Below are 144,179 nucleotides of genomic sequence, written 5' to 3' on the forward strand. Positions count from 1 at the left end.
GTCAGACCAGCTGTTTCGGAACTGCCAGATTTTCCTTTAGGCCAGCTAATCCTGTGTGGTTATGTGCATGCATGTGGCTGTGCTTCTCTGTGCATGCTTGCATGTACAGGAGAGCGAGAGAGAGTATGGGTAAGTTTGACTCCAGTCACTTATACTGGAAGTTTTTTAATCACAGATTCACTGTACAACTGGAATGTGAAGTCGGGGGAGTTAGCCTATCAGGTGGTAACATGTAGCTACCGTTAATAAGTATAGGACACATAAGGAATCAATAAGTTAATACAATTATAATAATTTAAGTGGGCAATGTAACCCATCCCGAATACACTGTTGAAATACTAGGAATGTTGAAGGCCTTAAAATGTATAATCACCAACTACTGCAAGAAATGAAAATGCCAATAAAGTTTATAAAAAAAAAAAAACAGAATGTGAAGTGATAAGCCGTGTCCAAAAGGAAGACAATGAGAGAATATATCTATGAATGTTATATACACATTTAGTTTTCGATGGAATAGGTCAGATATTAGGTTATTCATTTGGACGGGTAGTTCACCTGCCAACTCAATAAACATTGTGGTAGGTCAATACCCATAATGTCTGCTCAGTTCCTGGTAGCTATGGCACAAGCAGCAGCAAGCAATCACAAGAGAAAGTGTGCGCTCTGTTCAAGCAGCACCAACAGTTTCATTGTAAAGAACACAACATATTAAGATTCCCAACCCAATTTAGAAAAATTTAATGAGGTAAATAACATCAAGATCATCAAAATAGGCTAAGGGGGACCAGAGACATAGATTTCTAAAGTTTTAAGGCTAAAAGAAAGAAGTAATATGCAATAGAAAAACAATAGTTCACAGTGGGCTGGATCCTGGGTGCATTTTCAGGCCAACCACAATGGATCTGAGGTTGGATACAACAAACTGATTGTCGTAGTCCAAGCTTTTATCTTCAGACTCAGTCTTCAACTACTAGGAAAGCTCTTCTGGCCAGCCTTGCAACCTATACCTCGTCAAAGCAAGTATCTGGACATCAGGTCTCTCTCCAGCCAGGACTTCTGCGGCGTCTGCTCCTCTTTAGTTAGCTGGGCCCTGTTGAAGGCATGAGTCTTTCTGCTTTTGTGTCCCTGAAGAAGGTAAACAGGAGACTAACCACTTGACCCTTGGAGAGCAGTTCCAGTCCTTGAGTGCCAGCAAAGTTCTGGAGACCTTTTAAACTTTATTTTAAGTGTTCATCGATATAAACAAACGAGGCCCGCGAAGTTAATTCACTTACAGGACAGGTAATGTCACACCCTAGTGTCATTTAGCAGTGGTTGTAATATCACCAATTCACTCAAACACTTGTTAAAGACCCCAAAAAGGTAAGTAAAAGTCTTGACAAGGCTAATAATACAAAGATCTTATAGACCCATTGACCTCACCAAAACATAGGTTCTTCATCATTAAGACCCACCCTTCCTTGGGTTTGTAGCATTTATTGATCCATACAAAGTTCAAGCATAAGCTGTCTCATAGTGGTCATGGATTAACCAGTAGGTACTGTTATTTTCACTTGTATTCACCTTGCTGTGAAGTTAAAGGTTTCAGGAAACCTTGAGTCCTTGTGTGAGTCCACTTCTTCCAGCAGGAGTCAGGATTCTTCTTCCAGCAGGGCCTTATTCTTCGGATAGAGTCTTACCAGGTCCAGGAATGTTATGAGAAGGTGGTGGGGCAGGTGGCAGGTTTATCCTACGTACTAATGAGTGAATGGAAGAATTTGCTTGCCCACCCCAAACAAGTTTCACACAATCCCTGCACCTCCTTCTGCAGCACCCCCTTTGCATTGCTATAAAATTACCCAGGGCACCCTGTTTCAAGGTGGCAAAACCAAGCTGCCTCCAGCAGGCCTAGCTTCAGCATCTTGGCCAATCTCCTACCTGACAGAGTCAAAACTGGTTTTCTATATACCGTGGCTGGAGTCTAAGGGCCCCATTATGATGGCGGGCGGATCGCCCCCGCCGAGCTGGTGGTGCTCACCACCGGCCCGACGGTGGCGATCCGCCCGCCATAAGTCCCTGGTTATCCCCTGCCATATTAGTATGGCGGGGGCCAAGCTTTTAACATCACCATGACCTATTAGAGAGTAGTCTAGCTAGACATACAAAGTGAAATAGGTCTTAGCTTTTATTTCACTCTGACGGCACACCAAACCCAACTTGTAGGGTGCGCTGTTTTTAAATATTTGCCCCCAGTCTTGTGGATCTACAAGGTACATTTTATGCTTGTCTTATGAATATACAAAAATATTCTTTTTTCTACATGACAAAGGCAGTTTCCCCTACCATGTGTTGCAGAAGTGCATTTAAACTGCAGCCTAGCCAGAGCATAATGATGCTCCTGTTAGAAACATGTTTTTATCAAATATGTGGGTGGTGTAAATATATATACACTGCAGCCCACATATAACATTTAACTTTCCATGACATAGGTGCACTTTAGGCACCACTTACAATTAACATATAATACAATGAAATAGGGCAAATATGAATTTTCAATGTACAGCACATGTTTAGCGTGTTTTACAGAGTAATACATGCACTTTACTAGAATTTAGCAGTGGTAAAGTGCACAGAGTTCTAAAGCCAGCAAACACAGGGTCCGGAAAAATTTAAAAATCTGGTATCGTGATCAGAAAAAGGCAAATTCACTACAGGAAACAAATCCAAAACGTTTGTGACTGCGTTTATTTGCAAATTGCATTTTTGGGAGTAGTTATACCACTATAATTTTCCTACTATAGTTGAGTTGTAGCGCCTCTGCTCACCTGCAATAATGAAATGACATAGCTGCTTAATTGAATAACTTATTACAATTGAGTTGTGATGTCATAAAGCCTCATGCCAGAACAAGAGGTGAAAAGCAGGTTACAGAGCTTAATTACAGATGGCTGTACATTTGTCTGGTCTGTTTTTCCTAAAATGAACAGTGAGCAGCAAAAATTATTTATTTAAAGCAACATGTTTATTTTTTGGACACTATAGGTCATTACATAAAAGACAACGTCACTGGACATGTTTCTACACATTCTGAGCTACAGTATTTTTAATCTGTCCTACATTAACCTGATTCGTATATGTTTTTGCATTAAATTACTATCTGCTTTTTGGTGTGTTTGATTCCACTTTTATTCTTCATGTCTGCAGCCTTACTGTCTCTTTCGTATTCAAGAACAAGACCCAAGGAACTAAGCAGTTTTGGGAAGTGTGATGGTGTGACAATTCAGGACGCAATGTATACATACAGCTGTTTGTAATAACACATTTGAATTCATTTTTGAACCTGCTTAAAGCACTACTAAAGCCTTTGTATGATTGCACATTGACAAGTATTTTGCTACACACATACTGCCGTTTCGGATTTCAGTGTCGTACTTTGCACATTTTTCCTTACTGTTTAAGTAGGCTTTGCTTCGTTTTGAAGTTGGCATAGCCAAGCAAGAACTGCAGATTTAGCTTTTCTAATATACCGCAACGTAATACTTCTCAAGGCCTCCTCACATTCTTCCCACAAGGCGAGCTGATCACCTGCTTGTAAGTGTGTATTTAAGTTTTAATGTGAGCTTTCCTCCACTTACTGCATTAAAGAAAATGTGTGAGTACCATAAAAATTAAATAATTTAGCATTATATGTTTCAAAGGTTCAGCCAACGAAGCATTGGCACGTTGGCATCGTGAATCGCATATGAGTTTCCTGTCTGTTTTCTTCCACACCAGGGATTAAAATATATTCTGCCATACATTAAAAGGATACTGAAAGTTACCTCGAAGGTCCATGACCTTATAAAGGAACTCGATCTTCGCCCTGGTTCCCCTAGGCTATATGGTCATGGAGCGCCTTGATGACTTGCAATATGCTTGGAATGTAAGGCAGATGGTATTTTTTCCCATATATGTAGCATGGTCGTAATACAACTCACTTTTATTGCATCTGTTTTATGTTCATTCTCTCTGAACAGAGTGGTTTTGCTAAAAAAAAAAATGCTCACACTATTTTGCGCACTAGTAAACAAGCAATTAAAACAAAGACGTAAACATAATGATAAAATATTTTGTGTTAATATTAGAAAAAATTGAAGTAAATATATATTCACTGAAAAAACCATAGGTTATACACCATATATAGTTAGGAATTAGCATTTAAAAAACCTTATTTTACTCACACAAAACCATTGAAATTCCATATATAGTTAGTTGCACTAACTATATATCGCGCACCCGCAATCCACTGCTGATCATGTCACATATTACATCATTCATGACATGGTCAGTGACATCACTGATGACATCACTGATGACATCTCAAATGACATCACTGATGAGATCACTGATGACATCATCCAGTGACTGTGTGTTTCTGTAAAGTTTAAATATGTTTTACATATTGAAGAATGAGTAGATGTATAAGTTTCTGGACGAAGGATTTAGTAGGTGCATGACTGAATGTATGAGTGAGTGATTAAATGTGTCTCACTGAGTGCATGGGTTAGTGACTAAACTGTCTTAATTTGTGCATCATTATGTCTGTTGTTCTGTAAACTGCTGCATGTGTTGATCAGTAGCTATATGATTAACTATATGGGTTATTGATTGATTGTCCAAGTATTTGTATAGGAGACTGAGTGTGTGTGTGGCTGGCTGGGAGGTGTGTGACTCTGTGCAGATCAATGTGTACTTGTATCAATGATTGTATAAGAAAGTAAGTATGTGTTAGTATATGTTTGAAAATGTAAGGTGCTCTATGTTTAACTGTATAGACAAGAAAATGGAAGTGTGATTGATTCTTTACAGGACTGACTAGGTGTGTGAGTAACTCCATGGATGAGTGGCAGAGTGTAAGTGTCTGTATAGGTGTATGAGTGCATATGATAGTGTTGTAAAGATGAGTGATTGTATGTATGAATGATTGTATGGGTGAATGAGTGAATGTGTGTGTAGACGTAGGAATCAGTGAGTACGTATGTAGTAACTAGTATTGGTGTGTCAATGGTTTCAAAAATTATACTCTGTATTTAACACTGGGTGAAACAGAGGTTATATTAAAACGTGAGGAGATGCATTGTATTGTCACATGAATGATATCATCAGTGATGTGGTCATTGATGTCAAATGAGATGTCATCAGTGATCTCATTAGTGATGTCATTTGAGATGTCATCAGTGATGTCATCAGTGATGGCACTGACCATGTCATGAATGATGTAATATGTGACATGATCAGCAGGGGATTGCGGGTGCGCGATATATAGTTAGTGCAACTAACTATATATGGAATTTCAATGGTTTTGTGTGAGTAAAATAAGGTTTTTTAAATGCTAATTCCTAACTATATATGGTGTATAACCTATGGTTTTTTCAGTGAATTTTCAAGGTTTTGTAAATGCTAATTCCTAACTATATATGGTCTATAACCTATGGTTTTTTCAGTGAATTTCAATGGTTTTTTAATAGCAAATATCATAAGCTGTCGAATGTCAAGTACGTGGTAAGTAAAAACATTTTCGTGTTTATGCACACTGATCTGCTTTGAATGCTGCCCCCACCCCTCATTTCTATTAGGAGTACTCTTTCTTTGCAGATAGTGAAGGGTAGTTAACGCAGCCCTTTGCCCCCTTTGTAATCCGTCGTGCCTGCTTCTCTCTCCATTTGATTGATTGTTCTCTTTGGTTCATTCTCTATTTACAAACAAGCACAGAGTCGCAATACTCTGTTTAGTCTTTGCAGATAGCGAAAAATCGTGTAAAAAAACAAAAGGAATCGAGCAAAATCAGTAGGCCACTAATGGGATCTCTTTTTGACCTCGCTAAAATAGAAACATTAGGAACAACCTGTTGAAATAGCAATGTGTATGTACATAAGCGGCGTTCATTTGTGTTCACAGTACCCCTTGTTGATTGTTTGAATCGAGCATTGAATTGTTCGAAGTTAATTCTCTTAAGGATCTTCTCTGCCTGCAAACGAGGAAGAATAGGAATATTCTCTCTCCCTTTGCAGATAGTGAAGGGTAGGTAACGCAAGCCTTTAACACGTCGTACCTATTTCATTCCTCATTGATTGATTGATTGTCCGAACATTGACTGTTTGGGAATTAGTTCTTTTTGGAGGTATTCCCTGTTTGCAAATAAACGTAGGAAAATCTTTGCAAGTAGTGAAAGGGTACGTAATGCGGACCTTTCTCCCCCGTTGTAATCTGTCATGCCTATCTACTCCCCACTGATTGATGCACCTGTTTCACCCGGACCATTTACTAGAGATACGTCATCTGGCCCGACCAGAGAGCACCCCTAGTGAAAAGGACATATGCAATAATAACGAAGTGATCACTGTATCCTGTTAACAGAAACTTTAGCATGAAACAACCTGGAAAGAAAAGAATAGGAAAACGAAAATCAGTAGGCCACTGATGAACATGAACTTTTATTAAACAACGAACAAAGAAACGATAACATAACGTAATGATAAAACCTATTAATGTCCTAGAAACAAGAAAACGTTAAAATATGCCAGTGGTGAGAGACCAGAAAAACAGTAAGAGAAACCAAATCACCCCTCGCTGTCCCACCGCCTGCCACGCCCAAAAAATCGATAGACTAGGGAAAATGCAAGTCAGTAGAACATCCGCCCCCACTCTGGAAACTTCCAAGGTGGGGCAGGGTTCCGGCTACGCCCAGCCGGGAGCAGCCCATATAAGGCAGGTCCTGCTGCCACGCCTCGGCCAGGAGATCCTAACGTAGGGTGTAGCCGGAGGAGAGGCCGAGGCCAGCGGGACCCGGCCAGGGGATTGCCTTTACAACGCTGAACAGTTGCAGGGGGGGGGAATGTCTCCTCGACCCTCCCCTCTCTCTCCCAGTCCGGCCGCGGTGGCCCTTGAGAGTTGCAGGTAGTCCCGCCACATGCTCTACCGGTCCGGCCACCAACGGTCGGGGGGCCGAGGCCGACGGGATCCGGCTGCAGCCGATAAACCAAGAAACCCGTTCATGGGGCCAGAGCCAGGGGCGTCCGGCCGACATCTACCGGAAGCCCGGCCCGAAGACGGACGGGACACTTCTTCTTTCTTGAATAATGGCTGCGACAACACTGGAGGGGGATGTCTTGCACATGCCTCCGACCCCCCCCCCCCTCGTCCTCATCGCCTGGTCCGGCCATAACAAATCTCAAGCGAGACGCCGTGGGGTGCACTGGGAGGGAGAGACGGTGCGAACAGGCCTCTCCCGCCTCCCCAGGTGGAGGCTTCCCAGCTGCACCCTCAGCGCTCTAGGCGCCCGGAAAAGGGTTCTTCCACTGTGGCCATGCTGCAACGTCTCGCCCGGCAGGGTGGAGCCCGTCCGCTCATGTGACCCCGCGATCGCCGGTAGCTGCCGAACTCTCAAAATGGCGGTCGACCTGGCAAGAGCGGGCCCAGCATAAAGAAATGGCCCGGTCACTGGTTGACTCCACCACCGTAGTCCTCCACGACCTTGAAGATTCTAGAGAAGCCGCGGGAGTCTCCGACCCCCGATGGGGAATGACTGCCATGATCGCCCGTGGAGTGACGAAACTGTATCCGCGGGACGTCGGCGCTCCCATGCTGGCGCCAGCCTCACTTTGAATTACTAGAATCCTGCAGACCTCACTTCCGGTGAAAGCACAGTGTGACCCGGTAGGAAAAATTATTGCACCCCCTCCCCTTTTTGACTGATAGTTCAAACCACCGATCCTTTCCTTTGCCCTTTTAACGGAACTTTGGACTGCCTCCCCCTCTTTTACATTTTCTAGAGAAAACAAAACATTAACCACTACATTAGCATAGCAGTTGACACCAGAACTGTTTTCAAATTGAAAACCAACAACATCTTCAACAGAATCCTTTTTGTTTCTGCTGTGACCCTGCTACAGCACAGGCATTGTCCCCAGCAGTAATTCTGCAATGCCGGTAAGAATAGCTGTGGTGCCTACTGGACTCACTCACCCCGCGGCGCCCCACGCCGTTATTTGCTGGGCGGCAACTTACTAGACATCACCTTCGTGCCATCTATATTTCAGCGCGTTCTGCTGCCTTGGAACTATTCGCACAACAGACCGCTACTGACAAGAATATTTCATTATTGGTGCTGTCAATTTCAATAAATCTATTGGATAATTCAAAAGAAATTGCCACGGTCTCTTCGTTGTTTAAATGTTTTTACTGTTTTTGTTTTGTTGTATATATTTATATGTTATTAAAGTTTTATATTCCTACTACTTTGTTGGAGTGCTATATATTTTTAATGTGACACATAATTGTAAAAACTTTGATGTACAAAGAGTCATTCCTGCAATCTTCCGCTTCAGGCTCGGTCCCCTCCCCAATCACAATACAGGATGGTTTTCAGATAGTAGGAACACGTGTGGTGTGACGGATCTCATCGGGTGTGGGCCTTGATCTACTATAACTCCTTTGAAGAGGGGTGATTCTTTACAGCTGGGGCCATAAACTACATCTGCAGGGCTAGCTGATAGCCTGGACAATCGGACACAGAGGAAGAGGAGTGTCAGAGGGTGCGGTAGTGAATAGGGCGAAAGGGAGGTGTCGGGCGGGCACAGAGTGTGATTCTCAGGGAAGAGCAGCGCAGATGGGGGGAGGTTTATTGCCCATGCATAAGACAGAGAGCGGTGGTGACCAGTGCCTGGGGAAGATGCTTGCGTGGGTGAGGAGCCATGCTACGAATCGACAGCGTGCAGAGAGTGGGTCTGGTCAAGACATCTAAAATGGCTGCCGTGCACGACAAAAGTGTGGCATTTCAAAAAAGGCAAGATGGCGCAGACAATGTTTTTCAACACTTCCTCATTTCCTTCGAATCGAACGTTAACAGACGTTGGGGCATATTACCAAAGTTAAGCGATATTTATCGCTAACGATGCTTACCAACGAATTTTTTACCACTAAGCATCGTCAGAAATTATCGAAGATAAACCTTGCTATTATCAAGGTTTATCGCAAAGGGGGGCGTGGCTTGCACGCTGAGGGTGATGGCGGCGTGAGCCCAGAGCTCCGCGCCTATTCCCCAAACTTATCCTGCCTGCTGCTGCGGAGAGCCCGGCGCTGTGCCTGGAACTCATCGGGCCGAGCGTGGGCGTCACTGGTGCAACAGCGGAGCGCTCGAGGGGCCGCCGCGAAGTCCGACCTCCGCCGCACTGCAGAGCCGCCGGGGCCAAGCCGAAAGAACGCCCAAAATGGCGTCCGCAGTAACGGACCCGAGAAGCCCGGCTGCCTAAACTGTGGGCCGACACCTGGGGACACGGCCGGGACCCGCCGAGGACCGAAACCGGGGAGGAGGCGCCCCTTTCCCCCCCCCCCCCCCGGGGGCCCTGAGGAGCTCCCTCCTGGGCGAGCCGAGGAGCAGCGGAGCGGCCGCGACCGAGCGGCCCGGGAGGCTGCGGGAAGAGCGCTGCGCGCTGAGGACACCCTGAGGCCTGACGGACGCGGCGGGGGCCCGGCGCACCGGAGGAAACCTGCATGCTCCCCCCCCCCCCCCTGAACTGTGAGGTGAGCCGCAAAACAGAGCGACACGGAGGGGGGGTTGAGAGAGAGGGGGCCCAAAGTCCAGGGGCGCCCTGTTTGACCGCGAGGGAGGCAAGCACGCCAGGGAGTGCTTAGGACTGCCTGCTGGAGGGCCACGAGAGCTGGTGAACCTTGGACCCCGGACAGTGGCGGACGACGGCTGGGGGGGGACCTACCCGTGGCGGCGCTGCGCAATTGGAGCCGCACCACTCACGGCCTGGAGCCCCACGCTTGTGCCTCCTGGGGGCTGTCCCCTGCCCGGCGACACTGGCTGCCAACGCTGGAGGTCTAATCAAGGAGGGTGGCCCGGCTTTGTGAGTGCTCGCGCCACGCTAGCGGAGCAGTGAGACGAGTGGGTGCTGCACCGAGCCCCGAGACCACGCGTGGGCCATTATGGGGAAGCCTAAAGGCAAGCAAGAGGAGGCGACGGCTTCGGGAGCGGCGGAAATAGACGGGGGGGAGCCCACGGACCTGAAGAGGCTGCAGGATCGGATCCTGGAGGCCATCACAGCAACGAGAGAGGCGCTGCATGACGACATTGCGCAGGTGGCGTCGGGGCTCGGCCTGCTCCGAGCCGACCACGACAAATTGAAAGACAGAGTGACGGAGACTGAGGGGGCCCTGAAGATACTAGCACCGGCCCACAAGACACTTGAGGGGAACCTCACAGAGGCTCTAGACCGGATTCAGGTATTAGAGCGTCGTGCAGAGGATGCGGAGAACAGAAGCCGTCGCAGTAACGTGCGAATCGAAGGTGTGCCGGAGAGCGAAGGGGGGACGGACCTACTGGCCTACTGCGACAACTGGCTAAGGACTGTGGTGGCGCCTGAGGGCTTGTCGCCCTTCTTTACCCTGGAAAGGGCTCATCGGGTCCCGTCCGGGCCACCTAAACCAGGCCTCCCACCGAGACCTATCGTGGCTAAACTGCTACACTACAGGGACAGGGACCTGCTGCTACAGAGGGCCCGAGACGATGGCCCGTTCCAAATCGCGAACAGTAGGGTTACGCTGTTCCCTGACTTCACGTTCGAAACGCAGAAGCAGCGGGCCTCCTTCCTGTCGATCAAGAAAGAGCTGCGCACAGAAGGTATCCAATACTCGTTGCTGTTCCCTGCCAGACTCCGAATTGTGGTGGACGACAAAACAATGTTCTTCAACCTGGCCGCAGACGCTTGGGACTGGTGGGAGTCCTACAAAGCGGGTACGGATGGCGCCAAGGTCCGGGAGGAGAAGGAAAAGGAACGGGAAAGAGCACCGGCGGGGCCGCGCCAATCGCAGAGACTGCGCAAGCGACGCCGCGGAGCCGGGAAACCGACCGCTTCACAAACGGAAGCCGAGCGCAAAGCTGCGCTGCAAGCAGTGATTACCATTGGAAATGGGGGTGACTCTCAATCCACACGAGGCACGGACACGGAGACGATCATATCGGCCTCGGGCTCGGAGTCGGACCTGTCGGGGCTCCATGATGCCAAGGATCCGGTGGTGACGCCGCAAACGGCAGAAGAAATCCTGAACATTTGATTTGGACCTGTTGGGTAAGGGGACTGGGCCTTGTGGGGGGTCCGCCTGCTTAGCGGGGGGGTTAGTTCCAGGCGCGGGCGCTGGGTGACCGATTACGCGCTGTTCTCCGTAGTGGGGGGATGGCGGCGGGCCTGGGTCACGCAGCCCCCTCTTGGGCGAGGCCTCGCTCCGCACGCCCTTAAGGCGATTGCAGCTCCGGCTGTGAACTAAATACCTGGGGGTTCTGAGTTCAGGGTGTTTGGATGGGGTCTGGTATCTTGATATTGGGGCCTGTTCTGGGGGGAGGGGGAGCACCACAGTTGGGGTTTGGTGATGGGGGGATTCTGCAGACGCTGATTTTGATTTTCTTGAGGGCTGACCAGTTGGGAGGTTCTGTTTTGGGACGGGGAGGGACCATCATCCGCGGGAGTGTGAACAGGGAGGGGGAGGAGAACCGTGACTTATGGGACAATGGCTAACTCGAATGTTTTGAAATGCATGACCTGGAACGTGAGGGGACTACACACAATGCAGCGCAGGCATACAGTGCACGCCTACCTACAGAGGAGAGGGATACACATAGCGCTCCTACAGGAGACACACATCACGAAGCAGGAAGGGGTGGCACTACAGAGGAGATGGCGAGGGCAGGTTTTCCACACCTCTTACTCGGCCTACGCAAGGGGCGCTCTGATCTGGGTGAGGGCGGGGACGCCTTTTCAAATGACTAGACAGCTGATAGATCCGGAGGGGAGGTTTGTGGTCGTGGAGGGCAAGTTGCGGGGTAAAGCTATAGTCCTATGCAGCGTATATGCCCCGAACATAGACCAATTAGCCTTTTATGCGAGCTTGTCGGGGACACTGGCGCACTTCCTGGTGGGTCCGATACTCATGGGAGGGGACTTTAACTCCGTGGCGGATGTACAACTGGATAGGTCCCACCCTCCCCTGAGAGATTCCCCGGTGTACCGTGTAGCTAAGGGTAGACATGAATGGCAAGAGAGCTGGGGGTTGACCGATGCATGGAGGGCGCAGCACTCAACAGACCGAGATTACTCGTTTTACTCCGGGGTACACGAACTTCACGTTAGGCTGGATGCGATATTGTGCACACGAGACGTGCTGACGCAGGTTACCTGGTCGGAATACCTGACGAGAACGGTCTCGGACCACAATCCGCTCCTGATCCATTTAGACTGGATGACGGAAAAACCTAGGGTACCAATCTGGAGGCTCCGGCCGGAGACTTTGGAGGACCCGATATTCGGAGCGGCCCTGGAGGAGGGGTTGACACAATACTTCGCCGATAACGAGGGCTCCACGGGCTCTAGAGCAGTGGAATGGGATGCCTTCAAAGTGGTAATGAGAGGGCAGTGCATCACACAGTTCGTAGGCACGAGGCGGGTGCTGCTGACCGACCTAGAGAGGGCAGACGCCAAGCTGAGGGCAGCGGAGAGGGACCGACCAGGCAGGCCGGAGCTGCAGGACACGGTGAGCTCGGCCAGGGAGGCAGTAGCGGCTGAAGTGGAAAGACTACGGGCTTACGATTACCGAGCATACATGCTGAGATCTCATGTAGAAGGCGACCGATCGGGCACTCTGCTGGCATGGCTCTCCAACCCCACGAAACGCTGCTCCCCTATCTTGCAACTTGCCGGGGAGGGGGGTAATATGTCCTACACCCAGTCGGCCATAGTGGACGGCTTTCAGCGATACTATGAGACGCTCTATAGTAGCACCCCGGGCGACCGGGAAATGGAGGCGGAGGCTTTCCTGGATGACCTTACCCTACCGCGCCTGGAAGACGAGCAAGCGACGGACTTGGGAAGGGACATCGACTTAGGGGAAATCCGAACAGCTATTAAGTCCATGGCCCGTAATAAGACGCCGGGTATAGATGGCCTGCCCATCGAGTTTTATGGCAAATATGTTGACGCCTTAGCGCCGCGGCTTCTGGCTGTGTACAAAGAGGCAAGGACCGCGGGTCGCCTCCCCCCATCGATGCGGGAAGCGATAGTCATCCCGCTACTGAAACCTGGCAGGGAAGGTAGTAGTCCGGCCTCCTATAGGCCGCTCTCGATGCTCACGGCCGACTATAAAATCTTGAGCTCTATACTAGCATCGAGACTCCTACCGCACATGACCGCCCTGGTCCACGAGGACCAGAACGGCTTTATCCCTACCCGGAACACGACACTGAACATTAGACGGCTTATCCGACTCATGGAAGACCTGCGGGAGGGGAATGGCACTCCACTTGCCCTCTCGGTCGATATCGAAAAAGCGTTCGATAGCCTGGAGTGGGATTATCTATATGCAGTTATGGCGCGCTTCGGGCTGGGCGCAGGATATATCCGGTGGACGCAAGTGCTTTACACGGCGGCCGTAGCGAGAGTGCGGGTTGGATCCCTGGTGTCCCACCAATACCCAGTGGGGAGGGGCACCCGGCAGGGTTGCTCTCTGTCCCCATTACTGTTCGCTTTAGCGATCGAACCGCTGGCTATGGAAGCCCACAGGGGGCGATACTTCGCAGGTGTGCAAACTGATGACGGGCGACAGTTTATCTCGCTGTACGCCGATGATCTCCTGCTGTTCCTGGACAACGACGCGACTGAGCTTGTGGGGGCGGAGGAGCTGCTAGGACGTTTTGGAGACCTCTCGGGCCTCAGAGTTAACTGGGCGAAGACGAGCCTCTTCCCACTGAGGGAGGACGTGGTCCGCCCAGAACACAGGCCGCTGCTTCGTTGGGAGCCGACTTGTCTCCACTATCTTGGAGTATACGTCTACCACACAGCGACGGCTTTATTCGAGGGCAATGTGGAGAGATGCGTCAGGGGGCTGAAGGGTAGCATGGCGTTCTGGGCCACACTTCCGCTATCCATTGCTGGTAGGATAGCGCTGCTGAAAATGGTGGCCCTCCCGAGGCTGCTATATTTCTTCCGAACGCTTCCGATCTGGATCCCCAGCTCCTTTTTCCGCCGACTTCGCTCCCAGCTCACTTCATTCCTGTGGGGGACGGGCAGATGTAGAGTGGCGCTGGCGACGCTCACCCGCCCGAAAGATGAGGGCGGCTTGGCGCTCCCAGACTATGAGCTCTATTATCTCGCTGCCCAATTGCAGATCTTCACGCAGGAGGTGGCTCGGGTTTACCGAGGCCCGGAGGATAAACGACAGCGGGGCACGCCACGACACATACTAGCCTATATTGCGCTAGGACAGAAACTCGCCACCCGGGATCTGTCCCTTGAACAGGATACATTTCGGCGTTGCTGGAACAGGGCGCGGAGGCGGGCAGGGATTCAGCACCCCTATGCCCCGGAGATGCCACTGGGCATGCTGACAGCATTGCCCCATGGAGGCGATTGGTCCCGCCTGCAGCAGTGGGAGGAGGTAGGCATACAGGTGATAGGGGACCTCTTCGAAAACGGGGAGCTCCTCCCGTACTCGGCCCTCCAGGAACGCTTTGACCTCCCACGCGGGGGCTATCTCCTTCATGCTGCTGTGACGGGAGCAATGCAGAAGCACTGGGGACTGGGACTGGCGGAGCCGGAGACGGCCATGGCGTGCCAATACACCATGATGGCGGCGGGAACGGTGAAAGCGGTATCTTGCTTATACAACAGAATGCTCCACGAGCGCCTGCCGCCTCTCGATGCACTGAAACTCAAATGGGAAACTGACCTAGGTAAACCCATCCCAGACACGGCGTGGGCGCAGCTGGTGCGGAGGGCGCGCAATAGCACGAGGAATGCTCGTTTTCAAGTTATCCATTATTTCATACTGCACAGGGCGTACATGACCCCTGGGAGAATCCTGAGATACTTTGGTGCGACTGAAGCGAGGTGCCCCCGCTGCGCGGCTGATGGAGCCGAGCTGGTGCATATGCTCTGGTCATGCCCGGCCCTATCGGACTATTGGCGAGCCGTGGGGGAATCCATGAACGAGGTGACGGCCCGGACTGTTGACTTTGATGCAGCGGCGTGCATCCTGCATTGGTTTCCACACACCCCCAAAAACAAGCTCTCGAGCAAGTTCATAGATATGGGTTTGATGGTAGCCAAGCGCGAGATAACCAGACACTGGAAGGCTAGGGCGAGCCCGACGTATAGGAGGTGGTACAATGAATTCCTGAAGTGGGCGGCCTGCGATAGCACGCATAGGTATCAGATGGCGCGCAGAACAGCCAATGAGAGAGCGCTAGAACAAGCAACGGCCTGGGAGGTAATGGTACAAGGACTCAGGGATAGTGGGATAGAGGATGACGGGGAGGGCCTAGACGCGGCAGGGGTCAGCACAGTACAATAATCTGGTGTTAATAGGACCGATGGAGGGGAAAGCCTGGAACCCGAGATTAGAGTTACGCAACGGGAGGTTCCCGAGCGGATGATGGGGGGGAGGAGGGGACGGGGGGGAGGGGGTAAGGGGTTTGGGGACTGAGGGGCAAGTTGGGGGGGGAGTTCGGGGTTTCATTAAGGCGAGGACAGAAAAGTAGGCACACACACTAATCCGAGTCCATACTCCTGAGGAAGACCAACCAGGCATGGGGGTGCGAATTTACTGCCGCCGCCCGGCCCCCGGGATGTGGGCCTGCAGGCTGTGTACACGAGAAGTGGATGAACCTGACTATAGCACTGTGAATGATGCTGAATATGTGCGACTATTGGCCTGTGTAAAGTGTGTCTACAATAAAAATTACTTTAACAAAAAAAAAAATCAAGGTTTATCGCAAATGCGATAATAAACGGCCGCAATGCATGAATATCGCTAAAAACTCAACGATATTCATGCATTACCGAGCTAATGCTCTTAGCCATGTTATCCACCTCCCATTGGATAACATGGCTAAGAACTGCTCAGGGCAGGTGTTACTTTTTGGAGATATTCGCGCTTAGCGCGAATATCTCCAAAAGTTGGTAATAGGAGATAGATATCTTGCATATTGTAATGCAAGTTATTGTGGTATATGGAACTCATACCATAATCTCTCAGGAAAGCAGAAACTGATCCTTTTGGGACCGCCTAAAAAGGCCTAGGGGGTGAGGAGTACTCTACTTTGCCCCCTTTTTACGTTCCGAACTATTTTATTTTACTCTCTTCTGTAATTACACAAAATAGCAGCGATAAGATGCATCGGAGACACACAGTGAGAGAAAGGAGGCCGGAGATGAAGAAGAGATGTCAAATACACATTGGAGATAATATAGTGGCAGAAGGGAAGTAAATATGAGTAAACTTACCATGTAACATAAAAATGTTGCACTCTATACTATAAGTCTCATTTTATACTACAATCACTTCGCTACAACCTCATAAATTAAAAATAAAAATGAATAATGTCTCAAACAATTTTTGATTTCTAAATATAAATTTATTCTTCAGAATTTTCTAAATTTGAAAGAACTAGTAACATGTCCTCATCAGCAATGTCCTCATGAAAAGTCTCCAATGATGATTCTTGTAACTCTATGGTCTCCAAACACTCGATAAATTCGCCATCAAGAGATTGATCAAAAAAATCATTCAAGTCATCTCCTTGTGACAATATTTCATTATTGGTGCTGTCAATTTCAATCAATGTAGTGGAATCATTCAAGTCATCTCCTCGTGACAATATTTCATTATTGGTGCTCTCAATTTCAATCAATGTAGTGGAATCATTCAAGTCATCTCCTCCTTGTGACAATATTTCATTATTGGTGCTGTCCATTTCAATCAATCTAATGGAATCATACAAGTCATCTCCTCCTTGTGACAATATTTCATTATTGGTGCTCTCAATTTCAATCAATGTAGTGGAATCATTCAAGTCATCTCCTTGTGACAATATTTCATTCTTGGTGCTGTCCATTTCAATCAATCTAATGGAATCATACAAGTCATGTCCTCCTTGTGACAATATTTCATTATTGGTGCTCTCAATTTCAATCAATGTAGTGGACAATTCAAAAGAAATTGCCACGGTCTCTTCATTGTGAGCCATTTTATTTTGAAATTGCTTGCTGTAAATTGCAGAAAAAAATAATCACTTTCATTTATCGTTTTTAGTAATACATAATATAAAACTAACTTTATCAAGTATTTAGTATAACAGAAGGACTGCAAATAAATAACAGAAAACATTTTTCAAATTATCTTCAAGTGTACAACATAGTTCCCCTTACAAATTAACAACTCACCTTTTTAAAAGTAGGAGAAGTGTTAGTACTGTGTAAATCAAACACCAGAAATTCACCACCAAAAATTCCTCACAAATGTACCTCAGACAGTAGTATCACAAAATGGCTGTGGTTTCCTCTCATTTGAAATATATACATAACCAATTAACTTTCATCACACACAAATACAAAACCAAAGTAACATTTTAATTGGTTCTAAATTTCAACACTTTCAAATGTGTTTTCCCCATGCAATTTTCCATAGGACATTTACATACGTCTACAGCCTGAATGGCTGAACGGAATTACACCAAACTTGGCAAAATGGTACATCAAACCTAAGAGGTCAGGAAGGATCTACTATGCCCCCTTATGGTCATTTCCCCCTTCGCTTTGGCCTCCTCTTGTCTCTCAATCCTACCGAGAGACAAGATGGCGGCCGCTACGGACTGTTTGGAATGTTGACAGACGCCGGAGAACCAATCAGCTTCGCAAAGCTCCGTAACGCGAAAAGTACGCGAAGCGGAGCGCTGTTACAGATATATATCTTTTTTTGAACGTTAATTTCTCAAAATCCACTGGAGCACATATATTGAGACCTAGCAAAGGCACATCGGGCTACCAGTCCCTAATATTTTGCCAAGTTTCGTGCAAATCCATTCAGCCGTTCGATTATTATTATTTTTATTTTTTTTGCCCCGCGGGGCCCTTTTAAAACTCCACATCAAACGTAGGGGGTCAGCGAGGATCTACTATTCCCCCTTATGGTCATTTGCCCCTTCGCTTTGGCCTCCTCTTGTCTCTCGATCCTACCGAGAGACAAGATGGCGGCTGCTACGGACTGTTTGGAATGTTGACAGACGCCGGAGAACCAATCAGCTTCGCTTCACAAAGCTCCGTGGCGCGAAAAGTACGCGTCCTGGAGCGCTGCCCGGTCCGCTGTTACAGATATATATCTTTTTTTAAATGTTAATTTCTCAAAATCCACTGTAGCACATACATTGAGACCTACAAAAGGCACATCGGGCTACCAGTCCCTACAATTTTGCCAAGTTTCGTGCAAATCCATTCACCCGTTCGGGCTAAAAGTGAGGCCAACCGCCCTATGGAAAACTCAATGTTAAAAACACGTTTTGGGACCCCCCTTTTTTCTCAGCCCCCCCTTGACGAACCCCCCCCAAATTTTCAAGGGCTGCTCAGAAACAAAATGTGCCATTTTCCTGAAAATTTCAGCCAATTCCGTCCACAAACACCAAAGTTATTAGACATAGAATTTTCAAAAAACCCATAGAGAAAAAATCCTAACTATATATACCTACTGGCGACCGCCAGTAGGTAATATATTTATAGAATAAAAATGATATTTCAATGGCGAGTTCTAGATGGCACTTCAGCTTAGAGTTTTTCATATATACACACTTTCAAGTATTTTTGTGCATTTCGGCACAGTTCCTAATATTAAACCCAAAACTAGAACGTTCAATTGAGAATGTTTAACATTGCTATCTTGTATAAAACTGGAAACACAAGAAGAATCAGTTGGGAAGAAACAAAGCCTTTGCCATGATTCTGGTGAAAACATCTGGCTTACTGTCCAACAAGTAAATCTTGTTCTATTTCAGAACAAAGATTCATAGTCCTTTCTGACAGTGCTTGTATACCTTGATGTGTGCTACAGCTGCACAAAAGGTTGGCTTCCATTTTTCTGGCAAACAACATACAGAGAAGTCTCTTGGGAGAAGCGCTCTGTATGTAATAAGCTATTTGTTTCTTTTGCATTAGTTGTTTCTGTGAGGTCGCACAAAACATCAAGAAACCTTTCTGTGGAAAACAATCATAATGCCTTCAAAAGATTAGCATGTGTATGACAGCCATTATCCTGGTAACGAAGCAACCTCTACTTTAGGACAGTGCGTCTCATTCATAAAAGAAGTAGTACATCTGGATTTGCACGATTTCTACAAGATGGATGCGGATTTATGACTTTCAGAGAGTAACAAATTTTTCAGAATTATGAGTGGAAAGTCAAGGGTGTCTACGCCTACTTCTAGAAAACGTTTATGAATTGCTGGTATTTTGTAAGAAAATACATCTACATGCGCTAACAATAAAGCGAGCAAGTAGTGGCCAACTGTTTTTCTCCACTGCGCAAATATTTTCTCTGTTGAGAAATCCCTCACATTATGCCCCATCTATTTTTAAAGGTCCCTTTCCACCCAGGAGAAGGATTTAGGGCCACATGTACGAACCAAAACATTTGCTATTTCCTAATTGCGAATCGCAATTAGGAATTCGCATTTTGGGATGCACGTATGATGTGATTCCCAAAATTGCGAGTCGTTAACAAGTCGCTTCATAATTTTGGTAGTCACAAATATAGATTACCCAAATTGCAAGGTGACCTGTTTCCGACTCACAGTGTTGTGAATTGAGTTGCAAATTGCAAATCAAGTCGCAGATTGTGACTGCTACTGAAAAATAGGGGAGAACACTTCCTGGTCATGGGTAATCACCCCTGAACCAGGAAGTGCCTCACAGGAGCAGCCAGGGAACCAGCCTCAGTGGAGGAGGAGTCCGGCTGGCATACAGAGCAGAGGCTCAACACGCTGAAAGGAGCAGAAGCATCAGCCATAGCCAGCTAAACTGCTGAAAAAACATCTACAGGAAGGAAAAGAAAACTAAGGGGCATATTATCAAGGAACGGCGTTAAAATTATCGCCGCTTTAGCGGCAGGAAACTGCCGCTAAAACTGCGATAATGGGCTTGATAATATGCCGTAGAGAATTCCAATAGAAGCCCATGTTAACACCAGAACATGTGCTTCTATTGGAATTCTCAAGGGCATATTACCAAGCCCATTATCGCTGCTTTAGCGGCAGTATCCTGCCGCTAAAGTGGCGATCATTTTTACGCCGTTCCTTGATAATATACCCCTAAAATTTGCTGAGAAGGAGTTAGAGATACTCATAGAGGAGTGCTGTTAGCACCATGATGCCCTATTTGGGAGGGCATCAATCACAGTGCAAGAGTCACAAAAACAGAAAATCTGCACAAAAACAGAAAATCTGGCACGAAATTTAAACTAAATGAATGCGAGTCAGCTGCAGCTTCATTGATGAAATCCACAAGAGGTGGTATGACCTCAGGTTAAGGAGCAAGGAAAAGTTGGCCCAGCGACTGAAGGGCTCCCAGGGAACAGGTGGCGGCACACCCACAGTGCCACCACCCACTGCACTAGAGACCAGTCGCAGCGCGTGGAGGGAGTTCGGTGGGGCAGGGAGGCGGTGCGGGGGAGGGGAGGGGCAGTGTGGCAGGTGGTAAACAACAGAATATGGATAATTGGAGGTAAGTAAACAATTTAATAAATAAAACAAATTTCATAGCGCGCGCTGCGTTTCATTTTGCGATGCAGGATGCGCTACGAAATTAATTTTATTTATTAAATTGTTTACTTACCTCCAATTATTAATATTCCGTTGTTTACCACCCCCCACCCTGCCCCTCCCCCGCACCGCCTCCCTGCCCCACTGAACTCCCTCTACGGGCCACGGCTGCTAGAGACCATGGTGGAGACCACACTGAAGCAGGAGGCTGTTGTGGTTATTAGGGACCTCGACAGTTCAGCACCAGGATCCTCAAAAAGTAAGGGTCACATATTACCATTTTACACATCTCAGACCAAAACTTCATGCCCGCACCCACATAGTCCAGCAGCATGCATCAGACATTTGTACTCCAAATGACAAGTCTCTTGCCAGTATAGTGAATTATGGGTGATATAGTCCAAAAGTCAGCTGAAGAATCAAATGTACATTTATTGCGTCACACATTATATAGGTGATTCAAATGTATCTCATTTGTACCACAGGTCCCCCTCAGGTAAATAGTGAGGACACCAGTGTGAAGTGACTGGACACTGCCAACATAGCAGCAGAGTAACTGATCCCCTTAGACAGTCGTGGAAGCATCACCGTACCCCAAAGTTGCCTGTGTCGGTGTCAGCAGAAGCTGCAGCAAGGGAGGATGATGATGTCCCTCTGCCACAAAGTCCCATTAAGCAGCCAAGTGTTAGCCAACATCATTGTGTTGCAGAGCATTGCGCAAAAGGTGTCGTGAGGCATGTGATGCTGGTGAGTATGATGTCAGCGCTCAATTGTTTCTTGGCCTAGAGACATCTTTGCTCTAGAATCAATGTCTGCAAAACAAGCAATTGCAAATCATAGGAACATGTATCACATGCAGCAGAGCATTACCGTAGGCTTCAATAGTATTGGTACACATTTTGCCACAATGAGTAACAACGTAGTGAGCCTCACCACTGCCATACAAGACTTCTGCCAATAAATTGTGGCTGACCAGGCCTATCAGAGGCATTGTTATTGCAGTGCTGCTGCAAGAATGGTTTGGCTAAGTCAAGCCATAAATTGTTTGGCCCCTTCCACTACATGCCTCACCAGATGAGCTGTAACATTTCAAGGGTGAAGTGTCCATGGGCCTAGGGTGGATCACATCCGCTGTTGAGCTGCTACAGACCTCACAGATAGCAAGATGTGCTGAAGATACTCCTAAGGGCAGTGAGGAGATATCAAGTGTGCGCAGTGTATCAGGCACTGATTCCTGCGCCCTGCGCCGTAGTTTGGCATGGACACATGGCTAAAATGTGTCTGGTAATGTATCCAATATTATGTTATTTTTGGACACATCACCCTATTTTAATTCACCACACTGATATTTGTTTTTGCACTGCTCTTCACTATCATTTCAACTATCAAAGATTAGCTGTTCTATGGTGGTCCATAAGTGCTTGCGGGCATGATCCAGTCCACAAACTATTGAATGGTAATTGGTCTCGATGATCAAGGGACTTACCATATCTTTAACTGGATAACCATATGATATGACTGATCACAATGTCCATTTGATGGCAATCCACATTTGGTGGTTTGGATCTTGTCAACCTGCACTGTAGCCATCTGTTCCCACACACTAGTTTCTTTAATTTTCCTAGGTGACTTGGGCACTAACTTTCCAGGGTGGAGTTAAGGATAGCTTGCCTGATTATTGGCTTTGAGACCCTCGGTTCTCTCTGTTGTTCATACGTTATATTTGGGGATGTGAACCAGGGCAGGTCTTTAAAATTTTCCCTATGACCCCCCCGTCCTCTGTTTGTTGTAGCAGGACCTGATAATAAACAGACACATATATGTCTTTAATGTTACAGCTACACATCACCTAGTAAATATCCATCATTAGATTCTCCATGTTCCAAATGATGTTATATTCCACTGTGCCCGAAGATGTCTGCGTCATGGGTGCTCCTGGGTATTTAGCCGCTATATCTGTGATGACATTATGGGCTTCGCATAACATCTGGATGTTGAGGGAATGGGTATTTTTCCTATTTCTGAACACATATTCGAGATGTGAAGGAGGACAGATATGAACATGTGTCCCATCTACACATTCTAACACATTGGGGAAGTAAGCTGTCTTATAAACGTTTATTTTAGTATTGTGTATTCCCTCTGCCTTCCTTGGAAGGTATACATAGTTGGTCATGTGTAAGAGCATGGCATCTAGGAACCTTCAAAAGAATCGTGAGAAGGTGCTTTGGGACACCACACCAGCAACAGAAATCAAGCCCTGATCGCTGCTTAAGGTCAAAAGGTGCAGTGAGCACAACACATGCATGGAGATGGAGCAGCTCTGCAGGGTACTTCTATCTAGATGTGGTTTAAACATTTCTATCAACTCTAAGATCACTGTGTTACTCAGCAAATTTTTAACGTACATTTCCTCCTCTGTCAGTCGGAATATGGAGAGCCTGTTTCTGTAGATCCTCTATTGTCGCCGCCTCCTCCTCCTCTGCTGGGCAGCCAGTGATCGAATCCTCCTTGCAATCACATAAAGTGCAGGAATTTTTGACAACCCTGATGCATTCTGTGGCAAATTTCATAGTTTAAAGCTATTTAACACTTGAAAGAAATTTAGTGCTAAACTGCATCTGCAAATTAGTTTTTTTTGACCAGTCATAAATTGCGACACCTGTTATCATACGTTTTGAAAGTCCCAAATAGTGATTCAATGTTTGCAAGTCGCAAAAACAATTGCAAAAAAAAGGTTTGCAAATTGGTCCCATCACTATTTGTGGATATCGAATGGCATTCGTACATACCCAAAGGCCACTTTTCGGATGCAAATAGGTTTGCAACCAATTTGCGACATGCAAAACATTCACACATGTGGCCCTTAGTTCCTACTCTTGACAGGAGTAAATTTTCAAACATTTCCTGGGAGGAAAATTGTCAAAAAAGCTATCAAATCCCAACAAATTAAAAAGTTTGTGAGTGTTGGGAACACTCCAGCCCTGTAACACCCGGTTTCTATCTGGTAGATTTACTTACATAGAAACCCATGTCAGAATTAATCCATTTACAAGTGAAAGACTAACATGCTTGAAATTTAAAAAAGTGGTCTCTTCCTCATAAATCAAGATACTTGTAAGGGCAAATCTAACTTACAAGCTCAAATACTTCTATGAATGAGGTCAACTATGCATGAGGTCAACTGATTCTCTTCTATTCCAGCTTCCAAAGCAACCACAGCACTGAGACCACCATCCTTGCCACCACAGATGACGTCTACACCCTCCTCAACTGAGGTGGAATTGCAGCTCTCATCTTCATGGATCTCTTGGCTGCCTTCTATACCGTTTCTCACCGCACCCTATACAAAAGACTCCATGACAAAGCCCTGGAATGGATGCTCTCCTTCCTCACCAGCCGAACACAGGGAGTCTGACTACCAATGTTCCACTCTGAACTCACAGAGATCAGCTAAGGAGTACCTCAAGGCTTCTCCCTGAGCCCCACTCTCTTCAATATCTACATAGCCCACTTGCAGCCATTGTCAGAAACCACAGAATCAACATTGTCTCCCACACCGACGACACCCAGCTGCTTCTCTCCCTCACCAACGAACCCACTGTCGCCTAGAACAACTTTCATGATGGGATGAAGCCTCTCGACACCTGGATGAAGAACAGCTGCATCAAGCTCAACTAAGAGAAGACTGAAGCTCTCATTATGGGCTCAACCTCCTCCGCCTGTGATGACTCCTGGTGGCCCACAGCACTCGTAACTCCTCACACAGACCATGCAAGGAATCTCACCATCATACTGGACTCTCGCTTACCATGAGCCTACAGATCAATGCCGTCTAATCATCCTGTTGCCCCATGCTGCGCCTGCTCCGAAATATCTTCAAGTGGATCCCCATCGAGTCCAGAAAGACGGTCACCCATGCACTCATCAGCAGCAGAATTGACTACGGCAACACGCTCTATGCTGCATCACCCAGAAACTCCTCAAGAAACTGAAGAAGATTCAGAACGCCTCCGTCAGACTAATACTCATCATCCCCCGCCACAGCTGCATCTCTGGCCAACTGAGAGACCTCCACTGGTTTCCAGTCAACAAAAGAATCCCCTTCGAGCTCCTCACACATGCCTGCAAAGCCCTACATGACGCAGGACCTGCGTACCTTAATCACTGCCTCACATTCCACGCACCCACCAGAGACCTACACTCCGCCCAACTGGCTCTGGCTACCTTCACACGTATCTACAAGACTATGGACAGAGAAAGATCCTTCTCCTACATAGCAGCAAAGACCTGGAACACCCTGTCTCGACACCTCAGGCAATCACATCACTGCCTCAATTCAGGAAGGACCTCAGGACCTGGCTCTTTGCCTGAACCACATCGCTTTCGACGGACCAGCCGTTTCCCCCTGCCTCCACCACCGCACCGCCCTGAGTCACGCTCTACAAGCCACTTGATTAATTGTTTGATTCTAGGGAACACATACGGTCTAAAAATAATTTTTAGGGTTGAATGTCGGTTCATTTATGATTTCATGTCTGAGAGACAGCTTTGACCTTGTGTCAGATAATATACAATTGCTACATAATATAATTTATGGTGCACTGGATCAGACCCGCTTGGCCATTTCTGCAGGGTCATCCTCAATCTTTTTGACTTCACCCTCCTGTTTTCTGAATCATTTTTTTTTAGCTTTTAGGACTGTGCATACTTTACCACTGTTAACTAGCACTAACGTGCTTGTCCCTTCTCCTCTAAACATGGTAGACTTGGCTTACACCCAATTGGCATATTTAATTTATTTGTAAGTGCTTAGTAATGTGGCACTACCTGCAAATGAAACACAGCACTGATTGTGCCAACCACTTAAGTAGCCCTTTAAACAAGTCTCAAGCCTGCCAATACAGTCTGTGTGCAGGTTTAAACTGCCATTTCGACCTGGCAAAATAAACCTTTTCCCAGGCCCAAACGTTCCTTTTTAATAAATATAAGTCACCCCTAGGGTAGACCCTGGACAGCCAGATGGCAAGGTGCAGTGTACTTAAAAAGTAGGACATGTACTTTTAAGTTTTACATTTCCGGGTAGTGAAAAACTCTTAAATTAATTTTTCACTACTACAAGGCCAACCTATCCCATCAGATAACATAGGAGTTACCGTTTTACATTAAATTTGTAATGAAACATCTTAATTTATGGTGAAGTAAGATTTTGAATTCTACTTTTGGAAATGCCACTTTTAGAAATTTTTATACAAAAAGGTGAACCTTGCCCCGTTTGACGTTATGCTCTTATTATTTTTGAGCAACAAACAGAACACTCTCTTTTCTATTGGACTGGAAATTTTATTAAACCATTCCTTTCTTTGCAATTGTTTATATTTACCAAAAAGATTTTATTTGCATGAGAAGTGGAGACACACATTTTTCAAAATAACATACACAACATGAAAAAGACTTATGACGATTCACAATAGACAGTGCACAAAGTACTTATGTACAAACACATTTATATACAACAATGTTGGACTTTTGCATCATAACATCAGGAACTAGAATACTCTTATTGCTATCTTGTTTTTGGGGGCCAAACAGGTGCCAAACACGGGAAAGTGTTTAGAGTGTGTACGTGAGGCATACGATTCAATACCAATCCCTCACGTCACACCAAGTTTATTCAAATTCCTCCGTGTAGAAAAAAAGTGCAGACGCGTTTCAAGACCCAGTCCTCTGGTACCGGGACTCTCATCAGGGCTCATGTTAATGGTCAGTGATTTGTGATTGCCTGATTCTCAGACAGAGCTGCTGTTCTGACTCCTATTTGCGTGGTAACCAGAATCTCTCAACAGAAATTACTACAGTGCGCTTCGTAGTTTATGCCGGGGGAATTTCTATCAAACGTTCCCGAGTTGCTCTGAGGCAGGCGTCTATTTCTGTAATCATTGCATCCCTCGATAAGAGCTGTTCAGGCTCCCAGAGAGTGGGGTCGAAGAGTGCTTTCACTTCCTGTGCGACTGGGAAAATCTTAATTTATGGTGAAGTTTAATTTAAAATTATACTTTTGGAAATGCCACTTTTAGAAAGTTGGCATTTTCCTGCCTTAGCCAATTGGTGCCTGCAGCTTGTCTGTGGGTCATTTGGCTGGGTGTAGTTGACAGTTGGGCTTTGTGTATTCCTCCCAGACAGCCACACACAATAGGGAGCTTAGTTTTGCCTGGGCGGGACATCACTGGCAGGATGGGTGGAAAGAACTGGGCACATCCCCATTTACACCTGAATAGGGAGTCTGGAGCTAGGCCCAGGAAGGCAGTGCACCTGTGTACCTCAAAGACACAACTGCTTATAAATACTGGACCTCGGACACCAACTCTTCAGTGCACTTCTGGACCTGTGCATACTCTGCCAGGAAGAAGCATTGTTGTGCTGCTGATTGGGCTGCCACTCTGCTAGTCTGCTATGCTATGCTGACCTGCTGCCTGATGCCCTCTTGCCTTGGTGAGAATGACTGAACCTTCATCTGTTGAACTCAGGACCCCAAAGTGACTCTTGTCTTAAGCCTCTGGGTCAATAGGCTCCAACATCCTTGTACCCAGGACCTGGATGCCGTCTGTGAGTCTACCCTGCCAAGTCATGCTGCCCCATGTCCTTTGGATTAGGCCTGAGGTGCTCTGCCAGCTTCTGTTGAACCAGTGCAACTGACGCATCTTGTTTGCGCTGCGTCGCCGGGGGGAATGTCTATAAAACTGCGTCGCAAACCCTAGCAGAACTGATGCATCGCAGCTGCTGTGTGGATTGGACCCACTGAAGCATACAAAAGAGTGAATGATGGAATGCTTGAATTAATGCACCTCATGTCACCTTAGTTTGTACCCAACTATATGCAAATCAGTCTTGATCTTGCTCCAATTGCCAAACATTCCTACCCAATTGCCAAGCAAGGTCCAGTTTCACCGTAGTTATGGACTTATCAGCTGGTACAACTTGGTTTATGTGACATAGTGTACATGGGACCTAGCTCTGGGCGTACTCTTCCCACTTAGGGAGGCACACTTAAATATACAAAAGAGTGATGGATGGAATGCTAGAATTCATCTCAGCCACTGGTAATTACTTGGGGCTGCATTCCAGTCCATCATTATTTTGCACACCATATCACCTCAGCTTGGACCCTGCTATATGCATATCAGTTTTGACCTTGTTCCAGTTGGAACAGTTCAGCCCAAAAACGAACAAGCCATGTCCTCCCTGAACCAGAAAATAAACACCCCAGGACCAGCTTCACCCAAGTTATAGGCTCGTCAGCCGGGTACAGCTCGGCTCCAGTGACACTTCTCCACTCCACTTCTGGGCATACCCGTTCCATTGGACAAGACTGATTTACATATAGTTGGGCCCAAACTGAGGTGGCTTGGTGTGCAAAATGCAGAGCAATTGGGATGTGGCCCTAAGTAATTACTAGTGGCTGAGATTAGTTCAATCATTCCATCCATTACTTTTTGTTTGCAAAATTCAGTGGATTGAACCAGTTGCAAATACCTGCATCGCAGTCCATCAGAACCATCAAGTGCGACGCATCATTGATGCATGCCCTCGCGACCCTTGCCAACGATAGCCTCGATGACGGACTCCACACTGCAGCCTCCCTGCTACTGACTCATTGCCCGAATGTGTGACTCATCCTTAAAACCAGTCTTCAAATCGCAAGCATTAGTCAACAGAATAGTCTTCCTCAATGACGATGCATGACCTTGCACAGCAGCCTCGCCACATCTCAGAACTGACCCATCACTTCGACATAGATCTTCAGAATGCTCCGCAAATCAGCATTTAAGGTACTTTGTTCAGAAGGTCTAACTGGGTCCCTGTAGCCGACCTATGTTTCATCGTAGTCAGCCTGAACTTATGACTTTGTCCCTATCCAGTGTAATCAAACAGCCATAGTTAACGCTTTGAGCTTTTTGGTGCTTTTTGTTTTACTCAAATCTTTAAACTTGCATATCTTTAGTTGTACTGATTGGAATTTTGTTGCAGTTGTTTCCACTTTATTACTGCATGAAGTGTTGCACAAATACTTTACACATTTCCTCTAATTTAAGCCTGTCTGCTCTGTGCCAAGCTACCAGAGAGTTGAGCACAAGATAATTCAGGATTGGTTGTGACTCACCCTGGAAAGGATTGTAGTTGCTGCCTGTCCAGTGCAAACACCCTAGTCAACCAACAACCCAAAATCTAACTCCTGCGCACCCATTGCTTGTTTAACAAGGTGATCCTTTAAAGGCTGTTTTAAGGCAGAAAGTAATAAGTCTGACTATTGTAAAGAAACAGAAGGCTGTGAGGAGATATATAAGAAACTTAGAGTCATTTGTCTCAAATTAATATATTATTTGATAACTGAAATAAGTGATTTTGAATTGCAAGTTATGTAACACCTGCTAATCAAACTAAACCAATCTTTTATAAACCTAGAAACATAATGTATTATATTATTATTTGCATTAGTAATTAAATATAGATATATATATATACATATATACACACACGCACACGCACAGATATATACATATATATATATATACACAATCTGTAAATATTATCAAGCACCACAATATCTAGAAAGCATTTCAAATTTCAAAGAAAACATTTTTAAAGAACATCCTATGAAAGAGAAGAATGCTAAGGCATAAATATTATGGTAATGACTGTTTAGTATGAGAGGTCATTACATAGATTCCTGTGCCTCCCCCACAATCCACTTATCTGTCCTGCCCCTCTCTTAACTCATAGTGGGATGGAAACTAATACACTGGATCTATCAACATGTGGAACAGAAACAATTGATGGACGGAATGCTGAACAATGCAAACATTCACCCCCAGTCACGAGGATGTGGGTTTAATCCATCCTTCTTTTGCTCACCACACCACCCTACACCATTCTGTCCATAAATTGTTTCTTTTGCATATGTCACCCTAAGTGGGAAGGGTATGCCCAGACGTGGGTCCCGTACTCACTACACCACTGGATTCAAGCTAGCTTGGTTGATGAAGGGTGAAGCCCTGAACCCGGTCCCAGGATGCTTGTTTCGGGCCCAGGAAGGACCTGGCTTGGCAGTTCAGGCTGGACTGTTCCCACAAGGAACGCAGTCAAGACTGATTAACATATGGCTGGGTCCAAACTAGGTTGGTGTGGTGAGCAAAAGAATGATGTATTAAACCCATATCCTTTTGACGGGGGGTGACTGTTTGCATTGTCCAGCATTCTGTCCATCAATTGTTTCTTTTGCATATGTCGCCCTAAGTGGGAAGGGTATACCCAGACGTGGATCCCGTGCTCACTACACCACTGGATTCAACCTAGCCTGGCTGATGAAGGGTGATGCCATGAAACCGGTCCCAGAATGCTTGTTTACGGTCCAGGGAGGACCTAGCTTGGCAGTTTGGGCTGGACTATTCCCACACAGAACAGGGTAAAGACTGATTTGCATATGTCTGGATTCAAACTGGGGTGGTGTGGTGAGCAAAGGAATGATGGATTTAACCCAAATCCTTGTGACGGGGTGAATGTTTGCATTGTCCAGCATTCCGTCCATCAACTCGTTCTTTTGCACTGGATTTATCAGCAGCCTCAACCCGAAGATTCTCATGACCACAATCTGCCCTCCCTATTGCAATGGCTCCCTTTCCCCTACTCCTTTAGAAACCCAATGGGCAACTTACTCTACCACTTCCCCAAACCTGCTCTCATTGACCTCCAAGCAACACACGAGCCCTGCCATTTTTGAATCCATGAGACCTCTTCCTACTCCACTACCCATCATGACTCCTAGATTCCCACCCACTTGCCCTGACCCTCCCTTCAGTTTTCCAACTGCTTCCTTCACCTACCATGACCATTCAGGTTGTCACCCCACCATGGAGAGACCTCTACGATTTCCATCTCCAGACACAGCTACTATCACACTTATATTATCAATCCCCCTACCCTGGAGGACAAACTTGATGCCCTCAATAGAGACCTCCAGATAGTGAAAGCAGATCTCCAGAACCTTATACTCACCACTTCGAAGCTTGAGAAGCTCTGGAACCCCATCGAGGCCGCTAAGATTAACAGAACCCCACACTCTAATCAATACAACCCACTAACTATGGGGAGGACAGACAACTCCAGGAATGAGATATCAAATATTGAGAACCCTACTATCATACGCTTTAGATCCAGGCCCCAACCCAATACCACTACTAGACCTCAGAGGGTTACTGAGGATTACATTCACTCCCTTCTGTTATCTTACAACATCACTCTTAAGGATTTGTCTCCCTCGCAGATCAATATCCAGACCATTCTCTCCAAACCTCTCAGAGAACCTAGTCTCAACCTTAGAACTATGAACAAGTGTAATCTTTTACAGGTCCCAACAACACACCATCAGGAACTAGTGACCAAATCTCATCTCAAGTTTAGGCTTCTCAACTGCAAGTCAGCTGTAAAACACGCTGTGGACATCGCCCATCTCATCCTTGTACACAATCTTGACCTTCTAATCATATATAATGGAAACTTGGTTAGATGATACCTCCTCACCCATTATGGACATTCTAGTTCCACCCAAATAGGACATCATCAGATTAAATAGGTCTGGAAAAGTTGGGGGCGGCATTGCATTAATTTTCAGCTCCCCGCTCACCCTGAAACCTGAACAAACTGCTCCACTATCTTCTTGTGAATACCTAGATATTGATATATAAAACAACTTGCTTACCCGTCGCGCGTTGCTGCGATCTCGGAAGAAAGGAATGTTGCTGCTGCTCAGAAAGATAAGTATCTCTCTGACATCCTTGTTATTGATTTACTCTGCTTTGCTTATCTGATACTTGTATATATGTAAATAGGATGTTATTTAGTATTAAGAGTTTCCTATGTTTTCTGGGATTGGCCTATATCTTCTGAATACCTCAGAATGGCCTTTTAAGGTGAAATTTTAACTTTTTTCTCTGGTTTGTGTACGCTTTCTAATGATACTTGTGTCTCGCACTCGATATTGGCCCCTTTGTCTTTCACCCTAGACTACTTCCCCTCCGGTTCTATTTCGAACCGGATTAGGCCTCATCGCATTTGGTATACTTTTGAACGCGAGAGCACAGCGCTTACAGCTCATACCTTGCACCCCCATCACGACTCGGGTTCATTCGCGAATCCGCACCGTCTCGCCAACACTCCGTCTCGGCACAACGAAAACTGATTCAACATGTTTGGGCAGCTTCTCCGGCCCCCTCAACGCACGTAGCTGCGCTCGAGGAGGGCCGGGTTAGAGAAATTCACCTTCGGATCGATTCTCGATGGTCGTTCGTTTGAGAAGAACGGGCTTGATCAGTTTGTATTCGAACAGCTTCTAATCTTGCTTCGATATTTACATTTTTTTGTATATCCCAGAAACCTTTGCGGGAGTGTACTCAACAACTTCACAAAGTTTCATGGCGATCGGATGAATGGTGTAGTGATGCATAAAGGACAAACAGACAGACAGACAGACAGACATACATTTGTTTTTATATATATAGATGGTAGGATTATGTGCAGTCTCCACACTCTCTTCACCCCCAGGCAACAGCCTACTTTTCATTGAACAACTAATGGAGAGCATCTCATCTAACTCAGACCAACACACCAACCAGGTCTTTGTCGGTGATTTCAACATTCACTGGAACGATTCTAGTGATCCCATACTGAATAACTTCAAAGTCTTCCTGTGGGACCTCAACCTCACCCAATAATGTAATGGGACAGTGTGAGAAAGTGCCCTCTTTCTGTATGGTTTCCCCCAATTTTGCTGAATTTCTGATATGCTTTGCCTGAGTGTGCATTGGGCACCTGCTAATCAGGTACCCAGGGCCTATGTTCTTTTCCTAAAACTGCATTGAAGCCTAAACCCAATTGGCATCTCTGGCCACAGGTCAGCCCCTGGTAAATGGTACCACAGGGCACTGTGACCGGAGAAGGCCTCTAAGGGCTGCAGTACTTATTGTGCCACCTTTAAGAGGTCCTATACCTTCACACTCACATACTGCCTTTGCAGGCTGTGTATTTTGATGCAGAACAAAGTGAAGAGGTGACATGTCATTCATCCCTGTGTGCCATGCCTACAACCCACTGCCCTGGCATAGGTCAGCCACCCCTCTAGTTGGGTGCACTATACCAGTGGTGAGGGTTCATATGCATGAGCCCTCTACCCCTACAGTGTCTAAGTCCATTCTTTAGACATTGTAAGTGCAGTGCTGCCATTAAGAGTATATTGTGCTGGGAGTTTGTCATTACGAATCTTAGAGATGTCCCCTGAAACCTAACCAACTACTAGTGTCCAGGCTGAGGGGCTGCTTTCAGCTGCCACCACCAGACATGTTTCTGGACTCCTGGTTTGAGAGCCTGCTTCTCTCTGGGGCCTGAAACAATGCACATCCTGGGACGAGGTGCCAAGCCCCCTCCCCCAGGATGGGCAGGGTTCACAAAGGGGAAGCTTAAAAGGCTTGCCACCTTTGTGAGCTTCCCCAGGCCACTTGCTGCTTTCAGCAACTGGTCCCTACTAGTTCTGATCTCCACTTTGGGCGAGAGAACTGGTGGGAAAAACAAGGGAGGTATACCCACCTCTACCAACTCCACCCCTCAGGTGGGGGAGGCGAGGTGAAGCACAACTCTCAGTCCCCGACATCTTGCAGATGGGGGGACTCAGACAACTAGGGATAGGCTCATGCCCCTCCCACTGGAGGTACCCACCCCAGGGAAGGGACCCATTGGTCCCAACCTTTTACCTAGCTGTATAGCCCCTAAATCTAGTATTTAGGGGCACCCCTGAACTCTGCATCCGAGCCAACTACAAGAAAAGAAGACGAAGGACCGAGCAGCCGTGCCAAAGCTAACAAGAAGAAGACGCCCACTGAGTTGGCCGCAGCCCTATCGGCTTGTTTCCACCTCGAACCTGCTCCTGTGAAATCCTGGTGTGTCCTGCAGCCAGCAACCTCGAAAACCCCAGAGGACCTGCCTGCCTTAAGCAACAAAGACTGTGTCTGCCGTGAACACCGGATTTGTTCATCTGCAACCTCTGGCTCCGGCCAGACACCATGAATCCGCACCACTCTGCTCCCGATGTCCACAGCCCGAGCAGGCAAATACCACAAGGAGGTCACTCGAAATCCTAAGCCGAGATCCAGCGACCTCTGGCCTGCCTCAAGCCGCAAGCCGATGCCTGCAGCCTAAATTCAGAAGGTCCCCCCAATCGCAACCAGGAGCTGGTAAGAAGATCCAACCCCAAAAGGCACCTCAGCACCCAATGCCCCACGGCCTTTGGTGGCCAAACCGATGGCGCCTAACAAACTCGCAACTTCCCAACTTACCTCTTGAAGTGGTGGCTGCACCTAGAAGATCTTCGTCTCCAAGCCTGCAGTGCCTTTGCAAACCAGAAGTTCCCCATTGCAAACAATAGAGTGCCCAACGTCAAAACAGCACCCTGCACCTGGCCGCCCTAGTGCTGCTGAGGGTGCACCTTCGTGCTACTTTCTTTCCCCATTTCCTCTGAGCTAAAGTCTAGGATCTTTGCAACCACAACCAAGTGTCCTGCTCGTCAGCAGCCACCAACCAGAGACCCCCTAGCCCCCATTGGATAACATTGGGCCTCAGCACTCTGCACCCGGCCGCCCTAGTGCTGCTGAGGGTGTAACAGGAGTGCCTCTTTGACTCTGGCAGACCCTGAGTCTACCCCCAGAACCTAAACTCCCACTACCAAATACGTTCCTTAAAACCAATAACACTATTTCCTCCATAGGAAAACATTGACTGTTTTTCTTGGAAAAGTTTCAAAGTGTGGAGTTTGAAAACCTGAAGAAATTCTTTAAAATTTTACTGTTTAACAAAAACGATTTTACTTACCTGTTTACAGGAAACGTTCCAGAGTAGTATCTAGGTAAACTACTCTGTGTAAAAAAGGTAATCTAAAAAGTAACTTACCTGGTATTTTACTGAAAGGCCCATTCAAGTCTATATACTGTATTTACAAAGTATTTACAAAGTACTGCAACCATACTGTAAGTAAAAACAAAGTGCATATGCAATTACAATTCAAACTGTTTATAAACTGCATTACTACTGTAAAGTATTTATTGCTTACCTGTGCCAGGCTTGCTTGGTTCTAGAAAATAAAATAATCAAACGAATATTTTTATACAAAAACAATTGCTCCGAAGTTTATTTGCTGACTGAGTGTGTACAACAAATGCTTAACACTGTCCTCTCATACTGCCTTACAGCTCGATCACACTGCCACAAATAAAGAGTGATGTGCTATCGAACTTTACCTCTGCCTACATTTGGGGATCCACTGGACTCTGTGCACACTATACCTCACTTTGGTATAGAATATACAGAGCCAGCTTCCTACAGACAGAACATAATAGAGGTTACACCCTCAACCTTATTATCTCCGACGACAATGTCATACAAGTGGAATCCATATCCCCTTGCTACTGGTCAGAACAGTATCTTATCTCCTTCCTCATCTTGGAAAAGACGCTGATTAGACAGGGCCAACCGATTAAAACCAGACAATGATCCCGATGCCTCAGAAATATGAACTTATATTAATATTAATATATTAACAACAACAACCTCCTACAACCCCCACTAACGTGAAGAATGTTAATGATCTTACATATCACTACTTCCAATCCATCTCAAACATACACTCAATACAGTTGCTCTAAAATACCTAAAAAGACTACCAAAAAGACACTTCCAACTCTGGTTCAACTCTAACCTTAAGGAGGAGAGGTGCAACTTAAGGCATGCTGAGAGAACTTGGAGAATCCCTCCTTCCCTCACACACCTCGAGAACTTGAGGTCAACTAGAAGCGCCCACAATAAACATTTACAAAGATTTGGACACATCTCGACAAAGCCAAAAACAGACCCAAAAAACTATTCAAACTCATCAAACAACAAGCAACTCACAACTCTAGTTCCCATTTAGAAGGTAAGCGATCATTACCTTGTACAAATGAATTCTCTTTCTATTTTTTGGAAAAGACTAAGAAGTCGAATCGGAAAAGCAACTTTCTTTCCAGCATCTACTAAACCATTCCCAACTCAGTCTCCTCCATGTACAACATCTGGTGAGAACCCCTCAATCCAGCTTTAGTATGAAAAACAATGCTACTTTAAATGCCTTCAAAATTCCAGACAAAGCTAACATATGTACTCAAGATAATATCACTAAAACCCTCCAACCATTTCTATGATCCTCTACCTGCCAAACTCATCAAAGAGCATCAATTCTTTATTCTTCCACTCTAGACTATGATTGTTAATTCATCCCCCTCTCAGGGTCTGATTCCAGATTGTCTAAAAATAGGACAGGTCACACCTATTCCGAAAAGGCTAATGCGGACTTGTTTGATCTCATTAATTTCCTTCCCATTATCAACCTCCCAACACTAGCAAAGGTCTTAGAAAAATGCAGTTACCTACAACTCTGTGACCAGAATTTGAAAGTTTAATCTTTTGGTTCAATGCAAATCAGGCTTCAGAGTGGCACATAGCACTGAAACAGCACTGAAACAGCTCTGACCCACATTGTAGGTGATGCCCTGAGATTTCTTGATCAGAACGAATCATGCCTGCTTATGCTTCTTGATCTCACCTCTGCGCTCGACATGGTCAAACATGACAGCATGATTGACCTTCTGGAGCCAAGGATGGCGCTATCTGTACCCGTTTCAAACTTTGTGTCATTCCTACATAACAGTACTAAAAGAATAAGACAATCAAACCTGGTGCTGCCTTGAGAGGGTCCCACGCCGGCCGGGCTTTGCTCCGCTGAGGCGTTCGAGGTTCAAATTCACTTGTCGGGTGTAGCGGCCGGGCTTCGCTCCGCCGAGCGACCTACCCCCACTGCTTTCCTGTCTGGCCGGGCTTTGCTCCGCTGGGCAGGACTACGGTTCCCAGCTGCCCCAACCCAGGACGCCGCCACTGTTGTCATCATCCTGCGCCAGGAGGCGCTTAAAGATCAGCGTGCTATCTCGCGAGGACGCGCGCGGGACGTGCCGGGCTAAGCCCGGGCAAAGGGCGGGCCGTCTGTGGCTGTCCGGGCAGGAGGAGGCAGGGCAGGGCTACCACTCTTGGCTCCATCAATTGGGACGCTCTGCATCAGGTAAACTGTGCCGATAAATACCAAATTGTACTTAGTAGACAGCACTATACGTATATCAATGGCGACAAAGTCTAAAATGGGCTTAAACACCCCTATCTCAACACGCTCAACATCGAGCAAAAAAGAACTAGATATTACTCCACTACCAAGCCTAACGGCGATAGATAGGATGCTACAAAAAACTATTGGGGTCGTTGTTACAGCAATAGAAAGTACTGAGAGACGAATGTCATTACGACCAAGCTTGTGCCTATCAAATCTACCCACTCAAGATAGGAATACTCATGTAAATACATCTGCAAATACAGCGTATTCTCAGGACTCCATCCTTATGGAATCATATGCAGACTTTCCAGGGAAGGATCACAACTGTGTTAGTATACCGCTACGATCACCCCCCATTGCCTTTCCACGTCGAGAAAGCAGATTGTCAGTAACTCCCAATAGAACAGATGAGGAGTCCCCTATCTTAATTAATGTATCTGATGATCTGGAGAGGTTGAATGAATGCAGTAATGTCAACACTAACTTAACAGATAAGATAGATAATGTGAATACCCCTCAAAATGTAGGTGGCAGTAGTTCTAAAGGTAAACCAGCACCCAGTAGAAAATTGCTGATTGCACATAAATTCCGCGGGAAACCAAGGGGTAGACAGAAGAAAATAGTACCCCTTTGTTTGAAACAAAAGAGTGATAGGAGCAAGACACAAAATAGTTCTGACTTGCACCCCAATGAAGAAAGGTGCACCATTCAACAGGAAACAGCATCCCTAATTGTAGCAGACCTTAGGACCCAACTTGAGCAGTTAGTGAAGTCACTCACTTTACCGATAGGGGAAAGATTAAAGGTTCTAGTAGACAAGGTAGGAAACCTAGAAAGGCTAGGCATAGCCCACACAGACATGCTTGAAAACATGAATATACCTGTCAAACCAGCCCAGGAAATTGTCCCCAAGGAAAAACCCCTGAACAAACCGGCCAATGGTGGATCAAGAGTAAACAATCGTACCGTACCAACTGGCCCAATCATTATCCCAGAAAATGTAGCACCGAATGGCCTTACTGTAAATACAGGGCAAATAGCCACTGCAGAAAAGCCTAAGAAAGTTAGCCCAGAACTTATTAATTCAAGTAAAGCAGTCCCTATGCAAAAAATATATAACATAATTCCCGCGGTTATAAATTTACCCCCTGAAAGCAGTGCCTACCTAGCTATTCTTGCTAATGTTCCAAAATTAAAGCCCACTCAATTTGAAAATCAAGAAACGCTCAAAAACAAGACACTACACTGACTTTCTAGCAATTGTGGTTTTCCTATGCATGGGGCAAACCAGATAGTAATGGTTCAGAGAGTAGGCTGGTTGGGTCCCAGGAAAAAGGAAATTGACGGCGGTTGTATCGTTATCAATTTCAGAACACCAGAATAGGCCAGGGACTCAATTTTAAATGCGCCATTGCCCTCCAATTGGGAATATAATACTACTCTACTCCCCCTAGATTATTTTTATAGGGGCCAGTCAGGCAAGCAACACAAAGTACGAATGACTGATCATCCCAGAGTTAACTACCATAACATAGCCCATGACTTTACTATCCCACCCAAGTTCAGACAACTTTCTAATTCCCACCTACAATAGATTTCAGGTATTTGACCCGATAGACGAGATAGATTGACTTAGCGATCAACCTGAATTCTTGTACATAGACATCGGAAAAACTGATAGTATGGGAAAGGCCCTTCAGGGACCCATAGCCCCCTCTAAGGAGACTCTGTTTAGATCTGAAACTGACCCTGAGGTGGCTGGATTAAATAAAGAGGATGTGGATATTGATGAAGGAGTAGTGGGAGGTGGCATGCATACATCTGTAATGACAGCCCAATGTGATATAATTCCAGCTACAGATGCCAGTTTATTGGATAGCTCAGCAATAGTCCAACCCCACAAATATTCCATATAATACTAACAATGAAGGTCTTAACATCACCACATGGAATATTGCGGGAATTGCTGGAAAACCTACTACCCCATTCTGGAAGAGCTTTATTAATCGAGGGTACGATATAATCTGTCTCCAGGAGACATGGATTAGAGAACAAATTCATGTGGAGGGGTATACATCATATCATGTAGCTGCAGTAACTCCCGTAGTGGGCAGGGCAAAGGGTGGGCTTTTAACCTTGGTATCAACCAAGCTCACTGAGTTTAAATTTGGGAGTTGCTCCGAGGTTGTCCCGTACGCACGGATATTGCGTCTAGAATATGGAAAAGGTAGAGACCTTGTTATAACAAATTTTTATAATAACATTCTGGGAGCTAACCAGGAACCGATAATACAAGAGATAGGGAGGGAAATAGAAAGAACCTTATCTCAATCCAGAGACCTACCAGTTATCGTCTGGGCAGGTGACTTTAATATACAAGCCTATAAACATGCACAAAAGGGGATTTGCGGTCATCTAGGTGAGCAGGATAGTAGAGACGGCACTCCATACATTCATTTCGCTCATACCGTTTTTGGAAATGCATTAAACAACCTAGTTGCGAAAATGGACTTGCTGGATTGCACAAAAAATAGTGATAACAGAGAATGTCCATCATTAAAAGGAAGGGATGCCCATTCTAATATTGATCATGTTCTCGTGTCCTGTGGCTCGGCCTACTCTAATTTATGGGTGGTTGAGCAAACTGTGAGTGACCACAACAGCATCTCACTCACTTTATACAGTTGGGGGCGTAAAATCTATACCAATGGGAGACATATTCAAGGGATTTCAGCCGAAAGACTGAATGGCATGAGAATAAAATGGGCCAACACTAATCCCGACCAATTTATGATGGATGTTCACTATAAATGTGCTGCAGAAATAAGCTACTGTTTAGGCCTTGAGGTGATTCCTGCTAGTCTCCTTACTACCTTTTTAAAAATAAATGTTGTAATTGAGGGCCTATTGACCACTAGGAGCCGGAGGCCAAGAAAAACCAAGGTGGTCTGGTTTGACAAAAACTGTGCCTTGGCATTAACTAAACTAAAAACGGCCCTAGATGTCAAGCCCAGAGATATAGTAAAAATCAGGGAAGAGCACCACAACTATAAGACCTCGTTAGCTAGGCGAAAAAAAGAGCTAGAAGACGAGGCATGGTCTAACCTGGATATGGCGGCATCTACTAAAAATCCCAAGTTATTTTGGGAAACAATCAATTGTCCTTTTTAAAAAAAATTAAAATATTCCCGAAATAACCTCCCATGTAAGTTGTAGCGACTGGATAGCTCATTTTTCTAGGATTTTTAATTCAGATGGGTTAATTTTAGATACAATCAAAGAAAATAAATCGAATTGGTAGAGAATGCAGTTAAACATCAGCTTGAATGAGGTACACGAGGGACTTAGAAAAAACAAGGGCGGTAAAGCCCCGGGCCCCGATGGGGTACCAGTGGACCTCTATAAGCATGAAATGGACCTATGGGCACCCATACTGACACGTCTATTCAATGCTGCTGTTGAAAACGGGTTACCACAGACATGGGGTCAGTCGATTATTGTTCCCCTATTTAAGAAAGGCTCGAGGTCAGAGGCATGCAATTACCATCCCATCTCCCTTCTGGATTCGTCAATTAAGGTTCTCAGTAGAGTTCTCTTAGAGAGATTAGAAACTTGGGTTGAAGAAAATGCTATTTTATCCCCAGTGCAGTACGGATTCAGAAGGGGGTTGGGAACGATGGAGCAGTGCGTAAACCTCGAGCTTATTGTTAGCAAATATACAAAAGCTAAAGAAGGTAACCTATTTTTATGTTTTGCAGATTTGAGTTCTGCTTTTGATTTAGTTGAACATTCCCTTTTATGGCCAGTTTTATTAGATATGGGGGCACCAGCCGAGATCATCCACTCTTGGCGAGACTCTACGAAAACTTGTCTAGTAAAGTCAGATTTGGTCCAGCCGGTGAATGTACCCCCCTTTTTAAGATTAATAGAGGCATTCGGCAAGGATGTGTTTTGGCACCCCTTTTACTTTCTTTATTTATAAATCAAATTGACCAAACCCTCAGATTAATTCCAGCCGATGCCCCTACTATTAATGGTAACCCCATCCCAATATTGCTGTACGCGGATGACGCGGTCCTCCTGTCCCTTACCCAAAATGGCCTGCAATGCCTTATTATTACATTTCAGACCTTCACAAATAGCAGGAAATTGATAATAAATAAAGGTAAAACATTCGTAATGTCTTGTGGGAAGAAGACTAGGAAAAACAGGACTTTTTATTTAGATGGGGATAAATTAGAAACCGCCAAAAAGTTCTGTTACCTCGGCATTACATTTTACGGGGATGGAAGGTGGGCCAGCGAACAAGAAAGCGTACGTTTTAAAACGGTTAGGAACACCAGTAGCGTTTTTAGATTTGCTGCTAAATTAGGGGGTCGGAGAATAAAGGAGATGGTGTTGATCTATAATTCAAGGTGTCTGTCATCAGCTTTATATGGAGCTGGCGTCTGGGGCTACAATACTCAAAGTGGCAAGCTAATCCAGAATGAGGAGAACTCATTTCTGAAAAGCTTGCTATGTGCCCCGGCCTCGGCTTCTTCTGTGATAATCCATAGGGAAGTGGGCTTAAAACATGTCAAGGATCTAACAGCTTTGCGCCCATTGGCCCTATGGCGATCAATTTGGTCAAAAACCGAAACCAAATTTACCCAGGGCGTGATAATTGACTGTTTAAGGCTCGATCACTGCTCACGTATACCATGGCTTGGCCATATTAAATACTGGTATAAAACACTTTATGAAATCGATGCTCTTCATGAACCTGAGTCGGTGGCCTGTGTATCCAAAAAAGAGTTTGCAGCATCCTTTCTAAAACATATGGAAAATATTAGATCTATTGAATGCGTGAAACAAAAAACTTTTATCTTTTACCAGGAGTATAGCGTTAGCGAAGGCTTTCAATCATACTTAACATCAGTTACAAAAAGCTCACACCATTTTGTATTAACTCGCTTTCGCCTGGGAATTGTACATCATCTAGTGGCATTCCCTCTGATTAACCAGCACAGCACCGCTCCCTGCCCTTGTGATGGGGTATCTAAACAGAGTAGCTATCGTTTTATGTTGTTTTGTAAATTTTATACTTCCATGAGGAAATTTTATTTAAAACCCATTTTGTTATCCAATAAATTACGATGCACTAAGACAGCTATGCAGGTAATGTTTAATCTGCAGAGCCCAGATTTATGCTTCTGCATAGCAACATACATTTTAAAATGTATATCCGTACGGAAATCGATGATTTTATGAACAATCTGAATTAAATGTCTTATATTATCATAACAGGGAAAGACAATAACCCCCCCCCCGCCATACTATGTGTCAAGTGCACTTGCGACACCATGAATTCTAGATCTGTGTTTTAAGTTTACTTCATTCTGGGCGCATTACTGTAACAGTGATTTTTGTATTTTAATCTTTTTAACCTGTGTTTTAATTCCTATGTATATTATCATTGCTAGTTTTTGCACATAAACTAAAAGACGGCTATTGCACTTTCCGAATGCTAATTTTGCACATATTTCTATTAATTGTAAGCATGTGTCACTTTATTGCAAATTTTGCACATGCTTTGTAAAGATAAAATTGCACTTTATTATGTATTTGCTCTAGTGACACTATGAATTTTAGATTTGTGCTTCAAGTTTATTTCATTCTGGGCGCATTATTGTAACAATGATTTTTTATTTTAACCTTTTTTAACCTGTGTTCCAATTCCTATGTATTTTTGCTAGTTTTGCACATAAACTAAAAGATGACTATTGCACTTTCCGAATGCTAATTTTGCACATATTTCTATTAATCGCTAGCATGTGTCACTTTTTTGCAAATTTTGCACATGCTTTATAAAGATAAAATTGCATTTTATTATGTATTTGCATTCGAAGATTTAGGAATTGTTGTTGATTCATGGGCTGAATATATTTCATATATGTACTATTTTATGTTTTGATGTTCTGTTGCTATATGGTCATATACTCATGTATACCGAATAAAGCATTTTGAAACTGAATCTGAAAATCTGAAATCTGAAACCCTCTCCAACACTACTCCGGTCTCTACCTATGCTATTCAGTCGGTTCATGAAACCCCTCACCGAAATTCTAAAGCACTCAAATATTTATTACCACATTTATGCCAAGAATTGGTAAGAGCAGATCTTCCCATAAGAGAATTGAAACAAGACTTATTGTCACAATGGGGAATGAAACCGATTGAAGGTCACCACAAATGTGGGAATTGTATTGCTTGTGAGAACACTGTAGAAGGAACAGAATTTGTACATCAAAACATCAAATGGAAACATTCAACGTTTACTAACTGCAGGACGAAAAATGTAGTCTACGCAGTCATCTGCCCATGTGAAAAGATCTACATAGGGAAAACAAATCAACAAATAAACCAAAGAATAACACAGCATCGTTCTCGAATCAAAAGGAAAGTGAACACAGCCCCTATGGTTGACCACTTTATAAAAGAGAGCCACTCTGAACACGATTTTAAATGGACAGTATTGCTATCTGTGAATGCGTCCAAAATCTTTGCGGATATCGATTCAATGTTGTTGGCTAAGGAGGCGTATCTAATAATGAAATTTAACAGTGTCTTATCAGGCCTTAATGAGATGTCAGAGTTGTCAAGAGCTTAAGAATAGTCCAGACTATGTCATTTATCTAATGGCCAACATAATATGCAGCCACTTGCTTTAGATGAATTGTTAAAATTCCAGACACGGAAGCAGCTTTCCAGACAAATCCACATTAGGAGGTGAGGCTAAGAAGACAAGACGACACGAGTTTTGCCAGTCTTCGAATTATCAGACCACATAACTTTGGCTTTATAAAGTTTCATTCGTTTTGAACAATAGTTTTCGGGTTATTAAAATAATAAAATGCGAGGTCCAATTGAACACCTCAACATGTGGATGTTTCACATTACGATTAACCTAGTTTGTTTTGTATAAAAATACGCTTTTCATAAATGGTCCCGAATTTATTGGCGGAAACTACGGTTCCCAGATACCAATGGGGCACTATCCTGAATGTCAGAGAATTATATAATAACTTCCGGGTCATCGCGCTGGCGTTTAACAACCATTTGGTGGCGACCGGCGTTGGTGTCAAGTAGGAACACGGCTTTGCCCTGTATGAAAAGAATCACAAAATAGCAGGTGAGACACAAGGGGTCGCTCTGACTCACTCGCGTCTGCCCGCAGTAATGTTGAAAACGCCACTGACGAGGTTGTTTTCTCCCCGCAGAATAATAATGGATGATCACAAAAACAGACGCTTGCCATAGGAGGGGATATTATTGCAAAAGGCAGGACTGATAATACAGGTAGGATTTGCGCCGCAATGGTCATTACATCATTAAGGAAACTTTTTTTGTGAAGCATCGTTTAATAAGCGAATGCTCCCTTGTTGCAGGATATCTTTTGAGAAAAAACACGCATACGCCCCCAAAAAAAGTAGAGAGTAATTCATCCATATAAAATAAGGTATGCCCTGAGTTTATTGAAATTCTTTCTCATTTAAAACAAGTGTAGTCCACCGGTGCATTTCGTATAATTAGTTTGTTCTTTGTAGTAAAACTCCGGCCCGCCGCCTCAGGATTGATTGAAGTTACACTGTTGTCTTCTGCCAAGTGGCTATCAGAAGGTATGAGTTGTAGCCTAATTTACTAAATGAAGTGTGTTAAGGGTAAATAGGAGCAAAAGTAGTGATGAATGTACATATTTTTGCTGTTTTAGATTGCTTCAATATGCTTTTACAAATAAGCCCTGATGAAAGCCCGAAAAGGAATTAACCGTGGCCAGAAACGCGTCGGCATATTCTTTATTTGATATGAAACAGTCAAACTGTTAAATCAGGACATCTATACTGAATTTATCTGTGAATGGTTCAGTTTTTCTGGTTGTACATAATAATTTTTTTTATAACTTGTATAACCAAACGTGATTCGTTCACGATTCACATGACATATTGTGCAATTTATGAATGTGTGTTATTGGATTATTATTGATTTTGTCCATTGTAAATGTCTATATGTGATTATAATTTGGAATCTTTTGTAGACCTTGTTCATGTTTCTTTTGGAAATAAGAGAGTTTCCTATTTTAAATTAAGAATTAATGAAAAAACAAATGGGTAAATAAACAGCCCGCACCACTAAAAGCACATAGTGTGGTCATTTTTCATAAAATAGTTTGGATTTCAGGTACTTTTTTCTTTACATAAAGTGACCATTGACCCTACCTGTATCCAGTCATTTGGGCCTAACCCCCCTTCTTTCATACTTTCTAAAAGTGGCATTTTCAAACACTCAATTTAAAAACCAACTTCACCAAAAGATGTATTTTTAAATTGTGAGTTCGGAGATCCCAAACTCCAAATCTCCATTTGCTCCCAAAGTTAATTACAATTAACAGATATTTCAAGGCAATGAGAGAGATAGTCCTTGCAATAGTGAAAAACGAAATTTGCAGTTTTTCACTTAGGACATGTAAAGCACAACAGTATATGCCCTACCTTTTAAATACACTGCAGCCTGCCCATGGGGCTGCATTGGGCCTACCTTAGGGGTGCCTTACGTGTAGTAAAAAGGAAGGTTTGAGCCTGGCAGGCGGGTGCACTTGTCAGGTCAAAATGGCAGTTTAAAAATTCACCCACAGTCACCGAAATGGCAAGCTTGAGACATGTTTACAGGGTTACTCTTGTGGGTGGCAGTGCTGCAGCCCCACTAGTAGCATCTGATTTACAGGCCCTAGGCAAACCTGGTGCACTTTTCCAGAGACTTACTAGCAAATCAAATATGCCAATCATGGATAAAACAATCACCAATACAATTTACACAGGTAGCACTTGCACTTTTGCACTAGTAAGTGGTCGTAAAGTGCCTAGCGTCCTAACACCAGCTAAACCGAAATGCAGCACATGGTAATAAAAACAAATCCAGGTCAGAAGCAAAAAGACATGGGGAAATCACGCCAAAGATGCCAGGCCTAACACCAACCTTTTTTCTAATATGAGCTACCTATGTTCAATGAAAGTGATTGTGAGCTACTAATATTATTAGCGTTGCAATAGCAACCACATCGGACAAGATTGTTTTAGAGGCACACTATGCAATATTAGTAGCAATGATCACCCCAGTGCATCAGTGCAGAGTTGTCAGAAGTAATGTAAAAAGGAATGCATCAATGTATAGTGCCTCTTCATAACTGAATAAAATAGCCATAGCTGCAATGCCCTGGGAACATAGGTAATAATATTAGTATTAACTCTCCAGTGTCCCCAACATCACATGATTTATCACTCAAAAATCAGTTGCAAATATATTTTGGAAATCAACCATTTTCTGCAAACATTAGCTTATGAGTTCTGAAAATACACACTTGTTTTGCATACACAATTTCGGCATACATATATTTATTCAAACAAGCAAAAATCTTCTAATTTAGTTGGCTGGGATGCTCACAGCAGAGCAGATTACAGATAGCTGGAGAACTACCAGTAGGTCACGCGCTACTTTTTTTTTTTTTTTCTTTTTTTTTTTTCCTCATTTGCCACCTCGCCACCCATAACTTCAATCTTAAACCACCACTGGGCTTTTTATCTCATAGGCTGGTTTAGAGTTATGGGGCATAGACATCACCTATTCTTGAGTCTGGCCTTTCTCTGAACCGCCCCTCTTGGCCACCTGACTCAACAGGTGTGTCTTCCTCCATCTCTATTTTTCATCCTGGGGTGCCATGTACCAGCGAGATAGGCACGGGCTTAATCATCGGAAATTAACACAAAGTATTCAGCCAAAACATAAAAGGAAGGGTAACCAAAATCCTCGATTTCTCTTGGAATAGTCTAAGATATCAAGCTTAGCCATGTACCTCATGGCTAAAATCCAATCCATTAAACTAGGACTAAGCGGTGAGACCCATAACTTGCATATCTCTCTGCGCGCCAACAACATAGCATAGAAAATAAGTCTAACATTATTACTCATAACTCTATTTTCTAAGTCATATCTCCCCGTAATAATTAATTCTGGGCTTACCTCAATGCGTTGGTTCAGAGATTTGGAGAGAGAACTACTTACATCTATCCAGAATTGCGTTATTTTTGGACAGGAGACAAACATATGCAAATCATCCACATTCGGAGCTTTACATTTCGGACACCCAACAATTCCACCAGCTTTGAATTTGGAAAGTCTATAAGGAGACCAATATGCCCTGTGGATGGTAAACAAGAGATTTCGCCTTAGGTTTGCAGGCTTAACAATACTATATAGCATAGACATAGTTACTTGCCATTGGTTTTCCGTCGCGATCCTTGGCAAGCTCTCCATCCACAGGGTCTCTGGCAAGACAAACGGTCCATCCTCCATTTCTAATATCGTCCAATACCAAAAAGCAACTTCCTTTTTAAAGGTCTCTGTCTCCAACTTCAGCTCAAAATCATTTTCAGTCCCAATCTCTGTTTCCACATCATTAACCCAGCTTTGGATCTGCAAGTATTTATATTTTGAGAAAACCGGTCCCCACATTTGTTGGCATACACTCCATGGTATAAGTTTGCCATCTGAAAACAAGTCCTTCCACCTTTGCAAATCAGGCTCCTTTTTCAATTGTAATGCCAACGCATCTTTTGTCCAAGCTGGAGCACCGGGAGATTCCCAGATTGGAGCCATATGACTAAAATAGGGCAGTTTTACTACTTTTCTGATTTTATACCATATCTCTGCCAAATCTCGCAAAGTCTTGAGTCTCACCTTTTAAAAAAATTTAGGGTCTGAGAACTTATATAAAAAACCAAAATCGTTATATCCAGACCTTTTCAGCAAAGAACCAAACATTTCTCCAATCGGAGATTTAAATAGAGTACCCAACAGCATCCTACAGTTTTTTAAACAAAAGGCCCATGCATAAATTTGAATATCTGGGGCCGCCAACCCTCCTTTATTAAGTCTCCTCCTTAGTTTTTTTCCATGAGATTCGAGAGCCTTTTGACGCCCAGATGAAAGATGTTATCATACTCTGTAGTTTAACCAGCCATTCTAACCAGATTTTCCAGGGAAAACAACAAATTCGAGGAATATACAATAATATCGTCTGCATATAACCCTAGTTTCTTAGTCCAGTCCATAGACACAAAAGGGGGGATCTGTTCTGTGGCTCTGATCTTACAAGCAAAAGGCTCAATATATATATTGAAAAGCAAGGGCGATAAAGGACACCCTTGTCTGGTGCCCCGCATTACTTTAATAGGATGTGTGAGAGTGCCATTAACCAAAACACGCGATGTCGGTGAACAATACAAAGCAAAAAGAGATTGCATGAATTTATCTCCCAAGTTAAGATATTGCAAGAGAGTTTTTAGATAAGTAAAGTTGCCTCGATCAAAAGCCTTGGCAGCGTCTAAAGCTATTACTGCCAAGGGGAGATCAAGATTAGAGGCCAGATCTATCATACCAATCAGTGAAAATGTTAATTCTTTTAGGTACCTTGCCTTAATAAAACCTCTTTGATCTTCGTGAATCAGTTTATGTGTAACTTTACCAAGTCTATCAGCCAAGATCTTTGAGAAGAATTTGTAATCACAATTTAAAAGCGAGATCGGTCTGTAGGCATCTAGACTCCTAGGGGACACCCCTGGTTTAAGAATTAAAGTAATTATTGCCTCATTCCACGAACTAGGTATTTTTACTTCCCCTCTGAAAATTTTGTTGTATAATTGACATAATGTGGGAGCAATTACTTCACTTAACACTTTATATACCTCCCCTGGGAGGCCATCTGGGCCAGGGGCTTTCCCTCTTTTGCTCTCCTTGATGACTCTCAACACTTCATCTTGAGTGATTTCCTTATTCAACTCCTCCATATAATCATCAGAGAGTGGTTTCATCATAGATAGCCAACTTTCTATCTCTACTTCACTCGGACAGAGATCCTCTGTATAGACGTTTACAAAATGATCATAGAATGCTTGTACAATCTGCTTCCGCTCTGTTATAACTTCTCCTGAATTCGACTTCTTAATTTCTTTTATTTGATTACGTACAAAGTCTTTTTTGGCTTTCCACGCTAGTAGCTTACCACAGCCCTCTCCATATGAAAAATGTGCCAGCTGACTAGCCTCCCACCTTTCTTTGACTCTTCGAGGAAGTACTGCCGTAAGTTCTATTTTTAAATCTAAAAGTCTATTCTTGACCCTCTCTCCGGAAATATTCCCTGTCTGTGCTATTTGACTACTTTCGCAATCTCGTATTTCTTTCTCCAAGTTAGTAATCAAATTTTTATACAGCCTCCGCTTCTTAGCCCCCTGAGCTCCCAATCTCCCTCTCATAAAAGCTTTACAAGTCTCCCAAACTATATCATCCTTCGCTGATCCAGCATTCACATCCAGAAAAACTCGTAACTCTTCGTTTAAGGCTTCTAAAAATTCGTCATCCGCTAAAATAGTTCTATCTAATCTCCAGACTGAGCTCCCCTCGTCTGCATCTAAACTTAAATTCAAACTCACAGCTGAGTGATCTGATAGATGTGCCCCTATATGTTCGACTTTCGTGACCCTTTCCTTTAGCCTAGTATCTACCAAAAAAAAATCTATCCGTGAACTATGTTTATATTTTTTATTGTGAAAAGTAAATCCTATCTGTTGTGGAGCTCTCCACCTCCATATATCACACAAACCTTGTTGTACCATTATCATCTTTATCTTAGCTGTCATTTTGCCATTTACTATTGCTCTGTCATTCCCAGTTCTATCCAACTTATAGTCCAAAACTGTATTGAAATCTCCAGCCATAATGATTTTGCCAGAGAATTCTAATAATTCCACCTCAATTTTTTCTAATACTGTTGGGTCGTCAACATTCGGGCCATAATACCCAACTAGTATAAAGGCTTCCCCTGCCAATCTTAACTTAACAATCACCCATCTTCCTCTTCTATCTGCTAATTTATTTTCAACCACAATGTCAATTCCTTTCCTGATCAGAATAGCCACCCCTTTAGTTGCTAGATCTTGGGGAGTATAGATAGCATTAGCAATCCACTTTTGAGTACCGAAAATCTCCTTACTTTCAGTCTCCGTTAAATGCGTCTCTTGTATAATGATCACATGAACAGAACAGTCTTCCAAATATTTCAATATTGATAATCTCCTCATTTTAACCCGGAGACCGTTCACATTCCATGTGAGGAACCTTAGCTCCTTATTAGTTATCCCACTCATAAGAATTAACCCATGTTTCCTTTCTACTTATTTGGCAGTGAGGTAGCTCCTGAGGAATATTTTTCTTATTTTCTCCCTTGACCCCCCCCTCCCCCACCCCTCCCCTTCCCCCAGAACCTACTTTCCCTTCCCCCCCTCCCATTCCCTCCCTGGAAAACCCAACCAAAACTCCCATGGCCTAGGCCAGTGGATGTCGCGATGGCGGTGCACCGTTTCTATTGTTTAGCTTTCTGTGGTCTATAATCTACTCTTCCTGAGAGCTATCCAGAAAGGCGTCTACTTCTTCTACTGTACGAAAGGTATACATCTTGTTTTGCCACATAACCTTCAGGAACGCAGGAAATTTCAATTGGGCCGTAGCCCCTATTTCTCTTAGAGGTAACAGTCGTTTTCCTAGTTCCCACTGTCTATTTGCTGTAGCAGGGGACAGATCAGACCTAATATCCACAGCGACTCCGTCAATCAATATGCCCTTTTTTTTAAGAGCAGCTGTCAAGATCTTTTCTTTTAGAGAATATGTCAGGAAATTAATCAAAATTTTTCTAGGTTTAGAACGATTTGGATTTAACCTGAATGGATCTCGATGTACTCTCTGAATGTCCCGCAACAACATTTCTTCTGTCTCTACTAGCGGCAGTTCTTTCTTTAATAACTGTACTACAAAACTTTTTATATCTGACTCCTCCTTTCCTTCGGGCACTTTTAGAATTTTTAAGTTGTTGCGTCTTTGCATGTTCTCCAACCTCTCTATTCTTTCATCAGATTCTTTGTCTCTAACAATTAAACTCTCAATTTCCTTACGATTATCCTGTATTTTTCCTTGCATGACTTTCATATCTGACTCAATTTCTCCTGTACGAATACTTAGTTTATCAATTTTGTCTTCCAGTAGTGTGCACTTAGTGCTTATACTTTCCTGGTTTCTTCTAGAGGCTTCGAAACCTAGATGAATATCTCTTTCTAGTTTTCTTAGCAGCTCCAAAACCGACAAGTCTGATGTAGCTGATGTAGCTGATGTTGCTAGGTTATCTTGTTGTATTGAGAGTTGTTCTACTCCGGGTCCTTCTGTGGTAATCAGCATTTGTCCACTACTTATTATGTTATTCGACATTGCAAATATATCGTCTCTCACATCTCTCTCATCATTTTCTACAACAGTCAGTTCATCTGGAGCTACTAATAAATCTTCTGCTGTTATATATGCATTTATAGTAAGCATTCCACCCTTATCTGAATCCATATCCACTTCGAGTACTTGAAAAGGGTTGGGAGTCGAAAGAGTAGACCAATCCTGTTCTACTTCTACCTCTACAGACTCAGGCAGAGGGAACACTAACTCACAAGTAGATGATTGGGCTTGAGCTGTAGAATGTGGTTTCAAAACCAAGATTTTTGGGACTGGTTTAAAGTATGAATTAAGTGAAGGAGTCGTTGAAAAATTTAGCCCAGCCCCTTTTTGCCTCTTCTTTTTGCTTTTTCTTGAGGGGGATTCTTTAATTTTATTAAGACTTACTTCTTTATCCGTCCCCTTTTTTTTTAAGTCTTTTTTTTGTATTTGCAGTGTTTTTGGTTTTCCCAAGGCAAATTCGCTGTTATCAGGGTTATTCAAAGCCCCAAGTTTGTTACTCCTTAATTGATATCTTACTTTCCCCTTCGCTTCTGCCCCTTTACTTACTTGTGTCGATATGACCTCCTTTTCCCGTGTGAAAGCAGCCACTGCAACAGCGCTTCTCTCCTGTAATGGGACAGAAGGGGAGTTTGCAAGGTTTTCTTCTCCTCGCCCTCGTCCACCACACGTAGGGGTCCCTGATTTATCGCTCAAAAATCAGTTGCAAATATATTTTGGAAATCAACCATTTTCTGCAAACATTAGCTTATGAGTTCTGAAAATACACACTTGTTTTGCATACACAATTTCGGCATACATATATTTATTCAAACAAGCAAAAATCTTCTAATTTAGTTGGCTGGGATGCTCACAGCAGAGCAGATTACAGATAGCTGGAGAACTACCAGTAGGTCACGCGCTACTTGTTGAAGAAGCTAGAGTTAGATTCTTGAATTAGCTTCTGCTGGTTGAAGAACGTTTAGAGCTAGGTACCTCTGAAATGGACTGATCAACACGTAGAAAAGTGTAAATTTTCATGTTTGTGTCTCGCGTGGCTCCAAGAAATAGTAGGACTAGATATTCTGCAACTATTCCTTTTCTTTTTATATTCTTCTTCCTCTTTTGAGTGAATTTGAATGTCGAGTAAACACTGTATAAATGTTTAATTCCTCTGGTCATGCATTTTTTAATCCATTAATTCTTTTATTGATCCATTCAAAGATAATTTAGGCGAAAATATCCCACCCTAAAAAGGTTCAGTTGATCGTAAACGGAAAAGACGAACAGTAAAGAAAATAATTACACAATTTTTAGATTTCTTTGTGCTTGTATTTGTTACTTGCATCGGATGTTTGTTACAATTTGTATATTATTTATTTTCTGGCAACAGTAATTCTGACTCATGCTGTCCACGCATATTGGGTTCATCGAGCACTATTACGGGCAAAGTATATACTCTCGAGTGCGGAGCAATATAGATGTTTTTATGTTTAAAGACCAGTGCATGCAAACAAATATACAAAATTGATATTTAAAAGCCTCAATGTACACATGAAATTGTTAGCCTACACAGAGCTTGCGCAAAATTTCTGCCCTCAGCTAATGTGCCCATTTTTATCCATGCACCTACATTTTAATCTTCGTTATAACGAGTGCAATAGCAATGATGTTGGTTTTCATTAATAATGTATCACTATTCATTTACTCACAACATACTGTCAATCCTTGCTATTGATGTCCAAAATCACTGGTCAACATTTGTTATCATAAGTAAGCATTTCTAGATGTGATGTGGACCTGTAACAATATTTTTTTTAAATCTCATCAAATTATATTTTTAATGGCATGTTTTGGAGCCATACATAATTGTGCTGTTTTATATGTTTTAATAGTTTGCAATGTCTTAAATTGGTCGAGCAAAAATTAAATAAACTTGAAACTTGAAACTATAGATGTTTTGTCTGTTGAAAGCACTGCATATTTACCCTTTATTGGATTAACCATGATTGCAACACACCTGAGCAAGGTGCACAGCACATGTCAATAACGCAGCAAACACTGTGTGCAGTGCAGCAGGGACTTAAACCTTAGTCACACACTGAAATCAGTTAAGCCGTGATTAATGAGTGTTCTTTGACAAGGACGTCTAAACTGAGTGAAAAACAAGGAAAAATGAAAAATGTTCAGCTTGTTGTCATGTTCTGTCTCCCAACCACGCCGACAAATCAGTTTATTTACTCCTAACCTGTACCATATCCATTTCTATGTCCTTGCTTTTGCAGTCTTAATATCATGTGACATTTCCAAACGCTGCTTCTTTAAACGACATTTATGTGACCTACTAAGAAGAAGGAGGCCAAGACAGAGGAACACATACGCTTTTGGAGTCCTACAGACCTTTTCCTCAGGTGGAAGCCGACCAGGCGATTGTGTAAATCTTGGATAGCATATCAATTCAAACAGAAAGACATTGTAATTGTTAAATATAGGTGTATAAAGAACATATTAGAAAGAGAAAGAGGCACGCAGCGGGCACCATGCATTCTACAGATGCAAGCGGTAGTGTGTCTCCAAGGCATTACCAACTTTTTCTAAGAAGAGATGCCGAGGACATTTGCAGTGTGATGTTAAAGAAGCATGCAATATCTTGAGCTTGATGAACTCGGAGGAAATAAATAAGAAATTAAATAAATAAATACACAAATAAATGAATCCGTCCTCCTCTAATTCCTCAGAATCACAAGGTTTCAGGAGAGAAGCTCATTCCAGGCTGCACCTTAATTTCTAGGGCTTTTTACCCTGAAAGAGTCTGAGTGAACCCAACCATTAACAGCATGTTGCTATTAGCGACTGCTCAAGGTTGGAAATTTAGGTAACATATTTATCACTAGATCGCCCATAATGATGGGAGCTATAGGAATTTTTGTCAGCAGTGACTACAATAGGCTTTGTGTCAGATTTGCTAATTGAAATGATTGTTTTTCAGTCATTTCCAAAGTCTACAGCTTGACAGCTTCGCACAAAGGCCTCTCTAGTAAAACTTTACATGCTGGATGATATTAGTTTTCCCTCAAGTCATGCGTGGCATGGCTACAGTCCTGGGGCCCTATTACACATAAGGTGCGCTTTCCCTGTTTGTTCCACAGTGCACCTTAAAACAGGTGCACCAGATGCAAACAGGGAAAGTCTGCCCTATCACATTGAATGCGCTGCCCCTAGAGCAACCGCAAAGTCATGCTGCTCTGGGAGCAGCGCGTTCAAGTGAAAAAAATTCAAGCGGCTTTGAAGTAACCCCTCCAAGGGGGAAGCTGCCTGCACTTTTAAGGGGGATTAACGATCCCCTCACAAGCAGATACATTGAGTGACCGGCCTCCCTGAAAAGGGATATCTGGAGGTCCGTAGGGCCCCCATTCCCCCCTCTAGAGGGCTGCCATTAGGGCCGTCACACTGACTGCATCACCTTTTAGGTGGATCACTGTCAGTGTGCCTCCTGACAGCTTCTTTGCCTCTGTGCCTGCGTTTATAATATGGGCGAACAAAGAAAACACTGGGGTGGCATGGTGAGCAAAAGAATTATGGATTTAACCAAGATATCTTGACTGGGGGTGAATGTTTTGATTGGTTCTGCATTCCGTCCATCAACTGTGTGTCTTTTCCGTTCATAATATGGCCTGGGCGCAGAGGCAAAGGGATTCATTTGTATGGGGCTGTGCCTCCATGCAGAATGAGGGAACACCCTCTGGTGATAGCACTGGGATTATGTGTGCACCAGCTCGATCTGTATTACAGAAAGGGGTGCAAAACCATCCGCAGCCCTTTCTTCAACACCATATCACCCTGGGGGTATGCAAAGCGGGTGCACATGCCCGTTGTGCCCCCGTAGCACTTTCCATAATACGGGCCCTGGCCTGTACCTATTTTTTGCCCTTTGTGAACCTGCACTCACATGGGGTTCAATTTTGTCCACCCATGATATACAGAAATGTAAAATGGCTAATAAACCTCTATTGGTTGCTGAGAAAGCTGTAAAAAGGTAATACCAAAAAATTCTGTGTTTTAAGCAACTGTTCTGTGGAATAATGAGCATATGACCAGGATGAACATGCCCATTTGATGCGGGCCTCACCTTTATGAATCCCAATTATGTCTTTTTAAAAAAAAATTATGTTAATGCAATATCGGAGATGATTTATGTGAAAAGCTGCTGAGATACGATTTTTACAATTTGAGTTAAATGTGTAGATTATACTACTGAATATCGAGGCGAGGAATATCGAGATACAAAAATATTGAAGACCAAAATATAAAAAGGTACGTGCATACAGAGGAAGTATAGTTTTGCTATTCCTTTCTCCAAATCTATATACTTTTAAGATTTTATATATTGCCATGGTACATAGATGTGGAGTTACGTATAGAAAACCTATACTCCCTTACCTTTCAATATTTTTCGATTTAATTTTTTGGGTTCAATATTGACATACCTCAACAGTCGAGCTTTGATATTCAGGGGGCATACTAAAATGTGCCATATACATACTCAGTATTGCTGTAACGTCGTTTTACTATTTCTTAGTCTTAATGTAGTATCATGTGAGTCCCCATTCTTTATATTTCTGAGCTGATGTCTGGAATGCTGAGAGTGAGAGATGTATAGAATGTTGAGGTGGAGTTCATAAACATAGCCAGTTGGAGGGAAGATGTAGACTTGACAGGACCTACCCGCTGTTCCTGTACCCTTTGGGCCTACCTTGCAACTAACCTCTTGCCTGAATGACTCTAGACTCTCATGTGTGAAGAATACAAACCAAATATATTAGGAGTCCCTGGGAAGTTACATCTGTAAACATTTCTCTCATCAGAAACATTGAGTATATGAACTGGCACCTTATTTTCACCTTATTCTAATATATATAGATTAGGGAATTTCCTTTATGAAACAGTATAACTATTCCTAACTCCACATCTATGTACTTTTGAGATTTTTTATATATTGTCATGATACATAGATGTGGAGTAAGATATAAAAAATCTAAACTTCCTTACCTTTCGATATTTTGGATTTCATATTTTGGGCTCAATATTTATATACCTTGAAAGTCTAGCTTCAATAATTAGAGAGCATACCAAATGTGTGTCATAAACACAATCAGTATTGCTATAATGCAATTTTACTATTTCTTAGTGTTTGTGAGGTATACTGTGAGTCCACATTCCATGTATGTCTCAGCTTGTGGCTGGAATGCTGAGAGTGAGAGATGTATAGAATGTTGAGATGGCGTGTGGAGTGGGAGTTCATAGACAAAGCCATGTGCAGAAAGGATGTAGACCTGACAGGACCTTCCCGCTGTTGCTGTAACCTATGGGCCTAACATGTAACTAACCTCCTGCCTGAATGGCTCCAGGCTCATGTGTGAAGACTACAAACCACACCTATTAGGAGTCCATGGGAAGTTGTACATGTAAAACATTGTCACATCAGAACTTTTTCATTGAGTATCTGAACTGACATATGATTTTCATCTATTTCTCATATATCTCATATATATAGATGAGGCAATTTCCTTTATGGACCTCGCTTGTTGCATTATAACAATAATTACTACTGTTTTGACGAATGCAATAATTTACCTTATATTGAAATATTAATTATTGCATTATGTTAATTTCTAATGCTGCTGCTTAAAAGTCTAACTATTACTGAATAAAACTGTTACTGAATAAAATTGAGAAATCTGAAACATAAAACTCTTTTCACTCTCTCAAAATTCTCCTTATTGACTGTTCTAAAAATATTTTGCAATTTAACATGTTATTGGATTAATGTAGATGATTGCTCCTAACTTCTCTTTGTCGACAGTCATAGGTCCATATGACCAGTGGCGGGGTTATTTAATGATTACACCAGAAAATTAAGGTATAAACAACCCTGCTCCTTCAAGTGTAGTGAGAGGATGGGTTATGTCACAAGAGAAAGGAGCTGTAAAAATGTGTCCCATTTCATAATTGCCCATGTCCCTGAAGTCCAAAGCCCAAAGTTGAAGACTCAAGTAGTTCACGGTTTAGAAGGCAGTTGCAGTGGAGGAGGTGTGAGTATCAATAGGGTTATGCACCGCAGTTGTCTGATTAAGAGTTTGTCATTGTGTTGAAGTTATGTGTTTAGCAAATGCAATAGAATAGATATTTTATGCTTAGATGTTGAGCTGTTGAAGTTGTTATCAAACTTGAAGTAGTCAAATCATGGGATAAGTTGATAAATATTGTCAAGAGATAAGTTGACTTCGTAGTGTTATTTGTTTGTAAGGTTTTGTGGTGCAGATTTTTGAGATACCATTGACAGCACAATTGAGATAGGGACAATTTGTTGTGAGTGTATTATTATTGATTGGTGTTAGTGGAACCTGTTGTGGAAAGGGAAAGCTATATCAGTCAGGGTAATTTCCCACTGGTCTAGATTTCATTCATGTATGTGTGTGTGTAGGGAAGTCAGAGGGTACCAAAACCTTAATCCCGATTGTTTCTTGCATGAATGAACTACTTTGAATTCTTTAGTGGAGTAGACAAAAGTTACTTGTTCATTGTGCTTGCTTAGAGTTACACTCAATAACAACAAGAGAGGAAGGGCATGAAAGGACACTCCTATACCCCGAATAAGTAATTAATTAACAACAGAAGAGTGACTAAGATAAAAGTGATATTGTCCCGCTTGGTGTCGCAAGTGTGGTCAAGACTCACACATACATCCTTGTATCCAGCAGGGAAAAAGACAGACTGTCTCCCTTAGTGTGCCCAAGTGACTCCTGTATCACAGGAGAGAAACAAAAGAAGGCCTGAAACTTCACCTTATGTTCCAAACAAAACGAAAAAGAATCGCCTTGTTTGTTAAGAAGGACCCTCACTCACCACTAGTTGGTGACATGCTTCATCATCGGGTCCCCGCTGGGGTGACCGAATGTCCCCCCAGCGTGCTACAACGCCTGATTACAGCAGAGCAGGATGTGGTGAATGTAACAATGCCGAAATTAAGAGGTGACTATTTGTGGGGTTGTGAGTGTATTAAAAAATGCGAGATTGTGTCTTTTCAATTTTTTTTTAATATAGACCAATCTGCATTGTATAAAAACAGAGTGAGCGGATACCACAGGTTCTGAATTACAGAACCGGGATCCTGGTCAATAAACAATGGTCAACATGTTTCTGCTGTTAATTGCGTTTTGCTCAGCATTCATCAGGACCTACACCAAAGTCCTCCGGTGGTGTGCACGCGCTAAGGTGCACCCTCCCGAGAGGCTCAAAATGTGAAAAATATATATTACAGTGATCAAGAAATTGTCTTGATATAATCACTACAAATTTAGTAGCGAGAAAAACCTGTAAATAAAATGGACAGACAGGAGACAAACAAACACAAAACATTAACAGATTAGTACTTTTGCTTAGTCTAAAGTACTTCTGATCACTGTTAATTACAGTTAATGGCCTCGAAACTAATTGGTATCGTGCCAAAACGCAGGGTGTGGCCCCGGGTCAAGAGTTTGCCTGCACCGAAATGTGATGGCTTCCCGTCCCAAAAATGACGAGTATATGTCACTACCATCATTGTATGAATCATAACAAGTAGTGCGTGTTACCACTCTCGAACGATGTGGTTTGTTAAATTGCAGTGCTTAGAATCGTATTTGTTTATTATCAGACTCATGGGTGGTGGTCGGAATACCCTGGACAGACGAGGTGACCCCCCCACACACAATGTTGAAGAAATGAGAAAGCACCCACCGCATCAAAGACGGAATCATGCCCCGTCGGGAAAAGTCAGCGTGGGATATTTTCACGCGATGGCAATCTATCATGAAAATAAAAGCCATTGAGGATTTTAGCCGGGACCAAGGCCTGTTGAAATTGCGGAATCGCGCTGGTCCCTTTTTGTTGGAAACGCTAAAAATCCCCCCAGGAGAACTTACTTTCAACACCGCGGCTCCCTGTGAGGCACCTACTTGCTCGGCTGCTGACGTCCGGGAATGCCAGGGGTGGGGCGCGTGATAGTTTTAAAGAAAGTCCAATGTGATTGGTTTGGCGGCGCACGTGGGTAGATTAGTGGCGCGCCCTGACTCAGTTTTAAAGGGGAAGTGCCCTGAGCCTGTAGACACGGACCGGGGTTCGAGTCCCATGGCCGGTGTTTGGATATTATTACCATAAACAACTTGAACCAATGAAATGCATCATTATTTTAAATTTCAAGAGGACATTATATTACACCTGCAATTTTCGAAGAGAGAAGAGGAAATCATGGTTAACTAACAAACCATCAGGGCACAGTGAAGATCTTAAACACTGGTTCAATTCTAATCGTCCCCTAGGATGGCATCTACTTCTTCTCTCGTGAAGGAGAGACCATGGTCCTCCATGGTGAGATTAAACAATACGATCTAAGGCACTGTGGCAAAAGAAATTTTCTATTTGCCAAGTAAAAAACAATAACAAAAATGTCACTCTCACAGCTATGCGCTGTTCAGGAACACTCAATAACAACAAGAGAGGAAGGGCATGAAAGGACACTCCTATACCCCGAATAAGGAATTAATTAACAACAGAGGAGTGACTAAGATAAAAGTGATATTGTCCCGCTTGGTGTCGCAAGTGTGGTCAAGACTCACACATACATCCTTGTATCCAGCAGGGAAAAAGACAGACTGTCTCCCTTAGTGTGCCCAAGTGACTCCTGTATCACAGGAGAGAAACAAAAGAAGGCCTGAAACTTCACCTTATGTTCCAAACAAAACAAAAAAGAATCGCCTTGTTTGTTAAGAAGGACCCTCACTCACCACTAGTTGGTGACATGCTTCATCATCGAGTCCCCGCTGGGGTGACCGAATGTCCCCCCAGCGTGCTACAACGCCTGATTACAGCGGAGCAGGATGTGGTGAATGTAACAGTGCCGAAATTAAGAGGTGACTATTTGTGGGGTTGTGAGTGTATTAAAAAATGCGAGATTGTGTCTTTTAAAAAAAAAATTAATATAGACCAATCTGCATTGTATAAAAACAGAGTGAGCGGATTCCACAGGTTCTGAATTACAGAACCGGGATCCTGGTCAATAAACAATGGTCAACATGTTTCTGCTGTTAATTGCGTTTTGCTCAGCATTCATCACTACCTACACCAAAGTCCTCCGGTGGTGTGCACGCGCTAAGGTGCACCCTCCCGAGAGGCTCAAAATGTGAAAAAATATATATTACAGTGATCAAGAAATTGTCTTGATATAATCACTACAAATTTAGTAGCGAGAAAAACCTGTAAATAAAATGGACAGACAGGAGACAAACAAACACAAAACATTAACAGATTAGTACTTTTGCTTAGTCTAAAGTACTTCTGATCACTGTTAATTACAGTTAATGGCCTCGAAACTAATTGGTATCGTGCCAAAACGCAGGGTGTGGCCCCGGGTCAAGAGTTTGCCTGCACCGAAATGTGAAGGCTTCCCGTCCCAAAAATTACGAGTATATGTCACTACCATCAGTGTATGAATCATAACAAGTAGTGCGTGTTACCACTCTCGAACGATGTGGTTTGTTAAATTGCAGTGCTTAGAATCGTATTTGTTTATTATCAGACTCATGGGTGGTGGTCGGAATACCCTGGACAGACGAGGTGACCCCCCCACACACAATGTTGAAGAAATGAGAAAGCACCCACCGCATCAAAGACGGAATCATGCCCCGTCGGGAAAAGTCAGCGCGGGATATTTTCACGCGATGGCAATCTATCATGAAAATAAAAGCCATTGAGGATTTTAGCCGGGACCAAGCCCTGTTGAAATTGCGGAATCGCGCTAGTCCCTTTTTGTTGGAAACGCTAAAAATCCCCCCAGGAGAACTTACTTTCAACACCGCGGCTCCCCGTGAGACACCTACTTGCTCGGCTGCTGACGTCCGGGAATGCCAGGGGTGGGGCGCGTGATAGTTTTAAAGAAAGTCCAATGTGATTGGTTTGGCGGCGCACGTGGGTAGATTAGTGGCGCGCCCTGACTTAGTTTTAAAGGGGAAGTGCCCTGAGCCTGTAGACACGGACCGGGGTTCGAGTCCCATGGCCGGTGTTTGGATATTATTACCATAAACAACTTGAACCAATGAAATGCATCATTATTTTAAATTTCAAGAGGACATTATATTACACCTGCAATTTTCGAAGAGAGAAGAGGAAACCATGGTTAACTAACAAACCATCAGGGCACAGTGAAGATCTTAAACACTGGTTCAATTCTAATCGTCCCCTAGGATGGCATCTACTTCTTCTCTCGTGAAGGAGAGACCATGGTCCTCCATGGTGAGATTAAACAATACGATCTAAGGCACTGTGGCAAAAGAAATTTTCTATTTGCCAGGTAAAAAACAATAACAAAAATGTCACTCTCACAGCTATGCGCTGTTCAGGAACACTCAATAACAACAAGAGAGGAAGGGCATGAAAGGACACTCCTATACCCCGAATAAGTAATTAATTAACAACAGAGGAGTGACTAAGATAAAAGTGATATTGTCCCGCTTGGTGTCGCAAGTGTGGTCAAGACTCACACATACATCCTTGTATCCAGCAGGGAAAAAGACAGACTGTCTCCCTTAGTGTGCCCAAGTGACTCCTGTATCACAGGAGAGAAACAAAAGAAGGCCTGAAACTTCACCTTATGTTCCAAACAAAACGAAAAAGAATCGCCTTGTTTGTTAAGAAGGACCCTCACTCACCACTAGTTGGTGACATGCTTCATCATCGGTTCCCCGCTGGGGTGACCGAATGTCCCCCCAGTGTGCTACAACGCCTGATTACAGCGGAGCAGGATGTGGTGAATGTAACAGTGCCGAAATTAAGAGGTGACTATTTGTGGGGTTGTGAGTGTATTAAAAAATGCGAGATTGTGTCTTTTCAAATTTTTTTTAATATAGACCAATCTGCATTGTATAAAAACAGAGTGAGTGGATTCCACAGGTTCTGAAGTACAGAACCGGGATCCTGGTCAATAAACAATGGTCAACATGTTTCTGCTGTTAATTGCGTTTTGCTCAGCATTCATCAGGACCTACACCAAAGTCCTCCGGTGGTGTGCACGCGCTAAGGTGCACCCTCCCGAGAGGCTCAAAATGTGAAAAAATATATATTACAGTGATCAAGAAATTGTCTTGATATAATCACTACAAATTTAGTAGCGAGAAAAACCTGTAAATAAAATGGACAGACAGGAGACAAACAAACACAAAACATTAACAGATTAGTACTTTTGCTTAGTCTAAAGTACTTCTGATCACTGTTAATTACAGTTAATGGCCTCGAAACTAATTGGTATCGTGCCAAAACGCAGGGTGTGGCCCCAGGTCAAGAGTTTGCCTGCACCGAAATGTGAAGGCTTCCCGTCCCAAAAATTACGAGTATATGTCACTACCATCATTGTATGAATCATAACAAGTAGTGCGTGTTACCACTCTCGAACGATGTGGTTTGTTAAATTGCAGTGCTTAGAATCGTATTTGTTTATTATCAGACTCATGGGTGGTGGTCGGAATACCCTGGACAGACGAGGTGACCCCCCGACACACAATGTTGAAGAAATGAGAAAGCACCCACCGCATCAAAGACGGAATCATGCCCCGTCGGGAAAAGTCAGCGCGGGATATTTTCACGCGATGGCAATCTATCATGAAAATAAAAGCCATTGAGGATTTTAGCCGGGACCAAGCCCTGTTGAAATTGCGGAATCGCGCTGGTCCCTTTTTGTTGGAAACGCTAAAAATCCCCCCAGGAGAACTTACTTTCAACACCGCGGCTCCCCGTGAGGCACCTACTTGCTCGGCTGCTGACGTCCGGGAATGCCAGGGATGGGGCGCGTGATAGTTTTAAAGAAAGTCCAATGTGATTGGTTTGGCGGCGCACGTGGGTAGATTAGTGGCGCGCCCTGACTCAGTTTTAAAGGGGAAGTGCCCTGAGCCTGTAGACACGGACCGTGGTTCGAGTCCCATGGCCGGTGTTTGGATATTATTACCATAAACAACTTGAACCAATGAAATGCATCATTATTTTAAATTTCAAGAGGACATTATATTACACCTGCAATTTTCGAAGGGAGAAGAGGAAACCATGGTTAACTAACAAACCATCAGGGCACAGTGAAGATCTTAAACACTGGTTCAATTCTAATCGTCCCCTAGGATGGCATCTACTTCTTCTCTCGTGAAGGAGAGACCATGGTCCTCCATGGTGAGATTAAACAATACGATCTAAGGCACTGTGGCAAAAGAAATTTTCTATTTGCCAAGTAAAAAACAATAACAAAAATGTCACTCTCACAGCTATGCGCTGTTCAGGAACACTCAATAACAACAAGAGAGGAAGGGCATGAAAGGACACTCCTATACCCCGAATAAGTAATTAATTAACAACAGAGTAGTGACTAAGATAAAAGTGATATTGTCCCGCTTGGTGTCGCAAGTGTGGTCAAGACTCACACATACATCCTTGTATCCAGCAGTGAAAAAGACAGACTGTCTCCCTTAGTGTGCCCAAGTGACTCCTGTATCACAGGAGAGAAACAAAAGAAGGCCTGAAACTTCACCTTATGTTCCAAACAAACAAAAGGCCAGAGTCTGCCCCGCGCTTTCCTAACAAAAGCGTAGACAGTTTCCAAACACAGCGGGTACATTAGCACACGCTGTGTTTGGAAACTGTCTACGCTTTTGTTAGTAAAGTGCAGGGCAGACTCTGGCCTTTTGTTTAAGTATTGCTGTTAATCGGAGCCCGCGAAGGGGCTCTGATTAACAGCAATACTTAAACAAAAGGCCAGAGTCTGCCCAGCGCTCCCACATAGCTGCAAGCGCCACAAGCCCTGCCCCGCCTCCTTACCTGCACTCCTCACGACCGCTCCGCAGCATTCACGCCACTCGCTTTTTTCAAAGTGGCCGGCGGCGCGACGTCCTGACTGTGTGCGTGCTCCACGCGAGGTGGTGCACGCTGAGGTCAGGAGCGGTGCGTGCGCCCTAGAGGGAACGGTGCCTGGGTAACCAGCGATATTCAGGCATTAACACCAATAGGTCTTAACCTGAATATCCAACTCCCATTGGATATACAGGTTAAGAAGTGGTCTGAGCTGGCATTAGGTTTTGGCGATATTCGCACTTAGCGTGAATTTTTTTATCGCTTCGCCTGCGTTGATTATAGGCGATAGCGATGTTAGCGACTACTTTCAGTCGCTAACAGGTTGGGTAAGCCCACTTTGCATGTCATTAGCGATAAATATCGCTGACATGCAAAGCGGGCCCCAAACTGGTCGCTATCGCCTAAAAGCTGTCTCTAACTGTTGTTAGCAACAGCTTGCTGATAGGGCGATAAAATTATCGTCGCTTTCGCGGGAAAACGTCCCGCTAAAGCGGTGATAATGCCCTTAATAATATGCCCCGAAAAGTTTTAAGACTCTTAGAGATTTGATGAGAGGTGATGTACGGGCACCAGTTTGTGAAGGTGAAGAGGCTCCAGCTCATTATTTGGCAACACATGTAGGGCTTAATACATGTTTGTGTCTTCATAAATGGTGCAAGAACACTGAAAACAAAGGACCATCCATATTTCCATAATATGGTACATGTGATCTAAAGATTTTTTTAATTTTGAGAGAAAAATTATATGAAGTGAAGTCACCTCCTAGACATAAACAATATGAAGCATTAAATCCTTGGGAATGAGCAACTCTTGCCAAAGAGAAAGAAAAGAACCAGAATAGAGCAAAAAAAACAATGCAAAATTATGCAGATGCTCAATGGGATAAAGGGCAGCAGAGATGGAGGAAATGCATAGTTGAGGGCCCTAGAACGTACCAAGCAATAACAACAGAAAAGTCTAAAAAGAATCAGAAAGAGAGAAATAAAGAGGACACTGCAAAGAAAACTGGCACTGATAGCGATTCAGGGGCTCATATTTTTTATGCTTTTTTATCCTCATGTCCACTGCCATATGTGGCTCCACAACAAATATGGAGGATATTACAACCATCCGTACAGCAGTAGCTACAGCCCTGTCGATTCAAAAACAAATCAGATTGAAAGACCACTTCCTGCATTTCTGTTTGCAACTGCACCAGTTGAGGTAGCCCCTACGGTAAAAGCTCCAGGTGTTACTGCTTCTATTATGACTGTTCCTTTCCCAGTGTCACAAGTTGTATCAGCTTAAACATTGGCAGTGCCTGTTGCAACTGCACCTATAAATGTTGTACTAAACTCTGTTGTTCAAGGTGCTGAAGAGGAGTAGCTGTGATAGGGTGCATTATGACATAACAAAACTGATAAATTGCTGCCTGGACCCCACCCCATATTGTTCAATGATTAAGAGAAGAGAGAAGGATTGTCATTTTGATACCTTTTGCACAGCAAAAGACAGGACCATTTGATGATAGGATTTTTCCCCCTTGGTTTGAAGAAACTTCAGAAAATAAAAGGGTGGGTGAAACAGAGACTATCTACTAGTCAAGAAAGAGTGAGACCCTTAGACGTACTAAAAACTGAAGGTAGAATTAAAAGAAATTTCTAGAGGATGTCTAGAAATTGTATTCAATACCTGGAACATGAATCGATATATCTAACTAAAGAAATCACAGGATGAGCAGCTGCCACACATGACAGACTAACTGAATTGGCAGGAAAATATGAAGTGGAAATTCCTAGAAGTGTTCTTTTACAGAAAAGCTTCAGGGCAAAGGTAGATGCTAAAGCTATTATGACAATGCAGGCTTCAAGGATGAGATTACACATTGCAGAACTGGTGAAATACTTCTGCAAATGGAACAATTTTGACTGATTAGAGAACAACTTCGAAATGAAAAAGGGAAAGAAAAGAAACAATCAGATGCTACAGTAGTGAATGTTAAGCCACTGCCAGTACCCCAGACGAAGATGAGGCTTTAAATTTTCACATGAGGGAAATACCAGGTGGATGGCATGTTCATGTACCATGGAGTATAGGTGACATTCCAACATTTACAAACAACTTTCCAAAGTTGAGAGATAATCCCGCTCAGATTTGTGAGAATTTTAAAGGTTTTGCGGACACGTTTAAATACTTTGCTTGATATTGTAGTATCAAATGATCTATGGGCTGAATGTAAGGTAGCTGTGCAATGACCACATACTGAGCCTCCAAGAGATGTGCGTACATGTACTTCACCTGTCATAATGACCAAGTATGATGAGTTGATTACCTTTTTGTAAGGAAAAGTTCCAGTGAGGAACATTGATTGGCTAAAGATTAATAGAACTACTTGGGAAGCTAAAGGATCAGTGCATGCTTATTATGAATAGTTATTTCAGGTGTTCAAACAATATAGCAGACAAGAAAATCCTGAAAAGGGAGATATGGGGGGTTTTGAGTCACAGTTCGTTCTTGCGTTGCAACCGGAGATCAGTAGGCACATACAACCGAATATGATTTGTTGGCAGATAAAACCTTTAGATGAGATTCTGAGGTATGCAAAATACCATAGTGATGAGCAAGAAATTAAGCAGAAGAGACTTAAAGAGAAGTGTATGCTAACGCAAACAAAGTTAGCTCAAAGGGATTTCAGAATCAATCACCTGGTGGAATGCAAGGTGTTGGAGGTCAAATTGCACAAGGCCGAGTTGGTGTTCCACAAGGTAGAGGTTGGGGTGCTCTGGTTGACCCAAACTCAGGAGTTGACATTGCAACGTTGTAGAAATCAATTTAATGTCACTGTTGTAATAGGCTCGGGCATTGGAAAAAAAAGTGTAGGCAGAATCCAAATCAAGTGAGTGGCTCCTGCCAGAATGAATGCAAATACCAAAGCAATCACAATTTTGTATCATGCAGGTTCCACAAGCACCAATGCCCCCAAAGAATATGCGTAATCCCATGCTGAATATGAATGTACCATGAGCAAATTCAAATCCATTCTAAAATCAGAACCCATTTCAACAGTCCCCCATGTTGGAAGATGAGAGTTTCGACACTGACAGTTCCAAATGATGGTGCCAAAGGGGGAAGAAGATTGTTTACTTGGCACAGTCTTAGAGGTAGACCTAAGTGGACCATTTGTAGAAGGACCGGTTAAAGGCCAATAAGTGTCATTTCTTAGCTACACAGGAGCTACCTGTTCTACTCTTAGAACAGCTGAAGTCCCTGACCTACCCCTCTCTGGAAAGAAGATTCAAGTTGTAGGTTTTACAAATAAACAAATAACTAATCCTGTTTTAAAGAAAGTGCCTATAAAAATAGCTTTATTTGAGGAAAATCATCAGTTTGTGGTTTGTTATTTAAGTCCTTTAAATCTGTTGGGGAGAGATCTTTTGTGCAAATGAAATTAAAGAATTATGCCATAGGTGTGTTACATGTCAGCAGATGAATGTAGGAAAAAGAACCCCTGTAACACTCAGCCAGGTTGGAAATTCTGGAGGACCCTTTAATAGGATGTAGTTGGGCTTCATCTAAATACTTGTCTACAATGGGCTGAGATATTTTCTGGTTATTGTGTGCATTTTTTCCCAATGAGTGGAAGAACAGAGAAATGACAACCTTACTGTAGCTAAACTCCAGTTATGTGAGCGTATTCCGCCCTTCGGATTCCCTGTTTCTCTAGAGTCAGACCAAGGGACTCATTTCAATAATGAGTTCCTTAGAATGCTCTATGTGGACCTTCAAGTGGAACAGAGATTGCAATGTAGCTATCGCCCAAGGCTTCTGGAATAGTTGTGTAGTTGAATGGCATGTTGAAGTCTCAATTGACTACTGTCTGTGCATATACTTCACTGAAATGGCTGTATGCTTTACGACTGATATTTAATGAATCTTTAAAGCACCCCTGACAAGAGAACTAGATTGTCTCTACAAAAAACCTTAAGGATTGTACAATGAGACTGCCTGCTTTGCCTGCAAATTCTCTTGTAAACATCACAGATAACATGATACTTAATCACTGCAAAGGATTAGCTGATGTGGTGTGTTCTGTTTGTCATCAAGTTGGAGCTGCTACTACCAGTCCACATCAGGAGCAGTGCACCAACCTTAATCCTGGATTTTGGTGAAAAAGCTTGTGCAAAATTCCTGCCCGGAGACGGGGTGGAAAGGCCCCTACCAGGTCATCATGATTACCAACACTGCAGTCAGAGGTGCTTTAAATTTGGGCCAAATCTCAAAGCCCCTATGTCTGTATGTACAAAAGGACCACAGGTAGAGGATGAAGTGCAGCAACAGCTCACACTGGTACTAGTTCTGAAATCTCAAAGTGGTGTAGGAGCATCCACTGAAGAAGAAGAAACATTCAGAGCTGAGGATAAAGGTACTGTTGAAATATCGTAAGAGCAATCAACTGATCCAGGTGAAGGAACACATGTGAGAAGAGAAAAGAAGAGAAAGACCCCTAAGGAGACCAGAATGGCCAAATGGTAGGAGGCAATTGAGATTTAGTGTGTCAGTTGAACGTATACGACAGACCATCATCAAAGAAACAGAATGTAGTGGTGTATGTGAAATAGTAGAAGAACAACAGCCAGCAAGGAGATTCAAGGGAGCAAGAGTACCTTGTCATGGGTATTCTGGACTTATTACTTAGAGAATGTGCCAAATACATCAGGTCAAAATCCTAATAGTCTGATAGCAGAGACATTTGAACCTCTATGAAATGCCACACTAAAACAGCATTAATGAAATAAAATGTCATTAAATAAAAATTGCAATCAAGGAAGAACTTAAAAAGCACCATTTGGAGAATTCAGAAGCTGAAAGAACTGATAAGGTAAATGATGAACTGTGTTTAAAGCATAAAATACTAAGACAGAAACAAAATTTGACAACAGACAATTAATCAAGATGAATAAACAGACTTAAGGAGAATTCCCCGGGGCCAAGGTTGCAGTAGACGTGTAGGGATAACACAATTCGATGAAGATAGAGTTGGGCTAGGTATGTCTCGCAAAGATTTTTGTACACAAACTGAAAGAAAAAATTGCAAGTTGATTGTTGAAGGCTGTGTTCGTTTACACAAGTAGAAGTCAATCCAGAAGATTGAATCTGCCTGCTGCTATATTCTACTCAAATTTTGACTATAGATAAACATGTGTATGCTTACCAAGGATAAACGTAGAATAGTGATTATTGTTACACTAATGTTAGTTATACTTTGATCTACACCTGCACCTACAAAACCTATGCACACAAGAGATGAGACAAAATTAAAAAACGTTGTTTGTAGATTATTAAAAAGAAGATTTTTTGGTTAATATTTATTCTAGATTAGTTTAGAAATACACTCAAGCTTTAGACACTAATGATCATTATGTCTGTGCCACTTACCTTCTTCAGCTGCAGAAGAAGAAGCATATTGTAGTAAAGAAGCTGGAGACCACGAAGGAAGTACAGCTGGTTTATTGTAGGAAAGTAACAGGAAGCAACCACGACACAAGCTGGCCAGGCACAAACTGTCGCCACCTAGAACACTAGGAGGGAACAGAGCCAACTACATTCTGGAATGGAGAACACAGGTAAGGATCGTGGTACAGCATAGAAACAGAAGAAAGGTTAATATACAACACATCTCCTTCCGTAGAATAGAAAAGAAAACATGTCACAAAAAGGAAACTTAACGCTTAAAGTAAACATGTCATGGAAAGGAAACTTAGCCAAAAAACTTAGCCAAAACTAAAGAGAGTTAGCCGAACTAAAGAAAGCTAGAGATGTCAGCAATGTAAATTGAGCAATCAAACAAGAAAGGATCACCAGTGAAACTAAGCATTGAAATGGACACACGCCACCCCTCTAAAAAAAAACTAATCACAACAGAAATCATTCAGGTGTGCAGGGGGTCTACGGCACCTCTGAGGCCTGGAGGCTGACAAAGGAGTGTTGGAATCAGGAACGGGGCTGGAAGAAGAGAGAACGGGATCAGGAGCATCCCCACCCCCATCGCCCTGCACCAAAACATCTACAGGAGCAGACGCAACAGGAGCTGGATCCTGAGAGGGAATGAGCATGAACCCAGAGGATGGGGAATCCTGGGCAGGAACAGAGGAGGAAGGTGAAGCAGAAACGGGACCAGTGCCAGCTTTCTGATAGAGAGCGACCCTCCTTAAATTCCATTTTTCTCCATTAGAGAGAACTACATAATGAGGATAGACCATCTTTACAAGAAAGGGACCACGGAATTTGGACAAACCATCCGAAAGGCGACCGGACTTTATTTTGACGAGATCACCTTTGGCAAGTTTGCTTGAAAAAGGTCGAGGAGGGAGGCACCCAGAATCCTTACCAGAAGGCAGACACACAGAACCCTTACCAGAAGGCTTAGGAACATCTTGGGCCCGTATAGGACGACTACCAGAAACACCCTTAGTAGCAGGTAGGCTCACAGAACTCTCACCAGGAGAACGCTTAGTAGGCAGACCCACGGAACTCTTACCAGGAGGCCTTGGAACACCAGGCACCTTACCCAAAACTGACTGACAAACCATGTCCTTGAGCCAAGAGGGAATAAGCTTGGTGCTGGGAATTCTACCCCTCATTATTTCAAAAGGGGATTTGGACTGAGGGGCATGAAGAGTGGTACAATACGCATACACCATCTCACGAACAAGGGAAGAGACAGAAGAACTGCTGGAGAGAGCCATCTGAACAGTGCCCTTCACCAATCTGTTAAGGCGCTCACAAAGGCCATTGCCTTGGGGATTGTAGAGAGAAGTCCTATGGTGAGAAATACCGCAACCAGCCAAAAAGGCCTGCATGGCATGCGAGACTAACTGAGTACCATTGTCAGTTATAAGAACACTTGGAAAACCCTCCATAAAGAATAAGGACTTCAGGTGTTTGATGGTAGTTTCCGTAGTAATATCCTTCATGAACTCCACGGATAACCATTTTGAATGGCAGTCCACAATGACAGCGGCAAACCTCTGTGAAAGAGGTAACGCGGCCATAGGACCTATGAAATCCAAACAGATGGTATGCCACGGGATCTCTGGAAACTGCAACGCACCCATTTGGGACCCCACAGCAACCTTCAGTCTCTTTTCACCCACTTTGCAAGTATGACAGTCCTCAACCCAAGAAGACACCATAGAGTCCATACCGGGCCACCAGAAGTTTAACTTGAGACGTTGTTGTGTCAGGGTTTGGCCAAGATGACCCTCATGGGCTAAAGAAATGAGTTTGGATCTCAAATCAACAGGAGGCACAAACGTATCACCACGCATCACAACATTGTCACTGCATACAGACATTTCATCAATGACTTTTAGGAAGGGCCGAACCGAAACGTGGACACAACTCTCCCTGCGGGAACCAAGTTTAATCAGCTGGATGACTTCCTGTAAGACACTATCCCGAGACATGGCATCCACCCACTCAGAACGAGAGAAGGAGCTCTCAGTCAGTAGAAGAACATCATCAATCCAGGCAACATTCTCATCAAAACCCTCCAGACTAAAGCCAACATCGGCACCAGACTGAACAGCCAACCTAGACAGACAGTCAGCCTGGAAATTCTTCCAACCAGAGATGTGGGAAATGTCAAAGTGGTACTCCTGGAGTTTGGAAGCCAATCTCGCCAACCTTGGAGAACCAAAAGCCCCCCCGCCAGGAGAAAGGATGCGGATAAGGGGTTTGTGATCCGTCTTAAGATTGAAACGAATGCCCCATAAGTAGGGTCGAAAATGGTGAACACCCTACGCAGCAGCCAGAGCCTCCTTCTCAATAACAGAATAATTCTGTTCACACTTGGAAAGAGTGCGTGAAGCGAAAGCAACCGGCCTGTCACCATCCCTATGAGACTGCAGCAAAACAGCGCCAAGACCATGAGCACTGGCATCCACCAAGATAGTGGAAGTCTTGGAAGTATCAAAGGGTGCCAGCACCTTCGCACTGCAAATAGCTTCCTTGATTTCTTTGAAACACATTTCTAGTTCTGGGCCCCAAGTAAATTTGCAACCCTTCTTTAACAAAGCCCTCAGAGGCAAGGTCTTCTCCGAGAACCTCTCCACAAATTTGGAGTAGTATTCGATTAAGCCCATGAACGACCGCAACTGGTCCTTGTCAGACGGGCAAGGGGCTAGGCGTATTGCGTCAAGAAGATTCTTCTTTGGTTTGACTCCGTTGACTGAGATCTCATGTCCCAAGTACTCAATGTTCTGGACGAGAAAAGAGCACTTCTCCTTACGCAAAGTAAGGCCAGTGTCCCAAATTCTGTGCAAAACATTTCTTAGCACAAGGTTGTGGTCCGCCACAGAGTCTCCAAAAACCAAGATGTCATCTTGAAAGAACACCACGTTCTTCAGCCCCTTGAATATTTCACTGACAAGTCTTTGGAAGACACTCGCTGCCGATATCAACCCGAAGGGAAGGCGAGTAAATTGGAAAATCCCATCAGGGGTGATGAAGGCAGTAAGGTGTTTCGAAGATTCATGGAGTTTGACCTGATGGTAGGCACTCTTCAGGTCGAGTTTGGAAAAATATCTGGCCCCTTGAAGAGTGGACACCATCTCTGCAATGTTGGGTAAAGGGAAGGTGTCCGCAACGACACACTTGTTCAGGGACCTGAGGTCCACACAGAATCTCAATTTTCCGTCTGATTTTTTAGAAATCACGACGGGCGAAACCCATGCTGATGCTTCTGTAGGCTCTATCACACCGGATTGAAGCATCTCCTCAATCAGGAGTCTCACCTCATTACGGATAGAGATGGGAATCCTCCTTACACGATGCTGCACAGGCAAACTACCCTTCTTTAGTTTAATAAGATGGGCATACCCCCGAAGCTCACCCAACTCCTCCCTGAACACAGACCCAAATTCAGAGAGGATAAATTCGATAGAGTCATCATCTACAACCATAATTTGATTCTTTGCCCTTGGGTTGATAACTATATATAGGTCATATTGATGTACCCAACCCAGAATGGGGGGCCCATCAATCGAAACATAAACCTTCCCAAATATAGACCTTTTCTCAAAGACAATCTCAGACTCGAAGAACCCAAGGATTTCAATCTTCTGACCATTGAAACTCTTAGGGGAAATGTCACTGTCATGTAAATTCACCCCCTCCCAAAAAGCGTTAAAGGTAGACTTTGGTATGATGGTATGGTGAGAACCAGTGTCAACCATCAACAGCACCTCATGGGAATCCATTTTAAAAATGGCTTTGGGTCTGTTTTGTCTTGGATCATCACAGATAACATCGACATCGTCAATGACCAGGAGTCTATCAGGTTCAGTTACAGAGTCATCGACGTAGGCATCAACGATAGCAACTCTCTGCCTAGCTTTTGCCTTGCACATTTTGGAGAAATGTTCAACCTTTCCGCACTTCAAACATTCCTTGTTTGTGGCAAAGCAAAACCTAGCTTCAGAAGAGTGGCTACTACTGCCACACCTATTGCAGAATCTACTTGTTGGTTGTTTCTTCGCAGGAGGTTTGGGTCTGTTTTTCACTACAGCAACATTGTCTCCACAGCAATGTTCACACTCCGCCACAGTACCTTTGTCAGAAACAACAGAGACCTCTTGATGAGGAGAAGACTTATGTGAGTCTAGGACCTTCATGCATTTGCTGGACTCCTCAATAACTTTAGCCAAGTCAATTGCATCTTTCAAGGTCGGGTTCTTAGCAGCCCATAACCTCTCTTGAATCTTTCTGCTAGAGCACTGGACTACTAGTTGGTCTCTAATAAGTTCGTCGTTCATAGCACCGAACTTGCACTTTATAGATAACTCTCTAAGTCTAGCCACAAAGTCATCTATTGTCTCTGAGTCTTTTTGGCGTTGTGTGTAAAATTTATAGCGGTTCATAATCAGGTTCTCCTCCTTGGCAAATCTGATCTCGAGACGATCAACCGCTTCCTTAAACTCATCAATATCTTGTGGATTAGCTCCTAGTGTGATCGGTAAGAATCTAAAAATTCTTTGCCCTTCCTTGCCCAGAGTACTCAAAAGGATAGCTTTTTTTCTTTTGGGCGAAAATTCCTGTCCGTCTAGCGCTTCAAGATAATTGTCAAACATTATATACCAGTCTTCCCATGGTATCTCAGGAACCCCAGGTTCGGGTAAAAACTGAGGAGGTAAGGTAACCACAAACTGTTGTGCCATTTAAAAGGTATAATTAAGTCAAAATAAGGTAAAAGGAATGAAATTAGCACAACCAGGTTAGAGATGTGATTATAGTATAAGCATACCTCTGTTGCATGGAGATTGACAAAAGTCCGCAAAACGATGCCTTAGCGCTGTGACAGCTGTGGCAGGAATGAGGAAGGAAGGGTTTCAGCGATGAAAAATCGCGTTCAAACAGGCTAAGATGGCCGCCACCGCAACTCGATTGAAATTGAGGCTTGGCAGACAAACAAAAGGAGCTAAGATGGCCGCCGCTAGGCAACAGCGAAAACGAGGCTTGGAATCCGCCTATCGAGGCTTGAAACGCAAGCTTGAGCGTTGACGGAGCTTGCTGATGAAGGGTCTCCTAGGCAACAAGCGCCAACAACAGGGAGACGATGACGTCGGAGCCACTGCCGTTGTTGGGGCTAACGCTGCACTCGAGCTTCAAGAAGTACTCACAAGTACGCCACAGGAGCACCATCAGCCGGATTTGAGGGGCACTACGTGGAAATAGGCAGAGTCCACACGCTGCAGGTTCGTTTCTTGTCGAGGATGTTCCGCTGTGTACTGCTAACTGGAACGATGTCTTCAACACATCAAGTATCAGCTGGAGGTCTACAAAGCTTGCTGGCCAGCGTTCAAAACGTCGCCAAAAATTGTAGTAAAGAAGTTGGAGACCACGAAGGAAGTACAGCTGGTTTATTGTAGGAAAGTAACAGGAAGCAACCACGACACAAGCTGGCCAGGCACAAACTGTCGCCACCTAGAACACTAGGAGGGAACAGAGCCAACTACATTCTGGAATGGAGAACACAGGTAAGGATCGTGGTACAGCATAGAAACAGAAGAAAGGTTAATATACAACACATATCATCACATCCCACTTTCATATGCAATTGCCTGTACCATTTTACTTCATTTATTTTATAGGTATGAGCGTTTTGAATATTATTTTCCGAACTAAGTCATGATTCTTTCCAAAAATTAATCCTCATTCACAATTAAATGATGTGAAATTACGTGATATTTCTTTAGATCTGGCACAGCTATAGACACTGTGAAGGAATACGAATAGAATCTAAACCTGTTTAATGAGGTCTTTAGACAAGAAGTTTATTCTAACATCAGAGGAGAGAAGAACTCATATTTTGCGCAACAAAAATAATGAAAGATGGGCCATATATCAAGAAAAGGCGATACATTATCGCTGCTTTTATCGGCAGGAAACTGCCACTAAAGCTGCGGTAATGGGCTTGATAATATGCCCTTGTGAGTTCCCATAGAAGCCCAGGTTATGGTTTTAACCTGGGCTTCTATGGGAATTCACAAGGGCATAATATCAATCCCATTATCGCCGCTTTAGCGGCAGTTTCCTGCCGATAAAAACGGCGATAATGTATCTCGATGTTTTTTAGAAATGTTTGGAAGAAAGGAGATCAATACAAGAAGAAAATGGTTTGTCTAAAATGAAAATTAGATAGATGACAAAAAGGAAAATGAGTTTACAAAAGGAGGAATCAGTTTAGAAAAAGACACATAGGAAAAGTAATTGTCAACACACATTCAAGTATTGGAAGTACCTGTACAAATTGTAACAGGGGAACAGGCAGTTATTCCTGGAGTTGAATTTGTGTGTGGACAAGATTCAGATTTTTAGTTACCTGCTGATTGGGCGGGTGTTTGTTATTTAACTTTGTTGTTTTCTAAAATGTATCATGTAAATAGCATAGATGCTTTAACAATGACACCCCCCCTTGACACACCGTAGTACTAATGATGGGACATAATTAGTGGGAGACATCTTTGAAGCAATCATACTACCAGTAGGAGTAGTTTTAAATAATGAGAAGATTAGAAAGTTATAAACTGTAGTAGATAAGCTGACTACTAATACATCTGACGCTTTGTTGGCAGTTAACACAGAATTAATGAAAGATTAATTAGCTATAGATATATTATTAGCTGAAAAAGGCACAGTCTGCAAAATGTTGAAAGCTCAACATTGCTGGTCAGATATCCATGGCGAGAGTAGAAAGAAGAAGAATTTACAATGAATATTTCTGATCTGAAACCTGAATATTAACCTTTAGAAATCACTAGTGTTTTAGGGAGTTTAGGCAAAGGAGCTTCTGTCATTGGCAACTGGTTTGCAACAGTGGGAGGAGGACTTTTTAGACTCAGATTGAAACTTGTACTAATCATTGAGACTTGCTTGATAAGCCTATATGGTTTGTATATTGGATTTAGATGCTTTAACACAAGGAAGAAGAACAAAGAAAGAAAATGCCAATTTAGAGAGGCGATACAATTCGAAGAAAGAAAGAATAGAAAATATAAAGAGCTAAAGGAAATCAATACCTTCAGAAATAAAAAGAGTGACTCAGCAGACAATGAGAATACACTCTAAAGATTAATTTGTGAAGAAATTATGATGGGTTTTCAACCATCAGAGGGGGAAAAGCAGACGTGAATTTATTTTGCTAACAAACTTGCTTTTTGTTAATAATGTGCTCAGTCTTAGTTTAAACAGTGCATATACTAACTGCAAAATTTGTAGTAGGTAATCATTCTTAAATAATATAGCCCTAAATGTGAAGTTGATAAAAGTGCTGATTTAAGTTAGCCTAACTGTCAATGTCATGTTAACTGAAAACAATGCAATAACATTCAAATGCCTGTTTTCATGTTGAACCATTCTTTGCACAATGTGTTTTTCTCTCTTTTCAGCAGAGGGTGAAATTTTCCAGAATCCTTCTGTTAGAGAGTGAATTGCACTTATTTTGTATTAGACAACTCATAGTGAGGTTCACACTGGGAGGAGGCAACAGGAATAATAAGTCAAGAGAGGGACAGTCTGGCCCGCAGAATACCACTGATGTAGTTTGCTTATTGCCAGGATTCACTGAAATTCTATTGGAGGACTCAGAAGACAAAAGAAAATAATGTTGCAAAATCAATTGTTGTGTGTTCATATTAGTGTCAGTGGCAGCGCACGCAGCGTTGAGCATAGTGCGGCACTCGAGAAATGAAACCTGACGGATTCTCCTCCTCCTAACATGGTGGAGAATGCACAATATTAAGATGGCTGGGCACTCCCTCTCAGGCGTCTTCTTGTGCATGTGACAAAATATGTCACCCAACAGCGGCAGACTCGTGCGGGTGTCAGGCTCAGGTCGTGCTCGAGCAAGTCAACTAGCTTGCACATAAAATGTCAATGTCACGTCGCGTGCCACCAACAAACAGGTACTGTGCGAACTCCAACACAAATGTCACCTGTGTGAACTCCGCTCCAACACAGGTTTCACCAGCATGAGGTGTCCGTCTCACCATCTCTCTCGCCACGGAGTCTATAGTGATCGATTCGATCTCCTCCCAGCCCATGTTGTACTTCCACACAACGAATATCTTGCCACAGTACAGCACTATCCCCTATTACTTTTTATCGTCCTTGAGTCATCATCCCATCCTCGTCGCCAGTTTTGAAAGACAGGAGACCAATGGAACTAGGATAATTTGTACTTTATTAAGCAAGATGAAACAACCCTTGATCTGCTCCTGATCTGCTTACTCTCTCAACCACCACTCCCCCCAACATTCAAGAACCCCTACAGCATAGATGTTATCAGCAGCCCCAAAATGCTAGAAATTCCATCTACTTAGTGAAATCACAATACATAATATTTACAATACAAGAATATAACATAAACAAAGTCAGCAAACAGGAGGGGTAAGCCATGCCAAGGATACCAGGTTTAACATGACATTAATATTTGTAGAGCTAGTGTTTGCTTTTATTATCTGTTTTGCCCATATTTGCGCCTTCGTTGTTTGCTTTCATCATCTGCTCTGCCTGTGCCTTTGTTGTCTGCTTTGGCCTGTTTTGTGCCTTCTTTCGCTCTTGCCCTTCTCCTGCCTGCTGTCTCCCCCTGTGCTCCTGTTCCCACCCGCTCTTCTTCGTCTTCCTCCTCTCCACCGCTCCTTACTTGTTCTCTTGCATCTTGCTTCTTCCTGCTCTCCTGCTCACCACAACAATTCCAACCCTATCCACAGTCCCCCTCACATCTTCCCCTCCCAGGACTTTCTTAATGATGGCCTCAGCACAGATGCGCAGCGGACACACTCAGGTTGTGCTCTGCCTGTGCTCTGAAAGCACACCACAGGCAAGCATGTCTGCGCCCGTCCACACCTGGACCACATCCAGAGAATGTTGAATCCAGCCCATCATTCCACTAACCTACCATGCTTCCATGCTCTCTTAACCCAAACACTATTCGCTGCACTCCTGCCATGCTTCATCACTCAAAAAGGAAGGAGCCTTCACCTCCACCCACTTCACCAGCACACCACACCTGCTGTTCCAATACCCACCATAACCAAATCAACAACACCCAACACACCACACGTACAAGCACACTTGAACCTCAACATCCTCTTGCTCAGAAAGCATGCCATGGAGTTCAAGGATCTGCTGGGTGATGCCACCCCAAACCTCCTTTACCTCACTGAAACATAGCTGACTGCAGCTACAATACTAGACATTACCACAGTCATTCTCGTTGGATATAAGATCATCAGGCAAGACTGCCAAAAAACACCCAGAGGAGGAATCACTAGCATCTTTAAGGACACCATCAGCTGCATGACCACCACCAAAACCCAAACCGGCTATAAGAAATAACTCAGCTTCAAACCACAATCACAGCCAACTTCACCCTGGGCGGAACCCTTGTCTACTGAGCCCCAAGACTCTGAGGCAACTTCACTAGCAACATTACAGACTTTGTCGCCCCACTAGCCCTTGATTCCAGTCACTAGATCCTCCTACAGGACCTACATTTTCACCTAGAAGATCTGTCTGACCACAACTCCTCGAATGCCTTGCAAGCCTCAGACTTACCCAACATGTCTAGGCACCCACTCACACTGGATACATCATGGAACCCATTTTTACCTCATTCAATGCTATCACGATCAACAGACCCACATTATTCACCTGGACACACCATTGTCAGATTCACAATCAATATCTTCCACACAGAAGAACCATTGTTACAGTCTCAGCCGGCTGAAGCTGGAACAAAATATCAGAGGTGGATTGTCCTTCTGCCCTCCACAAAAACCAACCAGAGCATGAAGCCACCTATCCAAAAATGTCAACAACTGAAATGAATGGATCTCCACAAGCGCTGATATCGGAGAAGAAGCCAATCAGCAACCATGCAAATGCAGGCCAGCTGGTCCACGGAAGCATTCAGAGTTACCAAAACGGTACTGCAAGCCACTAGAACAATGGTCGGAGAGCCAGTCAGGAAGAATCGGAGAGAACTTATTCACATCTGACAAGAGACTCTACCACACCAGTAGCAAGCGCCAATAACATCACCCCAACCAAAGAACTGTGCAATGACCTCTCTGACTTTGTCTGCAGCAAAATCACAGCTGTATACAGCCATTTCGGCCCACAACTGGACTCAAGCACTTTGGAAACAATTCTCCTAGTACCAGAGAAAGTCAGCACCTTGACCACATGGAACACCATCAGCACAGAAGAAACCACAGCAATCATGAAGACCAGACCCTTGCCCCTACCACGCCTTTGACAACGGTTCAACACCCATTAGAGAAGCTATCACGCCCATCCATTGAACAGCCACTGGGCAAAGTCATAGAAAAATCTATCAACAGACACCTTGCTGACCACCTCTCCAACCGCCAGCTCCTTGACACCACGCAATCAGGGTTCAGACCAAACTACATCACAGAGGCTGTCCTCATCACAGAAACAGATGATATTCGACAGTGGAGAAACCACAGCCCTCATCCTACTTGACCCTTCTGCATCATTCAAAACATCCCCACATCCCACCCTGATCAAACAACTGCACAAGGCTGGCATCTAAGGACCCACCCTCCAATGACTCTGCACCTACCTCACCAGAAGAACCCAAACACTCAACATGCCTAAAAACTCTTCAGAAGCCCAGGTAGCTCATTTGCGTAGTCCCGCAGGGTTCCGTGCTCAGCCCAAAACTATTCAACATCTATATGACTCCACTAGCAGACGTAATCTGTGCACACAACATTGACATGCTTAGCTACGCTTGACAAAACACCCAGAACCTACTTAAACTCCTGCATGACCAAAGTGGCCACCTGGATGAAGTCAAACTGCCTCAAGCTGAACACGGACAAGACCGAAGTGTTGATCTTTGTAAAAGAAGTCTTGCTATAGGACAGTACCTGGTGGCCTACAGACATTGGACCCACTCCGACCTGAGCACACAAGCAATAAACCTCATGGTCATTATCAACAGCAAGCTGGATATGCCCACCCATGTCAACGCCATCGCCGCATCTGACTTCCACACTCTGAATATGTTGAAAAAGATATACAAGTGGACACCAAACAACACCAGGAAGACTGTCACCCAGCCACTCATTACCAGCAAACTAGATTATAGGATGCCCTCTACACAGGAATCACCAACCAACTAACAAAAAGACTACAGACCATCCAGACGCAAGACTGGCCCTCAACCTCCCACACCAGTCACACGTCACACCAAATCTCATTGAACTCTACTGGCTCCTGATGCATAAGCACACAATTCAAGCTTTTCACCCACACATTCAAAGCACTATGCAACACCAGCCGAACCTAGTTGAATAGCAGTGCGTAGTTCCACCAGCCCCCCAAACACATCTGCTCAGCCAGACTTACTGCACAAGTACTACATATACGCAAAGGCGGATCAGGAAATCACACCTTCTATTACATTGCTCCCAAAGCATAGAAAGACCTCCCACACCAAATCCTAGCCTCTTCATCTCTTTTTGAATTACGCAAGAAGCTGAAGACCTGGCTCTTCGAATAGTCCCCCTCGAAGCTAGACTCACTCACCTGCAAGCAGCAAGATACCCTCAGGGGTGATAGTGCCCTATAGAAATACTAACATAACATAACGTAACATAACATAACATAACATAACATAACATAACATAACATAACATAACATAACAAACATAACATAACATAACATAACATAACATAACATAACATAACAGAACAGAACATGACATTGCATGATATAACATAACTAGTTGAGCAGGCCCAAAAAGCTTAGGTGCACCCTTTTAAGTTAGATTAGAATATTGGATACATGAGCCACTGTATTTCAAGGACTGGTTGCCAAGGAAATACTTGACCAGTGGGCTGTATGTAGATGGATGAAGAGAAGGTTAAGCCAAAAGAGCTCTGGTGGCTCTGAGGAAGAACCCGCCAAAAAGGTGGTCTGACGTGTATCATATTAAAGAAAGAAATCAGAAGTATTGCACCATCCTGAGGATAAGCCAGACATCTGCGGCTGTTTGATTTCAATTAAGAAGGAAAGTTACGCTCCAGTTCAGCATAGGCCTTAAAATCTCCATGAGTCAGATACACTGAGTTCCCAAAAATATGTCAGCATTCAACTGCTGCCATGAATAATATATGCCGAGAAATCCAGTCTCGCGAAACAAGAGTGATAAAACGCATTTGACTGAGTTTAACCCTTAATAACTAAAAGCTATCCAGACCAGGTTTATTTTAAACGAATGGTACATCATGGAAGGAGTCTGTTTACTGTGCCAAGAAATATACTGATCCTGTATAAAGATTAACATATGCTGGTTGAACACAAGACAAGACACTCTCTGAACTTAAAATACATATTTTAAAGCCATTATGTTTGTTTAATTTATTTTGTATTGTCATTTACGTATTGTTGAGTATTTTAGTGAACATCTATTTAAGTAGCAAAATAGATATAATACACATACATGCACATAGCTAGCAAAAAAACTTAATGTTATTAAATGTTCTGTTTAATTTACATATATGTGAGTTGTCTTGTTGTCGTTGGTATTTCATATTATTTATTAATTTGGTCATGGTAATGTGCAGCCGTTTGGTAAGGCTGCATATGTGAGTATCATGTTGATTTCATTATTGTTTTTATTTAAACCATCACAGTGGAGGCACAAAATAATTACCAGATTTCATTCACACTGTTGTATAACTGTAATTGGGGTATTTGAAAAGCTTTCATCCATGAGGAGGTTTGGCTATATTAGTTCGAACCTCGATGCCTTTTTAAAATAGTCCTGATAGCTTCAGGTCACAGCGGGATCCAGGCTGTGTGGGTAGTGCTTCAGAATACGTTTATTTCTTCTTAAACAATTTTTATAATTCAGTGTACGAATTAGGCTGTCAGATAGGGGCGCTGTTTCGGGTGCTTGGAGGGGATTTTAATTCTAAACTGGGTAACATCACCACAGTGAGTGATCCTTTGCTGTTGCATTATCTGCCCACTCATCGTGCAACAATTGATCAGAGGGGTTTGAAGTTGCATAAGGCCCAGTGTAATGTGGGCCTTTCTAGTATGATAAAAATTGTGGGGGACCCCCCACAACCATACCCCTACTTTTGTCGGTTGGGCAGAGGCTCCACAATTGACTATGGGCCCGATTCACAAAGGTAAACTGAGATGAAAGTCTAACTTTATTAATTTTGGTATTCACAAAAGGCATTTACGAGGAGTACAGTTAGACTTTTGTCTCAGTTAAATTTAAGTTTTGGTCTTAAGTTTAGGCTTATGGTCTCAGTTAAACTTAAACCAAAACTTGGGTTTAACTGAGACAAAATTCTAACCTTACTACTCGTAAATGCCCTTTGTGAATACCGAAATTCGTAAAGTTAGATTTTCATCTCAGTTCACCTTTGAGAATCAGGCCCATAATTTGTATCTCTAGGAACCTGGTTTCTTTTGGCTTTTGCACATTCAAGTGTTTCAGTGACTATAATCTTATTGCGTTTTCCATTATTTTACCCATCTGCCTTCACCCTTTGCCATCCCCGGAATCAGTGGCTTCTCCCAGAAGGACAATGGCTTATGGCTAAAGTGGAGGGTGGTTGATATAACCCACTCCTGATAAAGTTGTTATTAGCAGGAAATCTGGCCATACTGATTGATTGTATTTTAAGCAGTGATTCATCAGCCCCTGACATTTTTTAGGGTTTCTTTAGCATTAGTAGTTCTGCTATAGTAATTATGCTAAATCTTTTGAGAACGAGAAGGCAATGTAAATTGGGTGGTTTAACAAAGAGTGTAGAATCACCAATCGCAGGCATTGTGAATTTTTGAATTCTGGGCACCAAGATAAGCAAGGAATTAAGTCTACAATAACAGATTATAAAAAAGCCATCAGGAAAAGGAAACTTGAGGTAAAGGAAGAAAGATCGGAACATCTAGTCTCTACTTGGAGAGACAGAGATACAAGGAGATCATTAATGGTAAACAGGTCTTCCTTCATTTGTCTGACAGCCTTAGGTCCAACATCAATCCAGAAAAATGGATGGCTCACTTTAAACAGATCTATTCATCCGCACACAGCCCTGCGGCCATGCCTGCAGAGGAGCTCTCTCGATTTCCCTTGGAAATCTCTTTTGAGTACGCTGAAGTTATTAGTGCCATCATGGCCAGTCCAGCCAAGAATGCCCCGGGTCAGATGAGGTGCCCATGGACTTGTACAAGGCTAACATTGAGCTATGGGCCCCTCTGATAACTAATGTTCAAAATGCCGCTGCCTCCAGTCAAATCCCAGATTCTCTGTAAAGGGCAACAATTGTCCCGGTCTTTAAAAAGGGTAATAGACAGGATCCATGTTGTTATAGACCCATATCACAGTTGGATTCTACAGTTAAGATAGTGGGGAGAGATATTTTTAACCGGATTGGGGCTTGGATGCAGAAAAACAATGCCCTCTGTCAAGTGCAATAAGGCTTTAGAGAAGGAATGGGGACTTTATACTAATCCTCAAATCTTAAATTCATCATTGGTGAGTATACAATAAGTAAGCAAGGGGCACTCTATTTAGCCTTCATGGATTTAAGTAGTGCATTTGAATGGGTTAACAGGTCCCAGCTGAGGGATACTTTATCCCGCATTGGTATGCCTTCCCCTTAGGTCGATTTCTTGTGGGCCTTGCACAGGGAGGTCAGAGCATTCGTTAGATACGGTGTAGAGGCAGGGCCGGCCTAAGGCATGTGCAAGCTGTGCACCTGCACAGGGCCGCCAAACCCCAGGGGCCGCCACGCCAATATATATCCTTAGATACATATTTGAGTGGCGGCCCCTTGCAGGGATTTGGCGGCCTCGGGCCCCCTACCTACAGTCCCTGCTCAGGGCCTCCGTGAGCCTAGAGCCGGCCCTGGTAGAGGAGGAATGTATCAAATGTTTTTATCTTTCCCTTGCTGTTCATCAAGGATGTGTCCTGGCCTCCATTCTATTCTTACTGTACATCAAAGGTCTTAATCCTTTTTTAATCTCAAATGGTAAGGACATGACCAAAATAAAATCAGCATTTATTCCGGCTCTACTGTATGCCGATGATGCGGTCCTTCTTTCTCGAAGTCCCAACAACCTCAGGGGTGTCGTGGATGCCTTTGTCAGGTTTGGGGATGGGCTAGATCTAGATACGAACATATCTAAGACACATTATTTGGTATGTGGAAGGCAGACATGCAAAACTAGGCGTATTTCGATCATGGGAACAACAAATGGGAGGGTCAGTGAATTCCCCTATTTGGGTATGATGTTTGACGCACGGAATTGATGGTCAGCTTGTCTCTCCAACTGTTGTATGGGATTTACCCAATCCTGAGGGGCGTTATTCAAGTTCACTTCCAGTGTTGGCAGTAAACCTATTTTTCCCCTGTTAGAAGTACATAAGATGAAGTGCCTCTGGCCCTGACATATGGGGCTGGTGTATGGGGAAATCAAGACTGTGCTAGTCTGCAGCAGAAGGAGAATCGCTTCTTCAGAATGCTGCTGGGACTAGCCCCTGGCACCCCTAGTTTCTTCATGCACAAAGAATCGAATCGAGCATATGTCTAAGATACAATTAGATTTCCATCTCTGCTCTGATGGATGGCGGTATGGAGTAATGAGCATACATACTGCCCTTAAACACGATATAATCTTGGATTGTTTAAATTGTGAATATGGCCCTAAGATTCCATGGTTTGTCTGTGTAAGGCGAATTGCTGACTCACAGGATAGATCTGAGCTGTATACTTCTCCTCAAGGGCTGAGCAAGGCAGAGCGCTTCAAGTTTAGGGAGCTGTATGTTATGCATGTTGGAGATGCCAGGAAGAAGCAGGCCCTGGGAAAACTGACACTGAGTCTTATCTGGTTATCAAAACCAGGGATGGTCCTCAGCTTTATCTCTCGCTCATGAGGAACCCATGGGAAAGAGCACTATAACGAAATCTTGTTTATGCTTAGTTAGAAGCCATCTCTGTTTCAAGGCTGCACAGTTTAACCTAACTCTTAGGCTGCCTTGCCCATGTGATGGTCTTTCTCCTCAAACACTAGAGAACTTTACCTTGTTCTGCATATATTACACACCATTTCGCCTATTCGTAGAGCTTGCAGCTTCCACCAATATAGGCCGGCCTTCTTTTAAAATCTCCGAATATTATCTGAGCAGGTAGTTTGTGCCTTCTTGAAAAATGCCCTATCTTGGCGGAATGAAGTAAATTTTTTAGAATTGTCTGTTTTAACCAATAATGTATTTATGAAGTAACTGTTCTTTAACGTTCTTAATGATCTTATACCCAGATGCTACGTTATCAAGTGTTATATATGTAGTAAAACATTTCTTATGCGCTTGGCATAATGCACCAAATCTTTTGAAAAAATCTGTTTTTAACTAATAAGGTTTCTGTGAACTTAAAGATTTTTACGTTTTTTAAAATGTTTTCACACTTAGATGCCATGTTATCACACAACATATATGTGACAAAAGATATTTAACGTTCTTAATGGGTTTGCACATAGACGTCATGCACTTATGTAATATACATGTGCTTTTTTAATTGATATTTATGGATGGGAGTTCGTTTTATTCTTTTATGGTTATTTTAAATAATCGAATACAAATGTACCTACGTACAAACCTGGCAGGATTAACATCTGGTATCCTCAAAGAATATTAAAGAGCTTCTCCTGTGAACGTACACTTTCCTAAACCTACATAAACTGCTGCGGTAAGCTTTCAAAGCTCAGGAGTGTTCAATTGTCTCCTCCTTACACACACCCACACAAACGCATATACACACCCACACACACATACACACATCAATCTATCCAGTCAATTCAATCCGCCAGTGAGAATACTCACACAATGGGCAGAGTAAATGTTCCCCAAAGCAGCTTACAGAGCATATCTCATGCAGTATTCTGTTATCCAGCTATACGTTTCTACACTCTGGCTGTATCTATTGATGTCAAACATCAGCGGGACATTTTCTGACAGTGTACCTGCCCTTACCCATTAGAACCATTGCAGATACAAACTATCTCCACCTAAATCCCAGAAATGCTCTAATGGTTCAGTAAATCGGATGTTTGGTGGACAGAGCATGCTTGCGGCTCTATGAGCAACCATCATCCTCAGGGAGTTAAGATAATGTTTCAAATAAGAATATATCCTGAGACAATACTATATGCTATGGTATTTGTATTATGTAGTGCTTACTACTATTGACAAGGCACTGAACTGTTATGTGGGCAAGTGGCACGCCTGTAAGCAGAAAATTGCAACATAAGCGACTTTGGGCCTGATTTATAGTTTGGAGGATGGGTTGCCCCATCACAAATGTGACATGTCCCTTCTGCCTTAATGCAAGTGCCATAGGGTGCGATGCAGTCATAATAAAGCAGATGGGATATTTGCCACAGTTGTGATGGAGTTACCCATCTGCCAAACTCTAATCAGCCCCTTTGTCATGCAGCTTGTAGCAATGTTATATGCAGCTTGCAAAATTTGTTGCATATGGTGTACAAACTATCATACATTTTTGGTTTACATGGTTGTAACAAAATTGCCATGTAAACTTCATGAACTGTGTCATGCCACATGTCAAATTGTGTTCAGTCACTCGTTATATTTCTAGTGAAGGCTCATGAATTAGGTTAGTCATCTTGAAGGTTGTCATTCAATTAGGGCATGGGAGGGAAAAGCATAAAGTATGCATTAATAATTTGCAAATTGCCTATAGTATTATGGAACAATTATATTGTGTTTCAATTGTAATAAAAAACTATATTTGGAAAGCAGTCATTATTTGATATCATCAGTTTTGTCTGTGTGTAACCAACTACGGAAATTCTGACTATTTCAGTCAGATCAATACCAGCCAATGCACATATCTATTGCACATTTATAATCAGATGACCGAAACTTCACCTGAGAAGCATTGTGGTTTAATTTTTAGGGTAGGCATTCATAAAATTGGGGGACAGACTTACTAATTTTTGTCTCAATCAAGCGCAGCATCTTCTGTTGCTGTACTGCTTCAATGGCAAAGTTAAAACCTGCACCATATCTACAAAGATAATGTGATGTTCATCTCTCTGCCAGTGATGGTGCACTTTTTACTCCCATGCACCAATGCCGATACCCTTGCACCATGTTAAAAGGGAGTGTTCGTTCTGTCAAGCATAGGTTTTGTACTGGAAGGGGACCCTTCTGGTATAAAAACTATGCTTTAATAATTTTCCTGCTTGTGCTTTGTATGTATGCTGTACAGTGCAGCACACATGCCACTCACTGCTTACTCCTTTCTCGAAGATGTATAGCTTTTTATCAAACATCTCTGGCTACCAATGTTAGTATATAGAGATTTGTGTCAAAATCCCTCCCTCGTTGGTTGAAAGGGAATGCCTTACACCACCCATGGTACTCCCTTTCATGCAAAGTAGCAGTACTTTGTATTGCTTTAGGCAAATATATGTTGGAAAGCAAATCAGAACACAGCATTTTGCTCTGGTTTGCTTCACCTTTGAGAAGCAAACCTGGCATAAATTGTTGATACATTTCTGTCTTTATACATATGATTTTTGTAGTCACTGTTTGGGACTAAATCATCCTGATATATATTCACAGTTTGAAAGCATATAGCCTTCACACATCCATTTAGTCATCTTTGGTTCTCAGCTACATGCAATTCAAACATTTAGTCATCCGTTGTCCCCTAGTACACACTTCAAACATTCCATTAAGTCATTTTTCATCCCCAAGCGCAAACACTTCAAACATTCCATTCAATCATCTATAGTATTCAGGTGTACACTTCAAACATTCCATTCAATCATCCTTTGACCCCTGGTACAAACTTCGAACATTCCATTCAATCATCTTTAGTATTCATGTGTACACTTCCAACATTCCATTCAATCATCTTTACTCCTCAGCTACTCGCACTGCAAACATGTAATCCATTATCTTTTCTCCCCATGTACACACTTCAAGCATTCCATTCAGTCATCTTCAAACATTCGTCCTCAGCTACTCGCACTTTAAATATTCCATTCAGTTATCTTGAGTTTTGAGGTACACACTCCCACATTTCATTCAGTCATCTTTTGTCCCCAAACACACTCTCAGGAACCTATAAATTCCAAGTGACCTAATGAATTCCCTTAAAATTCTATCATGAACAGACACCCTGCATAAGAATGGCAAGTGTGCTCGCTATAAATATATTATGGATTACAACATTAGCTCATACAGTAGTGGAACCTCTGCTGTGGAGGAGGAGTGTCACCCCACTGCTCTTTGAGCAGTGCAGAGGAAAAATAAAATGATAATAAAAGAAAATTATTATAATTGTATTTTTAGTATGACGCCAGGATGGAGCGGGTGGGCTTGTGTCAGAGGAAGGAGGAGTGGTTGGTGCACCATAAGTGTGCATGATGGTATGTCCAACCATCATGCGCACTTAGCATGTTCTCCACCCGGCTGTATTGCACCGCCTGGGTGGAGAACATTCACATGCTTCTACTCCCTGTCTGAGCATCTAATCAGGCCACTCAGACCAATCATGATACTGCTGTCATGCTGGTGACAGCAGCATCGTGATTGGCTAGGGGAGTCTGTGAGCCTGAATGCTGTCGCGAAACAGGAAAATAGGGAGGATGGAGTGGAGGCGGCGGCTGGCAACCTGCGACCAGCAGGTAAGTCTTTTTTTTTTCTCTCCCCTCCTCCATTACCCACCAGCCGCCCCTGAGGTCATATATAAAGGGCATGCGCCAACCACTTACTAGTACTGTGTGGGTTTTATACTCATGATAAACTCCCTGTATAGCAAAGAGAACTCAGAACCGACATAAGCTTGCGAATCATAGCAGGAAAACAGACAAGTTTAGCAGCAATGTAGAGTTAAGGATTGTAATGCTTCATGGTTTGCTCCAAAAGTTACAACACCTAGCTTTTGCAAGTTTCCTTTTATCTAGCCCCTCTGTCATTAATTTATCCACTGCTTTAAACAATTGTGCCAAAGAGGGATGGAAAAGCATACACAAGAGGACTTGTGATGAATATATGCATCAATAACATTTTCACAGAATCTAACATTTGCCACCTCACCAAATACAAAAGAATTTAGTATTTAATCAACTGAATGATTTGTGGCAAAATGTGTCCGCAATTGTGAATATAATGCTGTCCAGGGAAAAGATGAAGTGCAGCAATACTACGTAAGAGATAAACGGGCTATGACAAAGACAATGTCTTGTCTATGCAAGCTATTGTGTTTGTCAAGTTTCAGCCATGTTGGAAACCATAGCTAAAAGCTACAAAAAATACTCATCAAAGCAATTTAAAAGATGCAAAACTTCAGATCTCCCAGCGTTGCCAGTAATGTTTTTTTGTGATTGGAGGGGTGGAAGTAACGACAGAAGGGTGGGATGGGCCAAGCAACAATTTGCAAACTATAACTGAGGGTACAAGTAATAACAGGAAGGTAGGAGGGTGCATGCAAGGGACAGGTGGATGCCCGCAACGATGCGAGGGTGGGACAATATAAGCAACACAAGGCAGGATGGGATGGTGGGAGGGGCAAGCAACACAATGTGGGCATGCAACAATGCAGAGTGGGAGAGGGTAAGCAACAGCTAGGGTAAGCACAACAACAGTGGCACACACAACAATGGGGCCAAGCAAACAAAACAGTGAGGGGTGGGAGGGAGTAAGCAACAATGCAGAGGAGGGGACAACCAACAAAAAAGAAAAATCTGACCTTGTGTATCATAACCTGGTTATCATTTAAAGTGCTCCAAAGCCCTCAGGCTGATTTTGGGCTATATATAAAAAACTACAACATAGAGTGGAACAGGGGTGGGAAAACAGTCTACAAACATACGCACTCTTATGGGGTGCTGTCACTATAAGAAACAAGCATTTGCAATGCAATTGGTCTTGCCTTTGAGACCTTATATGTATTTAGCTATGCAGCACATTAGCCTGAGTGCTGAAACATCTGCTGTTCTTTAACATACAGGGAAAGTAAGCACCAAACTGCCTGAACACATGGAAAGAAATGTTGCCTTTCAGCAGGAAATGGTATAGGCCAAAGCTCTGTTTTTAATATAAAATCAGGGCCTTCTGTGGTCATATCACTGAAAATCCAAGATTTCAAAAAAATATTATTGTCTACGGGTGATCGTGGAAGACAATTTCTATGGACTGGAATCTAGAGAATGCTAAAGTGATTCTGGTATTTTACTGACCTCTGCTGGTCGTTTTCTATCAAGAAAGTTAAATAGAGGCAGTTGCCCGAAAAATCAAAAAAAGAAAGCCCCTCAGCAGAAAGCAATTCTGGTATTTTACTGACCTCTACTGGTCGTTTTCTACCAAGACAGTTAAATAGAGGCAATTGAACAGGCAGAAAGCAATTCAGGTATTTTACTGACCTCTACTGGTTGTTTTCTATCAAGACAGTTAAATAGAGGCAGTTGAACAGAAAAAAGTCCTTAAGCGGAAGCACACAAGTCCTAGGGCTTATCTCCAGAGCCCACAAAGGACATACACATATAAATATATAGTAAGTATATACAAGAGGTCTCAAATGCTCGGCCTAAAAAGTTGCTCCAAAAATATGAGCTTTGGGAGGATACTGGGCAAAGAAGCAGTACTTGGATCATGCTCCAGGGAAAGGAACAAACACATGACGAGGAAGTGATGCTGGTATGACCTGACCACAGAAAAGCAAAGAAATGGGAGTTATGATGAAGCCAACCAATGACAAACAATGGGCGGTCTCTAAGACTCCTGTACAGAAACAAAATGTCCCGCAAGCCACAGCTGTCTAAGGCAAGGCCTATGCACGGGGTAATTTTGACCAATGATGACTAAATGAAATGTTTTTAGTGCGCATAGCTGAGGACAAACCAAAATGTTTTTAGGGCACAATTGCGGGTGCAAACTCTACACCTGCTATTATATGGGGTACGGTAATTAGGGAGTAAATAATTTTCATCCAATTCAAAACATGACACCTTGAAACTGGGAATTATGTGTGCATGGTTCATGAATTCACCTGGTCAATGGTGCAAAAACTGTAATTATACATGCCTGGCCCCAATGAATTGTGTCACGTTTTACTTGCAGCTAATTGTGGGGGTAACTCCGTTGTTAGATACAATTTGCAGTCAATTTCTAATCCCGTTTTGTGCACAAATAAAAGTTTGTGCCCGAAATCGAATCACCAACCCAAGTGTAATTTGGACTTTTGAACTCGACCTCAAATGGCCCAAAATAAATTATTCTGGGTGTGCAGGACCTTGTAATATTCCCTGTACATTAAGTCTCAAAACAACTGATGCAGTGCAAACCTGTATGTGGCCTGTAATCACTGTACAGCACACAGCTGGTGAAAACTGAATATAAAACAGACGGATGGAAAATGCTTGCAGGAGAAGACATTAACTTGTGAAACAGGTGCTCACTTAAAATGAGGGTTTAGATCACAAAATATTTTTGATTGCTACTATTTCTTGTCTTTGGTGGTAAGTTAAAGCAGTACTTGGTGCAAACACATTTCGTTGCCTTATTATGAAAGCAGACAATTGGGTGGTGGTAATGAATGACAGGTCTTTTTGGGCAAATTTGATGTGTGGCATTGTATTGTGGTTGTGATGTGTTTTTTTTCCCGTTGTATTTTTGTGCTACACTATTGCAATGTGATGTTATTGTGTTGTACAGCAATTGCTGCATTGTGTTCTGGTTTGACTGCTTTGTTGATTTGCACCTTAAGTGCCCTGTTATATTTTAATTTGGTGTTGTTCTTTTTTAGTGGTATGTTGTTTTGTTTACATTATTTTGTTATGTTTTGTTTTTTACTTTTAACATTTCAACTGCTGCTACACTTTCAACCAGAACCAGCACATGCCTTTAAATTTCCTGTGACAAGCAACCATTTACAGTTGCCTAATAATATGACACACCAGTCAGCCAAACACTGACAGAGGTCTGTCTTAAATTAGCTCTTTCAGTGCTCATGTTACACGATAAGGCCTAAGGACTGGACGGACAGTTCAGTTCAGTTCAGAGCCTTTATTCGACCTCTATATAGGTCATAAAAGAAAACCACAGAAATGAATACGGACAGATATAATATACATGTAAATAAAAACAACAGCAGGATGCTAGTGTAACTCTACAATATACATGCTCTAAGAGAGCGACACTTTGATCCAATACAATGAGTTCCTGCATATGTTTACAACTTCTTAACCGAAAACATACTTTCAGCTTAAAATTGCAATAAAAGTTATAAAACAATGCAAAGACAAGTATGCAATTATCATATCATTGTTTTTATTGCCTGTATAGCTGATTTCAAAAAGGCACGGACGCAATAACATATTTCAGGTGAACTTAAAAACTGTAAGTAAAGCAGAGCTACTTTACACTGTTGGAATCCTAATTCACATACCAAGGGTTTCAAAAAGAGCTTACCTGGCTAACTGTGCAAATTGCCATAAAGTGCAATAGTGTTTGTGCAGATTGATTGTAACATGGCCAAGATGATACTATATTCCCCTCTAGGTCTGGGACACTTATAAAACACAGGTACCAATATACTGAGCCTGCTCTTAAGCGGAAAATAAGTGATTGCTCCCATTGTGCAAGGTCAATAAATAAATACATCGGGGATTCACCTGTAACTAAGGATCTATAGTAATTCAGGGCTGGGGATTTTACTAGCTCATTGTTCATTCTTAGGTCTTCACAGTACTCTAAAAATGCTGCCTTCACCTTCATATTATCTGCTTTAGAAATGCTGCTAGGCTAAGTGAACAGAGAAGACACTCCCAGGGTTACTAGAGTGTCCCTAATATAACTCAACCATGGAATAGAAAAAGCCTTTTCATGGTTGACAAACTCAAGGATGATCTCCCTGCAAAATGTTGCTGCCGGATTTGTCCAGATACTGACCCGCAACGGGAGAGGCGCCAGGTGGACCTTATCAGAAATGAATCCCTGGTTCAGCTCTAAATGGACAATAAAGATAGAGGTGGTAGGTGGTTCAACAAACGACGACAAAAAGGATTTTCCTCTGCCTGTAGGGAGAAACTTTTATTAAAACCCCACAAACCTGCACCATAGGCAGCAGACTAATACACTGGGAGATGTACACCTGCAATGCTGGCAAGACAGACTCTCTAGTGCCTGGTCTAATAAAATTGCAGACTATCCCTGCAGTTCTACTAAATTGGAGGCTAGAATTATTAAGCTGGAGTGCCAAGATCCTGAGAAGCTAAAGGTCAAGCACGGATAGCAGAAGTTGTCAACACTTTAAGTGCCTGCCCTTGATGGTAATTTTATTTAGCCTTAATATGCAAGTCCCACATGACACAATATGAAAAAAGAGCAACGACCGCAACACCGCCACCCTCCTAGACAACCTCGCCAACCTCGGACTTAAACAACTGGTCACTTCCCCCACCCACATCGCAGGTCACACCCTCGACCCCATCTTCACCTCCAGCAACCATGTCTCCTTCAGCCACACTACAGATCTCCTCTGGACTGACCACAGCTGCGTTCACTTCACATACAACAAGCCGAAACCCATCATCCACCTCCAACCAACTCTACAAAGAAACTGGAACAAAATCACCATCGACCAGATCTCCTCATCGCTCCTTCTAAACCCCCCAGCCCTCTCTTCTAATGCCAACGAAGCCGCCTCCAACCTCACCCTTTGGCTATCCAACACCGCCGACACCTTGGCACCACTGAAAAAACGCCATCACAAACTTGGCAACAAGAAGGCCTCATGGTTCAACGATGACCTCAAGAAATCCAAGAAACTGTGCCGCTCCCTTGAAAAGACCTGGAAGAAAGACCCATCCACCAGCAACAAGGATGCCTTCAAAAGCGCCATTCGTACTCACCACCAACTGATCCGAAAAGCCAAGAAAACATCATTCAAGGATCGACTTGACAACAACGCCCACAACAGCAAGGAACTATTCAACATCGTCAAGGAATTTTCCAACCCCTCGGCCAACTCCAACGACATCACCCCCTCTCAAACCCTCTGCGACTCCCTAGCCTCTTTTTTCCACAACAAGATTGCTGACATCCACAACAGCTTTGACAACCAACCCGGAAGCCAACCCACCCTACCATCAGCTGACCATCCTCCCCCCGTTAACACCCTCAACGCCTGGAACCCAATCTCCACTGAGGACACCATCCGCCTGATGAATTCAATCCACTCTGGATCCCCCACAGACCCATGCCCCCACCACATCTTCAACAAAGCAGACTCCGTCATAGCTCCGCACCTCCGAGACATCATCAACTGCTCCTTCAACTCCGCTACCTTCCCAGAAGATTGGAAACACGCTGAACTCACCGCCCTTCTGAAAAAACCAACAGCGGACCCCACCGAACTCAAAAACTACCGCCCCATCTCGCTTCTCCCATTCCCGGCCAAAGTCATCGAGAAAGCTGTCAACAACCAGCTCGCCACCTTTCTCGAAGCCAACAAATCCCTCGACTCCTCACAGTCCGGCTTCCGAGCCAAACACAGCACTGAGACCGCCCTCATCGCAGCAACAGACGACATTCGAACTCTACTGGACAATGGAGACACAGTCGCCCTCATCCTCCTCGACCTCTCCGCAGCCTTCGACACAGTCTGCCACAGCACCCTTTTACAACGCCTCAGAAACATCGGAATCCAAGGAAAAGCACTGGAATGGATAACCTCGTTCCTCACCGGAAGAACCCAGAGAGTCCGCCTCCCACCATTCAAGTCCGAGGCCTCTGAAATCATCTGCGGCGTACCACAAGGATCCTCACTCAGCCCCACCCTCTTCAACGTATACATGAGCCCCCTCGCGGCCATCGCCCGCCAACACAACCTCAACATCATCTCCTACGCGGATGACACTCAACTGATCCTATCTCTCACCAAGGACCCCAGCACCGCTAAAACTAACCTACACGAAGGAATGAAAGAAGTCGCCGAATGGATGAAACAAAGCCGTCTGAAACTGAACTCAGATAAAACAGAAGTCCTCATCTTAGGTAAATCCCCCTCTGCATGGGACAACTCCTGGTGGCCGGAAGCCCTCGGAAATGCACCCATCCCGACAGACCACGCACGGAACCTTGGCGTCATCCTGGATTCTTCACTCTCAATGAACAGACAAGTCAGCGCCGTATCCTCTTCCTGCTTTAACATTCTTCGCATGCTCAGAAAAACATTTCGCTGGATCCCCTCCGAAACAAGGAAAACAGTCACCCACGCTCTAGTCACGAGCCGACTGGACTACGGAAACACCCTCTACGCAGGTACCACCGCTAAACTCCAGAAGAAACTACAACGAATCCAAAACGCCTCAGCCAGGCTCATATTAGACATCCCACGCAACGAACACATCTCTGGTCACCTTAAAGACCTCCACTGGCTACCCGTCAATAAGAGGATCACTTTCCGACTGCTTACCCACGCACACAAATCACTCTACGACATCGGACCCGATTGCCTCAACTCTCGACTTTCCTTCTACTCCCCCTCCCGCCAACTTCGCTCTTCCAGCCAAGCCTTCGCCACTGTACCTCGCATCAACAAGACCACCATGGGAGGCAGATCCTTCTCATACCTGGCTGCCAAAACATGGAACTCACTCCCCGCTTACCTTCGCCTCACCCAGAATCACCTTGCGTTCAGAAAGCTGCTTAAAACGTGGATATTTGACAAATAATCCACCTCCCCTTCCTAAGCGCCTTGAAACCCTCTGGGTATGTAGTGCGCTATATAAATGGTATGACTTGACTTGACTTGACAATATGTGATTGAGTGTAATTGTTTTTTAAATCAAGATCTTGCATAAAAAGAGTAAAACTGTCCAACAGCTGCCTCGGTACATTAGGAGTAAGAGCTTAAAGGGCTGCATGATCTGTATAGAGGAAGGCAGGCACCAGAGTACCTGCCATTTTGGGGGTGTCTACTTGAGTGGAAATTAGGTGAGCTGTCAGCCCATTTCTATAGAGGATTAAAAGTAGAGGTGCCAGTATGCACCCCTGCTGCACTCCCCTCTTCAGTGGGAAATCGGGTGAGAGCTCACCGTGAGCGTTTAGGCGCACTCTAGCTGAAAGATCTGCATATAAGGAATAGAGAAAATTCACGAAGGGGGTCTACTGCTTGATTCAGCAACATTAGCCACAATTTGGTCCTGTTCACTGAATCAAAGGCAGTGGACAGGTCCATAAAGGCAAGATAAATGGGGCAACGTCTCACATGGGTGTACTTGTTAACCATCAGAGCTAGTTCAGACACTGCTCCTTTGTATCTAAATTTGTACAAAATCCAAATTGCCAGCCCATGTGACTAAGGAGTCATTTATAACTCTACCAACAATTTTGATTGTGCTATTTATGGGCGAAATAGGGTGGTAGCACTTGGGAGGCGTACGATCACCCTTTGTAAATATAGGCACAATCGTTGATGTAGTCCAGGAGTATGGTATATTGGGTGTTAGGCAACAGTTAAAAACATTAGTAATCAGAGGGACCCATAGCTCGGGCACACATTTAATCAAATCAACCAGTGCCCTATCTTGACCTTGCGCTTTCCCGTCGGTACTATGTTAAATGGTCAGTTCCAGTTCCTGCAAATAAATAACAAGCATTTGCAATGCAATAGGTCTCGCATTTACGAGAGTTTCATAAATGTAACACCTATTGCATTACAAATGCTAGTTTGTAAAAACACCCATGCGGTGCTTTAACTTTAATATTGTCCGTGCCCTTTCTTTAGACGAGCCGTGTCTAAAGAAAGAGGCGTGGCCCCCATTAAAGTGAAAGCGTTGTATGGGTTGATAAACAAATGCCTTTTTTGTAAAAGTGCCCCATGCCTGCTTTCTTTTTAATGGGGGCCATGCCCCTTTTCTTAGACTCTGCTCGTTTAAGGAAATAAAAAAAGAAAGTAAAAAAAAAACTGCCGCATTTGGCGCTGCAAGTAAAGAAAAGGCACGGCCACTACTATCAGCATGGCATGCCGTGCTATGTAAAAAAAAATGAAAGCTGTTGCAAGAGAACGTGGCAGGCAGGTATGCGAAATCCATTAAACAAAATAGTGCTCGGAGGCTGCAATTAAAGCAGAGCAACAGCACATGTAAAAGGGGATGTCCTCATGTGAGGTTACAAATGAAGACAAGGCGGTATTAAGGAGGGACTAACAAGCCTATTTATGAATCAGAACCCAGCATTTATGAGGGACAATGACACAAGCCAATGACAAATATAGACGGAGAGTGGGCAGGGCTTTAAGTGTATACAGAACCCCTGGATCAACAGGGCCTTTCTTTGACGAACTGCAAGAAGCACTTGCAGTCCCGTGTCTTAGGTCTGATCACTGCATTCTTCTTGGAGATCTTAATGTCCATATGGACAATAGCTGCGACCCTGACGCTACAAAACTTATCGATATCACGGCTCCGTTAGGGTTATCTCCCTTTGTGAAAGGTCCAACACACAATAAAGGCCATACCTTAGATCAGGTATTTTCAACGAGACCCATTTCTGTCTGTGCCATACAGCCAGTACTCTGGTCGGATCATTTTTTAATTTCCTTCTCTTTGCCTGTCATTGCCCTTGTTCGGGAGAGAGAAATTGGGGCCACGCGGACTTCACGCCCTTTCCATCTGCTCTCTGGGGACATGCTATCTGAGGCTCTCATCTCCTTTCCTTGTCCCCTTTTGGGAAGTCTGGAGGAGAATCTTGTTCTCCTCCATAAATGGCTTTTAGCAAGATTTGAGACTTTAATCCCCAAAAAAAGATCTAAATTAGGAGAGCGCAGGGCGTCAGCCCCATGGTTCTCCCCTGAGTTGAGGACACAATGACAGGAGTGTAAAAGGGCTGAGAGGGCCTGGAGGCGGGCTTACGACCCAATTGAGAAATTGAAATTTCGGGCAGCAATTAAAGCCTATCATCATTCTATTTGGGATGAAAAAAAGGCCTATTTTGAGCACCGCATTGATGAGGCTGATAATGTTGGCAAAGAAATTTTCAAAAACCATACTCATTCGGACGCGTGGATACAACAACTTGCCACCTTCTTTGTCAGTAAGATCACAGCCATCCAGGCCTCTCTCTCTAGTGCGCAATCGGATTTGAGTCATCTAACACTTCCATGCTCTGTGGAAGGCCACGGCCCTTTCCTCTCTGTATTCCCTCCCATGGATCTGAGTACATCGTTGGAGCTTTTGTCCGGCTTGAAATCCGGCTCTCCTCTAGATCCATGCCCGGCTAAATGCTTGGGGAAAGTGGCATCCGCCATTAACATCTTGGTGAACCCCCTGCTGAATACATCCTTGTCGACAGGGGAGGTGCCTCAGGCCTGGAAGCGGGCCATGATTTTACCACTGCTCAAAAAACCCACCTTGGACCCCCTCATACATGCCAATTACAGGCCAATCTCCCTTCTCCCTGCTCTGGCAAAAGTGGCCGAGCGTTATGTGCACAGGACAATTTCCAGTTTCATCGAAGGAAACGACCTGTTGCACACCTCGCAGTCCGGCTTCCGCGCTAATTTTAGCACAGAGTCGGCTCTGCTGGAGGTCACTGATGCCATCAGGGAAGTACTCGATTTGGGGGGAAAGGCCGTGTTAGTCATGCTTGACTTGTCGGCGGCTTTCGACACCGTTCCTCATGATGTCCTCCTTGTAAGACTCTGGGAGTGTGGCCTTCGCGGAACGGTGTGGAATTGGCTAAAATCATTTCTGGCCGACCGCCGACAAACGATCTGGGCGCCTCCTTTTTCCGCTGATATGGCTCCGCTAGAGGTGGGAGTCCCGCAGGGCTCCATTCTTAGCCCTATGCTGTTTAACATCTTTATGGCCCCTCTGGCGGAAGTCGCGGAATCTTTCGGCGCCCAGATCGTGTCTTATGCCGATGACACCCAACTCCTGTTCACATGTGACAGGGGTGGGTCATTTGATGGCACAAAGATCAGGGATTGCCTTGGTGCGATGTTTGAGTGGTTCAGAGGTCATGGCTTGAAATGCAACTCTGATAAGTCAGAGTTGCTCTTTTTCGGTTGCGCACCGGAACATGACTGGAAATCTTGGTGGCCACAGGATATGTTTCCCCCTGACAAGGATGCCTGACTGTGGCCTTTAAGGCCTTACATGGTATTGGCCCCAAATATATTGGGAAACGTCTCTCCCGGTATACGCCAAGCAGGACTCTCAGGTCATCTGGTCTGTCTCTGCTTACTGTCCCTGCAATTCGTCGTGCACGATTGGGAGGTCGATCTTTTCGCTACCTGACACCCAAGGCATGGAACGAATTACCATTGTCCCTGAGATCGGCCCCCTGTCTTCTTACTTTCAGAAAGGATTTGAAGACATGGCTTTTTAGGAAATAGTCTTTTTATTCCTGCCCTTTTCTGTTGTGTGGTTGCTTTCTATGCTGTCATTCTTTGCCAAAGCGCCGGGATGCTCCTCTGGAGTCGCCGTGCGCTATAAAAGAAATAAAGTAACATAACATAACATAACATAACATAACTCCAATATAGCATTCTTCGCAGAGCAGCACATGCACTGCCCAGGTTCGATCTAAAAAGGGGCAGTAAGTTTTGTATTCAGTTACACTGGGAAACTAGCATATTCGGTTCGTCCTCAATGTGATAAACAGAAGTAAAATGTAGAACCCACTCTGAACCTAGAATATTATTTTGCAGTTCCTTGTTCTAATTTGTTTCACAAGGCCCCAAAAGTACTTTCTTACTTTCCAAGTGCTGCACTTTACAGTAACTCCCAATCCCTTTTATATAGTTCCCTCTTCCCGAGTAGCAGCTGAGTTTTATACTCACGATGTGCCTGAAGGATCTCGGACTCGACAATCGACATTCATTGGCAATTTTCAAATGGACACTAAAAAGTTCTGAGGTAATGGAAGCTAGAACATATTCACTCATTAGATAGCTCTAGTATATGTTTTGTATTGGCATGTTCTGTTAGCTTGAGAATAATGCATTCATGTATTTCTATGTATGTTTTAATGCACTTTGCAGGGTCACAAAGCGCCATGTGTTGTTATGCTGTACATCAAATATCAATCATTAAGCTAAAAACTCAAATCAATCTCATGCCTGACAATTGATTAGTGCAATGGTTAAAATGATTTTATTTTAGGATTTTTTATTCTTGCCCCTTTATCTGAACTAAATAAAACGCTCTTATATTCCTTTGAAAATATAGCACCAGAGTAATACAGCTCAGTAAAGTATAGGAAAAAATTATGAATTCTTAAAAAATATTTAAAATATTTGAATGTAAAATAAAAAATATAAATTAATTTTAAATAACTATCTTTAACATAGAGCGAATAAAATGAATTGTTAGATCGCATTAACCATTAATTAAAAGTGTTATTAAATTATTAAAATATAATCATTTAATTAATTTAAAAAAAATAATCAAAATTTAAATTTAATTAACATTTAGTAAATATATTTAAAGTGACACGTTTTATTATTTGGGAAGTGTTTAAACATGTTAATTATCATTTGTTGCAACTTTAAAATATGTATTTCATTATTTGATGTAAAAAGAAATATGATAAAAACCAATACATATACACATACACACACACACCACACCCACACACATATTCATTGAAAAAAATAACCCTAAAGAGATACTTTAGTCAGGAATGGTGATAATATCTTAATTTATGTAAAAAATAGCATAAGGTAATTCACTGATAAAACCAAAGAATAAAGTAATATTGGAGTTAGGTAACGGAATGAGACAAGAACCAACAGTAATTCACCAAAAACCACTAAAATGTGCTAGTTATAGTTTAGTGGACTATCAATAACTTGTGATCCTGTCATGCACTGCTTATGACCTCACATATTACTTCACTCTTGGCATCTTCGGAAATGGTTAAAGGGATTTATGCCAAATCATAAACAGCATGTTATCTGTATAAAGTTCTAACTATGTGCCAAATTTGGTGTGAATGTATTCAGTAGTTATATCTGCATTATAGAGCAAACTTAGCTTTTGTAGTTAAAATGGGGAATAGCACTTTTGAAGCCACCCCCTTTTTTGCCGCTCCCTTTACAGATCAGCACAACTTTAAAAACAAACGGGCATATGCATCATTGGTTTTTGCATTCGCAAACGGTGCAAATCGGAAAAATCGGCCGTTTGCGAATGCAAAAACCATTTTTGGGATGCATCAAACTTTTTTGCACAATTCGCATTTTTTTGCATTTCTAAAAAATGCGAATGCATTTAAGGAATCGCATTTATGCGATTCCTTAAATGCAATGCATAATTTTTTTTAAAATTGCGAATTTGGAAATTGGAAGTGCAAATTAACACGAGGTTGACCCTCGTGTTAATTTGCGAAAATTTTGAAAAAAGCAAAAAAATGCATTTTTTCAACTTGCATGTTACAGACACACATGTCCTTAGGACATGTGTGTGTGAAACATCCACTTAAAAATACATTTCAGGGGTGCAGGGGGGGGTCCTTTGGACCCCCCCCTGCACCCATGGAATGCATGAACATTATGCGAATTCTATTTTGCAAATTCGCAATTCCCATTGATTCCTATGGGCCTTTTGGCCCATAGGAATCAATGGGAAATACGAATTAGCAAATTAGAATTCGCATAATATTTGCGAATCGGTAAAAAATGCGAATTTTACCGAATCGCTAATATTATTAGAAAATATTCATGCATCCCGTTTTGCGAATTCCAAATTGCGATTCGCTATTTTTCGCAATTTGGAATTCGCAAACGGCCGGGATGATGCATGTGGGGGTTCATGTTTATGCAGATTTATCCAATGGCACTAAATTTATTAAGAAAACAAAAAAATGCCTTTCCTATGGAATGTCTTCCCTAACTATAACTTGACTAGCACTTGCGGCACTATTGTTATTGAATTTAAAAATGAAAATAATTCAATTTCTTTTAATAATATTTCCTATGGGTGTTATATTAATTCCCTGCCACCATTATCTTCTATGGGAGTGAGTTGCAGCACCTATGAATGATTATATGGGGTGCTAGACTTACTTGAAGGCTGGGCTGGAGTGCCTTAACTATATTGCGTGTGCTCCTGGGGTCTAATAAGTTTAGGAATGTAGTTTTTGACTATCAATGGTCTTACTCTTTTATAAGTGAGTGCTTGTGTTAGCATGTCCCTCCCGCATGCCCCTCCCTAAACCCCTACTTGCTACACCCTAAGCCCTTCCATTTATTAGTGTGTATTCCCCATTTTCAAACTCCTTCACCCGCCCACATTTACTCATACATTCTAGGCTAATGTGTGCAGGTATCTCAGCATAGAAAAGATAGGAAAGGCATAGGCGGAGGTCTCCCCATGTAGGTTTGTGATTAGCATTTTTTTAGTATTAGAGTAGTACTACTAAAGTACTAGTTATTTACTACTATATGCAGTTTGTGAATAGGCCCTAGTGTCTTTCCAAGTTATGTCCCCTGTAAAAAACACTTGTTAGGTGACTTTTAACCCAAACATTTTTAAAAACTAAAACTTCAACTAGCAAAATCTAAGTTTAGGAAATATTTTAACAATTTGCACACCTCCCAAAGCTGAATGCCCTCTGTACTCTTCTCAGTTCTGAAATACTGTTTGGTTGCTGAGCATTTCACTACTCCTGGAACAAAGGCCAATGCACTAATCAAGTTGCTGTTGAACTTGTCTTCAGCATTCCATACCTCGGACCACCAAATCATTTTACATTGGTTGGAAATGGTGGCATGGCGTGCGAGGTAAAGCTTTATTATATGTCAATGACAACTTGCTCCTCCTGTCCTTTTCACATTCTCTGATATCTGGGGCAATATCAATTATCAAAGATTGTTCCTGCCTATCGGATTACAAAATCAACTGGACAAGTTGTGAGGCGCGCCGTCTGTCCAGAACTATTACTCATGATTGGATATATGGCTATAATATACAATGGGTACTGGAAGGACATCGTTACTTAGGCAGATGCATAAATAAGGGCCTCACCCGCATGGTTTATGATAACTTCCTCACCCAGCTAGAATGTACCAAGGAGGATATGTGTCCCATTGCCAAAATAGTGGAGGAAACAGGACTCCTAATGTTTTCTTACGCTGATGATTCTCAGCTGCTCTTTTCTTTATCAGCTGCAGACTCCGACAACTCCTCTTCTCTACAACTCGGACTCAGTAAAATCGCTGAATGGATGCATAAAAACTTTTTAAAACTCAACGGCGAAAAAACCGAGCTAATCGTACTGGGAAAAAATAAAGAACTCTGGGGACCCCAACATTGGCCATCTGAAATGGGCATCCCCCCTACCCCTGTCACGCACGCTCGCAATTTGGGCGTCATCATTGATGACTCGCTCAATTTGCATCAGCAAGCGGTAAAAACCTTGGCTACCTGTTTCGCCATATTAAAATGGCTAAAAAAAATCTGTTGGATGCTGCCTGAAAACACCAAGAAAACTGTTGTCAATGCTCTAATAACATCGAGGCTAGACTATGGCAACGTTCTGTACCTGGGGGCAAATAAAGCCACTGTCCGCAGGCTACAGACAGTACAAAATGCAGCAGCTAGACTACTATGGAAAATTCCCATCTCCACTCCAACTACTAAATATATCAGGAAGCTACATTGGTTAAAAATTGAAAACCGAGTCAAGTTTAAATCTCTATGCTTTATGCACAGGATTACCACCAATACCGCTCCAAAATATCTGCAAAACCTGGTGCGCCCTTATCGTCCCTCCAGGCTCCTCCGGTCTTCCACGGCCAACCACTTTGAAATTCCAAAGATCAAGCTGTCACGCATGGGTGGCAAGTCCTTCTCATTCCTTGAACCGTCACTTTGGAATTCAATGCCACATACACTGCGGTCTGAGCTGAGCTACATTAAATTCAGAAAGGCCTTAAAAACGTGGCTGTTTAATATTTAGTATTCTGAAGCCATATTAACAATTGGATCTACTGCGCCGGGAAACCCTTTGTTGGGTAGCTGTGCGCCCTATAAATGCAAGAAATAAATAAATAAATAAAATTTCCCGAAATGGACACACCTAAATTTGTCCTTGTGGGGAAAAGTGTAGATGGTGAAAATGACAGAGGCGCCCTGTTTCAACTATATATTTAGCATTCTGCCCCTCCGGATCCCCTACCAACTCTTGACTGGCATAGAAACAAATATCAGATCCTACAACTGGAGTGGGTGCACACCCAGGATCCAAGCACCTCAACTGTGGGCTGATACTGTGACTGGAGGCTTAAGACTCCATCATATGACATGCATAGAACCATGCCTTTCACCTGTCATAACTAACCACACACCTGAGCATCAGATGGGAGACAACACTATGGGTGTGCCTCGAACGACACATTACTTCCTACACATGTTCCTCTTGCTGTATTTCACTGCTGCTGATCGCATGGTAACCTCAATCCTGATTCTGACTGCAACGGCTATGGCGTGGGTTGAGGCCCACAAGCTCAAGAGAATTTCTCCACTGAAACATCTTAAGGCACTACTATGGCCCAATGCAGACCCATTTATAAACAGGGAAATAGTCTACGGGGTGTCCTGGCATGAGAAAGGCCTGGAACGGGTAGATCAGATGTTATCTGGATGTCAGCTGAATCATTTCCCACACTTCAATTAGAAAACAAACCATTGTTGGTACTGCAAACTAGCCCATTGCCTAAGAGCTGCATGCGGAGTGCCACCTGTGGTGCTTCCACAGTCACGTGCTCTCCAGTACCTACACATGCTGCCCCAAGAGTGGTCTTAGGTTGATAGATTTCTTATTAAGACCCTACACTCTGGTCCCTCACCTACCATGACTAGACTCGCATGGCTGATGCATCTGGGGAAGGACTACTCTTTGGAGGAGTGGGCAACATTCAATCAATCAATAATAATCTTTATTCGGCAGTAATCACAGCCATAAAAGATACCACAGCTAAAAAAACAGCATCAGAAACGTTTGTTAACATCATATCGACCAGGTGTACAAAATCCTAGATTGTCTTTGGCCTCGGTGCAAATATATTAAAATGAGTCCCAAAAAAAATACATATACAAAAAATAAAAACTGTTACAAATTCATTAAGATCATTAGGGCAAAAACGCAGAGATCCCTCTAAACATCAGTCCTGTCTCAAGTTTCTTGATTTAAATACTGCTCTTAAAAAACATGTGATAATATAAACGGTTTGAGCATTTGACATTAATTGCAAATGTAAAAGTGCTACATGATCATGACTGAACCCTACTTCCTTTAGGTATGGTTTGAGATACAATCGCCTGGGAAGGGTATAATATTTACATAAAAATGCAAAATGTAGGGTATACTGTGGAGACCTATTGTCGCAGCCACAGGGACCTCTGTCTTGTAGATGCTGTACAAAACCTGGAGGGGATGCCAATAGATGGTGGAGCATATTTAATCCAAAACGGGTGATTAAAAATCAGTCATAGGCACTCGTTAAAATGGAGAGATACGTCTCCATACCCTGAACTGACTTAACTAAGGCAAATCCTCTCACCGTAGATGTTCTAAATTCCATGCTCTCTTGGTCCACCATGGCTTTTTTAAGAAACATTACTCTTAGATCTTTCTAAGGTCATCAGAGATTCCGGATTAAAATTCTTCTACATCCCCATGGACACTTAAATGGGCTGAGCTCTATGGCCATTGCTAATAATGCTCCTCCGACTGCTGCAAACTTCATCACATTCTTTGGTCCCGCCCAGAACTAGCCAGTTATTGGGTGACTCTCTAGCTGTACATCCAGTGGCACAATTCTTTCCCAATAGCTTCCTCACCCCAGCTAGTCATTCTTCATGACATATCTGACATTCCAGAATTGACAGCGCATGAACACCATTGGCTGGCAACTTCGCTAGCAGAGGCCAAACTGTGCATACTTCACCACTGATGCCATCCCCCCACACCTACAGATAATGAGTGGCTGATAGAACTCAACAGAGTTGCTAGTCATGAATGCACTACCTATAAACTTAACGATAAACTGCTTGTCTTTGATGCAGTATGGATGTCCTTCCTGATATGCGACTACCCAACTTCCTCCTGAGGCCATCTCTCTCTTGACACATTCTCACTAGGGTACTAAAAGAGGTCATATGATTAAACCTATTGAATATTGAGTCCACCTGAGTGTCCCTTTGGGGGTCTCTTAGTTTAGTCTAGTTTGGTTGTCTTCCTAGTAATCTTAATTCCCATACTGGCACTACCCCATCCTCTCCACCGCACCCCACCTTCTTTCCCTCTCAGCTCTGCTGTCCCATACTCCTTGCCACCGTATTTGGAAGTTGCGCAGATATATTGTATTCTCCAGAAATATGCATACATGCTTAATTACTTATGTAGACCTACTGCTATATTCTTTTTGTATTGTTTGAAGTACGTAAGTCTGATGCTACTTTATGGACATCTCTGTCGAGAATGGTCCTCGCGTATCCCGAAACATAAATAAAAAAATGTTATAAAAAAAGGTAAATAACATCATGGATGAGCAACACTACAATGTTCCTCCTCCTTTCTAGCTGGTAGGTTTCAAATAATTATGTTCAGCTCTATTTCAGCCAAGTATCACACAGTGTCAGAGCAATCCATACTTTGATTCTGTTACTCTCTGTGAGGGACAATTTTATTTTTAATTCTGTTCTTCAACCTTAGCTAAGGTTCCTGCAGACAACCACCACTTTCACCCACATTATTAAGAAGCTGTGTAATGTTCCATCATGCTGCCCACAGGCAAGCAGGCATCATTCTACACTCGTGTGCTACCAAACACACACTCACAGTCAAGAGTCACTTTCATAAAGTTCAAAATCTATTAGTCCTCATTCTGCCATGTTGTTTCAAGTGCCTGCCTGCTCAGGCATTTAATACAGATGCTTACTAAATACATATTCAAAGAAAACAAATTCACCCCCTGTTGACTCTCCATTTAGTTTTTAGGTTTCGTAACCTGGCGAGGGGCGAAGCCACTCCCAGATCGAAATCTGTTGTTTCTAATAGTGAGGTTAGGACAGCCTCTGTTTCCAATTGGCTAGCTCCATAAATGGAGGCTAGCCATTGGGAGGCAGAGGCTGTCAATCGCGCTTTCTCTCGAAAACGCGATTCGGGGGCGTTTCTGGTGCTTTTTTTAAGCCCCGCCCCTTTGTCCCGGGCCGCGCTGCGATTGGCTGCCGGCCCGGGACACCCCCGTGACGTCATTCCCGGGCCGCGCTGTGATTGGCTGCCGGCCCGGGACCTGACTTGTTAGCTCTTTATAGGCAAACCCACGCTGAGCTGCCAGCCCCTCTCTCCAGAGCAGGTACTTTGCTGCTTTTGCCGACAGGTCACTCCACCGCCCTCCACGCTCCTGCCCTCTCCCTGCTCCTGGATATAGTTGCAGCTTTTTAGCTCTCTATAGGCAAACCCACGCTGAGCTGCCAGCCCCTCTCTCCAGAGCAGGTACTTTGCTTCTTTTGCCGACAGGTCACTCCACCGCCCTCCACGCTCCTGCCCTCTCCCTGCTCCTGGATATAGTGTCCTTCCCGTCCTCTCGCCCTCCCATCACTGCTCCACTGTTGCACTCCTTGCTCCCTCCTCTCCGGTCCCGGGAGATGGCCGAGGGCAGCTCCTGCGCGCGCTGGCCGTCCCCCTCCTGCTCTGCTTCCTGACTGGGAAGCGGCCGCCCTCCGCCCTCCTCCCCAGGCACAGGAACAGGACCCCTCCGGCGCCACGCTCTCTTTGAACCGTTTGGTGGGCGTTTCCAGCATTTATCATTTCACCCTGGATAGCCCCCATGGCCGGGCACGAATGAGACTGGTTCCAGCGGAGGAGCTGATTGGACAGATAAGTGACATCCGAGTCCAGAATCTGCAAGGTAAAGGAAAAAACATGTTTTCTCCAGAGCCTGTTTCTCATTCCTCATGTTCTGTGCTGTTATGTGGGTTGCGCTACCCCAGCAACAGCTAGCTGTGGCTGCTTTCACCGAGCACAGATCACAGCCAGATCGCTGAAAATGTTATCTATCATGTTTTTCCCTTTTCCATGATAACGCCGATCTCCCTCAAAGCACGTCAGTTGCAGCGGCGCGTGTTGTTGTATTGCATTATTTATATTTGATTTGTTTGTGTATGCGTTGCTTTTATGACGTTCCTGCATCCATCAGGCTACAGGATTGTGTAGCAATGGTGGGTGGGGGGGCTTAGTCTTGGATGCGGCACGAGCCTCCGATGTTTTCCGCTCATCTTTTCTGAGTGTTTGCTGCTGTTACTACTTTGCACATTTTGTGTGGGCTGATTCAGGCAGTGTGTGATTGATGTTCGTCTTTGCCACTCTGAGGCTGCGGGGCAGTGTGCAGCGAACGACTCCTTCAGAATCAACAAAACAGCGTGTGTTGGTCTTAACACCGCTTTGGCGCACTCTGGCAGTCCTGGTGCGCGAGGGAGACTGGAGCCAATCAGGAGGGCTCTCTGAAGTTCAGCACGAGTTTTAGCACAAGCAGCCTCCGCTGGGTGGTCCTCCCCTCTTATTAGTATAATTGATTCGGAAGAGAAGTGTTGCTGCTTGAACTGCCTCTCAATCTAAAATCACTCATTTCAGAACATCGCTGGCATGATGTGACAGAGAACTTCAAATGCTAACAACTTGCATGCTGCTTCACTTAGTTTCAAACGTACACATCATTTAACTGTTGTTAGTTGTAGGGTGGCCGGATGGCTTCACGTCACAGGAACGCCGCCTTTCCATTCTTGCACTTTGATTTCACATATCAGAGCATTCTGGGAGTTGTAGTCTTAGTTAATTTTGTTTGAGTCCTTTGGAACAGCCAATACATGCGACAACAATGATATGTAAAATCAAATTTCAGAGCCACATGGAGATCCTACATATTCGTGCAGAAAGGATCTCTTTCTACACTCTAATTTATGCCATGTGACCACGTTATCCAGTCATGAATTGTAGCTAATAGCTCACTGTAGTCTGGGACTTTAGTTTTACTTTAAAACTGTACATACGAGTTCAGGCCCCCCAGCATTGAGTGTTGTTTACTTTTACAATTAGTATTGGCCCATAAAAGGGTGCCCTATTTATTACACCCTGTATTCCGACAGTTGACGAATGTAAATGTATTGGGAAGAAGCGCAACTAGAGCCAAGTTTGGGGGGCTAAGAAAAACTTTCGGGTGGTGAGGCTAATTCTTCCAGCAATAGGCAGAGTGGAGCTGCAGGGGCTCTAAGAAGGGGTGAAAAAACAACAAAGCCTCAATTACTATAACTGCCCCAAAAATTGGGCTAATGTGTGGATTTTGGTGCTTAACGCACCGACACGTCATATTATTTACCAGCTTGTGTGTGCCCTTGTAAATTTCGACATGTTTAAGCTGCTGACATTTAGTAGAAGAAAATGCGCCGAGGTGTGATGCTTATCACACAAATTGTAATTGAGCTATGTGTGGCAATAGAATATACCGTTTGCAGTAAATGAGACCCAGTTCCAAATGGGGCATAACATACAGATTTTGGCGTTGCCATATCCTGTTATGTATTGTACGAGGCATTTTTCTCCAGGTAAATTGTGGCAGTTTTGACTTAGCAAAATATACCTGGGGAGAAGTGCGGCGGCTGTAGTGCTTGTCTCACAACTTGTCTTTGCCACGTGTGCTGTAATTAAGTAAACATCGCTACAAAAATAGCTCAGCACACACAACTGGTTTTACAAACCATGTATGCTGCTATTCAACAAAGACCAGAGGTCACGGGCCGACAAACAGTGCCAGGCCTGGTGAGAGGCGGAAATATTTTCCGTGGGTGCTAAAGAGGCCGAGACAAGTGTAACTTTAGGATTCTGTTTCCATAAAAGCTTCTTTCTTTTTCCTGCACCCCAGGCAAGGAAGAGCCTCAGTGTAATATGTCACTGCTCAGAAGCGAGCATTTTGAAGAAATGATCAGTATTTGCTTATTTTCCTTACACGAGGCGCTGGCTTCTATGTGGTAACAAATTAACTCAAAATAACTGCAAAAGACAACTTTGTTTGCTGTGTATGCTCTGGAGATGATGTTAGCCACAAAACAAATCTAAAATGCCTGAAAAAACCTTGTGCCGAGCATTCTGTGCCTCAAGTGGTGCATTAAAGGCTGGTGCATGGAGTTGTCCTGCTGCTTCGACACAGCACCCTGTCCGATCCTGCTGAGATGGTGCTCCCTCCATCTTACGTTGCTTTCATGCATAGATCTGGTCGCCTTGTACGCTCTCCGTACCAGATGCCATGTAGCGTATGCAAGGGGTAGAGATCTGTTTTGATTATTGTAAATACACCAGGCAAAATTAGACCCACCCCTCACAGACTCCGACGAGCCGGATGTCCACACGTGGCTGAGAGCGGCCGGCGCGGCTACCAAAGGGAGTTCAATTGGATTTTGGCTAAAACAATGTTGACTTTGCTGGGTAACCATAATAAAGAGTTCCCAGCCCTGTGGACAGGCTAGACTGCTTTACTGGCAGCGCGGTAATATGCAAATTAAGCGCTGGGTGCGAGGCTCCTTTTCGGAGAGCACTGTGATCAACAAAGATGTCAGAGAGCTTTGCATGTGTGACTAAGTACTTTCATGCGGTGATCCTGGGCAAATCACTCCTTTCCCCTCTTTTCTTATTGACAAAAGCCGACAGTGCTTAGAAATCTGGCAGGCTGTATGAAGAACTATGTAAAACATACGGGAGAGATCACTCCGTTCAGGCTGGAGGAGCTGTAGGTAGCTGCAGTGTGTTATGATTATCTGATAGTGCCTTCTATCGCTAGTAAGGCTTCGAAAAGCTTTCTTAGCGTGATCGCCGTTTTCATGCTATTAACGGATTCAATGAAAACTATGCTGCACCGGCCTATCTATAAAGCTGCAGGGTGTTGTTTAAGGGAATGGCGGGGTGTAAAAGCAGAAAACGCATTATTTTAGTGATTTCATTTAGAGTTGTGCTATGGTGCAAAGTACTCACTCACTCACACACTCTCACTCACTCATTCACTCGCATACTCACTCACACACACACACACTCACACCCACTCACTCACTCTCTCTCACTCACTCACTCACTCACTCACTCACTCACTCACTCACACACACAATCACTCACTCCTGCCAGCCCTCCAATCGTAAGGTAATAAGGCGCCAGGGTGCTTGGAGTAGTCCAACAGTGTTAATGGGATCAGGGGAAGTGTTTTTTTGTTCTGGACCGGTTTCGCTTTTAAAGTATAGTCACCTTGCAAAGTTCTCTCAGGAAGTTAGTATAATATAATCGTAATAAGAACATAAAGAAACAGGCGTCGCGTCCTTCCTGCTGTCTTTGGCTTCCTGCTGCGTGGGAGAGGTGTGGCGCCGCGGCCAGGGCGACTGACGCTGGAATCTGGGGACCACGGTTCGATCCCCGGCTCCGGCGGCAGGTTAGCCCAGCGTCACATGGTGCTGGGCTTACTGTGAAAAAACTCTTGCTTTGGTAAAGGAGTTTATTGAAGTGGCACCCTGAAAAACCCTGGAATACATTTCTTGTGAGGTACTGATGTTAAACCACACTTTGTGTAACTGCTTCAACAAAGTATGTTTAATGACCCGATGCAACACCCACTTTTATATTTTGCCAGAAAAGTCTAGGATTTAGAAATGAATAAACTGTGCATTTCGGTTATGTTCTCCAAACCCCTCCACATAAAAAATGAAGATCTACAGAATAAAAAAAGCTAATGTATCCCCGAGTGACGGGATGTCTGTGTAGGTTTAGGGTCTAGTCAACGAGTCACCAACATATAAAAGATGAACGCACGTTATCATTTCCAACCGCTTGACATTGCTCTCTTGTTTCACTCTTCTTTATCCGATTCCTGCTTTTTAGGCGCACCACCTGTCGATCCTTTTGGATGGGTAAATGCAGGTTACAGCAATGGAAGGCCACTAGCACTTTTCTTTTGCACCCATTGGAATCATATTTTCCTCTTTCATATTTATATTGATTCTTTTTGGCAAGTACATCTGCTTGCTCGGAAGCACCTGTACTGTTCTATTAAAATTAATATGCCATATTTGTTTAAATTTACATAAAAAGTAAAAATAAAAAATAAAACACTGCACCATTTTGCCAAGGACAGGCATATCGGTTTTGCCAATGCTTGTTACTATCTACATGGCCTTGCACCTGGATAAAATTATGGTGTATTCTGCAGATTTAACTAAACATACTCAACACGGGAAAGTAGTGGTATACAGAACTGGAGATCTAAAACTGGTTTAGTAAAATGTTGTTTCCACAAGATACTATTATAGGCGCTATTAAAGGATATTACATTCTGATAACATTGTTCAGTCAACTTCCGGTTAATAATACACATAAGCTCGTCGGATACTGCCTGGTTTAGCACACGCTGAGGAGCCTCCACGAGCAAGGTGAACACTGCATTCCAAGAAGAGATGAGATTGGATACAAGGGTAAACAAGCACAACGAAAGCCAATAGTTATTGATTAGGACAAGGTGCCTCTGGATACACCCATCCACGTTGTCACTCATCCACCTGTCAATGTACACGTCCATGTGCACAATCATTCATCGCCCAAACACTTATTCATTCCTGCACTCACACCTTCATTTACCCACCTCTTGTAAGGACCGCTACTAAGCTGAAGGGAAACATGCCTAATGGGCATCAATGTGGTGCTGAGGCCTACTGTATCGCCAATAAGACTCAGATACTCAAGGGGATAGAGAGCTCAATCTAGAGTGAGAATGCGATGGAGTGTAGCAAGGTCAGTGATGTGCAATGTGTGAGATTCCAGTGAAGTATAGGATATTAGTGATAAGAAGGTGAGACCCCACTAAAGTGTATGAGGGCAGTCATGTGAAGTACGACTCCAGTGAAGTGTGAGAGGGCAGTGATATGTAACAAGTGAAACGCTAGTGAAGTGAACAGTGATGTGCAATGAACGAGACTTCAGTGAAGTGTATGCGGACAGTTATGGGAGGATGAAACCCCGCTGCAGAGTACAAGGGCAGTAATCTGTAGGTGAGACCATAGTGAAGCACAAGCGGATAGTGATATGCAAAGCTTGAAACTCGCGTGAAGTGAATGAGAGCAGTGACATGCAATGTTTGGGACACCAGTGAAATGTATGAGCCCAGTGATAGAAGATGAGACTCCTCTTACCTGCATGAGTGCAGTGATTGTGATTGGTGTTGTGAATGTGTGCTCGTGTTTGGCTTGTGGCTTCAGTCGTCTTTTTTAGCAAGATAAAGGTGAGTGCAGCGTTTCTGTAATGCCCCGTGTTTTGAATGTTGACTTTTGCACCGAATGCTCCTAACACGTAATGCCCAGTGTTGTGAATGTGTGCTCGTGTTTGGCTTGTGGCTTCAGTCGTCTTTTTTAGCTCGATAAAGGTGAGTGCAGCGCTTCTGAAATGCCTCGTGTCCGAAGGCGAAACCGTTGCATTGTAAATGCTTGTTCCAGATAGGCTGCAACTGGACTAATTAAAAAGTCATTTTTGATTGGGCGATTTTTATTACTAGTGATTAGTATATGTGCTAATTCGTGAGATGACTCTGTTTCTTATATTCATTGCAGCTAGGACAGCCTACTCAGTTCAGCTTGGTTAAGGAAGTCGTTTCTATTAGAATGTATGCAACCACTGCTCCTTGTTTTAGTGGTGTAAAGCAAAATTTATATATATATATATATATATATATATATATATATATATATATATATATATATATATATATATATATATATATATATATATATATATATATATATATATATATATATAATGTGATGAGCAGCCCATGTGTCCCATAACTCACATGTATTAATTATCTTTGGGCTGAATGGGGCCCCTGAATTTTTGGGGACCTCCTGAAGGGATGTAGACCCCCCTGCGTCGTAGGGTCCTGTGTTATGCACTTGCATTGTTTCAGAGCTGTGCTGTCTACAGCTCTTGCACCAATTCAAGGAAATTTCCAAGTTAGTCACCAGGGCTCTTGTCATAAGCCCTTAGTGTTGCCTCTCACCACTGTGATTTAATTTAGGATGGCTGCATTGTTCATTCTGCACTTGCACCCAGATGCAAATGGGACCATCACACAGCCTGTGAAGTTTCGAAATGTACTGAAAAGTTTTCTATTTTAACTCCAGTGCCAGGATCAGACTGGGGCAGAAAATAAGCTGAGGCAACATAAAAAGCGGCCCCATCAATGAGTCAGCTAGCTAAAAAAGTGGCCCACATTTGCAATCCGGGACAGTTTTGAACTTGTAGAGACACGCTGTACAGGTGATTTGTAAGGTATGAGAGACTCCATGCATTTGTGCTTGCTGCAGGCCACATCTGTGGTAATATGACTGTTCCTATTGGAGCAGGGCCAAGACTGATTTGCATTTGTCTGGGCCCAATTTGAGGTGGCAAGATGGGCTTAAGAGCGATGAGTTGGACAGTTCTCTAGTGACTGTGAGTGGTTTGACTTAATGCAAGCATTCCTCCCATCACTGTTTGCGTATTTGAAATCAGGAAATTTTTCAGTAAAAACCAGCCCACCAGACCAGAAACAGACCCACACACTGACCTATCAGATCAACCCTTGTGGCATCGCCTGATTACCCCGTATGTCAGTCTGATTCTACCCATTACTGAATGGCCTTATTGTACCCTACACTGCCCACACCTTCAGCCCACTTTTTTTTTGGGGGGGGGGGGGGGGAGGTGGATTTTATATCGCCTAAACTCGACCCGAAGGTCCTACACATGTTCACCAATTGCGTTACAGACAGACACATTCATTTTCTTAGGCACGGGGAGATTAAGTGATTTGCCCAGAATCACAGGCTGTTTTGGTGTCACGTGGTGCGTCGCAATCCCCTGGCCCCCACCCCTACAATCCCATAATCACCCTTGATTCCAGCCGTGTAGAATTATTTATGTGCAGCAAACAGCTAGTGAGACAGCTGCTCCCAGAAGGGCTTGGCACACGAACCTATTCGCTTGCAAATTCTAGTTAATTTGATGCAAAACATTCGAGCTATGTGCTCATTTTGCCATTCGAAGTTTCAATGTTTTCAGGATTCTGTTTTCCACATCAATGTTATTCATAAAGGATTTAGGATGCTTTTGTGGCCACGTTTAATTTCTGTTGTTGTATTTCCCGTGCTAGTAATACTTTTTTCGCAACGTGTTAATTCAAATTATACTTAAAAACCAAAATATTCCATTTACTAGTGATTCTCACACAGAACAGTGCATTAGCAAACTGTCCACAAACTCCCCTGAGAATCAGTAACCTATTCAAATTGCATGCTGAACTGTTAATGACCAGGGAATAAGACAAACAGAAATCCTATTACCCAGCTAGGAAGGGTGTTTACATTTCAACATCATTTCAGGAGGGGGGTAACTACGTGGCCCCGTGCAAGAAAGCGCATGCCTGTCACAAGGTGTTTGTGCTCTGCTGGAAACGGCTCAAGCAGAAGGCCATGAATCAGACCTGGACTGACACAAAACATTGTTTTTGAATTAGTCTGGTTGCAGCCGGATTGGAACAGTTACATGGAGAGTCAACAGGGGGATATTTGTCTCAGATGTGCGTTATCTACATCTCTGGTGATACAAGGTCTTTTACTATTTCTGTCTCACACCCCTCATCCAAAGGTTACTTTAACTAAGCAAATAGCCACACTCCTTTCAGGTTTACTAAATTAGCCAGATCCTGGAATACGTTTGTGTCAAGCATGTCTCATAAACCCAGGCAGTTTTTTTTTTTATTAACTATGCCCCAGATTCATCAAGAACACATTTTGCTCTTCCTTAATAGCGAAAAATACCGATTCGCTATTAAGGAATAGCAAAATGCTATGCATCAAGAAATCACTAGAAAAATAGCGATTTCTAATAATTCCTTAATTGCGACTCGCCTAGAGGCCCATAGGAATGAATGGGGAGACAATCTCAATTTGCTAATCGCAATTAGCGATTCGTAAATTGAGATTGCGATTTCAAGGGTGCAGGGGTGTCCAAAGGACACCCTGTTGCACCCCTGAAATTGATGTGTGCACATATGTTGCGCACACACATGCCCTTAGGGCGTGTGTGTGCGCAACATGAAACTTTGAAAAATGCACTTTAGTGCATTTTTCAAAGTTTTTGCAAATTACCACGAAGATGTACTTCATGGAAATTTGCGTGCCCTAATAGCGAATTCGCTATTTTTTTCACTTTCATGCATTGCATTTAAGGAATCTCAATTTGAGATTCCTTAAATGCAAAGAATCGCAATTTAGCGAATTCTTAATTAGCGATTTTTGCATTTGGAATGATGCATCCCAAATGCAAAAATACCGCTCGCAAAGGGACAGATTCTCAGAATCTGGCCCTTTGCGAGCGGATTTAAGCTTGATGAATCTGTCTGTAAATGTCCAATGTGAACTAATTATTTTTAGGTACTTGCTGGTCGAATCGCGCAGACAATGACTCAGATCAAATTAAGCGAATTATTACGGAGAGAGCCATACTCTTAATCAAATATGACATAAGTTTGTGGGAATAATTTTTCATGAATCAACTGCATTAGTGTTATTTTTTCTGTAAGAAGCCATTCTTTGTCAGGTAAAACTGGCTTGATGACACCGCAAGTACATTGTGGAAGAAGCGTAAGCAAGGTAACAGAGGAGAATCCATGGCTTGACATAGAAGACCCATTCACAAACCCATTTTTTCGTATGCAAAATCAACTTACATGAGCAAATGGCATGACTTACTAGTGCAAATTCACATTTTGTGTGTTCCCTCTTGTAGGGAGTGAGTTCCAGGTTCCAGGGAGGCAGTCGCGGACAACACAGAAAAATACTGGAGTGGTGGGTGGTGGGGGTGCAGGGGGAGAGTGAGGGGGTCAGCAGGAAGCTTGTGGGAAGGAGCGTGCAAGGGGGGGTTAATGATACAAAAAAACTAAAAACCACTTACCTGGTGCTGCCCGCTGCCTTGTGCTCCTCTGTTCCAGTTTCTGGTCAGCATCATGACTCCCATCCAATCCCTGTGCCTGAGCTGGCTGAAAAGACGCTCGCTCACTGGAGTCTGTGCTGTTTCTTAAACCTGACTGTACAATACAGCCGGGTTGGTGAAACCTAAGTGAGCATGTCAGATTGGCCGGCCTAAGATGGTTGGTCATACTGACATGCGCACTTACAAATGCACATACCTCTTCTCCTCCCTTCTCCCATGTCCCGGCCCCACCCCTCCCTGTACACGCTGGCTCAGAGCCAGCAGCTAAAAAATAAAAGAATAGTAGGATATTGTTTTATTTTGCAGCTGCTGCCTCTGAGCCAGTGGGGCGACTCTCTCCCGCCATTGCGGAGGAGCTGCCACTTCAGGGAGTAGATGTAGTGGAAAGGTTGGGAACGCCCAAAGTCTTGGCAATTTGAGGGTACTTCCAAGTCTTTTTCTGACCCAATCTTAGCCTGGGATTGTCCACAGATTTACTGAAGCCAGAGGCAGGTGTAAACCCCTTTCCAGGTATTAAAGAGAAGGAAACAATCCCAAAACTGGTTGTGGTGTAGGAGAAATGGCTCCTTCATGGGAATAAAACATGCCACGGCACAAATATGATGCATTTCCCCATGTGCATTTGTACGCTATTGTGCATTCAGAAGGGCCTCTGTAAAGGCACGTGGAAGAATTTACAAACGTTTTCCAGGATTATGACTGGAACCCTGCGTCTATCTTAGGTTTCCAAGTGTAACCTTGGGAAACACTTGTGAATCTACCAAGACGCTGCTGAACCTCCCTAAATTCCATTCTGAGACTTAGGCTCTCAATGAATTACACTGTCTCCTTGTGAAAAAAACAGGCTCTTTTTAAAGCACTATGCATAGCATTCTGATCCTTGAATGGGTCAGGTCCAGACCACAAAAAGAAGAATTTTAGGTGGTGCACTCCAAGAAGAGGTCTTCACTCTAGTACCAACAGAAATCTGAGGGTTTCCACCCACAAATGTGTCTCTTGGGGAGGCAACAGTTTCATTAGAGGCACAGCCTTACACTGGAATACTCTTTCCCTTAGTATTACATCTTCATCAACTCTCATTACTTTTAGGATATCTTCAAAGACATGGCTTTATAGCAAAAAATCAGGGCTCCACTTAGTGTCAGAAGCTAGCGCCAAGACGCCTCCGGGCATATGAGCGTTTTACAGAATTTCAAATCAATCAGTCAATTCTATTGGTGGAACGTGCTGGCATGTTTTGAGTATCCATTGTAGTATGGTACCCACCACTGGCCCTGCCTGTGGAGTCCTTTTAAATAGTAAGTTTGTGGTGTGTAATTTAATTCAGGTCTGGGTGGGTGATTGCAAAGTTGAGACTGCTTACCTTGGCGTACTACTTGAGTAGGCGTGGAAGTTTATTTTTAATGAGGCTTCTTCCAGGATTTTTTACATTGTTGTAAGCTTGACAGTTGATTTTCATGGTGGTTTACAACACTATAGAGTTTTTAATATTTACCTGCTACAATACTGACTCAAGTATATTGACTACCAACATATTATCAAGTTAAATAGGTATAAGATAAGAATAGATTTACTAATCTTTACAACACATATATTTACCTTGATGATGCGCATGTTTAAATAGAAGTGTATTTGACTACATCTCCCTCACAACCCCAAAATACTTTCCACAAAGGACACTTTCAAAATCCACCCCTCCCATCCAGACAAAAAATAAATTAATATTCAAGATTCAAGATTCAAAAATAGCTTTATTCGATTTTTGCAAAAGAAAATCATAAAAGCGCAGTTAATACAACATAAAATTGAGTTCAGAGCTCAAGCTTAAGAACAAAGAAAGAAAAATCTTTAAACTGTTTAAAAGGTGACTATCAGAGATCAAAAAAGTAGTCAATTCATGGACGCTCTGCACCTTACTGCAAATTTAAAAAAACTGGCAGCTGCAGTAATCGTGAGTTCTTCCTCGAGCATGGATAGCTTGAGTAGGGCTGGCCTGCATTGTCTTAAGCCCCACAACTTCAGAAGTGGAAGTAGATGTTTCTTTCTTCCCCAGTCATAAAATTTACAAAACAAAACGACGTGTATGTTGGATTGCTTGGAGACATTGTCACAAGGACAGGCCACCAGGTTGGTAGACCAGTCGTTTGTAGTGGGGAATGTTAGTAAGCGAAAGAAACAATCTGTCCTCAACCTTGTTAGCAGCATTCTCATATAGGTTGAAAGGGTTGGTGAAAGATAAAAGGGAATGCCTGAATCGTGGTGTAAAAGATTGTGGTGGGCAATCGTTGATTTGTTACCTTCAAGGTAGGATCGCCTATCTACAAGTAGACCTAGACAATGAGACTTAAGGTCTTTTTTAGAAATTGATTGACATTGGATCGGATTATCGTATAGATCAGCTAAATCCAGTGATGTTAGAAATTTCTTCACGTAAGCAAGCCAAGGTATTTTCCTTGAATTAGCTAAAGCCATACAGTCCTTGATAACATCTCGATTGAGGACTGTCTTTTCCGAAGTCCATATTTTGTGCCATAACAAAATTGGTGTGACTTTAATTATATCCGAGATGTGAGGCCGGGCAAGCTCATTGTGGCAGACTGTAGTGGAGATGGAACGAGGGACGGCCAGCAAGTATCTCAGAAAAGCATTCTCGCTAGTTTGTATCTCTCGACAGTCCCCCACGCCCCAGATTCCAGCTCCATATGTTGCTGTGGAAACACATTTGGCTACATAAATGTCCAGCAAAATCCCAACCGGTTTCCCTCCTAATTTTGTGGCAAATTTCTTTAGGGCTCCGATTTGTCTGATGAAAGCCAAATTGCGAGTATGAATAGCAGTGTTCCATGTCCCTTTGTTGTTAAAAAGAACGCCCAGGTAGCTGAAAGTTTTCGTAAGGCTAATCTTATTTGTTTTGATAAAGGTGTTACATGAAATGGTCTTTTTATTGCTACAGCACATAGTGAAAGTTTTGCTCACATTGATCTTAAGGCCTCTTGCGGCCATGAATGTTGAAAACGCTGACAACGCTTTTTGTAGACCTAGTTGGGTCCTGGACATGATAACAGCGTCGTCCGCATATAAAAGAATTGGTACTGCATGGCCATTTATTTTGGGATAGTCAACGCCCAGTTTCGCCAGGCAGTCAGCAACACTGTTAATATAGAGGTTAAAAAGAAAGGGGGCGAGGATGCAGCCCTGCCTAACCCCCTTTCTGATAGGAAATTTGTTCGTACAGGTTCCATCCTTTCCATAACGAACCTTGGCCCCAGCTCCTCGATACAATTCCATGATGAAAGCAAGTATATTAGGGTCGACTCCCAGGTCGGTGAGGGTGGACCAGAGTATGCTGTGATTGAGACAATCAAAAGCAGAGCTTAAGTCTACGAAGGTCATAAATATGTTACTCTTCTTTGCCATTAGATATTTGTCGATAATCAGGGCTAAATTGAGGCATTGCTCCACTGTCCCAAGGCCAGAAACAAAACCATATTGAAATTTGGACAAAACGTCATTTTCCAGAGCCCATGCTTGTAGTTGGTTCAGCAGGACTCTCCCGGCCACCTTCATCATAGAATCCAGTAAGGAAATTGGTCTATAGCATTTTGGATCCATTCTTTCACCTTTTTTAAAAATAGGTATTATTATAGCTTCTTGCCATGTTACTGGGAATCCTTCAAGGGCATAAGCGTTAAGAACATTTGTAATACTTGGTGCCCACACTTGAATATTATCTTTGAATAAGTCAATAGGAATTCCGTCCGGGCCCGGAGCTTTGGCGTTGGAGCTATCAAGAATGGCCAATTCCACATCTGAATAATTAAAATGGATGAGAAGCGGAAAGGACTCTGGCTGGCTTCTTCGAGTGACATTACTCTCAACTGGTAGAGTTTCAGGGTTGAGAGGTTCAATTTGCTCATCTAGTTTATACAAATCAGTAAAGTGGTTGGTCCAAACTTCCTCCGTAATCGCGATTTCTATGCGGTCAGACGTCCTGTCATTGAAGAAGGGGGCATTGACCTCCCTCCAAAAGGCCGTGTTGTCCCTTAAGGTGCTTGCTTTTAGCAATGCCTCCCAGGCGGCATTTTTCAGATCCCTTTTCCTGTTTTTAATTGCCTGTTGGTAGGCGGCACGAGCGGATCTTATTTCCAATAGGTTTTTTGGAGATTTGTGTAATGTAGTCTTTAAAATGTTATGAGTTTTTGAACAATCATGGTCAAACCAACCGGGACTCTTATACACAGTACTTTTGTTATGTCTTCTGGTTAGGTTTTTCGTAATTTGTATTGCAATTTGGTCAAAAGCACGAATGATTGCTTGTGAATTGGGAGGGTGTTCAAGGCAGATCTGGAATAGGTCGGGGTCAGACATTATCAGTTTTTCCAGGAATTTGGTTGTGTCAACTTTAGCCCATTTAATGGTGTAGCCGTTACTCGATGATAGGGATACTGAGTGAGAATAGAGATTTCCTGTTATGCTCCCGGGTTTGTTTCCACTGGAAGGGGTGTGTATTTTAGCACTGATCGGATAGTGATCGCTCATGACTAGGTCCTCTCTCCTGGTTTCCAGAGCGTCGCCATGATGACTATTGGACAACAGGATGAAGTCTATTGTCGTAAGCGACCCCCTACCGTGAAATATGGGTAAGAAGACAGTCGAGGGCACAGTTAAATCATTAAAAAAGCCCAAATCCCACTCGTGTAATAGGTTATTCAATTGGGAACCCGCGGTTGTATGCTCAAAGTGGGTGGTATAATCACCATTGGGGGCTCTTAGATCACAGACCCTTGTTCCACTATGTGGGCATAAGTGACAGTTAAAATCTCCTAGAATCACTATGCGTCTATCCAAACAGGACCCTCCCATGCCCTTCTTTATAAGTTTGGACAGAAGCTCTATAAAAAGTGATTGGTCAACTCTCGAAGCATTATTGTATAAGTTAATAATAAGGGAACTAACAACCTCTTTCCCAGTCATTCTGAAAGCCTGTAAAGAGAGGCCAATGTTAATTAATCTAGGATCGGATAAGTCAAGCTTTACAGGTTCTAGAGATACGTTGAGCCTATTTGAAACATAAAGGCAAAGACCTCCCGAGGGTCTGCCCCTACTAGACTGGATGGCTGGAGCAAAATATGTGCTATAGCCATCCAGGTTAGTAGGTGACAGATCCCAGCACTCCTGGAACGCTATTATATCAAAGATGTTTATGAAATTCAGGAAAGCTGGGTCATTTGCTTTATTTGAAAGGCCAGCAATGTTCCAAGTTAAAAGTGATATATGTTGATTTGGATCAGAGCAGTTAGTTAGGGAGTTGGAGTGAATTTGTTCAGGGACTGAGTACGAAGGGAGGACTGAAGATCCATCAGGTAAAGCAATCGTGGGCCCAGGGGGAAGCGTATTAGTATTAGTAAGAGCCACAGTGGATGGTTCCATAGAAAGTTCGCTGGCTAGACTTTGAAATGCCCCTGAGCTTATAGAAGGAGAAGAAGTTTTAGTCTTAATCACAGAGGATGTTTGGTTGCTTGATGGTCAATCAACCATTTCTAAGACTGAGAAATGATTACTAGTCGGTATCCCTCTCCAGCCCTCCATGTGGGGTTGCTTTCTTCTTGGATACCGAGGGTAATGATCCCAATCCCTTCTTCTACTACGTGTATCTACTTGGGACCAACTCCACCCCGGAGATTGGTTCCAACTAGGGGGGTAGTCATGTTCGTAAGGGAACCTCGGTGGATAAAAGAAGGACAGACGATGAGTGTCTATACCTCCCTTTTTCTCCAAAGTTGTCCAAGAACAAATATATCTAACTGTCTCTGGGTCATCGAAATTGACAATGATACAGTCCCCCTGTGTTCTTTTTCTTGTTTCCCCAATCCAGGGGACCCTGCGTATCATGGAGAATTTGCTATTGCAGTTTGAGGGAAGGGGTCTATGAGTATTAAGCCATTGTCGGACTTTATTTTTTAGGGACCAGGTAGATTCACTCGTATTTCCCTCTAATTCTGGGACCCCCGTGAGGATCACGGTGTAGGGGCTTGCCTCTGGGGGGAGGTGAATAGGCCTATTTGGTCTTACTGTTTTTTTTATAGTATCTCTAACCTGTTTGAGATCTAAGGTTTTGAGGGGAAGAGGCTTTGGTTTGGTTAAAAGAGGATCAGCGGGTGTTGCTATCTTACCCTGCACTTCAGGGGTGGTATCCTTGATCTCTGATGGGATCACTTGAGTATTGGTATTAATATTGGTAGCGATCGAGGGAGTTGTGCCTATTAGTGATGGAGTTTTAGATGTTATTAGAGGTGGAGGTACAGGTTTCTTCAAAGAGACTTCCTTGATGTTATTAGCAGTAGTGGGAGCTTGAAGAGCTAAAGTACTGATGGTAGGATTTTGATGAAAAATAAGGTTAATAAGTCTGGCAATTTGTTTCTCTATGTTAATCAAGGATCGTTCAATTGGTTTTAGTTGGAGATTTATATGATCCTTGATGGTAGCTACCACTTGCGCGTCAAGTTCTAGGTGGTCTCTTTTGCCGGCAACAGATCCCCTCTCAGCAGCATCCAAGGATGCAGCTGCTGCAGTGGAGTCATCCATGTGAACAGGTAGGGGGTTAGTAGAATTGTTGTGGGAGGAACAGGCAGATTTTCTAGACCTCTTATGCTTAGTAGAAAAGTTTTGTTTGTTTTTATCTGTTGGCCTGAAGCTGTTTTGTTTAGGGATTGCTCCCTCCATTGTTCCCTTGTCTGTTATAGTCGGGGAGACTACTATCATATCCGGCTCTACCAAAATTTGCGAGGCCATTTGGGTGGGACTGATCACCAAGGTCGGAGTTTTCTCCAAGTCTTCCAATGTAACTTCGCCTAGGGATAGACGAGTGACAGATAAATCAACATTCATTGGAATGGTATGGTATGTCTGCACAAGCTTCATGCAATAGTGGGACGATCATTTCTTGCTGGATAGGTGTTTTGGCTAGAGCCAGAAGGCCCATTGAAGATCTTCGCGCCGCAGCGAGATCCTGGGAGACGCGTCTTTCTAAAAGTACAATCCCCTGGTTTATTGCGTCATTGGCTTTCGTGATAAATTGATCAATTGGGCCAATGACCTGACCCAAGCCTTGAGCTGTCTTGCTCCTGCTACCCCTTGTGGTCATAGTAACGCTGTAGTTGCACTTGAGTAAATAAAAATGGGAAGTCAAGGGAGCAACTACCGAGGTGGTGAAAGATGTCTGACAGAGCAGAGTTGAAGGAAGATTGGCCCAGACCAGACTTGACCAGGCTTAAACGGGCCCGCCCTTTGCCCGGGCTTCGCCCCGGGCTGTGACCCGCGCGCGTCCCGCGATGCGCGTTAATGGCCTTGCTTAAGTCTGTGTAAAGGGAGAGGGGGCGTGGCACTGGGAGGGGGCGCGGCTCACGCGGGAAGAGGAAACAGCTGGTGGTATTGAACGCTGTACCTCGCAGTCCCGGGGCCGCGCCTCTCACCTCCTCTGCGGCCTCGTGAATGATTTCCTCCTCCCTCCGTCGGCAAAAAACAGCTGGGAAACAAACAAGCTACTCCTGTAGCAATGGGTAATGTTCAGACGCTGGAAACCTCAAGGCGAGCGGCACTTTAAAGCCTGACAACTTGTATTGTTCCAGTCATCACTGCGGTTGAGACTCTAAGACAGGCACAGACCTCACAGGCCTCACAGCTCTCAGTGGCCGCTTTTCACCCCTTCATGATTCTTCGAGGGTCCCGGGACCGGTGCTAAATTAATATAAAACTCAAGCATTCTATCTCTCACTTGCCCTGACAGCAGCTGATGTTTGGATAAGAATTCACTCTGGTAATCAAACTCGACATCATACACTACCCATATAGGTCACATTAAAAATCAAAACTCTTCCAAACAAGCCCTCCCTAATGTATAGTGATCCACCTGCTAATCCACTTCAGCCATGTCAGATACTATCAATTTCCATACAAATACAACTATAAATTAGAACATAACCACATATGCCAACAGCAGTAATCAGTGACAGGATAACCTTATATTGCTGGGAACGTGGGAATCATATTCTATTCAGGTAAGACCAGGCGCTGAATCACTTGTGGATCTGTTCACCCTGCTTGAAATTTAAATTTGTAGATTTATGATTTATATAACGCAGCTTATCCAGTCGCTGTCCATGGGCATGTGGAGATTAGGTGATTGGCCCAGAATCACAGAATGTTAAGCCGACGCTGAGACTCAAACCGGGATCCTCGGCTCCCCGAGTGGCAGCTCTGGCCGCTGCACCCATCCTCATCCTTTAGTAGTAGTCCCTGGCCCTTTATTTGCAAATCGGTTGAGGTGAAGTTTTCATCCTATGTAATTTCCTCATTGTTAGCAGCATACACTATGTTGGTATGGAGGGTACATCCTGAATATGTTCTTATAACGAGGCTGTTCAAATTATTTTTTAGGTCAAAATGCTGATGATCTTATTTGACTTGAACTGTTAACAAAATGTTGTTGAGCTAAGATAAATATAGATAGCAATCCCATTAACCTGTGTGATTCCTTCTACAATTGTCAGTCAAGTCATCTTGCTTGGTCAAACGCTGCTTATTTTCTGTTACATGCTAACAACTCATATCCACTGTGCTGTTTAACTAATTTATCTTTAGGAGCACTATGCAGATAAATGTACACAAATACAATTTGTTTAGTACTTATTGGACTGAGATTGTGTACTTTATATGCAATCCACTTGAGTAGCAGGTTAATGCTCTCAAAAGCACTCTCAATGTAGTACAACGGAGTGGACCACTATTTATTTTACGAGATTTGGCAGCAGTATCAGCGGGCCAGCGTCACATGATGCGCTGCAGGTGCACATAACATTTTTTTTTAATTTCAGTAATTTTTTATTGAAAGAAAAGAGTATATAACATGTAATGTAGTACGTTTTCCACAGAGATGACTGATGCCTTTGTATCCAAGAGGTATGGCTAATGAAGAATATGTCTCAATGGCAGCGATTGGCTACTACTGAAGCTGTGTATCTGTGTATTTGAGAGTAGAACACTGCCTGACAGTAGAGACCTAGAGCAAATCCAGACTGCAGCAGAAGGGCCACTGGCCAATGTGTCTGTGTGTGATGCCACTAAAACCCCTCCCTTGGCATCTGATGCAAGAAGGGGGTGGAGTCATTGGCGTGGGTTACTGAGTCCATTGATACATGCACTCTGTGGGGCCACTGATACGCCTTAGTAGGCTCGTTGATGCATGCGTTCTGTGGGGCCATTGATTCCCAATACTAGGACCATTGATGCACAAATTGTATGTGGCCATTTTTAATAGGCCCGGTGATGCATGCATTGCATGGGACCACACGCACTTTTTATCAGACCCTATGATGCGGGCATTGTGTGGTGCAACTGTGGCACACTTTTGTATACACTTTGTGGGAGCACTGGGGCTCCACACCAGGACCTTTGACGTATGCACCATTTAGGACCACTGATGCCTGTTACTAAGCAAGTTGATGAATGCATTCTTCCCATTGGTTAGGTAATTGTAGCAACTGTCATTGCAGCGCTTATAACTTGAAACACACATAAAAAATAACTCAGATCGACTGGCTTTCCCATTGGTTGTTAGGAACGTTATTGGGTGCAGCATAGACAGCGCTATATACATTTTTTTAAATGAATACATAGATTTTAAAGCATTGCACCAGCCTTTGGAAGACAGGACAGTGAAGGGTTAAGTGTATGGGAAATCATTTCTCTTAACTCCCCAAGATGAGATCACATACATATTAAAGAAAACAGACACTGTGTTACAAATTATCTTTCTCCACACGTTCAATTTGAATAATTACTGCCGATAAAACACAAGTGCTCTGTGCAGTTCTGACGAAGAATGGAAAAACGGGCAGTAAATGTGACAAGCTGAAAAAGGAGTTCTAGATTTCCAGCCTTGCTTTCATTTCCATTCGTTTCATCCAATTTTCTGATAATTTTTATGTGTCTTGGCTCACTTGTCTTGTTTTAGGATTTGGAATAATCTTGCTAGCCTCTGGGAAGCTACCTTCTAATACCAAACGCTCCCGAGGCCTCCATTCTTCTCCGGCTTGTCAAATCCTATTAGCAGTTGACGTCAGACCAGCTCTAGCTGAATCACTAGTAAGCGAACCAACATCTGTCAGTGTCCTGTGAGAGGGCTGGGTGGAAAAACAGACATTTATTCTGTTTTCAGACACAGCTCAGTGAACAGCAAAGCTCACGCCTTCAACTCACTGCCTCACACACGCTAAATCTACAAAAAAGCTGCCAGGGACAAGACTTGATTTTTGGAAACTGACTAAAATTCAGCACAACTGACCGAGGCCACAGATAAATGTTTGTCGATATCTGGCCATTTCTTGGTTATTTGAAGTCAAGCCAATCTTCGGTTGCGTGGAGCAACGCGGATGGTATCCACGACCAGTGGCCCCTTAATTGGCTTTAATTTATTATTTATTTTATTTGCCTTATTTTTAAAGCGCAAACCCAGCCACCGAGAGTGCTGAACATTAGCAACAGGGCATATTGTCGATAAGTGCGGTTGAGAGACCCGCAGGTACGCTCACAATGACAATTCAGGACCAAAGGGCCTACAGATAAATCTAAAACACAGATTTTTATAAGGAATATCGAAACCAGGATATCAACAGGTCACAATTGTTACCAGTATATCGAGGGACAAAATATCGAACAGGTAAATGCACTGAGGAAAGTGCGGATTCGCCATGCTTTACTTCACATCTACATAACTTAAAGATATATATATATATATATATACATATTATCAAGGTACGGATATATGAAGCTAGGTATAGAAAATCTATACACACTTACTTGTTGATATTTTATTCTGCAGAAATCAATAGGAACTAGTTACGGGGTAGAAGCTCCATGTTTATGTTTCAAGGAAAAACATTTGTTGCAGGCTGCAGTAGGTATGGACAGAGGGCTGCAGACCTTGACAAATGTGTGACTATAGGTCGTCGTCCCCCCCCCCACAAAGGGACTCATGGGGCTCATTCTGAAAAGTTCAGAGCACTGAGCTATTAGAGGAATACCTCTTCTTCCAGTTACCGCACCTTAGTGCGTGCAACACATTTTGGTCTCAAATACACATTTTTGACCATCACTAATTTATTTTCACATAGGTCCTGATGAAAGCCAGTATAACACTGAGACCTGGCTGTAACATGTAGACTGCACAGGATATTGGAGCCATAAATTACCACCACCAATATCCACCTCTCAGTTTTAATACTGCCAAGGGAGTGGAGAAGTGTGGCTCAATAATTAGAGCGGCAGACCCTGATGCAGAGGTCTAGCCCGGGGCCAGGGTTCAATTCCCTGCCTCGACGGGTCTTGGGCTAAAAATTCCACGGACCTGATAATTCTCGCCTCGGTGCCTATTCCAATCATGGAGTCCCACTCTGCAACTCTGGGCAATAGCTTGCTTAATCTCCACAATGGCCCCCACAACGCAAAGGATGCCTGGCCTCCACCTTGGGGGTGCCCAGGAGTGGACACCTCACAGGGAAAGCCAGGATGGGTTCCACAGAGGTATTCGTACAAGGGCCTTGAGACCCTTGCGGGTGAGTAGTGCGCTATACAAGAACCAATTTACATTTACACGGGCCCATTATTAAAATAATTTTTCTGAAATCCTGGGACCCTGTGGACAGTTTTTTAATTCACACACTTTTCATTTTCACTGTTCATAACCCGCTCTGCTGTAATCAGGCGTCGAAGCACACCCAAGGCGCACTCAGTGCCTTGAGTGGGACCCGATGATGAAGCATACCACCAACTAGGTTGGTGGGTGAGGGTCTTACTTAAAAACAAATGTTTTTCCTTGAAACATAAACATGGAACTTCTCCCCCGTAACTAGTTCCTATTGATTTCTGCATACATTAACAGGGTAAGTGAACTAGTACACGTAATTCCTTTCTCTCCCGCTTGATACACATGAATATTTTAGTCTGGTCACAATATTGAGACTCATCAATATTCTGGCTTTGATATTTCCAGCCCACACCTGTGGAGTAAAGAGGGGGGGAAAGACTGTTTGCCTGTGTATTCTCTGTGACGCTTTTGAATTTTCAGACTGGCTAGCGATGTGCTTCTAGAGCGTATGAGTCGCCACTCATGATGAGTTTTGTGGTCGTCAGAGTAACTCAAATGAAACACCGTATAGACCACACCTTATAGACCACACAAGGGACTCTGAAGTTGATTCTGGCAGGGTGAGGAACTTAGTGTAGTTGTTTTAAGTCAGGGAGATATGCTTAAAGCTTCTTTGTGATTAGGTGAGTCCCTGCATTAACCCGTTTACCGAGGCAGAGTGCGGGCGTTCTACACAGTTGGTGGGGCTGCGTCGGCCGTTAGTCGTGTGCAGCACCCGGAAGGTAGTGCGCACGTCGGCCAACGGCCGACGCGACCACAGAACGGGTTAAGAGCAGTTGCATTGGTGTCAAAGAGGGCTCTGTGATTCTACTGAGTAATGCATTGCCTCTATCGATGTGTGATAAGAGTAGAGCTTAGATCAGAGTTCTTCAAACTGGGGGGGGCGCGACACCATCCTAGGGGGGGCGCGCACTCCACTCTAATTTTACCTTTGTTCCCTGTGGCAAGTCGAGGGAGGAGGGAGGGAAAATCGACGGGGCACGAAGTGCCCTGCTTTTATTATGTTCACGGTCCCAGGAGGGGGTTAATGAATTCAGCTTCAGCTGCAGTGAGGAGGCAGGAAGTCTCCTCTGCTAAATTCGAAGGTAAACGAACAGACAGGCCTGTTCCTTTTCATTCGATATTCTAGTAGAGGAGACCAGGGCGGTGCAATCGGTGCCACCGCACCGGGCGCTGAATAGGGGTGTGGGCGTCATTTTTTGCCAGTATATCATCATTTTTAAAACACCTGCTGCGCGTTCCTGGCATCAATTAAAATGTCAAGATAACTCAGCTGATTAATAATATTCCTTGAAAGAGACCGGAGGTTTGTCAAGTGGAAGTTCTGAAAAAGCGCATTATTATTTGTTGTATTTTTTACTCCATCGTCGCAGATGTGCACATTCTTCACAAGAAAGAAGCAAGAAGACGGCCATTTCTCCACAATAAGAATTTATGTTTATGCAGGCTTAAGTGCTATACATTGGGTAATATTAACAGATGTTACACAGCCGCGGGCCTTGGAGGGAGTTACGGTGGGGCAGGGAGGCGGGGAGGGGGAGGGGCAGGGTGGAGGGTGCTAAAAAGAGGCATATGGATCATTGCAGGTAAGTACACAATTTAATTAATAAAACTAAATTTGTAGCGCGCACAGCATTGCTTTTTGCCATGCAGTGCGCGCTACGAATTTCGTTTTATTAATTAAATTGTGTACTTACCTGCAATGATCCATATGCCTGTTTTTAGCACCCTCCACCCTGCCCCTCCCCCTCCCCGCCTGCCTGCCCCACCGTAACTCCCTCCACGGCCCGTGGCTGATGTTACAGTGCTTAGAAAAAGACACTCGTGGGGTATGGAGCGCTATGTTGATACACGTTGGTGTTTATTAATATTGGGAATGTGTTTGTTTGCCTTGGTCTTCTAAGTGCAATTAATAATTTACTGTTTTCATTTTGCTTCCGCCCTGCGTATCTTAGTTCCCCTCAAATGGGATGAAAAAGGCGAATGGTCTCTAACTGGGGTGTGGCTGATAGGAGTAAGAAGTCTTGCCAAGTGACTTGACGTGTAATTAAGGGTGTGGCTTAAAACATATTAGCAGCATACTGAGCTAGGCACGGCATAGTGTGTAACAAGCATTTGGATGTTTTTATATGTGTTTTCATCCAACCATATTAAACAGTGAGCACATGCACTTAAAGCTGACCTATGTGCTTTGAAAGTGCTAGTTAGCATTGGTGTGCTCAAAATCAGATACATGGATATCCAGTGACACCGCCTGGGACATCAAAATAATGAGCTGGCAACCCTAATCACAAGACTGGGAGTTTGTTGCAGGATCACCACATTATTTATTTCCTACACCCTGATCCCTGGTTACTGCCATATTAGAAATAGTTTAACACATTTGAAACCCTACGCTGCCCACAATAACATTCTGAGTTACTTCAAGTGTCTGGGAATGCACCTTGCATTCAGACAACTCGCTTCTCATTCTCGCCGTTCACTTTCACACTCACCCTGCACTCACACTGATCCCCATGCATTCACACCATTCAAGCACTTACCCTGCACTCACAGTGATAACTCTGCACTCACAGTGCACTTGCACTGTTCACCCTGTACCTCACCCTGCAGTCACAGGAGCACACTACTCACCCTGCACTCATGTGACATTTCACTCAACTGTCCCCCTCACTCTCCCCCTTAATCTGGAATCTCACTCAAATAAGCCCACCTCTAACCATACGTTCATTCATCCCACTCTGCACTTATATCTGCACCCAAATTCATATGGTCACCTCGCTCACCCTGCAGTCACTCCTCTTACCCTACTTGCAAACTGTCGCATGGCTCAATGTGCACTCACATGAGCACTCCTGCCACCCACACAGCACAGAGGTTAATGTGCCTGCTCCACAGAATGTGTACCATGCAGATCACAGAACTGAGTGTGAGTAAACAATGAGTAGCGCTATCACAAAATAAAGAGATGAGGTGCATCGCTGGTGAGTGGTAGTGAGGGAATTCATGAAGAAGGAGGAAATGTGGGATGAGTTACCAAAAAAAGACTGTTGCACTGTGTGCAACAAGTGCTTGGGCCAGCCCTGGCTGGGAGTGTTAGCCCCCACCCGAAGTTCGGCCCCTTCACTTCCAATGGTAAAATGTTTTTCACAGTCCTGTTGAGTTGAATTTGTAGGCGCGCCAGCTAACACTTTTTATTCTTAAACTAGTTGTTGGATATATTCACTCTTTAGTTGAGTTTGATGGAATATCTAAGACTTAGCTGTTGTAAATCCTGCCGTTCTCTGACCTCTAAGTGGGACAAGAGAACAGCAATTTTGCTGGTCGGAACAAACTCAAAATGAGGGCCTAAGCTTCTACAGGTTGTACACCACTAATCAGCCTTTTCATGTCAATGATGCCCGGGTTTACCTTCTTAAAATCCTCTTCTTCAGCAGATAAATGAGACAATAGCTTTCGAAATCTGTACGTTTTCTGTCAAGGTTTGAAGGTGATTAACCATTTAAATATACATACTCCAGAATTTAGGAGTATGTTAGTTATAATAGTCCTTTCTCTTTAATTCTACAGATGGTCATCATCATTATAGGTTTATGTAGGAAAGCCCCTTCTCTGTGGAACACTGAGAAAAGGCTAGCTACTTTAAAATGTTTTGATAATTCATTTCATTCTGAATTCCAGACAACCTCTTAGGAAAGTCCCTGAAAGTTGGTTTTATAAATCTCTTTTGACAGGAAAGCACCCTTACCTGTATTTCTTGATAGTTTGCCATGAATGGGGTCTTGCGTTATGCCCATGTGAGCCAGTAAGCCATAAAGCTCTTCACTTCTCGCTGGTAATAGTTGTCAGAATAAGAATAGTGATTATTCTGCTTGATTATAGAGGCATTGTATGAGTTTATATACTACATGTTGGTCAGTTGACATCTAATTGTTTAATCTTGTGAAGAAGCATTTTTAGATTGCAGTGTGGAATTTGGTTCTATACTGTTAACACTGAAACACTGAGCACCAGTAACCTGATTTACAAAAATTTGACATAACAACTAATATGTCCAAAATAACACGCTATGTAGACATTGACATGTTTATCCGATATTTCTCTCTAAGAGGAAAATACGTTATTTTACTTTAATGTAGAATACTCTGTTTTCCTAAGTTTATATATTAAAATACACCTAAGTCCCTTCTACAACAAGCAGCAGGTGTGTAAAATCACCAACTTGGACTCTAGGCAACTTCTGTTTATTTCCAGATATTACGTTATTGAAACAGGGTAAATCACATAATCATATTTATCTCAACTCATGTCACATAAATGCTCAGTAATAACTGTCTTATTACTAATGATAGGCAAATCTTAATTTTTTCACATGTGCCCATGGATTCTTTTGCTTTTTTACTGACCTGGATCGCTGGTGTTTGTGACCTCTTGGTAGTGAGGGGATGCTAAACAGTGCCTCACTGCATGTGTCTTTCTTCATACATAGTAATCATTTTTCTATATTAATTGTCATGTTTCATTCTTGACTTGTGTGTACAAACTGGATACATGTTTGAACTTACAGTGGTAACTTTGTCATAAAGTAAGCCCCTTGCCAATTTCACCTGTAGCAGCAAGGCCAAGTCCCATAATGTTCAAAATTTAGACATGTAAAGCCTGATTGACAAAAGGCCTCCACTCTCGTGGCAAGTAGGGGACTGCGGCCTCCTCTCATTGGCTGTCCTAAGTTCAACCAATAAAAGAGGCGGCAGTCCCACCCTCCAGTAATCGCGGAGGCTTCTCTCCTGCCACCTGAGATCATTGCTGAAGTCTGGTAACTTTTGTTTTGTCCTAATGTTTAGTGCATGCATGTGTGCATGTGTGTGTGAATGTGTGAATCTATGTGTATGAGTGCATTCAGGCTCTGAATGGGTGTGTGCATGTGTATGTGCTTGTGAATGGTAGGTGTATGTGTGGGTGCTTTTGAATATATGGGTGTGAGTGAGTGAACGTGGAGATGGGTGAGTGTTATCATGTATGTGAGTGTGGCCCACCTGCCTACCACCTGCTCACATTACCAGCCGCCACTGCTCGCAAGAACAGATGGTCACTAATAAAAGACCTGGCTAGACAGAGAACCGGCAGAATATTACTGCTTCTTATTCTGATAGGCGAATACTTACACTTCCCAGAGGCAGGCTCCCACATAGAGCACCCACCATCTGTATTTGTATGTGAAAAGGAAACAAAGCTGCAGAGGTTGCACAAACAACTTGAGGACTTCTACTTTATGGGATATAGAACAGGTGTGTTTCAAAGTGTTGTTAGTCACCTTGAAAGGCCTGGAAAGGGTAAGCTCAAGATTGAGTTGGAAAGCAGGCAAAGGAAATCTTAGGAAAGCTGCGAACTATGGGCTTGTGGGATAGTTTCCAACCTTAAGTCACAGGCACTGGATCATACTGCTGAGAAAAATAGTTGGAGGTTGTGTAAGAATTCTGCTATTAGTTGATCAGGAAATTCAGTTATTCACTAGTGGACCAGTGTTATTGCTCACATCATTCACAACTCAGAAGGCTACTTGAATACTTAGAAAAAAGAAGGCTACTGTTGGACTTGGCCCTTTTTTGCTAAAGATCCCTAAACTTTTTACTTCCCCCCTAGACCTTTTTTCTGACCTAGTTTTGCCAACTTAGATGCTTTGGGCGCTTTGCCGCTGCTGATCAGTGTTAAAGTGCAAGTGCTCCCTGTATAAAGTATTGTATTGTATTGTATTGTAGGCACATTTATAAAGCGCCCTGTAACCCCACGGTCATCCTGGCGCTGCGATACACCTATGTTACCAACGGAGGATGCTATAGATCATAGTCAGAAAGATTATACTCTGGGAAAAAAACAGGTCTTAATTTTCGTATGAAACAGCATCAGATCCTGTATCTGTCTCAGTTCAGTGGGGAGACTATTCAAAAGACGAGCAGCTACCACTCCAAATGCTCTCCCCCCCATTGTTGCTCTCTTTCTCTTAGGTATGATTACAAGATTGGCTGATGATGAACTGAGGCTGAGTATAGGAGCATACCACCCAAACCTGTTCTGTATTGGTTTGAGCCGAAGTCCATGTAAAGCCTTGAACACAATGCAGAGAGACTTAACCCGTTCCGTTCTCGTGACGGAACCACTCCGTCACGGGCGCACTGTGCTAATGACGGAATGGTTCCGTCACGGCGCGGCCGCTCCGCCCACGCTGCATCAATTCCTCGCCTGCGTGGCTGAATTGATGAGCGGGTGGTGCTGTGACGGAACCACTCCATCATGAGCACAGCGCGCCCGTGGCTTGTGACGGAGTGGTTCCGTCACGAGCGTGGCGGCGCTGCGTGACCCCGCTCCTCCCCAGCGCCACGGCGGAATTACCGCCGTGGCCAAGGGGTTAAACTGTACCCTTTGAGCCACTGGGAGCCAGTGCAACTCTGCCAAAGCCTGAGATGAAGATGACTGACGTGGTCTCATAAGGGCAACTTTTGCTACTGCCGCCTGAATTCACTGGAGCCTCTCGAGCAAATATCTCGGGGACTCCCATAGCAAGGCATTGCAGTAGTCCATGCAGCTCATAATGACACTCCTGACCACTAGAGCTCTGGCCTGAGCTGGTAGCACTGGCAACACCTTCCGTAGTCCTCTAATAAGAGTATAGCAGCTCCCCACCAGCTTGTTGACATGAGATTCTAGGTTCAGCTTATCAATAAAGCTGACTCCCAGATTTCGCACCTTCCCCACAGGTACCAGAGGAACATCCGTGGGGATAGGCCAAAAATTGGTTGGAAGAACCGGTGACACTCTGCCTACTCCACAATGCAGTATCTCAGTTTTATCATTATTGAATTGCAGGGAGCTGTCCCCTGACCCGGGTGGAACCAAAATTGCTCATCTTCCAGCTTGTTGTTAACCTCCAGGAATTGGGAAAGCGACCTGCTCACCAGGCGCTCCACGATCTTCACTGGGTATGGAAGAAGAGAAATGGGCCTGTAGCTTTTTGGGCATTTGGGGTCCAAAGTTGGTTTCTTCAGAAGGGGTGTTATTATCGCCTGCTTCCAACATTGTGGAAGCAACCCACTACCAAAGGAATGGTCTGCACAACTGGCAAAGAACTAGAAAGAATTTGGAGCCTATCTCCCTCCATATTTTGTGAGGGAGGGGTCCAGAGGCGAACCAGAGGAAACTCCTGAAACCACCCTGTTGAATTCCTCATCCGAGGGCAACTCATAGTGGTCCAGGATAACTTCCTGTTTCAGTGGCATAGTCCCACTGTCCCTAACCCCGGCCATATTTAATATTTCTCTATCATCCCGCACCATAGTGCCAGATGAATCCTCTACCTTCAGCCCTTCGACAATCTTACTTATCTTCTCCTGAAAGAAGGATGCCAGGCCATCACATAACTTTTGTGTGGGCAAGATCTTGTTTTTTTATACATTCAGGGTTGACCACGTCTTTTACTATTCTGAAAATACTTTTAGTGCTGTTAGCTGACTTCAAAATTACATCAGCAAATTATTCCCCTTTGGCAGTAACAATTGCTTTTTTATACATGGCTATTTTCTCCTTCCAGATAACTTTTTCATCCTCTGTGTATTGCTTCCTCCATTGTCTCTCTGCCTGTTTACTGGCCAACCTATTGTTCCTCAAGTTTTTGTTGTGCTATGGGGCAGAGGGTCTTCCCAATATCCTAATAGTTTTAAGGGGAGCAATCTGCTCTAACTTTCTATTCATGCACCCGCGGAAGGCTACATAGTTCTCATCAACCTGTTTGCTCGGATCAAAAGAATTCTCTACGTGAAAGACAGGGGACATATTTGCTCTCCTCAGTAGTCCCTTCCAATCCCTCCCTAGAAAACTTCTTTCCCCCTTGGGAGTGGGCCCATTCACCCCAGTGTGCATCACTCTGAACTTAACCAGGTGGTGGTCTGACCATCCCACCGGTTTAATGTTATCCATTAAGATCGAGTCTACCCCATCATAGACCAAATCTAGTACATGCCCTCCCTCATGGGTCGGTTCAGTAAGTGTAATGATAATTGGTTGTCCATGATTGGTATGTTTGCCTTACTAGTAAAGTCCCTAGTAAAGTGCACTATGTGTGCCAGGGCTGGTAATGCAAACACTACTAGTGGGCCTGCGGCACTAATTGTGCCACCGACACAAGTAGCCTTTAAAGGGAGAACTCAGGCCTGCCACTGCAGTGCCTATGTGCAGTTTGTTAAGTTGCCATGTTGTCCTGACAAGTGCACCCTCTTGCCAGGCCTTACCCTTCCCTTTCTATGCACATCAGATACCCCTAAGGTAGGTCCAAGGTTCCCCCTGGGCAGGGTGTAGTGCACGTGAAAGGTAGGACATGTACTGAGGTGTGTACCATGTCCTGACAGTGAAATATCCTCCATTTCGTTTTTCACTGTTGAAAGGTCATCTTGCCCATAGGATAGAATGGTGAGGCTGTGTAATATGTTTTCCAACCTATCTTCCCAAAGGCTTAAGATGGAGAGGTGGAGTTTAGTATGCCTGAACTCACAATTCAATAACACATCTTTTTATGAAGGTGGTTTTTGCCTTGCGTGTTTAGAAACCTGTTAGAAGTGGCTGGGTTTTTGTGCTCTAACATTTTTGTGTGTCTCTGCCTGGTTGTGGATTGACTGTCTGGACTTGAAAGTGATAGGATCTGGGGAATGTCTTGACCCAGGGGAAGAGGTGAGACAGCAACAGGCTGACCTGCATCTGGAGTGTATGGGGGAGGAGTAGCCCCTAGAGGTGAAGAAGCCTGGGTTGCTGCCATAAAACAATGGTCCCATCTCCTGCTGAGTGATTGAGCATCCAGACCCCCAATAATCAAAGGAAGAAGGTGTCACTGGCAGGGGGGCGCCCAGAACTGGTTTTAACAGGCGTCAGTGCCCCCCTGAACACAAAGACTTCAAAGACATTTAGAGGTATAACTATGAGAACTGAAGCCCCTGAACGTTGGAATGGAGAAATGGAGTGATCAAGACTGTAAGGCATTGAACCACTCCATGGTCAAGGGGAACCTCTGCCAAGGAAGAAACAGCTGAAGAGATTGAAGGTAAGGACTGACCCTTGCTGTGTGTTCTGGGGCTGGCCTGCAGTTTGCTGCTTTAACCAAGGAGAGGCTAAAGAGACTTTGCTGTGAGCTGTGTCCCCCTGCTTGAAAGGTGAAAGGACTTTGCTGTGTGCTGTGTCCGGAAGTAACTTATCCCCAAGGGCCCGAGGTGAGCTGGCTCCCTGTTGCAGAAACTCAGGAACACAAAAGTTTCCAGGAGAGTCTTAGCAACGCTGTGTGCATGTGCTTTTTGCAGCCTGAGACCCCCGTAAGGATTGTCCTGTGATCTTGGGCTCCTGGATTCCAAGCAAGTCTCAGCGACGCTGTGTGCATGTGCTTTGTGCGGCCTGAGACCTTCATGAAGATTGCCCTGTTATCGTGCACACTCGGAGTCCAAGTGAGTCTCAGCAAGGCGGTGTGTGTGTGCTTTGTGCAGCCTGAGACCGTCGTGAGGACTGCCCCATTATCGTGCACACCCGGAGTACAAGTGCGTCTCAGCGACACTGTGTGCGTGTGTTTCGTGCAGCTTGAGACCTACGGGAGGAGTGCCCTGTGATCATGCACACCTGAAGCCCAAATGAATCTCAGCGACACTGTGTGCATGTGCCCTGGTGAAGCCTGAGATCTTCGTAGCACCAGCGGCCCAGACCGGCAGCCCCAGAGGAGCTGAGCCGCCAGCCTGAGCCGCCGTTGCCAGAGCTGGACCTCAAACCAACCTCGTCAAAGGAGGGCCTGAGTTCCACTGCCCGGAATCCACGAAGTTGCATCGGAGTCCCAAGTCGGAAGAAGAAGACAGGAGATTGAGGTTGCACCCCCCAGGTAACGTGTGTCACCACCAGAGGTGGGGTGTGGATTCGGAGAGGGATGCTCGCAGTCTCTCCCATTCCTGCAGCACGAGTCTCTGCTTCGGGTCGTATCATGGCCCGTACTTGCCAAGGAGTGGCCCAACCTGGTCCGGAATGCGGAGCTTCACTTTTGGCCTACATCATACCCGTTGTGAGGCAGCTGACCACGAGTCAGTACGAGTGGCGGAGAGACCGCATAAGGCACCGTGATCGGTGCTGGAGTGTATTATGCTTTGCATTATTTCTGCATTATGAACTACCTGATTGTTGTAATACGCATTGCATTATTTCTGCATTACGAACTACCTGAAGTATATTATGCAGTGCATTATTTCGGCATTACGAACTACTTGAAGTGTATTACCCATGGCATTATTTTTGCATTACGAACTACCTGATTAGTGTATAACGCATTGCATTATTTCTGCTTTACGAACCACCTGATTGTTGCATTACGCATTGCATTATTTCTGCATTATGAACTGCCTGATTGTTGCTTTACGCACTACATTATTTTTGCATAATGAACTACCTGATTGTTGCATTACACATTGCTTTAGTTTGCATAAGGAACTGCTTGATTGTTGCATTACGCATTGCACTATTTTGGCATTACGAACTGCTTGATTGTTGTATAACGAACTGCATTATTTTTACATTGCAAAGTGCCTTATTCTTGCATTATGACTTGCATAGTATTGGGTTAAGACTGCAGTGGATCATTTAGAATTGCTCATTAATATAGCCAGAACTTACAAGGGCTGGCTGGCCAAATAACTGTCCAGGAGGAATATTACAAATACGCAGATGTTGGATTTATATCGTGTGGTCTCATTGTATATCTTTTTATATAAATTTATACTAGTTTTTACAAAACTCATGAAGAGTCCATTTGTGGTGTCATCATTGGGATACTGAGAGCGTGGTTGCAAATACTTTACACACTTGCCTTGAAGATAAGCCTGGCTGCTCGTGACAAGCTACCAAAGGGGGTGAGCGGGGCCTATCTGAGAAGGTGTCCTTCCTTTCCCTTACATGAAAGCAAGGGTCCCTATTTGGCCTAAGGTACCTACCTCAGCCAACTAGCGACCCCCAGCTCTAACAGCTACCTGCTAGAAGAATTTGACTACCTCAAAAAGTACCATGAAGTGTCTAATTCTATCTTTTCTCAGAATCTCTGCACACCTCTAAAAACCTCAGAATCTGACCCATTGCAAATCAAATGAGAAAGAAGGGTATCCCAGACAATATAGAAAGAGATCGCCTTATATGAAGCTTATACCCTATCACTGGGGGTTGTCACTTGGTTTCAGAATCACAATGTCCACATCACAACTGTTTATGACATGCAAGAAAAAGGGGACCTGAAAAGGGCTGTTCTTTCTAGCTACTCGTAAGACTATACACCAACGACTTGCAACAGCTATTGTGGTCCTAAAGCATTGTTTACATACTGACATGAGAAGGGGGGATTTTCTATTAGCAAGGTGAAAGTTGTCCATGAGTGTCAGCTTCCACTTTGGCAGACAGACAGTGGTCCATGCCAATTATTTGACTTTGATTGCCCCCTCTTCCCATTCATGCTACAAGAGCTACATTTGCAATGTTTTGTGAATGTATGAACGTCTGATAACCTATCTAGATCCTCATCACGGCAGTCACTGCAATTCACTAGGCTCACAAAAGATCTTTAATATATATGAGACAGAATTTCTACGAATCCTACTCAATGTCTATTTTAAACTGAGATGGAAAAAGGGTTGAGTCTCAATGCAATGCTGTGAAAAAATGACTGTTCAAGGATAGGTCATCGTAAGAATCAGGTCTCTCTCTCTAATAGACTAGCTACTCTGTTTCTAACATTAATATTTGGTGCTCTTACTGCAGTAGTTAGGAATGGGTTTTGATATTTTTTAATATATATTTCACCGACCATTCATTTTTCAATGGAATCTTGTGGGATGGACGGGAAAGGCCTGCAGCAAAAGCTTCCATTGAAAAATGGATGTTTGTCAACCTCCCTGCACCGTGTGGCAGGGACCGTGCAGTGCCTGCCACACGGTATAGGGATATTTAGGGGGCTACCAAAGGTGTCCTTCACGCCCAACTTGGGAAGACGTGGGGGGATGGGGGCCCTGCTAGCATACCCCAAAGTCACTTTCTGACAGCCTTTTCAAAGTCAGAAAGGCTGACATGGAAAGACTGTTGGAAAACAACACCATAGTCCCCATGGCGGAGCCGAGGCTGGCTCCACCGTCATTTAAAGGATTACAATTCCGCTCTATGAGTTCATCAGAGAAGGAATTGATTCCCCCCACAGGTTTCCATCTGACCGCCGTCATCATAATATGGGGGTCAGAGGGAAACCCTGGATGTCGGGTGGAAAGTCTCCGACAGACTGTCAGATGGCTTTCTGCCTGACATCCAAATTGGGCACTAATTGAAGAAATTCCAATTCTTTTAAAGAAGTCATATCCTTTCTCTGATAACAAATGTTGTTATAATTCGCTGTGCTTTCCAAAATAAGGGAACATGTATCACAGTGTTATGTTATGTTCAATCAATTCAAGGAGGGCAACTTATCACCCATGAGGGCATCCAGGTGCCAGACCAGGAGCAAGCTGTGGAGCTCTTAGTTGAGCCGCCACGTCTTCAGTTTCTTGTGGAAGATGGATAGAGATGGGGAGGTTCTGATGTATTGTGGGAGTTCATTCCAGGTCTTGGTGGCATTGTATGAGAAGGAGCATCCTCCTTACTTGCTTTTGTGGACCGAGGGAGACCCGTGCAAGGGCAAGGGAAGCTAAGCATAGATGTCTGGTTGGACGGTAGTGTTGAAGACGTTCATTGAAGAACGCAGGTCCAGCATTGTGGAGTGCTTTGTAGTCATGGACGAGCTGCTTGAATTGTCATTGTTTCTGGATGGGTAACTAGTGTAGTTCTATGAGGCGAGGAGTGATGTGAGCACTTCGGGGGACGTCTGGGATGAATCTGATGACGGTGTTTTGGGTGGTTCGAAGCCTTTGAGTGAGCTGGTTGGAGATGCTGGTGTAGATTGCTTTGCCGCAGTCCAGTCTGCTGGTTATGACGGCCTGGGTAACAGTGCGTGTTGTGTACATGGGGATTTATTTGAAGATATTGTGGAGCATTCTGTGTATGAGGAAGCAGCAAGAGGTCACAGCGTTCACCTGTGAAGATAGTGTGAATTTGTCATCCAAGATGATCTTGTGGTTTCTGACATGTCTGTGGGGGTGGGTCCCAGTTCTGCTGGCCACCAGGAGTCCCATGGAGAGCTCTTGTTTCTGAAGATCAAAATCCCTGTTTTGTCTGTGTTGAGTTTAGGCAATTCTCCCTCATCCAGTTGGCCACACTGTTCATGCAGGCTTTGAAGTCGGTCCTAGTGGCGTTGTTCTGGTTGGTGAGGGAGAGAATGAGCTAAGTGTTGTCAGCTTAGGAGTAAATGTTGATGTTGTGGGCTCTTACGATGCAGGCGAGTGGTTCCATGTATATGTTGAAGAAGGTGGCGCTGAAGGAGGACCCTTGGGGAACTTGCAGATGAGCTTCTTGGGTACGGAGGTGTAAGGGGGGAGTCTGACTCATTGGGGTCTGTTGGAGAGGAAGGAGACGATCCAACTCAGGGCAAGTGCTTGAATTTCTGAGTTGTGAAGTCTTGACATGAGTGTGCCTTGGGATACGGTGTTGAAAGCCAATGAGAGGTAGAGGAGGATGAGAGCGGCGGTTTCCCATCTGTCCATGATGGATCTAGATATCATCTGTTGTTGACAAAAGGGTGACTTCCATGCTGTGGTTACTGCAGAAACCTGAGTGAGTGATGTCCAGTAGGTAGTACTATTCTAACTGGGTGCTGAGTTGCCTGACTTTCTTCATTACTTTGGAAGGGAATGGATGGAGTGAGTTTGGTCTGTAGTTGCTGAGTTTTTCTGGGTCTGCTGAAAGTTTCATCAGGAGAGCTTTGACCTCAGCATGTTTCCAGTTATCTGGGAAACTTCTGCTATGGATGGAGGAGTTGATGATGGTGGTGAGGTTGGCACTTACCAGTGTTCCTCCCAAGAAGTAGATATGATATGGGCAGTGGTCAGTGGATGGTCTTCATAATTCCGGCAGTGTATTCTGAGGTGAGGGGGCCCCAGTCCGTTAGTCGATGGTTGGGATTGGCAGTGGTGGGCAGTTGTCTGAACAGGTCTTCTGAGGTGGGTTGTGGTTCAAAATTACTGTAGATCTTCAGTATATTATTGTAGAGAAAGCGAGAGAGGTTGTCACAGAGTTCCGCAATGGGATTATTGTGTTGTTGGCTGTTGTGGGGTTGGAAAATTTTCTAACGATATTGAAGAGTTGAAGTAGGATTACAGTCTGTGCAAGGGCCGTGTTCCTGGCTTCTTTGTTCGGGAATGATATCTTCTAAGCGCAGATTTGTATGTGTCTCTTGTGGTGCTGTCCCGGCTAGTTCTCCATCTCCTCTTCAGCCGCTTAAAGTATCATTTGGAGTTTTTCATGTCCTTCGTGTTCTAGCAGGCTTGGCCATTGTACACATATACAATGATAGTCCCTTCTGAAAAGAAAACAAACTGCAAGTAATAGTGCTGAGAGAGAGATGCGGCTTATGTGCGTGGACCATCAGCTGATCCATATTTAATAAACCCACGGGCCACGGGAGGCTAACGCGGGAGTCCAGGGCCCCACAGTTAAGCTTTCCCCAGCGCTACTCAACCTCAGGCTTTTGTATATCTATGGGATGCTGGTATCATAAGGCTGCCTTCTGTCATTTAGTGTTACATCTCTGAATGAGCTAGGCTTTTCACTAAT

Source organism: Lissotriton helveticus, chromosome 5_1 (genome assembly GCF_964261635.1).
Source record: "Lissotriton helveticus chromosome 5_1, aLisHel1.1, whole genome shotgun sequence".
NCBI lineage: Eukaryota > Metazoa > Chordata > Amphibia > Caudata > Salamandridae > Lissotriton > Lissotriton helveticus.